This window comes from Eleginops maclovinus, chromosome 3 (assembly GCF_036324505.1).
Source record: "Eleginops maclovinus isolate JMC-PN-2008 ecotype Puerto Natales chromosome 3, JC_Emac_rtc_rv5, whole genome shotgun sequence".
Lineage (NCBI taxonomy): Eukaryota > Metazoa > Chordata > Actinopteri > Perciformes > Eleginopidae > Eleginops > Eleginops maclovinus.
Window position 1 is genome coordinate 19028051 of NC_086351.1, and position 128683 is coordinate 19156733.

At 41.2% G+C, this 128683-nt stretch overlaps 1 long non-coding RNA gene across 2 annotated transcripts; it reads left to right on the forward strand.

Moving 5' to 3' along the window:
* The first annotated feature begins 12287 nt into the window (after nt 1–12287).
* Nucleotides 12288–100177, forward strand: LOC134862338 (uncharacterized). Of its 2 annotated transcripts, none has more exons than XR_010165493.1 (3): nt 12288–12497; nt 34561–34754; nt 100098–100177. It is a non-coding gene; the product is annotated as an uncharacterized LOC134862338 (long non-coding RNA). The 2 variants fall into 2 exon arrangements; XR_010165494.1 differs by lacking the exon at nt 100098–100177 and adding an exon at nt 39835–40711.
* Nucleotides 100178–128683: the final 28506 nt, after the last annotated feature.

A 128683-nucleotide genomic window follows, 5' to 3' on the forward strand; every position in this document is an offset into this window, starting at 1 on the left:
CTTTGAACTGATGACTTAGCCGCTTTATACTGCCAATGATTATTATAATGATGAAGATGACGGGGGTGATAAGCCTGTAAGGGTGCCTATTGTGGCAGGAAACTCATGCTAGGCTTGTGACTGGCCTTCGGAGGGCCCTTTCTGAAAGAATCAGTGTTATATTAAGGAAGGCGATGTACTTTTTGCCTGTCCTCAAACAAAATCAGAAGGGTGTCTGTTCTGCTCGATAAAGACTCCTGACTGGCCACATTGAACCCACTAGTTAACAGTGGTTCTCGTTTTACAAAAGAGCAAGGAGCTATCTTTTTCTCATTGGCTTAAAAACATGGTGGTGATTTTTATGGCCCTTGTGACATCCAATTAATGACCTTACTGTACATTGCTTGCATCTTTCATCAGAGCCCAATTGGAATAAATACATGTGCAGTAAATAACACATTTACATGTACTTTTTTCAGCATGTTAGGGTTAGGGTTATGTCCAAAGGATGAAGTGTCCAGTTTGCATTGGTTTATTGGTTAAACCTTTTGATTCCCATAGCAACTGTGTGATTGTAGCACTAAAAGATGTAGTTTAGTGCATAATGCCATTACCATTTATTGTTCTAAATGTTTGCCTGGTTACTTGCAGACAGAATATGTCAGAGAACGTTTTTTATTGTCTTTTTTGCACACTGGCCACAGCTTATTTTCACCACTTGCTCTGCTCTGTTTTCCGTTGCACTTTCTTATGTTTCATGTCTGACTTTATTTAATACCACATCCTTAGCGTTTAGCTTTAGTGAGATCTGAAAGTGAATCGTTGTGTACGATGACCTCTAGATGACCCCCAGCAGGTTGTGGGGTTTTCTTCCTCAGGCAGCCCTGCAGGTAAAGAGACTGCTTCATGATTTTGATCTCTCATCTCGCCCTCATGTCTCAACTTTCTGATGGAGTACTTACAGTGCCAGCCTTTGTACGAATGACGCCATGCTGCAGTGTTATGACTTCCATTCCCTGACTCTCACAACATGCCTTGTGTCGGCTGAGTCAGTCACACACACACTCACTCTCCCCGGCTACATTAGCGCGAGTGTCTTTGTGCAATTACACACCTCCTCGATCTGACTGCACCTCGCTGTGTTGATACATGGATTCAGTGACAAAGGAAACACAGGCAGAGGGCAGATTAGCCGTGGCTGAAGATGCAGCTTCCTCGGAAAAAGCGGCTGCTAGAGTTGGGTTATAAAACAAACAAGGCAGATAAACAAGCAACATTTGGAGGAGATAGTGTTCCCTGCACACCAGAAATAAAAAAACACCTTGTAGGTTTAATACCCCACAGCTAAACCTGTAATTTTGCTGTGCAGTCAGATAGCTGCTGAGCCGATAGAGACTCTTCCCTGCTTTGTTAGAGATCAGTGCACTGTTTCCTGTGCGTATTCTATGTAAATTACATGCGATAATCGCCACGCACGGCACAATGCTGGTTCCCGTGGTGCAAACGGAAACCGAGGGTAGATAAACGCAGACTGGGCAGATTTGCATAGTCTTTGTGTTTTGGGCGCCACTGAACGTGAGCCCTGAGGATTGGTAGGGATTTCCTCAAGGTTTTGTATAAGTAAATGCCTGCTTCCTCTCAGGGCTGGGACCATTATGTACAGCAGACAGGGGTGGGTGTAGACAGAGGGCACAAACGGAATAACAAAATTACCTGGGCTGGTGGGAACATGGGGAGGGAGTATTAACCTGCATAACTCGCGTCTGCTTCTGACGAGATAGAACAGGGATACATTGGTGTTTGCATTGCAGACGTTACATCAAGTGTACTGTGTCATGCGTTAGAGACAATGATAGAGAGGTGTCAGTCTATGGTTAGGAGATCACAGAGAAGTTAAATAAGAGAGGCAACGCGGTTCTTTTGATATTTCCTCAGAAGTTCAGCTAAAGCTCCAAGGTGTGTCATTACCTCCGATATATGTAGGCTCAGTGGGAACACACCTGTGGTTTCCTGACAAGTCTTTTGTTTGGCTTCATATGTTCATGGTTCTTTTTCCTGGTTTGTATAGCGGCATGAAGATCATTGTCAGCCAGAAACAAAGACAAAGCGCCTGCTGAGGATCACGGCGCGTTTGTCTGCCGTCTATAAAACCTCCAACTTTGCACACAACTCCGACGTATGGTTAATACCCTTCCAAAATACCTCAAAACCAAACAAACAATGTCTTGACAGAGAATCGACAAACAAAGCGATGACGACTGAGAGCCTTTGCACTGAATCAGGGACTAAAGTCGCAGGAATCTGTTTGGATCCTGATAAAGCGCCCCATTGTGGCAAATGCATTCGGGAAGAAGTTATCAGTATTCACGTTTCGCAGAAGATACCTACCCCGGTCTATTTTTATGTTGATTTGAGTCAGTTTGTGGACTTGATTCAATTATGTTGAATACTATAGAATGTGCGGGATCTGTGACAGTTCTACTTTCCATAGATGCAAACCAAGTTGTTGTGTTTAGTACAGTAATAAAAGGTGCTGTTTGTGTCACAATCTTTATTTATTTTTTACACTAAAAATAATGCAACTTCTAAGATTCCTTTTTATTTTTTATAACACCAGAACTATGTTTTGTAACTAAAGGCCTTTGCACACCAATTTGTCAAAAATGTATCTCAAAATACTGTATATATTAACATATACAAAATTACCTCACGTGTGAAAGCTTTTGTTCGTGATTGAAGTCTTACATTTCCTGTGATTCTTTCACATCCGTTTAACTATGTAAGTGTGTGTTTATCCTTACCTTAGACATAGTGACAGCTGGAAACCAATGGGAACGGCTTTATCCGCAGATAAAACTTAACATGTTGTAGACGCCACTTAGCATTGCAGAATTCGAAGAAAAACTAAACGAATCAGCCTCATTCCCCAGTGTGCAAGATGTTTGTGCAAAACAATGTTTAATCAGATAAAGGATTTAAAAATCCATACCAAAAACATGGAGTTGTTTTGAAAAGGCCTAAACACTTTAGGAAGTTTAGGGTACGACATGCAAAATATGTGTTTATCAAAGGTTTCGTAGAAATTATATAATCTCCTTGTAGGTTCTGCATAGAGTCCTAACAATGTCTGCTAAGGTTTTAAAACAATAAGTAATAAAATATAGCATTACATTTGAAAGTTTTTACAGAACCCTTTTATGGAACCCTTTTATGGTCACTTATTAAACATTTAGGAATGAATGTTAATAAAAAAATGTAAATGTTCAAAGATTTTAAAGGACTTTAAATATCTTTAACTTTAACAGGCTTTCATAATATTAAGCATGACATGAGCTTTACCAGTTACCTGATCAGGTATACTAAAGGCAGCATATATGTAATTAATCAAAAATATATCTGATTTAATAACATGATCAATGTTTGAATTCAGATGCTTTGGAGAAGCTTTCTTTGGTTTAACAATAATTCAGTCTTAAAATGAGGGTCTTAATCCTTCATTCCATGCACTTGCACAGTGCGATACTCAGTGTAACAGAGAGTGCAGCTCTCCAGCTGCTGTCAGCTGCAGAGTATTTGTATTTTTTTGATGGACACGTGGCAGTCTTTCATCAAGGTGGGTTCATTTTGTGGTGGGAGGGTGGATGTGACAGAGTTGTCTTTGGAGAATGATGGTGTTTGACAGCGGCAGGCTAACGGATGTATGAGATCATCTCAGTCTGCCAAGCCTTTAGTTATGATGTGGTGGTGGATGAGAACTGCAGGTGTGTGTGTCGCCAGGCCCCTTCATCCATCATAAGCCCGGACAAAACACAAAGAATACTGGGGATGAAATGTTTCCTCCATCTTGGTCGGATGAGGGATGTGGTTTAACAAAACAAGATGCGATACCTATCCATTCTCGCCTTACAATGCATTATAATATTTTTTCTGAGCTGAGCTGTTTGTTCTTCTTTTCTTTGACTTGCATCTAGACACATAATAAATCATATATTGCTGAGATAAATACTTAATCTCTTAGATTCCGACATGATGACCACTTTAAATATATATGCTACACATTTTCTGTGCACACCTCTCCCTCTGTATAATCCATCCCTATTTGCCTCATCACCTGGGGACACGTCTATAGCTACAATAATAATCCACGTATGAAAGATTAATGACATATTTCCTATTATCCTGCGTGTATATGTATGATTCAGTCATTGACCTCCCAGTGGTTTTCTGAATATGAGAATGTCCCTGTCATTTCCTATTTGGAATCAAAGAGGTCAACATAGAAAATGTCTCAAAACCAATTTGTGTTTCAAAAAGACCCTTGAGAAATAGTGGCTTGTATTGCGTTTGATATACACAAAGACACTTATCCCTTATCTATGTTTTCAGAGAGAAAGAGAAGGAGATAGAGGGTGAAGTGCTCCAGGAATCAGTGCTGCCTCCATGAGATATGATGCTGCTTGATTTTGATCATTGACATTTGCTTTTTCATGCATCCCGAAAAACAAGGCCTCCCTTCCATTAAGGAATTATTCAAATGACCTTCAACAGTGCATGTTTTCCTACAGTTTTGTTGTGGGAATATGAGAACACATACTGACATCTCAATTACTTATGCAAGGCTCAGAGTAGGCCCAGTGGATGCAATCACCGTGTGTGCAATCCTCAGTCACTCCGAATCACAGAGGCTCCCGGACAGACACACATAATTCAGACAAGTCAGACAGGATTTGCATACAAAGACTAAAAACCCCCCAAAAACAGGGCATAAATAAAAAATGCACCATCTTGTGCAGGGAGAGAAGGTAGAGTTTGGGAGGAACAGGGAAGGAGGGACTGGTAAATTGTTTTAAAAAGGTCTTACATGTCATGTTGTGTATTAAAAAGGGTTAGAGCGATATACACAACTGATACTGGCCTTTGGCATTTGGTTTAATGTTGCTGAATGAAAAAAATGTAGTTGTATTGATTGCATTGCATTATTATTAGCATTATGTCGTTGATGATAAAAAATGTGATGTCAAAATGCCATTTTCAAATTTGTCCGTTGTGACAAATTGACATTTGGGAGGGGGAAAAAAAATCTTGCGATGGTTTTAAGCACCAAAATCCACATGTTTAATATATAAGAGATATAACCGTTAATTAATAGTGATAAACCTATAAAAAAAATCTTATTAAACAAACCATTCTATCTAAAGGGCCTCAACAACCACACTCTTACACTGGACCAGACATTGTTGTCCATCTTTATCTCCGTTAAAAACTGATCCCCCCCGCCCTTCCGCCCTTTTGGAGGTGACACACTGTCTCATCGTCGTGTGATGGGGGTGGTGGTGGTGGTAGAGGAGTGGGTGAAGGGTTAGAGAGGATTGGGGTGGTTGAGGGCAGGCGTTGAGGTGGGGTGGGGTGTGTCGGCGGCTAACCCGGCATCACGTCATTAGCGTTGCGCGGGGGAGATGCAGGGGCACCCTGACACATGTCACGGACAGCCAGCCGAGAGCCCACGTATGAAGCTGACACGCTGCGCATAATTTATCCTGTGACACGATCTGCATGCCGAGTTGTTGATCTGTTGTGTTTGGTTTGGACATGGGCGCTCTGGCAGGGAAGACAGAGGGGGGGGGGGGGGGGGGGGGGTGCTGGTGGGTTATTATGCAGGTGGGGTGGGGGGCTGGTGAGGGCGCAGAGGTGGCAGTGTGTTTTTGAGGGGCTGTGAAACATCTTGGTGTAGTGCACACTGAGGGGCGACACATTTGTCATGTCCACTGAGAAGCAACATATACATAAACATTCAAATTCACTAATACACACACAACCAGACACACACATTCACGCTTTGGTTGATGTGCATGTTCAGTCACAGTGAAATCGTAGCCATAATCTCGTCCCTCAAGACATCTGTTCATGAGTGAAAATGACTAACGTTGTTGACATGACCCTCTGTCATTCCATCGGATGCGACTGTTCTCCGAGCTTCAGATGCAGCGTGGTGTTGAAGCGCCGCTGACACCGCTTCTTTTTTTGCTTCAGTGAGTAACGCGTTAATTAGATATGTGGCTGATCTGTTTGTGTGTGAGTTTGTACATCAGTAAAAAGGTGTGGCTATAAAGACCATGGCAAATAGTGGTGGTTTAAACTGGAATTGCTAAATGCACGTGTGTTGATATCTTGGAAATTAGCAAATATCCACATCAATATTGTAATGTCAATTAGCTTTCACTGTTATTTGTGATTTGCTGTGTGTCTTTGGGAAGTACTCATCAAGCATCAACTCCTCCTGCCCCCCCTTCCCTGGCTCGTTTACATGAATTATGCATATGACCAGTCTTGTTAAAGGAGCCCCTCCCTCATCACACTCCTAATCCCTGCAGTTGCCGCAGTAACCAAAATTAGACATGACTGTGAGGTACAGTATGGACCCTCGGGGCCTTTTTCTGGACAGGCCTCATCCGGATGAGGATTCGGAGGCCCAATAGGTCTGTAGGTCACCTGTCCACTGGTATTACTGTACTGATGCTGGTGCTTGATGGGAAATATTCATGTTAGCTCCAGTCTGTTGCGATGAAGCCTAAAGTCGGTCAGACATTGCACATATCTGGCTGAATCAGTTTCCCTTTCATGTGCAGTTTGATGAGGGTCACAACGCCTGAATAATCCCCTGAACCATCAGCAATTGGCTCTGGAACAAACAGATGGATCTCTGGTATGACTGAAATTTTAGCCAATATGTACCAATGACAATTGCAAAGCGGGGACCTTCACTTCCATTGAAATCTGAATTGATTTTAAAAATAAGCTGTGTGCTTTTCAAACAATGTACTGGATAATTGTTATGTGTGTGTGATTGGTGCTGGTACTATAAAGGTGTGCTTGTGCTGAATACAAAAATGTAGCAAGACAACACAATGTCCATTTATTGTCCAACTCGTATTACAACAAACAAGCCATAACCTCTCACAGGACGGGATACAGATGATTTTACCTCTTGGTGATGATGGTGGTTCCTCCCCGACCACAATTGTATTCAATATCTATCTCTTAATATTACTTTAAGATCAGATGTGCAGCCACGGAAATAATTCAAATGATGTGTGAGGTTAAACCTGCAGTGAAAGCTCTTTTATGGAGAGTTTTAGTGTTCAGTAAAGCTCTAAACGCGGCTTCTAAGACTTATATAAACTGATTATTTCCAGAGGATTTGTCCCTCAGGGGCATGTATTGTCCATCCATTGAACTTCATAGTGTTTGTTTGGAAGCGGTATCCCTGCATTCCTCCAACAAGCTCAATCACTGCTCCTTTGTGACCCTCCATTACCATTATTGGTTTTTGTAGTTGGAGGTTGCTGACAGGGGTTCTTGGACTTTTTGTTACTGGGATAAATAACTGACATGGGCTTTGTGTCGTATGAATGCTGTGATCTTTAATTCTGATTCCAATAAAGTTGTGGGCAAAATGTCTAAATTCACAATGGAAATGAATCAGTTGAAATAGCGGAGGGTGAGTTTCAACACAATAGGTGCTGAGGTAACACCTGATGAAATGTCATGGATTTGTGGACAGTCTTAACTTCGAGAACCTCTGATCACTGTATTAAGAAACAAAAGTAAAATTAAAGAAAAACGAAGCAGACTGGCATAGTAGGCAGCTTGCATGTAATTGTCCCGTTGTTATTTCGAGCCTGTTAATTTCACAGCACCATTTGGAGTTGTCCATCTGTTTATCAAAGGTTAACTGCCTCCACACTTATGAAGCATGCGTTTCTCACAGTCCTCAGAGTTTAGAACATGCAGCGGATTGTTTCTGACGCAACTGAAAAAGTTTGTGTTCGCCTTGGATAAAAAACTAAATGACAGATTTTGTCACAGTATGTCTGGAATAAATAACTGAGAAAGAAAATGTAAACTCAACCTGAACTTGAAAACAAATGAAAGCAGAGGAATGAAATTGAGAAAATATATATAAAAAAAACATGAATAAAAGTTAATATTAAAAGGATTGACGGATCAGAATCAATTGCTAGCAAGGGTCTGCAGATGAGTGAAAAGCTATGGTGAATGTGGAGAGTACAGAAAGTCCTGCTAATGGCCATGCATCACCGTAGTGGTAAGGAAGGCAGGAAGCTGCAGTTCCTGGGTGTTGATTTAATGGACAGCCTGTCACTTCCTTGTCACTTCACCAAAATAATTTTACTTCCCCCATTGTATGTGTGTGTGTGCTGTATGTGTATTTTCAACAGCCGTTTCTGGTTATTTCAATGAAGCATGCCAAGACCACCCTCTCGGGGCATTTTCACTTCTACAGTAGTTGTTGTGGAGAAACTATTACCAGCATCATGCTGTTTTGGTTGGTTTATCCACATGTGAAAACAGTAGTAACAACACAAAGAAAGATGCTTTTTGCAGTGTTTCCCAACCAGCACTGCAGAGCCCTGTTTGGACAGCGATTCATCTAATCCGTCTGCTCGAAGCACACTGTGAATAATGGCTTAAGGCAAGTTTTTAAGTTCCTACCCATACCAGATTTCTGACCAGAGGAAGAAATAACTGTTCCCACAGGGCACTTGTTGATAATGGCATGTTTGCTTGTTTTCTTCTGGTGTCTTATATGCAACCAAAACCCATTCATAAATGCAGTTGAGGGTCTTGGTGCAACTGTTTTGGTTTCTGAATTTTCATATGCCAACGACAAACCTTCAGCAACTAGTGTGACCACCTTAAAGGCTCAATTCCCACCAAAATCTGGACTGTTGCTATTACTTAAAAGTGCTTTGTATCAATCTAGATTGATTATGTGTGACTTGCAGCGTTTTGCAGCTATTGGGTTGTGACCAGATGGTAGCCCTAGATTGGTGAAAACTCTTGCAAACATTCTGCACAGCGACCTACCGTACCCTTAACCATGCTAGGACAATACTCAACCTCTTCCATTTTGCAAGAGTTTGGAAAATCAAGGGTTATCATCTAATCATTACTAAGATACTGGCAGTAGAGATGTCTGCTTTCTCTTCACTATAATGGAATGGAACCAACCATATTACCATGCCTAAGGACCAGGCATGCATGCATGTTTTTTTGATGTTATGTTGAATTGTCCCTTTAAATGTTAGTGATGGTTAAACTGTTAGCCCTGTTCTTGCAGCAAACACACAAGAAAAAGACCAAGCTGGTTGCCATGGTGACTTTTTTGCCCCACAGAGTTTGTGAATTCTGTTTCCTGTTCCTGAACCGTGGATGGAAGTGACACCATGTGACTGCGCTGGCAACACATTTTCTCCACGGATAGCCCCACCCAGCCTCCGACATCCGGCACCCAGCTACCCCCCAACATCCCCCCCACCTCACCACCCTGCTTCTCCTTTGTTAAGCCAAGCTCGAAGTGCCATAGACACAGATGAAGGCGTGGAGAAAACACATGCCAAAAAGGCCCCCCTGCCACTCTCACTCTTGCACAGCGACAATGATAGGCTGTCATCACACAGCGATCAGCACTGTCACCCACAACATTGCCGTGCACAAACACACACACACGTATACAGGCATGCACACAAACACTCATATATACAGGCGTATACACACACACACACACACACACACACACACACACACACACACACACATACACAGGACCCACGGCTGTGAAAATCCGCACCAGCCTCGACAACACTGACAACCAAGTCACTGCTGTCACTTCAGTTATTTTTACACTGGGGCCTGACAACACATCAAAAATCCCTTTCGCTATGGGAACAACATGAGACCACTGCATCAAGCCCATTAGATGCCACGTGTCACATCAAATATCTAATTATCTGCTATTCAATATTCCCAATTAAGTTAGTGATGTTCACCATGCACATTCACACAATAATCCGCCACAGCGTTATGCATGCAAACTGAGATGATAAGGCTGGCCTAGCTGTTCAGAAGGAAGAGGTAAAAAATGCACAGCTGCATTTCTGCCCTGGTGACAGCAAGAAGGCTTAAGGTGGATCCTGGAGAGAGTGATCGCTTGTTGTGGTTCAGTCCTGTTGTCTGCAAGTACAATCTGACCACAAACAAAGAGAATGCGAGTCTCAGACAGGGCTAGTATTTTTTTTGTCCATACTGGTGGAGGAAGAGTTAACTTTCTTGGCCCTGGCCGCTGTCAGCAAGCAGAAGGCAGCTATGTGATGAGTCTGATTGGCGGCCGATGGCGGTGAGATCAGTGGCAGGGCTGTGCGATGGATGCCATCTTGGCCGGCTTGTGATGTGCAGTTTGTCGCCCAGGCTACACTAGGAAGGAAAGCCTTGAAAATACTGCTGGCTGTCACTCAAAGAGAAATGTGGTGAAGGTCCAAAAAAAAAAAAACCTTCACGAAATACCTTTTCGTCTGCTTTCATTCCTTTTCACAGCCACTAGGATTTGGTGCAAAGTGTTTTAGTAGTAAATATGAAAGTTAGTAAGTCTGCTGTTGGTGGTAAACAGAAGGATTACTGAACAATAAGTGCAATCTTTGATTTACTTAAGATACAGCTTACTAGAATAAGGCCTTAAAGTTATTCACATAAGCCTAAAAAGGGTGGCAAACTGTCAAAATATGTCACTTTTAGCAATACAATGTTCTTTTTTGTTCAGTTCTGCTAATGTACTTGACATTTAGCAAAAAAAAAGAAACAAAAAGAAGAAACAAAGACAATACTGTTCAAACAATACAAGTTCAGGTTAATAGTCATGGTTATGAAAAGATTGCCTGAAGAAACCAATGTTAGAGAGGAGGAATGGTGTTGTCAGGCCAACCATTAAGCCTGAGGTTCTCCTTAAGAGATTTATTTTGGAAGTGTAGTGTCAAATGTCTTAACCCTTTACTGCTAAAAGAAGACAATAAATATTACATTAAAACTACTTCTGTCATAATTATTGAGAAAAGTCATAGAAAATAACAATAATACACATTGAAATCCTCAACATCCTTCATAAAATCTGCAGGTTACTGCTTTGACTGCAGGGTCCATTGTTTTAAACACACATTACATATACTTCATGGCATGAATAGGGTGCAATTTTGCTGTGTCTTGGATGTAAATATTCATGCAAACCACCAGTCGACTGTCTCCCCACACTTCAGGGAAAACCTCTCAACCACCCCACCCCTGACTCCCTCACCCCATTTTCCCCCATTAGCCCCTTGTTTGCCATGACAGAGTGGGATTAAACACTGTGTAACATGTTACACTTCTGAGCAGCTCCCTTTTTTCAAATTTAGTGACAAAACAGACAAATTAAGCCTTTGCCCCATGCAGTTTTGCACTCCCCCTCACCTCCCTCCCTGCATCCCCTTGTATGTTTGTAGCCTGAAGCGAGGATCGCCGCCTCAACGCAGACAGTCGGAGGAGGATGGCAGGGTCAGCTTTGCCTGCAGGCACAGGGCCCCTCGTAGCTGCAGCAGCAGCTCATTTCATCCCTACACCAACATCTACAGAACAGAGGCCCGGGCTGAGTCTGCTGACCAGGAAGTAACGCAATAACATCAGCAAGGCAAAGCAGGCACATTATCACAGGATCAACAGCTAACAAAATGATAGAGGTTACTTTGCTATTAACCTCAAATGGTGTGTGAGGTACAAATTAAGGACAAAAAAATGTGGTAACACTGGAAGAGGCGCTCGTTTAAGCATTATAAGAAAGAGAGTCACACTGCATGTAGCCATGATGCAATGCAAACTGCTGCCAATGACCCCAACACAGTACAACACATCTTCCAGTGTCTCTACCTCGGGAGGAGTATTCAGATCCTGTACTTGAATAAAACATTAACACCACAGTGTTAATACACTGTTAAAGGTGAAAGGCTTGCATTTAAAAATGCAATTTAAGTAAAACAAAGTTAGTATGATCAGTAAAATGTAGTTGAAGTATGCACTGATTTCAGAACCAGATGGTTTTAAATAGGTGCCAAGTCATTTTCGGTCAATAGGCTAGTTAGTTAAGCAACTAAGCTGTTCTTGTATTACATTTGGCTAAATTGATTTGATAACAAAAGATCATATTTTATAAACTTCACACGCAATTATAAACTGAAGCTTTCATTTAATAGGCTAAACTTAGTAAAGCAAAAGAGCAATATTTTACCTTTACATTTTAGTGGTGTTGAAGTATATTACTCTACCACAATTTGACGTCAACTTTGCTAGTTGTGTAGCAACATTTTGCAGACTGTCTGATTTGTTAATGATTTAATGTGTATTTTCTTAATGGAGAGCCATCTTTCTGATTACTCTGACACCACATGAAAGCAGCATACTAGATAGCGTTTGATTCGTCAACAGGTTCGAACCAAAGTCATCATCGGATACACCCATACACCTTTCCCCTGTTAGGCTAAGGCTAACGGCTAACGACAACAGCTACTAGTCTCAACTCTTTCTGATATCTTTTATGAAGAATCTAAAAGACAATGGATTAGAATATTTTGAAGAGGATACGGACTGAATTACTTCGTTGGAAAGCTACAACGGTGACGAAATGGACATCATTTAAAGTAAGTGTCAACATCGCATCTTAAGCGATATTCTAATAGCAACTACGGTATTTTGTCGTGGATAACCGTGCTTATAATATTGGAAAGCTTAATTTATATAAAGATAATTCCTTCCTTTATATATACAGGATATGGTTAATTCAAGAGGGGCCACTACTAGAGTTGACCATAAGTAAAACAACATTGTAACTAGCTATGCATCTTGTTCCCCGAGAATGAGTCCTAAAAGCGCCGCCATGTCTGAATTTATTTTCAGCATTGGTAAAGATCTTTCTAAGGCAAAACTTTTGTCAACTGCGTGACAGAATGAGTTGTGAAGCATTTAAAGCCATTGTATTAGTAATGGAATGTGTAACAAAAAATTAAAGCTAAACATGTCAACATTTTTGTCACTGGAAATGGTTGTTTAAAAACGTCGATGTTGTACAACAAACGCTGCACAATTAATAGTAATTTTATGAAAATTGCAATATGAAATAGTGGAATATATTCAAACCACAGTAAGCACATTATTTGGTAATGGCAAAATATGTGAAAATATCCTACCGAGTGAAATATTGTGGAGCTGTAGCTAGATGTAGTATGATCATTTCAATCGTTCTACCATAATGTGAATTGGGTTTCAAAAAGTATTACTCTCTTTAATATTGCAAATCATTTAGCAATTGTATTATCAGTCAGGATAGTCACAATTACATGTTTTTCTAAATTCTGCACCCATTGGTTTTTATCACATGTTTCTAGAACCTGATATAATGTCAAAGGGTTATAAAGTGGTACTAAGCCTATGGAAGGTACTATGTTTGTTCTATTTTGTTGCTAATTATTATTTTAAAAAGTCAGTCTGAGTTGTTTTCATGGCATTTTATAGTTAATCAAATCAGCTAGTGATCATCATTTGAAAGTGGCATGAATAAAGTTCTAATTTATATTTTCCCGTCACAAAAGTTACATCTGTTGGCAACACAATTGGCAGTCCAAATGTTCTCATTGTTTTTTTTTGGGTGATGGCTATAGAAACTAGACGAAGGGCACATGACTTTGGTCCTTAATGAGGCCCGTTCTAGCTTTTAAAAAACTGAGACAAGGTCCTTATCAGATGCTCTCTCCCCGGGGATTGTCACCCTTTGCGGAGTACGTTTCCACGTAAGAGAGATTTTCCTGACACAAAGGCATCTCTCGTCTATCTGCAAAGCTTCTTGAAGTGTTTATCCACCAGAACTGACAGAGAGCTGACTTTAATTAGCACCGTCTCCCTTTTTTTTACCCTCCTTCCCTCCCTCCCTGCCTCCTCCTCCTTACACCCCCACTTCTCGTCAGATTGCATAACTTCCAACTGAACAGTATATTAGGTTTTTTTTTATTCACTGATGTTTTTGAAGGACCAGTTCATAGAGAGACGGGGGAGCGAGCCGGCTGCTCTCCTCATTTATGGCACATAATTAAAACTAAATGACAATTCCACTCTCCTATTTAATTAACCACTTTAGATAAAGCAAACACACAGTATGGTACAGAAACGCACACACCCATCACATCCAGACACTCACAGAAGCAGGTCACACCCCCCAAGTCTTATTAAAGCCCATAATATTTCAATCTGGGGGCTTTACTGACTTTGGTAATATTCGGAAAGGGGAAAGCCGCCCCTCCTTTGATGGGTTTTTTTTTTTGGGGTGGGAAGGGGGATGTCATTCAACTTGACACCCTGTAAATACGCTCTCAAGCTCCTGCTCCAGCTATTCCCCCCTCTGTCCAATCATTTGTGAGTTTTTCTCAGTGTTAATGATGAAGGGTTTAATTCATCATAACAGTATTCGCACAACCTCTAATTAGCGGCAACACTCGTACAACAATGCCAGCGTTATCTCCTCATGCAAATGAGCTCTCAGTCTGTTGCGTTTGCTAATTTTATGAAACGGCAGGGTGATAACTACGCAGCCCGTGCTAATCTTCCCCAAGTTTAACCCTGGTTTTCTTTTTAATCCGCCACCCATCACAAACAAACAACAAACAATAATCCTATTATCGCCACGATGATTCTTCTTTTGACTTTTCTTTTTTTAAAATCTCAGTTATGGGCAGGGGAACACATGCACTTCCTCTTTACATTGAGATTTTTACTCCAGATGAGCTCATTAATACAAGTCCCCCGATAGAGGCCTGCTGATAACATACATAATAATATGATGCCATTGGAAATGAATGGTTAATTTAAATGCCATGTTGTGCCTCATACCACCGTGGAGTCTGGAGTTTAATGGATACAATTCAATTAGCACCAGACTGAGGTGTATTAAGGCTTATTCACATTCATTGCTATTTTGTCTACCACTCTGAAATTACATCCATGTTAAAGTGTGTGATTGTGAGCCCAGGCAGTGTGTTCATTGTGTGTATCCTGGGTGTGTGTGTGCGTATGGTGGCGGGTGGCAGGTCTTGTTATGGCCCCGGGTTCACTAACCTTGTCCATATTGACAGCTCCTGCTATTAGGGGCCAAAACTGTGAGGGATCCCTGTGGTTAGATTAGTGAGAGATGAATGCTTGTGTGTGTGTGTGTGTGTGCTGTGTGTGTGTGTGTGTGTGTGTGTGTGTGTGTGTGTGTGTGTGTGTGTGTGTGTGTGTGTGTGTGTGTGTGTGTGTGTGTGTGTGTGTGTGTGTGTGTGTGTGTGTGTTTTTCTGATTACCCTCTCTACCTGTTGTCACGGTGGGGGAAAATTTCATATATTTGCCAGCAATGACACAATGAACAGCCATGGTGGTTTATACTCTAGTATGGCCATTTAAATACACTTAGATTCACAGTGTGGTTTATTTAGTTATATTTGATAAATACTGATCTACTATGAATAACGTATAGTGTGTGGGGATCCTTGTGTTGAGGTGACACTGCTGTGGACTCAGAGAGAGTCCACCACCAACCCCTCTTTTTATACAAAGCCATTAAATGGCCTGTAATAATGAACACCTCCGTTTTGGGTTATTTTTTAAAAGAAACTACGACATTTAAGATAATCATTTAGTTAATTTTCTTTAATCTATCTTACTAGTGCTTTCAGACTGAGTACGAAATGTGTGAGCTTATGTGTGATTATGGACATTTGTGTTCCTTTTTAAATAAGATGCAATTTTAACATTACAGGACGCACTTTGAATTGCCTTGTGTTAAAAAGTGCTATAAAAATAAACTTGACTTGCCTTACAGATAGTGGCCTTATTTCTTTTTCATATTATTAATTACATATTTGTACTTTTACATTTTTAGTGCAGTTTTTGTTTTAAGGGGCAGTATTTTGCTCATTTTCAGGTTTTATATTTGTATTTTTTGCCCCTTTTGTCACATGTTTCCTTGCTTTAATGTTCAAAAAGGTCTTTATTTTTCTCATACTGCCTGTGATGCAGCACCTCTTTTCACCCTCTGTCCAAAACCAGAGAGCCCAGTCTGCTCTGATTGGTCAACTGCTTAGAGATTTCTTGCCCCTTAGCCAATCACGTACAATGCTAGCCAATAGAAGCACTAGAACTACATAGTGATGTCATTATCTTACGGAAGAAAACAAAGGAGTCTAATGGAGGCGTTTCGGGCATGGGAGAGAGGGTGTTGGAACGAAACTTGTATCTATTTGAATTGTAGATTTCCTGTTTAACTTTAAAACGCTCAATGTAAAGGGTCACATTTAGAGCAAGGTGCATACTCCTTTTTCGATCTAGAATAATTAAGTTCTGCTTCATATTCAGGGACCATAACACATTTTTTAGAATATGTTTTTGTGTGCACAGCTTTGAAGAAACCTAGATTTGTACTTGATGATGATGGTGTCAATTTCACGCTTGCTTTTATTAGTAACAGTCTTCATCTCTTCATTACCTGTTGAGGTGAGCCCTTGAGATGACATGTCAAAGCACGGGAGAGTCTGCATTACTGGGTCTACGAGACAATTACAGGCCTGTAGGGTGCTGGTGTCAAGGGTGAGATGTTAAAGAGGGAAGGAGGGGGGTGTTGGTTTTTTTTTTTGGGGATATAGAGTGTGGGGCGTCTAATGGATTGAGCTTGTGTTGATATGGCTTCTGCTGGCGTCCTCTGTCCCTCTCTCTGAGCCCACCAGCCATTCCCTTAAAGATGTAATGACATCTCATAATTAGCATAATGTCCCAACTTGTCTGCTGCTTTTAGCTGTCAAACTGTATTTGTCTGAGCCCAGCCAATTACAGAGGCAATGCACCACAGGGGGGAGGGGGCTACATTGGGGGCAACTAGAGGCTCGCATGACCAGCTACATCCAACTGGCTGTTGCTCGCAATAAAAGCATAGTGTATGTGTATGTTTAGGCTTGGATGTTGCTGGCTAAATAAGTGGGTATTTAAGAATAAGGATGTGTTGTGAACCAATTCCAGTAAAATTCTAAAACTATTATTGTATTCTTTTTTTACATTACTGTAGAAAAATCACTCATCCACATCCCAAAATACAAAAATGCTAGCTATGAATTCCTCCATGGGACAACGTGTCTTCTTTCTTTGAATATGCTACATTATAAACAACATCCATTTATATAAAACTTTGCAGGTGAAGGGTTCCTTAATTTTAGCGCTTAGCACTTAGCTGTAAACTGTTAGCAACCGGTATCTATTTGCATTATGTTGTGTTCAAGCTCTATCAGTATAATTTAGAATTGGCCAAATGTGTTTTAAAAGCAATCTTGTAAAACTTTGTTCTCGGCGAGGAACTATAACTGCAATAAATAAATAATAATAATAATAATAAATACTAATACTTTTTTAGAAATAAATGTTTTCACAGCAATATATATAGCTATTAGAGAGGAATATATGAACCTTAAAATGTCCTAACAAATAACAAAATGCAAATGTATAAAATAAGCGTATGTTAATATAGGCTACATGGGATTTATTGTTTCGTTTTTTGTATTTTTGCAACTGTTCACCACCGTGCCACTGTCAGTTAACTAGGACAAAACTGGGAAATAAGTTGACATAGTTTATTGAAGATTACTCAGAATTGGCAAAAATCACTGAATTGGATATAGGGGGAAATACCTTTTTATTATTTCATACAAGCCATTAGCCCAAAAGTTTTTTAGCAAATTCATTTAGTTACTATACAAGCCTACATTGAGTGTAGGGCTGGCCAATATATGGATATATTATCGTTATGGTAACATGAGAATAGATATCGTAAAGGTTTAGTTGTTTTAATGGCTTAAACATTAAAAGTCACGTAACTTTCTGAAATTACCTGATTTATTATTTATTACTTTAACTTCTTCGTCATTTAATCCATCTAAAACGTTTGTTGTGTCAATATTTTTTCAAACCATCAACCCTACTGTATATCTTCAATGTTCTACATCAAGGTTTTGGGTCAAAATGTTGTGATGGTTTTTTCCTCCGCACTGTTATTGAGCAGTTCCTACTAAAACATTGGTGGATTGGTTGGAAAGGTCAGACTCTTTCTTTGGAAACACAAATAAATCAAAGTTTGCTTATGTCTCCACACTCCTCCAACGCTCTGTAACTGACACTTGTCTCGGCTTTAAATAACCACAATTTAACAACACCTCAAACATTTGATTACTGTGATGTATTCGGCGCTGTCATGTTTATACAGAGAGACAAGCAGCTTGTCACGAAGCTAAATAAACCTCGCATGGCACGCTGAAGCCACTCTATTCATCAGACGTGTTTTAATCCATCTCCATATGATTCCTTACCCTATCAACCATACATCCAAGTCTCAGCAGCCTTATATATAATGTATTAGAACAGAAAAGAAATGGAGGTGACAGAGTCAGTAGTTACTATGATCAAATATCATAGCTGGAGGCTAACTGGGCATCAGGGCCCACTGACAGACACAATCCACAGGGAATGAAGGGATACAGAGAGGGAGGGTGTCTGTACTATAAGGTAAAGGATGGCGGTGTGTCGGTATAAATCACCATTGCGGAGGCTAATCTCTCAGGGTCTCTGGCAGGATAAATACTTTGCTTATAGATCCAACACGCCTCAGTCTCCGCCACTCATTGGGCACGCTCAGTAGGCACAAGGCCTCCCTGGGCACGGTGCTGGCTCTCCCCTCCTTAAATCATCCCTCATTCTCATCTTTTTTCACTCCATCCTTTCAACACGTAGAGGCTGAGAGGCTGGCTGTGTGACTGGAAGAGGGATGAGAGAGATATCATTCTCATTACTCTTTATTTCCTCATGCTTCCAATCACTGCAAGAAAAAAACTCCCTCACTCTCATTGAGTCTTCTAATCTTACATTTAATCATAAAGTCTTATTTTTCTTGAAATAAGACTGTGTTTTGCTGATTTCTCCACTAGAATCTAACATTGGAAAGTTCAGATGTCTGTCTATGCTGAATTGTCTCGACCTAAAAAAAGACTTCACTGGAAAGAGAAACCTTTACAGTCATTCGGATTAAACTTGATTTCTCGTTTCAAATACGAGTGAAATAATATTTGGCTTCACTCTATTGTTTCTGCAGGAACAAGTCACATGTTCTCATCTCCAATATAGACTCCTCAAAACTCTTACATATTCAACCTTGCTTTCAATTTTGTACATTTTTGTATTTGCATGTCCCCTGCTTCATCCCCTTTCATCTCTGTGATGCCAAGGTAAAGGCATCCTCCCCCCAACCTCCTCCCTTCCCTCTCCCTCACCTCCCCTCCCTCCCTTGTTCCCTCTCTGGGTAATCTGGCCCTGTCTGTAAAAGTGGAGGTGCTGCCTGATTGAAACAAACGGCCGCTGATTGCTGATCAGCCAGCTGTAAAGCCTGGCAAGGATATGAGCTAATGAAAAAATGGACCTGATTTGAGAGGCACCGAGCGTCGCTCACCCTTCTAGCCCTGCTGTCCCCTGCTGTTACCCTCTATCCCTCCATCCTTTCCTCGTCTTCCTCCCATCACCCCGTTCGCCCCTCCCCTGTATGCCTATCATCGTCAGCTATCCTTACCAGTAGATAAAGAGAAACAAGGAGAGATGTTACAGATTGGTCAGGGCTGGTTGTTTAATAGGGATGGTTGTTTAATGGTTTTATTGTGAAGAATTTGCAGACATGCAAAGGTGTTGGGTTTTAGCAAGGGTCTGTTTAATTAAGCATATGTCTGTGCGACTGTGTGTTCCAAAAAATTACGGAGCAATGCTACTGTGCTCTGAAATACATTTTGGGGAAGACAAAAAATATACAAGAAAGTCAACAAAAATACTTCCTTACGCTCAGAAAAAAGGTCATGGTTTCGCCACAATATTACATTACTTAACTGCGTTCTCAAATTTGTTTTGATAGACATTTTCTGCCCCAGCGTTCAACCCGTGGTAACCATGTAAATCAAAATATGTTTAGGCAACAAAACAACCTTGTTAGCTTCAGAAAAAAGTTCTGGATTTGTCTCCAAATAAGTATGTTTGGTACGTAATTTAGGTCACAAACAATAATTCAAACTTTACTTTTGGTTTCACAAGTCTGATGGTAACCAAGCAAAAAAACCTTTTCCTCAAAACCTAATTTTGCAGCTCTGTCTCCAACAACTACAACGCCATGCAACTAAACTCTGTTCTCAAATACTTATCCAGAAAAAATGTATTTTCTCATGGATAACAGTCGCAGTGTTGGGACACGTGCTTACAATGTAAATCGCGTCATAAAAAAACCCCCAAAAAACAATCCTACTCTCTTGTTTAGACAACAAAACTACCTTTTTGTGTTAAAAACTCAGAGCTTTAACTTTTGGTTTCACAAGTCTGGTGTTTACTGGATAAATATGTTTCCCTCATAAAAAAATGAACAGAGAAGTTAAGTTGTATAACACATTGTTTATGAAACTAACTGTCCTGTGTCCTTTTCTTTTCATTTTTGAAATATAGTATCCTCCGATGGTACCAAGATGCTTAAATCTTCAGATCTTAAATCAGTGTCTGCATATTTACATGCAAGCTAGTAAGTGCAAATGGGTAATTCAACAATAGCTGTACAAACAATATAAAGAAAAATGGAAAAAAGGGCTAACTCCTCTTCTGCACCTCATATAATTTATATTCTTACTTAAATATCCAACAAGTCATTTTTTGTAATAAAAGTACAAAGGGTTCTGTAATAGCATACAAAAGGAAATGTTTACACATAATGGACCACTTAGGCCACAATGGACATCTTGTGTTTATTTTTGCACATTTTGATAATTTTCCCTCACCATTTTGATGCACACAAAGGCACAAAGTAGCACACTCTGACCCCCCCATCTTGTAGGGTCAGCGCTAAAGTGGGCAATAATTGCCAGTGGCAACTCATTAGAATTGGTGATTTGGTGAAAGTAAAGTGGAAAAATAAGAGAAAACACACAAATAAATGCATGCACACAAATAATGTGCAAGCGGATGCATATTCACACACACATAAGTGAACCCACGCACACATCTACAATGCCAAGACGATAAATTAAAATCTTCATGACCCTGTGTACACAAAATTAGCTAAAGGTCCAACAGACCTGCATTAGAGAAGTGCATAGTAACAGAGAAGAACTCTAATTGGGGGTCATTATTTAAGCTGAGAGAAGGAAAAGGCTCAGGACTCTCATTTCCACTCCTCTTTCGCCTTCTTTTTTATTTGACAGGCGCAGTAAATTAAGAAAGTGGTGATATTTAATACCTTTTAACCTCCTCCAGACAGTTTTCTGATCAATTACTAGAGCAGGCTGTAATTGTTAGCCTGGATAATGATTCCACATGTGAGAAAGCAGTGCTAAGATGAAGCCCCGAGTGCAATTACCTTAAACCCCTCAAGTGTACTGGTGTCTGGAGAGGACATTATGGAAAGAGAGAGTTAGTAAGACAGGCAGAGAGAACCTGCGGAGAGAGACAAAGTAGGAGATGATGTGAGATCATCTGACAGTGAGGACAAAAAACCCTTTCCCTGCTCGTATAGCTGCTGAAATCATCAGGCGAATTACAGTACCACAGAGAAGCTATGGATCGGAGCTGCAAGTAGTCTGCGTAATAGCACATCGTAAAGGAAAAATTGACTTGTTTGTAGATCGGGTGGTTGTCTGTTATTCCTAAAGATCATTTTTGTAAGTTGCTTGTTATTCCTAAAACTGAATTTATGTCAGTTGGTGTGTTGGATCTTAGTGTACTCTGCTTAAGCAAATGCTTTTATGCCAAAAGCTGCAGTTCAGTGAATGGCCACTGGTGGCTCGCTTCACAAGTGAATACAGTTGTAACTCACATGCCTAATTTAACAGGTTGCTAACTTTTATATTTTTTTATAATTTATAAAGTCTAATGTCAAGCCCGCAGGAAGTGAGCCGGATGTTGAAGCACATTTCTGCAGGCAATCAGTGCATGGAGACATATTCATATAGTCTCAGGTTTAATGCTAAAAAGCAAATGGCAATAGTCTAACATGCTAATCTATATTGATGAATTGTTTTAAACACAACTGCTAGACATAATGTTTTTAGCATTTTCATTGTGCATGTATGCTAGCTTTAGCATTTTCCTCAAAGCACCGCTGTGAATAAGTACTGCCTCACAAAGGCGTTCGCATCTTGTTAGCATATCTTAACTCAGGCGATTGCATTCCCATTAGATGCTGATGCTGAGTACATTTTGTAACTTTTATTTCTATTTCATACAATCATTGCATTTATTGCAGTTTCTGTAACACACAGCACTATAATGGCATATCATTGCAAATTAAATAAAGTGTTGACTGAATTAATGTTTGCATGTAAAAACCGAATCAGTGTTATCTGAATCAATACAGTACTTTATATATATTGATAGTGGGTCCAGCTCCTATGGAATGGCGTTGACTTTTTGGCAGAACATGAATGAAACACATGAAAAAGGTGACAACACTATGCAAATGATGGAAATGTGTACAAGATGAGCCATCACTTTCCTGTATGTGTTGCCACATGCTGGCATGTTGGCACTTATCGCAATGTGTTAACATGTATATTTGTATAGGTTGAGTTTGCATATGTTCAACTTCTGGGTTATGTTGGAATGAAATGTCTGTCATCCTTTTATTGAAAAAACCTATGTGGGTGTCCCTTTCTTGGCTGTTAAAAGTGCATGTAGCCAAGCAATTTAAGATCAAATTACACCCTGTGAAATCTCCTGCTTGGCCTGACAGCCCCCCCAAACACTAAATAAATCACCTTTTTACTGCGGAGGAAACTGCGTGGCTCAGCTGCACATAGGAGCACTCCCGTTTTAAACAGCACGATTTCTACTCGTGCACACAACTGTGGCTTTCTATTTTACCACTGGTTGCTTTCACTGGCTATAGCTGTAACCAGAAAGGAAAAGTACATTTACATTAGCCAGTTGAAACTGTCAGTGGTGGAGTGTATTTCCTCACTGATCTGCATGTTTGGTTTCTCAGTCTTGGAATGCAACTCCGTTTTGAATATTCATGATAAACAGCAACACAGAAGTGCCAAATATCCCACTTGAGTGAAAGCACTGTAAACTGAAATTCTCACACTACTGGCACATTTTAAACTCAAAAATAAAAGTTAGGTTTGATTAAAAAAATATTTTTTGCGAACATTTGCATATGGATATCTAAAAGTTTAAAGCTTTGTGGAGGATTAACTCAAAACTATGGCCGGCCTGTTTCTAATACAAAACATGTGAAATATGTATCCCACAATGAATTAAAAAGGTACAGAATCTCAAAGCGTTCATTTATCTTACTTCATACAATCCAACAAAAGAGCTACTGCCTTACAGCTTTCACAGAGCCTTAATTTGTTACTTTCCATCCTTGAACTGTTCCACTGTTTTGCATAAAGTGCAAGATTTATCAGGGGAGGTGGAAAGAATGTGAACAAATAGTGAAATTTCCAAACAAACAGAATGCTTGATTTCTTCAAATATTGAACAGTTGGTGGTGTTATCTGGCTTGGTGACCCGGCGCTCATAGCAGGCAGCGCAGAGTGGCATGGCCTGACCTCCTGTCTGCAAGCAAGGCCGGCTGGAAGCTGAGGAGAGCCGAGAGAGAGAGGGAGAAGGGGAGAAGAGACAGGCAGAAAAGGACGAGGGCAAATAAAATACCAGACGCCCGCACAAGAAACACACACAAAACTAAACTAGCATGAACCCGCTGCCACCCTCCCTTCCCCCTGACATCAAATATGTTAAGGCCATCTGCTTTTTTACACAAGTAAACAACAATGCACTGTCAAATGCAACAGGGCTGGGTGATGTTTAATATTTAACCGAAAGAAATTACTGTACTTGTAGAAGTTAAAGGTCTAACATATAGTGTTGTGGGATGGAGTGAATGATAAAGCCTCTCTGTCTTACCAGCGCTATTGTTATTGCCATGTTTTATTCCCTTTAATTCCCTCCAAGCCCGCATCCGTTGCCTCCACATCAACGCTTCCGGTGTATTCCGCTGATGGGCGGACCGTTCCTTACTTGCAGTGAGCTGTGACCCATGCGCTTGTAACATTTCATTTATATTTATTTATAATTTATATATATATATATATAAAAAATGTCAGCCTTTGAAATTGAAACCATTTTGGGAGAAAAAATAATATTAATAATCATAATATATTATATACGTGCGACGATTAGCCGGCTAATCGCCTGAATTGACGACTAGTGGTCAACTAGAAAATGTTTTAGTCGAGCGCAGCCCTATCAGAACGTTTTTGGTCTTTATGAGCTGGCCAAACAGCACCATCTTTCTGTTTGTGCAGCCTCTCCTGTGCTTTTTAGTAATAGATCTAGTAGGATCTACTTATGTTGTACAAGATGTACCTCAGTGCCCAGCTCGCTTGGTTTTCCGGTGTTATTTGGCGGGAAAAAGACCCAATTACTACTACTAAGTTGCAGACTACCGTAAGCAACTGTCCTGAATAGTGCATGCAACTAATCTGAATTGTTCTGCAACCCACCTCGAGAACAAAGCTGAACAGGGAGCTCCTGCGATGCGAACTTCATGGCTAGCCTACAAAAATACGAAATCTCTGTACTGCTCTTCTGGACAGCGCGTCAATTATCCCAAATGTTATCTAATATTAGAAACTTAAAAGCATTGAACATGCGTTTTTATTTTGTTGCAACGTTGTGCTAAATATATTTTTGTCATTGGTTTTGTAACATGCTTTTAATACCTTATGAGAACCTCCTTAAGTGCTCCAAAACATAAAAATGATCAGCCGACAACAATCTAAAGCTTAAGTCAAGTGACGTGGTGGAACGAGTCAGTGAGGGGATGCTTCACATACAGCAGAGCTGAAGTCCCCTGACTCTCATGCCTCTCTAATAGAAACAGACGAGGATGATTTACTTCCACAGCCACTGAGATGATCCACGCAGCAGATGTTTTACACTTTCTGACCATTTATTTGTGGAGCGAGAGAGGGAGGGGGGGACTTGGGAGGGGTATAATTAGGATTTATGGAGTGAATCTGCAGAGTTGCAAAGGCGACTGATGATCCCTCCTGTAAGAAGTGTCTTTGTCTGCTAGGTGAGGGATAACGGACGGCGCCATGTTGACAAGGGCAAGGACAAGGAGCTGGATGTTTAAGCGTTGCTCACCGGGGCCCTCATCCGCTTAGCACAGATGAACACACAGATATACGCCTATGCACTGCATGTCAAACACACACACTTGCACACACAGAAATCATAAACACGTCCATCTATTTAAAACAGGGGAGTCACTGTTGGGTGAATGCACAAATTCTACACACATGCATGCAGGCCGACACATAGAGCATACACATTTTAAATATGCAGATATGTTGGTTTCAGGTTACACTAGGTGTGTCACAAAACCAGATATGTATTATCAATACATGCCAGATTACAATACCCAGTTAGACAGATTACTACAATACATAAACCTATATTAAAACAGTTTGATACTGGTTTATATTAGTAAGGTAAACGGGTCGTAATTCCCTCTCTAATGTATATTTTATATTGCTGTGAAAACATCATTTAACAACTGTCGGCTATATATCAAATTTCCCACCCAAACCTACATTTATCAAAACATTATAATAGCTTTACCAATAGAGTACTGTACTGAATAGAACTCATAATGCAAGTCAATGGAATCTGGCTATGGTAATGTTAGCCATTAGCAACTTTACTTAGCCAAGCAGGAGTGTTCTGCCCACCAGCTGCTAACAGCTAAATTGCTCTCCTGCAGATTTGAACCTTGATTTGTTGAACTATTTATCTTTCTTTTTTATTGCTGTGAAAAATATGTCTTTTACAACAATTGTATGCTATTTATTATTTTTATTTTTTGCCAAAAACTACATTTTAAAATGAATACATTTCAACAAAGCATGGTAACATTACTATTTAGCTTTGCCAAACACTAAATAGAGCTCAATTGCATCATAATGTGAGTCAATGGAACCTCACTGGTAACTGTTAGCTGTTAATGCTTAAAGTTAATGCTATCTTACTGTCTTACACATTTCAACATATATTTGTCAAACTATTTAGCATCGTTATGGGAAAATTATCCCGGGGAAGATCTGTGTTGGTCCTAAACACATTTCTACCCTTCAGCCCTGATCTGGTATTGCCCATCCAAGAACACATCCAAGTACCCCTTCACAAATCCAAGCTACAGTATATTGTCTGAAGTCCTCTGGACAAGGTTTCCTCTCTCGAGGTTTTGGCAGCACTTGATCACCAACAATGCATCTCAGTCACTCAACATTTGACTGAAAAGTAGCTCCCTCTTATCTAAATGTGGTACTTTTATTTAGTTTTTTATTTCACGGCATCACACGAGCACGGCTCCAAAGTACCTCTGCTAAATCTTCCTTATGGGGAGTCAACCAGATGACTCACATTTGTATTTCCATTTCTCTCTCTGAGCCTCTGGACTGTTTTGAAGCTTGCCAGCGGTCATTAAATTGGTTATTTACAGTAAACAGCACTATAATCCTGTCACAACCTCTCCCTCGTCCTTCCACAAAGCTCCAGCCAATGTTTGGTGGCGAGAGGAGCGAGTGTTAAACGGGTATTGAAGCGACGTTATCTGGATTTCTTTCTCTTTTTTTCCCTCTGATGGATGTGGAGAAGGGTTTGTTTGTCTAAATGTTAGCACTTTGGAAGAGCTCCACAGCTGTGGGCGCCTAGATCACATTGGAGGTTTCACTGCACACACACACACACACACACACACACACACACACACACACACACACACACACACACACACACACACACACACACACACACACACACACACATGCACTGCTCACTCACACTCTGACAGGCAGCCATGTTGGGCTGGCAGCTCAACAACACAAAGCTTTTATCTGTCAGTGGTCAAGCCTGACTGAACCCCCGCTACATTATGGGCAGTTACACACACACAAACACACACATTGACACTATCCAAAACACACACACTTTGAAAAAGTGCCATTTCCATTTTTTTCCCTCTTAAAACCTGGCTCAAATCTGCTCTTTTCCGGAAATTAGCCATCTGTGCTGCCCGTGAGTGACAGAATGTTCATATCAATCCTTCCAGGAGATGATGAGCACCCCGTCTGCACAGACAACACCCACACACACCCACGATGACATACACACACACAGCCACATTTCCAGGAGCAAGTCATTTGTGGATTTGTTTCCACTATAGATAATGGCACGATGTGAACCTTTGCTTTGAAACAGATTAATGTGCGACTGATTCCCATGGCCACTCATACAAACACAGAACACTCGCACACAATATGACCACATGCCACACAAAACAGAGTATGGAAGAGAAACAGACAAACACTCTTCCAAGATTCCTGCAGGACAAAGATGGCTGGTGGTTAATGAATCTTAGTTAACACCATTAGATTGAAAGATGAGCGCTGTCCGAATACGCCTTCCTGTGTATGTGTTTTTTCTCTTTCTCCCCTCCTGTCTCCCTTTCTCTATTTTTTTTTTTACGCTTGAATTTCGACGAATGGCTTTCATCAGCAAAGCGCATCTCATTAGCGGCGATGATGCGCCGTATGTTGATCATCATCATCTGTGAGTGGACTGATGAGCGATGAATGTCAGCCTTAATGGAGGCGACGACGTCCCGTAAACCCACCGCGACACACTCGGGCTAATTACTCCATATAGCGCCGTTACCGGCAGCAAAACGGCTGCAGCGGCACCCGTAGGAGCAGAAGTGGAAATGACAATCATAATGAACCATATCAGGTGCATCAGCTCACTAAATGCAAGCTGTGTCTGGTTTAAAAAAAAATCACCAGGAATGAATTTCTGTTTACAAAGTGAAGAAGTAGTTTCACGGATGACTGGAAAATATATTATTATTTGATTAATGTTATTTATTATAGGTCTAGAGGAAACACTGATCCTATATACTACGTGGCATATTCAACTCAAATATAAACCATATGTTGCTTAATACTTCAATTAGTTTTTTAGGATTTATTGTCATTTAATAAATATAAGATAAGAAGTACTTATTGGGAAATGTTGGCGTTGCAGCATCATTAAAAGACAAGGCATTGTACACAGTCAAATTAAAAGACATAAACAATTCAAAATGTAAACATCTCAATAGAAATAAAATAGCATTTAAAAAAGTAGAAAATATACATGTGACAGGTAGGAATATTGCTTACTTGCTGAATAGTACCTAAAAGTTTAATTTTACTCACAGTGAAGCATCCAGAATTCTTTGGAAGGGGAGGCCACTGGAGATCTTGTGGTGACACACCAACATCAAAAGGCATTATTTAATTTCAAGAATTCTAGTATTCTGTTACAGTCAGGGCTAGCTGAAAAAGATGTTAAGATTAAAGGTAACGTGTACTGATATAATTTGGTTTCTCATTTTTTTTAATTCTATGTCACATATTTAAATACTTCTGTCACAGCTGCTTTTATGTGCCACTGTGAGGCTTAAAATATGTTTAACCGACAACTTATTTTATGTCGGTGACAAGTCAAAAGATTAAATCTACGTCTAGAGCAACAGCACACCTTATCTAGAAAAAAGTAAGGCTTTCATGGACAATGCAAAACATCTAAGAAGACACATTTTGTAAATATATTTAAACCGTGAGGAAACTCTTGACGTTATTGGTCTTGCCCAGGTTGATTGAAGCCCACTGACTATAGTATGTATTGGAAAAGCCTCAGAATGTCCATGGCCTGATCTCGCCGCCACCATGCTCCGGCTCTTAGCGCATCACAGGTGCTTCTTTTCACAGGTGACAGAAGGATGCCGCGATGGCAATATTTTTTTTTCCTTTTTCATTTGAGGGCGTTTGTTTGTGATATCGCACCTCATGCTAACTTGCAAATTATTGAGAGCCAGGGTAACAATAGCAGACGACTCTTTTGTCCTCTCACCACTCCGGTTGTGTGGCTGCTGATGCTGTGATTCTCCTGAAATCATCTTTTGGCTGCGACACAAATGTGCCACAGAGAGAAAACACCGTCTGGAAAACACCCTCAAGGCTCCAGTCCTTGAACCAGTGGTCAGTCTGGAAGCTGTGGGAGGTTTTTTGGCCAAAAAGACTGTTATTGTTCAAATGGAACTAGAATGTCTACTTTTATGTGAGCAAGTTATCAAAGAACTACTGCTTTTGGTTACTTCTAGGTTCAGGTAATTTCTCAATTTAAAGGACAGGAAATATTAATGTCTTTTGGATTCAATTATAAAAGGATGGAAAGCATTTTTTCAGCACTACATTCTTTACAACCTGTTAAGCGCTTTGTCAAATACATTAATAGTTTGTATGAATTCCCACTGTATGAATGTGTATGAATGGATGAAACGCTTACCCTTGCTTGGACACACAAATGGAAGCAGTTTGGGTTGAATATCTGGACAAACAACTTTGACAAATTAGCATTAGTTAGCATTCACCCATTCAAATACTTAAATAGTCTGTAATTACTTCACACTCTTTATGAATGTGTGTGAATCCCTATCCCTAACCCTAAACCCTTGCTTGGATACATTGCCTTGCTGACTGAGTTTGGAACCACCAACCTTACTAGTGGAGGATGACTATCTACTTCCGCAGCCGCCCCAGTTTATCTAAAAACTAAAAGTTTCTTCTGGTAAATACCACATCCAAATGTTTCTTGATGCATCCATTGCAAAAGTTCCTTATAATTCAAAGCAAACTATCTAAATTTGCTCTTCTGAAAGTCTAAACATTATTTTGGTTTGCTTTAACGTGTACTAACAAAAGTCAGCTGGCCTCTCCACTGTTGTTTTGACTAATCTTAAGTCTCCAACTTCTGTGAGAGCGAGAGTTGGAAAGAAAGAAAGAAAGAAAGAAAGAACGAAAGAAAGAGTGTATACGTCCGCTCCAGTTTGGAGAGATTTATGAGTGGACCAAACCAAAGAGTGTAAGAGTGTATACTCAGAGAGAGTTTGGGAGGAGAGATTTACGATCCGCAGTGCGGGTCATAATTCAAAGTTCACGCTCACATATATCACATTTTGAATCACATAGATTATGAGGGAGAACAGATTTATCATACACACAGGTAGCACATGTGCAGGCTTTAAAAAGGCAGAGAAAAGCAAAAACAACACGCGCACACAAACTCGTACACCAGATGTTTTTTCTCTTTAAGGAAATGCGATCCCCGCGTACAGTAAACCTGGTAATATGATGACTTTGAATTAGTGTTGGTGATTGCCTTAATCTATAATGTGGAGTCTTTTTCCTGCAAGTAAAAGCGTGGATTATTTATCATCAAAGAATGGTTTTATAAGCTGTTAATTTCAGATAATATGCTATAAACAACCCATTTGTGACATACAGTTTTGGATTGCAGTCCATTTGTTTAGCACCTTTTTAATCATGAGCTGGGGAAAAAAGAAATATAGAAAGCCAAATCCATGCGTCATCCAGTCCAGTGGAAGCTCTTTTACAAGTCTATCTTGATGTAAACTTTACTTTTCTATTTCCGATGATTTACTGTGTGCAGTGTGTTAAATGTTTCATGTGCCACAGAGGCCACTCTGCTGAAACCCATTCAGCTCCGAACACACAAGCCCATCTATTTCTGTTCCTGTTTGTTAAATATTAACCACACATTCCCGCTGTCTCATCCACTGTGTTTAGGTGTATACGTGTGTGTTTGGGAGATAGAGAGAGCTTACTTGTGTGACCTTTCTGAGTGTGTACTGTATGTGTGTTTGTGTGCATCAAGTGTTTATGAGTGTGTGTGTTGGTCACTGGAATGGCATTACATTTTTCATGTGGATAACATCCTGGGACTTCTTAGTCATCATGACGTTCTATTAATGAAAAGGACACTTTGAAAATGTCTTTCAAATACTGCAGTTGGCCAATTAATTTTAATGCAATTTACCGTGCTGGAATCCAAAGAAATCTTAAAGTCTAATAAATACAGAAAAAATAATGAAATGTAATCAATTCCCAAATAAATACAGTTGTAAATTGACGGTTTTCTGCCTTAGGTCTGTTCCTTTAAACAATGTTTGTGGGTACATTTCAGATTTGTTTTGTTAATGTAAATACCCTTTTAATTTGTCCACGTTTTTATAAAACAATTGAATGATAAGAACGGTAGGAGCGAAGATCAGAAGTCCATTTACAGAAAAGTACGTACATTTTTTTGACAAATGCAAGTGCAGTTGGATTTTCGTAAGACCAATGTTGTCTTTTCCCAAAGCCTAATTATTCTCCATCACATTTTTGTTCACCCCATGATGTTTTCCACGAAGGATGAAAAAAGGCAAAGTAACAAAGAAAATGAGTGTGTTGATTTTTTTTGACAATTCGACCCCTTTTTATTTCAACATACTTTGAGTTAAAACCAAATCCTGCACACATTATAATTCCAATTTGCAAACTATTTTTATATCATACAGTGCAACCTGTATGATGGGAATATTCTTTAAAAGGGGTAATCCAACGATTTTGTATTTCACCTCCATAAAGTTGGATTTCTTTTCATAGACTGATGCGAAATAAATTGACAAAATCAAAACAGCGGGGGCCGAGATTTGTTGACTTTATGAATTGAGGATATGTCAAGCTCCACAAAACGGTGGAAAATACGTTCCGCATGATGCATCTTATTAGTGTCTTTCATCAAACCTTCCTTTACACATAAATTCCCTCATCTTTCATAAACCTCCCCATACAGTGTTTCACACACACTTTATGGTATGGATCTTAAATCATAAGTCCAAGTTAAGGAACAAAAAGTAGATTTATGTTTTGGAGTACAGCATGCACTGATGTAAGACCATGTGCATGCATGTGTTCCTATGGTTACACCTGGTGTTAAATAAAAACACTCACAAATAATACATTAACAGTGTCATCCCTCTACACCCTTCTTTTGCGTTGACTTTGACTATATTGCTGTTTGTATTGAAAAGTGTATTGTAAAAATGTTGAACGCAAAATCCAATCTGTGAGATCATTGATGATGTATTTTGAAACTTTAGAAAGCTCTTGTAGATCGACACAAGACATTAAAAATATGTGAATTGTCCCTTTTTAGTTTCAACCCAAATAAGTGAATGAAAAACAATAACCAAGTTTATATCGGGACAGCTGCTGAAAGGCTGATAACACACATATGTTTTAGCCGTCAGTGAAAACAAAGCAAAGCACGGTAGAATACTCCACCCCTGCAAATCCCAAGTCTTATTTATGTGATTATATGTTGCAGTGCATATTTCAATCTGAATTACATTCCCTCCTCTGATTATAAGAACCTTACGCCCAACACTTCACCTCTCAAGTGTTTTTATTTCCAAACTTAAGTTGTGTTCAGTGTGCCCGACTCAGGTGGAAGGAACCGGCGAGAATCCCTGTTTTGATGATGCAACGTAACTTTTTCCGCGAACCCCCTTCACCGGCGCAAGACAATTAACGAGAGTGTTTTGTTTTCTGGAGGCTCAGTTCTTGTAAAAGTCAGCGTGATGAAGCTCTTGTTTTTTTTTCTTTTTCTATCTTGACCTTGTAGAAGCCTCCATCACCCTTCCAAATTAATATTCAAAAGCCCTTAATTAAAAACCCGCCACCCCGTCATCCTTTGGAGCAGGATAAACAAATCTGGGGCTGTGTTTGTTCCCTTCTGGCCCATCCTATACTCCTATTTTAATGATTTCGCTTCAACCTCGGAGAAAAAAAAAAAATTCCAAGATGGCAATGCAGCAGAATGTGACATAAAAAGATGAAGACAAGACATAGCTGGGGGTGAGTGAGGAGAGAAGTGGTGGTGGGAAACGGAGGAAGGGGGGGGGGCGTACTGTATTTCGGATCGTGGTTAATTACAAAAAGCATTAATGTTTTATTAACCCCTTATCAGTAATTAATCACGGGTCTTTGATGTAAAGTTCAGCTTACAAAAGCACCATGAAAAAAAAGAAGAAATTCTCTCATCCATATTAGCCCATTAAGCCGGCTACTATGGACCAGTCTTGCTAACTGCAGAGTGCAGGACAGCCTCCGCAGGCATTAAAGCATTTGTTTTGACAGCGCTGTTTGTTTTCTACTCCCAGAAGCCATTGCAGTGCACCTCCAACTCCCACTAGTCTCTCACCAAAGGAGCTGGTTTGCATTTCAAATATGATGGAGCTATTGCATATTGTGCACAAAATTCTACCTTTCTGCCCAATGTTTATCCAGATTCCTGCACTGTATGGAACATCTGATACTGTACTGGTAGACATAATTAGATTTCCTCGAATATAGAAGGTTTTTTTTTAACACAATGACTCTCCCTTTGTCTATGGTGTCTATAGTACAATGCTGCTAATGGAATCCCATAGGAACGTCGTCTGAACCAGGGTTGGGCGGTGGAATAACACGTCAGGAAAAGCTTATTTTGAAGAAGAACTGTGAAATAGTAGCGCTAATATTGCACAACAGATTTTAAAGTTGCAGTATAAGCTAATGTAAAACAAAATCTAAAAATTTAGAGGTTAGAGATTTCTTCTTGGAATTTCGGGTCAATCTGAAAATTAATAAAATGTTGTCTTTTTTAAGAAAATAATTTCAATTGCTGCAGCTTCAATGAACAGTCATTTTCTAAAGGGCTCTGATGTCTTCAACATGAAATGATGTTCCTAATTCAAGCTTAAAAATGAAGTAACAGATTTCATCTTTGCTCATATTTGTTGGCTTTTTTTTTTTACATCTAATTTAAACAAATAATAAATTAGTTTCGGAAAAGTTATAGATGAGCTGATTCCAGTGTATGTGGTATAATTCTGTACCTGCTGTACCAAAAAGGTTATTTATACGGCAATATTAAACATATTAAGAGCGATGTGGAGAAAAACGTTGATTTTAAACATTTCAGGGGGGAAAACTTTAAAGTCAAACTGTATATTTTTCTTCTTCTTTTCTTGTTTCTAAGAAAGGTTTATCAATCTCAAAAGTGTGTTCTGCATCATAGTGCCCTTTTTAATGCAATTACATATCATTTACATAGGTACATAGGTGCATTATGCTGTTATACTGGGGGTTTCTTTGGAAGTTTTTCCTTTATCGATGTGAGGGTCCAAGGACAGAGGGTGTCATACTCGTATTCTGTACAAACTGTAAAGTCCACTGGCAAAAAATTAAAATAAACTTTGATTGATTGATTGTTATATAACATATTATACACAACCATAACTTAACACAATATCACAATACTAAATACAATGGCAAAAATGTATTACTTTAAATATTTCTTTAGTAAAATGAAGCTTTTGTTATTTGCAATCATTTACATTTGAAATGAGCTGATCCAGAAACATTGCCAACATCTTTTATAATCAATAAATGAGTTATAAATAGATAATAACAGAAAAAAACATGCAAAACTGCCCTAAAAATCCAGTTTTCAGCATCTCGAATATGGATATGTCCTGACTTTATTTCATATATAAGTGAACATCTTTTTGTTTTGGACTGACAAAACAACATTGAACGACTTTGAGAAACTGTTATGAACATTTGTCACTATTTTTTCCGACGTTTAAAGATTAATGGAGTTGTTTTTTTTCCTTCTTTGTTTCAGATCCCCTCCACCAGGGTTATGAACTGTCCCGAGTTGGGGAAATGGATTGTAGTCACCCGCAGAGAGGAAGATGACTGTAGCCTTTCACCTAAAACCCCAGGCAGCCCTTCTGTCTCTCAGGGTGCTGTCTGGGGTGATCCGGAGGTCGTGGGGTGAACCAGAGGCCAGCTGGACTATGAGAGGGTGATCATGAGGTCAGTGGAGCCTATAATGTGTGTGTGTGTGTGTGTGTGTGTGTGTGTGTGTGTGTGTGTGTGTGTGTGTGTGTGTGTGTGTGTGTGTGTGTGTGTGTGTGTGTGTGTGTGTGTGTGTGTGTGTGTGTGTGTGTGTGTGTGTGTGTGTGTGTGTGTGTGTGTGTGTGTGTGTGTGTGTGTGTCGGGGAGTGTTTGGGTGTCGGAGTGATATTTGGGGTGAACGTCAGGTCAGGGTGCCTATGTACACTAAGACTGTGGGGTCAAGGAATGGTCACTTTGAGGAACAGGCTTTGCTCAATGTGTGTTTAAACATGAGCTCAGACAACACAAACTGGGGTTGTTTTGTCAAAACAATCAACACTTATTTAATCTCCTTTTTACTTTTTTAACCTTCGTGGAAGACATCATGGCGTAAAGGAACATGTGAAGGAGAATAATTAGGATTTAGGAAAAGACAGTTTTAGGAGAATCTAACTGCCCTTGCATTTAGCAACATACAGTATTTGACGTACTTTTCCGTAAATGGACTACTGAACTTCGCTCGATGCTTTCTTATCATTCATTCGGGTTTTAAAAACGTGGACTACATGAATTATCGACCAATATTTGATTTTTTTAAAAAATAGATGTGAAAAGTGAAAGAAAATGGCTGGTCGCGCTCACGCTCCTATCCACTATATCTAAACTAATCTGAATGACTATGACTATATCAAGCTATTTAAATAAATAACCCTTAACGCAACATATGTTGTGTACTATTGTACATAACTTGTTAGGCCTACAAATCTACCAATGTGTTCAGCATTTTCAATTAAATAAAAATAGCTTACAAAACACCTAAAAACTCAGTAAACACCTTGAAATGTGGACTTTTTTATTCATTTTACAGTCAAAAGTGTAACGTTCATGCAGTAGTTCACCTTTTGGTTTAAAATGACAGTAAATTACTTCAACAAGATATGGCAAGGTAGAAATGCTAAATCAGCCTCGAAACTTAGCGTTTGCGGTCATTGCTATTTGTTATTTCTGTGACACACCGAATGGAGTGACACTTCAAATTTTCTGGCCACAAAGAATTATGGGACGACATTTTTCTCCTTTCCTTCCGTTAAGGATGAACTGTTGTATCCAATGCTAAAGAAGACAGCAAGGTAAGACTTGAAGCTTCTTTCCTATCAACTAGAGAAGACAAAAAAGTCTTATCATGGCTGCCACTAAGGTACTTCTGGGTAATTTAACTTGGGAAACCTCCCGGAGTCAAAAGGCTATTGGAGTTAGCAGCTGATGGATTGACAGTTGCATTGTTATGTCATCTACATTAAAGTAAACGTCATTTCCCCTGTAGTTTTCCTCCCCCCTATCCACTCACAAACACACGCACATGACTTCCCCCCCCATCTACCAGTACTGTTCTCTGCAAAAAGTACAGACAAGACACTGGAGGCCATGTTACCATTGTTGATGCTTTTGTTGTTATTGTTCCTGCCCGTGTTGATTAAATTAGGAAATCCTTTAAGTCTGCAGAAAACAGGGGCGCATTGTTTTATTATTAAAGAGGGAAGAGACACCCCGGCGAACATTGCGTCGGTTAATGAGAAGTACAGCAGAGTGCTTCAGGACGCTGAGATTTCAATAACATGGCAGAGCAACCCCCCCCTGCCTCCCTGTGAGGAGGATAATACAACAGGTCCCCCCTCCGTCTAGTTGCTCCTTCCTTGTTTTCCTCGCTGGCAGAGCAGACTGTAGGTGCTGTCTGAGAGACAAATGTAGTTCAAGCCTTTAGGATCTCCTGGTTTTTCCTCCTTTAAACAAAAAAAGGTTTCAAAAGGCTTGAACAATTTGAGTTTTGGGAGAGAGATACTCTCAAATATTTTTATTCTTTTTAAGAGCATTTTATTTGACAAATTCCATTGTTAATAAAAACAAGTATTTGTTGCTACCCACAGAATTGAGTTTTTAGCCAACTTCAGATCATTTATTTAAGTAAGAATGTTCCCCTGAAAACCAAAGATAATGGTAACACATATACACAGATGTTTGAGTTAAGACAGACTAATATAATATACTAATATATAATCAATTCTGCAATAAGATTAAAGAGAAACTACATTGTTTAACTTCTGTGCCTGTGTATTATCATCAGTATTTGCTGCGAGTAAGGGCACATTTTTAGTTAAGTAGCAGTACAAAAATGTAGAAATACTCTGATAAAAGTAAACGTTACCTGTATCAAATAACGCTGCGGAGCAAATCAATGTGACGCTGTGGCCATCAAGGCTCCACACTAGTAAAGACTACTGAGAGAGGTACAGATGGAAAGGCCTGACTGTAACTGTGTACTTTGTTACTTTTCCCCACTGGTTTTCAGAGTGGAGACACGAGTACTAGTAACCTATCTAGTAACTAGTAAACCATATTCACATGGATTTGAGTGAAGACGAACTAATGCAGTTTTAGTTCCGCATTAAGATTTAACTACACTTTATTTTTTAACTTGACCTCTGACGACTCCAGAAAGCTTTTCTGAAATAATGCATTCTGAGTATAATTTATTCTTCCCATTTAACCATTTAATCGAGCTAACAGCAGTCTGGGAAATTCAACAAACAAACAAACAAACAAACATTTTACTTACATACAAAAAAGTACTTATTTTTCACCTGGATTTAAAACTTTTAGGAACAGACCTATCAAATGTTTTTATACCACCCTTCTAAATTCTTACTCCAGCTGTACAGCGGCTGCATTGTTTGCTTAAAAACATGTCAGTTGTATCTGCATTACCTTTCCACTAGGCCACAATACCAGTGCCAGGCAGTAATCCACGATGAAATGCCATCTCAACAATAACAGTCATCTCGTCTTCTTTTTTTGCTTTCCACCATCTCACAGATTGCAGCGTAGGTGGGTGCCATTGTAAGGGCGAGGTCACGTTTACTGCATGTATTTAGTGCATGTGCGGATGTATGTTTTTTGCTTTTGTTAGTCAGAGTGTGCATATTTGCCAGAGTGTGTGTGACTGCATCTGTTGTTTAGAGGGTCGTGTCAGACTGTTGATTCACCAGACATACTGCCACTGCATTCCCTCCTACACGACTGCTGTTTTCCCAAACAGGGGTGTGTGTGTGTGTGTGTGTGTGTGTGTGTGTGTGTGTGTGTGTGTGTGTGTGTGTGTGTGTGTGTGTGTGTGTGTGTGTGTGTGTGTGTGTGTGTGTGTGTGTGTGTGTGTGTGTGTGTAAGACATCACATAATGTTTACATGCACACACTCAGAGTCTTTGACCAGGCAGGGCAGTAAACAGACAGCAATCATAAAACATGCTGTTGATCCCTCATTGTGTTTAATCAGGGGAAGCCAGCAAAGGGAGACTGAACATAAATCATTATAGCTGTCTGTCAAAGGTGGAATCACATTACCTACATTCATACTGCCTTTTAATATTGCAATTTGTACTTTCACTGAATGTACACTGATTGCAAAAAGGGTATTTGTGTACAGTGGCTTCAGAAGATATAGGTAGGGTATATTGAGGATTTCATATACAACTCAGAACTCTTATTTCTTCACATTTCCTTTTCTCTTATTGGCTGAAATTAGGGCTTGAATACCAATGTCATGTTTGGTGACTATTAGGAACAGGCAGTATGGCCAAAATAATAGCAATTCACAATGTTATTCCAATGAAGAGGGAGGTTGCTTAAAACTCTCAATATGGCAATAAAAAATACTGCAATTACATATTTGTCATTTTTTAAAATAAGATTATCATAAGTCAAAGGGTCCACTTGCATTGATATAAAGGACACATAACACTTGGCACTATATTGTTCTTTTTTTCACGTAACAAACTCTATGTTTCCCTTTTCTAGCATTGTCACCCATCCTCAACCCATCGAATTTTTGTGAGTGTTTTTTATTGTGATCTTGTGATAAAATCCTAAACCATTCCATCCCAGTGAACGACGCAACTAGCCCTTTATGAGACCACACCTTTAGACACATACGTGTTTGTATGGAGTAAACAATCAAGATAATCCATCCTAGCCTGCTAGGTGGACTTTGTATAGCATTGACAGAGCCGGGCTACTTGTTTCTTCCTGTTCCCAGTCTTTATGCTAAGCTAAGCTAAGCTAACCACCTGGTAGCTCCTACTACATATTAAACAAGCAGATTTGAAAGTGGTTGAAATCCATTCATCTTACTCTTAGCAATAAAGGGAATACACATTTTCCATTAATGTCAAATTATCCCAGTAATCTGGACATTAGGAAGCTCTAGTTGAAGGAGCTAAGGAGAAAGATCTAACAGTAAAACAAGTAGGGCTCGAAACAGTATGACTAAAAATACTCAAGACCAAAGGAGGCTTATGTGTCCCTTTTTTACTTTCTCTTAACGCCCAGCTTCCTCATTCCACAGCAAGGTTATCAGTGAGACACAGAGGCAAAGGTCAGACAAGTGTCCTCTCTATGACCCCTGACCATCCCATGACCTGGTGTCCTCAGATTCATCACGGTGGTGTTAGTCTTGAGTTCACAAGGGTCAACTACTGTTCAAAGACACAGACACTCCATCAGGCTTTTAAACATTCAGCTTATTAAAGGACTATACTGCTATGATGGTATAAACTATAGTGTAAAAAGTCAGTAAAACACGTCTCCGAGTCATCTCCATCTGATAATTTATACCACATTATATGTTATAACGTATACAACATATTTTAAATATAGTTTTAGATTAAACTTAAAAGCCCAACTTTTGTTGGTATTTATCCCTAATTCAAAAGACTTTATTTGACTGTCGATGGAGCAGTTAGCATGTTAGCATAGCCCAGATTGATCCAAAAGCCATTCAGAAAACAAGCATTTTAAAAGTTGGTTCACTTGTCATATTGCGGAAACACTCTGAAAAGGAATGAAATGTGAAGTGTTGACTTCTCATGATACATTTTTCCTTAGTGCATCACTACTCTTTGAGTTGCTACGTTTTGCTTTTGGTATTATATAAGCCATTTACATAAAATAGATAAATGTCATTCGCTGACAGTGATACAAATATTTCTGGCCCTTCCCTGGTGTTTCAGGTTGACAAATCTACAGAGGCCACCCTTGACCTTTTGACCGTGATCGGGCCTTATGGGTAATGATGATACTGATGGCCTGACAGCCAACTTACCCAGTGGCCATCTGGAGCAGCTGTCATGGTGGCTGATTGAGAAGGAGACCAACCACCGGCCATGCATTGATTTTTGTTTTGGACAGGGATCTAACCTCTCTTTTCTCAGGCTCCCTCTCTCTGATCCTTTAGCATTGTCCTCCTCACCCTGAACTTTGACCTGAGAGAGAGTGGAGCTGGAGGTCACTGTCAATGCCCCTCGCGCACACCACCATGTACTGAGTATTTAATGGTCATCTTTATCCATTGACCTTATCTAGCTAGCTACTATTGTACAACAACATGCAGCTTTCTATTAGCTTAAACATGCAGCTCTTTTCTGTTATTGTGTGTTATCATAGTAGTTATATAAAGGAGCCCCAATATAAATGGAAATGATTTGCTCTGTTTCCTTATAAACCTTGTTATTTTCACTCAATTACTCTACATTTCAGAGGAAAATGTTGTACATTTCAATGTTATATTGTATTTCAAAATGTACTGTACATACAGTACAGTAGATCTGAGTTTGTATCAGCGTAACATTAAAGTGGGTGAACCATTAGACTAAACTACTAAAGAGTAAATTCAAAGTGAACTCGAATTTCAAGGGTATTTATGCCTAAACAAGTTTACATTTTTTTAAATGTTGATGGAGCGGTTTGAAGTAAGCATAGCCCTGTTCGATCTAAACTCCAGTCAGAAAAAAAGCCTTTAAAAGTTTTTTTCTGTCACCTTGTGGAAAACACATGTATGTTGGGTGATGCTTGGGTGAAAAGCCAATAGAAGGCACTTTTGAATGTATAAACAGCAACATTTACAGTAAAAGAAATAAATAGAATGTAGTAATTTTGGCGTCCTTTTGATTTGTTTGTTGCAATTAAATTGTGAAAAAAAATCAGTGGTTAGAATGTTTGCATACAAACACGGTTGAGAAAAGCAAGAGTTTTGTTTTTAGGAGTTTAGTTGGTTGTTCTCTTGAAGAAACGCCTGACAAAACATTCAACATTCACTATGTTTTAATAAAAATTACAAGTTTTGTTGAATATATTAAAGGGTACTCAAAGAACTTATGAAACATTTCTTACTGTAAAAGCAAGAACAGAATGTAGTTGTGTTTTTTTTTACATATTTGTAATCATTTTCTGGAAATAAATTGTAGAAAATCTCTTTATTTTGAATTTGTTTGGTAAACCTGAATAATTAAGCTGCACAGAAAACGCAAAATCCAACTTGCACAAGAAATGTGAGGCCAATATTAGCTTTGCATTTACAGGTTAAATTTTTCTCTGGTCCTGCTGCTTCTGTTTGTTATGTAAGCAAAATGTTGGTGATCTTTGAGTGTTGGATGCGCTGAGAAGCAGAGCAGGTGGCAACCATGTCCGGCTTTCCCTACCAAACCCACAGCAAAAAAAAAAAAACCCACAATACTTCAACAGACACCTACACATACCGCTGCTGCAGTATAGTGATCCGCATAATCCAACAGGCTCCGGGAGTGACTGATAGCTATTGTTGTGTTGGAAAGCTTTTGTCACCTGACAAAGAGCTCTGGCTTTGGCCCTCATCCCTCGGCATCATCCTCTTCCTCATCCTCTCTCTCACGGGGATATGGAGGGGCCCTCAGCGCCCCATCATGATGAGTGATGGAGACTCAGGGATCGGTGAGGAGAAGGGGTGGGGAGGGGATTGCAAAAAGACTATCTTAATCACAGGGAAACACACAAGGCTGTTTGCGCCATTGTGAAAATACTTTAAATACAGTTTGTTCCCTGTCAAAAAATGGCACACAAAGACCTCAAATGTGCATTGAGAATTACCAGCTGTCTTGATTAACACATAGAATAAGGTATCGACATCATAGAGGAGGCCCCGGCGCCTTTCCGCTGCTCTGACACTTTTATTTTTGCTCATTTCGCTTGTTTATTGTCATGATAATGAAGTCACAGTGTTAGTGTCATCAGGAGAAATCTAGCATTTTGGCCTGGTTCCACTGCTAATGTATGCAAGAGCTACTTTCCCTCCCTTGTCATTGTCAGCTCGCCACTCGCCACCAAAATGGCTCCTAATGGAGGAAATATTAAGCAAAGACTTGAGTTGTTAATATACAAGATTCAGTTTTCTATTCGAGGAGCTTTTAGCCGTCAAATATGCTCACCAATATGTTTCTGTGAAACATTGCACTTGATTTCGACAGTAAGGGTTTCATCGCGCTGTAATGAGTGGGAGTGACGGAGCACTGCTGACAAGCTTAAAGCATTATAAATGTCGGGACAATACGAACCGGCTGACTGAATGCTTGAGATTTCTCTTTGTTTTATTCGAGGCCAGGACACGTTTTTTTGCCTCCTATCCCTTTCTTCTCTTTCTTGTATGCATGCCATTTATCTCAATGGCCTCTCGCTGCACTGTGGGGATAGTGGCAGCACTTGCGCCATGTGCGAGACAAAGAGAAAGGTCTGTTTCAACACCATCAATCCCACAATCCCACACAGTGACGAGCGAGAGATAGTCACCATCTGTGGACGTGTCTCTTTGCCTAAAAGTACCCAGCAAAAGTTAAGTGTGAACGCCTCAGTGTGGCTAGGTGTTTCTGGAGATACCTCCCACTGTATTCTATATCGCCTTGTTTTTAAAATAGCGTGGCATTTGCAGCCCACATTGTGTTTGGTAATTTTGCATGTTTAAAAATAAAAGAATAAAAAAACTGTTCTTCCTCCGTGCGTCTGTGCCCTCTTTCACTCTATTTCTCTCTCCCCTCATTCCCTGTCCCTGGCTACAGCGCAGCAGCCATTAGCTTTACAAATCCAGCCTTTGATCTCTGATTTGGGCGGGTGCCTAGCAGAGGAGGGGTGCATGTGTGCTTGCGTGTGCATGTGTGTGTTTGTGTGTGTGTGCGTCTAGCTGTGTATGTAGGCCATTGGAGGGCTAGCTGGCACTGCAGAGGAGGAGGGTTCACGACCGGTCCACTTCTGCCGAGGTATTATGGAGGGAGTCGATTTCCAGGGAAGAGGCAGTGATGATAATGCTGCTTCATTTGCATTTGTACTGAGCGAATAAGCTGCCTAATGGTTTAAATATAACTCACTTACCGCTCACTCCAAACTCCACTACTGCTCTCTCCTGTACCACTGTTTCTCCAACCCCCCATCTTACCTTTCCCACCCCCCTTCACTTATCTCACCCTTCAGAGCCTCTTGTCCCGTCTTATCCTCGCTTCATCTCTTCGGAGAATATCTCCTTTCCCGGCCAGTTGCCAAGATATTACATTATTGAACAGAAATCACTTTTAGCACTTTGGCAACGGTCAGGGACTCCAGATAGGTACAGGACCACTGTTATCGCACACACTAAGTGTTTCAGTCACGGCTCATTATTCAGATTTTGGACCAGTCCTTGCAGTGTCAAAATGTAACTGATGAGTTGTCAAAGTTTACCGATATTTAAAAAATTGCAAACCCTTATGTGTTTCCAACAGAAAGACATTTTAGGTTTACAGCACATACTGAACAAATTGTCATTATTTAGATGAATCTGATATAATATTTCCTTCTGTTATATATTAAGGTTTTAACATCCGATTCATGATGTCACACACACACACACACACACACACACACACACACACACACACACACACACACACACACACACTAATCAACATTAGAAATTAACATAATTAAATGTATACATTTAAAATGTGACTTTTTTAATCCACAATATAGTGAAATTAAATCAACAATGATCAGTTTTATTTAAAGAAATTTCGAGGAACTCCAAATTGTTGATTTTGTGTTTTAATTTAGGTTTAAATACATGTAGTTATTTTGAACATTTGGGTTCAGAATGTAGACAACCAATAACTATTAATTGTTGTAACATACAGTTAATCCATCTCAACCAATCAAACAAACCGTATCATATAATTGAAATTAGAGTTGCTGTACAAGATCACCTATCAAATATCAGGAAAAAAAACCCCACATTCTCTAAGGTAGGACTTAAAAATAAAGGTTTACAGTACTGGGCCTTTTTCCTCCCCTCTGCTGAGAGGTAATGAATGGCGTCCCTCACTGCGGTGAAATCACCTGTTTCTGCCTCAGCCTTTCCTGCGCCGCATTAAGTGGGAATTTATGGTGGTGGCTTCCCATTGAACAAAACCATTTCTCTTCCAGTTGGGTTTAACAGCACTCTTTATTCCCTGCAGATTTAAGGATAGGAAACTTGGGGTAGGATGGGTAGATTGGTGGGTTGGTGGTTGTGGCGGGGGGGGGGGGGGGGGGGGGGGGGGGGGCAACACCATTAAGGGCTACGACCCTCCCAATTTCTCTCACACTCACATTGGGAAGGCAAGCAGCCCTGAGCGGTCTGCTCCTAAAGAGACCTCTGTGAATAGATAGATGCCTGATGGATCAAGTGGAGTGCTAACACATGCGCCAGGACTGTCCCATTTCTGGCTCTTTTACATGGCTGGATCTCAAATGGGACTTTAAATCGGGGCCTTTTTATTCCTCACCTAAGAATAGAAATGTATAAAAAGAAATTGGAGGCAGGTCTGATACACAGGGGGCAAAGATGATGTTACTTGATAGAGAATCTATTACTGAACCCTTTATTGAACTTCTTGTTTGACACAAAAACAATAGCTGTGGTACTGAAAAGATTTAGGTAATTGACTCTAATGTATCAGGACTAACAATGGTTTGTCTTATATAAGCACATTTTCTTGCTGAGTTTGTATCTTCATGCTTTATTTCACTTATTGTAAGACACATTGGATTAAACGAAATGTAATGTTGGAGACCCTCTAATACCATAACCTATAAAACTGTGATATTTTTCTAATTATTCAATGGCAGCTTATTTGGGTGAATCTTTTAACTGCCAATGACTGTGTCATATGTAGCTGCATTAGCGTCTCATTACTTGGCGATAGGCGGAAGATTCCTTAATGCCTCTCGACAGGCCATGATGTAATTACACAGTGTTTGTTGCGAGTCAACATGATAATTTGTGTTTCCAAGGGATCTGTCACACGCCCGGGACGCTGGGCGCATAAATGATTCAACCCCTCATAAATGTCCTGATTGAAAACAAGCTGTTGCCCAAACCAACTTAACTATCTTGTCGTCACCGTACCTCGTGGCCCCCTCAAAATACACCACCCCAAAAAAAACAAAAAAACAATCCCCCAATGGAAATTCATCACAATGTTTGCCGCTGTGAGGCAGAATTATGCATGAGAAAAAAGCTTACCTTTCACTTCTCCCTCCGCCTCTGTGTAAGAGATCGAGATAGAGGGGGCACGATGTGTAGAGAGTGTTTAGTGAGACTACAGTACTCTGCAACTCCCCAGAGGCTGCCATTGTCGAATTTACCAGTTCCCACCCTCTGAGCTCGACCTAACAAGACTACAAAACATCTGCATGGGGGCTGCAGAGTTTATGTACATGGTAGAGGTTTGTGCGAGGCCTATGTGTGGGTTTGGGGGCGTTGATTTTTTGTTTTTTTGCCTATCTGTTTTGAAATCTGCGGGGTGGGCAGGGTGTATTAAAGGCAGAGCGAGGTGTTCCTGCGTTGCCGTCGGCTCCGCTGCACCTCTCCAGCATTCTGACTGTGACCCCAGCCTTCGGGTGTGTGTGTGTTTTCATTCCCTTTGCACACACTCTCTAAGATGTTCTCCTCTCTTCTCCTCTTTTCTCCTCATCTTCCATCTCTCCTCCCCCCCGTCCTTGTGTTCCTTTCAGAACAGAGCCCCAGATACTGAAGATATTGCCCCTGGTTTGTTTGGCCTGTCTCCCTTTTTTTCCACATTCTCTTTTCGCCATATATATATATATATATATATATATATATATTGGATATATATATATATAACTCCTGATCCTCCTCTCTCATCTCCTTTCTTTTTTCCCTTTTATTTATCCTCTGGAAGTCTTCTCACTTTGCGATCAATACGGTTTCTGCTTGAAGCCTCGCGGCCAATATGAGAGGAGCCACGGGATTTTTTGAAGTTGGAATGCTAAACATGTTAAACAGCAAAGATGTTTTGAAAATTTGGGATCATCGGAGAGATGTTAAACGTCTGAGTTTGTTTTTCCCAGTTCCCAGCTGCATACTGTACATGCATCAGACGTTATGGCTTTTTATCAGCTTATCTTTGATCTTGCTGTAGCTTTTTATATAATGTTTCTGATTCTTGCATTTGAATCCATTAGTGGATCACTAAATCAGGGATGTAGCAGTTATCGTTGCAAAATGAACATGTGATGTTCGTATTTATATATTTAAAAATCTTCTTTGAAAATGAGTTTGCTTCATTTTGTGAGCTGTTGCATGATTTCTAGATGGACTGAGTAAAAAGTTCACTGCATAAATAGTTTTTGTGAGGCACTTAAACGGTTTTGAGCATGACATGTTCAATTCGTCATTAGGATCATATTTCATGTTCTCCAAAAATATTATTAGACCCCTCCCCTATAAGGTTTAACGCTAAGAGTGGCTTTATGCCGTATAGTATATCAACAATATACAATAGTATAATTGTATAATATATAAATAGTAAAAAAGTGCAATATTTCAAACATCAATTACATTGTATGGCCAAAATGCAATTACCATAACAAATCATATTGATGTTCAAATTTAAAAAAGTGGTAATTTTCAAGGTTTTATATCACTTTAATATATACTAAACAGTATAAAAAATAGTCTTTACAACTGTTCACATCTAAATTCAATGTAACAAAACCATGATTAAATACAAGTTCTTTATGTAAAACTATATTATAAACACTCTGTTTGCTGCTGAGACCCATCTAACTGAACTTACTTAATGTACATTTGCATTAGCTGTGTATGTTAAGCCATGCAAGCAGGATCACTATATAAATGGCAATTTGTGTCCGACATTTAGTTGGTTAGTTTTAGTCCAACATGTTGGAATAGGATGTTTATAGTTTGGTATTGGGTGGAATGTCTTTAAAACATTTTACCCAGAGCATGCACTCCACTGAGTTTTGTGATAAATAAGGGAGGGGTTAGTATATGGTGGTACCTGAGTGACTATCTCACTAGTTTGAAGTGAATTGTTGATGCTTTGGAATCCTGACCACCTATGGAGTCAGGAATTTGTTTGTATGATCAGTGAGCTCATGCACACCTGGATTTGCTGTGTCTTCCCGACCTGGAGTTTAATCCAACGTAACCTGTGACACACTGATATCAGGTATAAAGGCCTCTTTGTTATCCTCAACCAACATCCCTCTCCCTTTTATCAGTCTTTCTGCACACTCCCTCCTCTTTGTTGTGCACCTGCTCCTCCCACTCCTAGTGTTGGATGGACGGGCGGAAGGCAGCGACGTCCCTGATGACTGTCATCATCGTCTGTCTGACCGCCGCTGACTACCCAGAGAGCCAGATAGACAGCAGGGAGGTGGAGACATATATGAACTGCCCCATTCCCTCTGTTTACAACCTATTGTCAGGCACATTTTCTGCTAACTTTTCAAATGTCAAAAATTGACTTAGAATTGGGGGTGTTTTTTATCTTTTGTATTGGGATTTATTTTTATTTTTTTTTCATGAATATATAGATCTCAATAATCTCAAATTGTGACACATAAGGAACAGCATTAATCTGCAGATGCTCCCCTTCAAAATAAGACAACATTTTTCTGTGTGTGTCAGTTTTGTACTCACAACTGAGGCCAAAATGTGGCCTGCAACAGACTTGGCAATCAGCTGGGCTCGATTTTTAGCCTATCTGATGCCAGAAATGCCGGCAGCAGTCAATGACAAAATAAGTTCTGAGTTTTCCTAAAACTAAGTCACTGTAAACATGATAATTCCCTGAGCATACAGTCATAAATGTGCATGGAAAATATTAGGCTGATAGGTCAAGAAGTGGAAATAAACTCATTAGTAATCCTCAGTGGATAAAAACGACGGAGATCCTTGAGCTTTTCTAAATTTGCCAAACCAAAATGACACTTGGATAAAAAGTCAACTTATGTGAAAAGACTGAACCTGCAGATGTTAGTACAGAATCTATGTGTGTTTTTCTGGGTGTGTGTGTGTACTGTACACTTCCAGACTATTTATATGCACGCTTTTTATTTGATGGACCACATGAGACAGGAGACGGAGGGGTAAACATCAAACCCCTTCTCTGGTGGTCGTCAATATAACACTCCTACAGCGATCGCAGAGATTATTAAACACTGCGTTTTAACATGTGACACTGTGAGTGATGTTTGTAAGGAACAAAGAGGGAAGAGTGAAGGAATGAGGATGAGAAGAAGGAGGGGGGGGGGCGGGGGGGCGGCAAGAAAGGCAGATGAGACTCAATAGTGACGGCATAGATGGAGAGAGAGAAAGAGATATTCAGGCATCACTGCTTTTCCTCCAGGTGTCTTTGGCCTGCATGATTTCATCTGCGAGGCCATAATAAACTTCCTTAATGAAATAAGTAATTAACATATTATAATTGTGCAGCGGATGATTTTGACAGAGATCATTTTCCATATCTAATGCTATGCTAATTTAATCTGTTCCCCTCCTCTGCCCGACACGACCCTTTCTGTGATTAAGTTTCATGGCATCTCACTTTCGCTTTTCCTCACCTCTCCTTCTTCATTCTCCCTCCATCCCTCGCCCCCTTACCCCTCATCCCTTTTCCCTCTCTCCCTTTGCTTCCCTTCTCCATCTCTTCCTCTCTTTCTGGAGTGATGGATTGACTCCTCCACGGAGGTTCAGGGCCTTGTTGTTTTGGAGTTGCAGGCGGAGGGACGTGCACAGATGGCGGGGGAACTGGAGGCTGGGGGTGGAGGGTGGAGGCCTGGATCTGTATGTGTGGTCTGATCTCGCTCATTCCTCTGCCTCCTCTGCATGGAAAAAAAAGAGAGCATGAAGCAGGAAGCGTGGGAGGTGGGAGGAACAGCGTTGATTGAAATATAGCCATGAGCTGGTGGTCATATCCCTTCATGGTTTGGTCATCTGGACTTACAGTTTGGAAAAAGTGATTGATATTAGGGTTACTGTAAGGGTTACATAATCCTTGTCTTTGATTAGATCAGAAGAGGATTACTCTCCTTGACTAAAAGGAAGAAAAACCAAAAAGCTAAATTGTATTGTGTTCTGTACAAATGAAGTGATATACTTTTAACTTATCGTTATTAAGTAAATGTTGGTTGCATTGTATTGGCTGTACCATCAGTGAGAAGATTAGTTCCCATAAGCCTCGTTTTCACTATACAATTGTCTCCCACCGGCAACCATCTGTAGGATTGAGTAAATTAAGGGTTGGGGTTAAGGTTGATTTACAAGCACAATAAAAGCATGTCAACAATGGCGAAACCAAAACAGGAAGAGGGTAAACCTTTTGTTTTCCCTGGTAGCTTTCCCCAAATATTGGAACATAGTGGACCGTAGAACAATTGGAGCTACTCTGGAATATGCTAGCCAGCAAAAGAAAAAGAGCCCCATTGACAGAAGGCAAAGAAGGCAAATAGGAAGAGTGGTTGAAACAATAACTCTAAACCTCAGACAGATTAACTCGATAGAAAGTGCCCCAGGTCTTTAAAGGGTTCCAAAGTGACCTTCAGTTGTTATTATTCTCAGTAAATCAGTTATTAACAACGACAAATACAAAAAACTGAAAGTGATTCAGTTGTCTTGGCGTCAACTTCACCATTGATAATACCATTCGGGAATGCTGGGGGGAGAAGAAGTTGAAAGATTATCTGTTTTCACCTAAAGTATGAAGTAATTATATTGATTATTTGACTGTTTGTCTGTTCTCATAGTAGTTAGTACTCTTTACTTAGCTTACTTTTACACCAAGAAGGATTGCTTTTGTAAGAGTGAATACCATTTGTGCATGAATTTGTAGAAACAGAAGTCAAATCCATTAAAGCTTTCAGTGGGCAAACAGTAGATGATCAACAGGCTGAAGACTCCAAACATTATGATCTCCTCTGTTCCATAGCCTCCGAGAGAGGGCAGATGAATAGAACGAGGCAGTTCAAGGGGACAGAGGGGTGGATGGGAAGAGTGGGAGGCAAGGGACGAATGAAATCAGCCAGCTGCGGTTTGATCCGTCCCATGTGATGGCAGAATTTCGTACCCCCTCTCACTCCTACTCCATTCTCCCCAACTCCATCTCTCTTTACACTCTCTCAGTCCCTAAAGTCCCTCTCCCCTGGCTTCTCTGAGCAGAAGGAGGCACCCACTGGGGGCTCTCCATTTTCTGTCACCCATGAAATGATGTGTATAACACAGCCACCCCTCACTACTCTCCCCTCCTTTCCCCCTTAATCCACAGCTCCACTGCAGCCAGAAAGAAAAACTGTCTCCCATTTACATCCAATGCTGTAAACCAACGCTTCATGAAGGCAGAGAAACTCTCAGTATTTAATATGTTTTTGGCAAACATCTGGAACACCTGGCCGGTTTTGTCAAATGGTGTATGAATAACATAGGAAGGTATTTCACATTAAGCAATATATGACTAGAGCAAGTGCACAGGTAGGCTGGTGATTTAGTATAAAGAGCGAGAAAGTCTGCATTGGAAGGAGAACGCAAATGGATGGATGGAAGGAAGGAAGGAATAAACAAAGAACTTTCCCACAACACTGACTCCTTTTTTCCCCAAAACCAAAACTTACCGGATTACTTGCTTACATTGACTACCTGATTTACGTCCATTTTATTGCCACAACTTGCTTACTTAAAATGCAATGAGAGCAGGACATGGACCTCTATAGAGAATGTCATGATATTCGTTGCTAGAAACCATTTTATTTGAAGATTTGTTTTAATGCAATGGCATAAACCAAATGATTATGACTATAAGTAGTTTCCTAAGAAACGTCCTAAAAGATTTTTCCATGCTCGTGTTCAGAAAGTGGTGCAACAAAGGATGGTGAGTAGAACAAACAAAGGGAAAGAAGAGTAAATAATGAATAAGCAGTATTTTGTAAAACAATTCCTCCCTTTCCTAAGTTGAGCACACAAGAACAACTGAGATGTATAAATATTATAGTGTGCAGAGGCTTTGTCTGCCTGAATACTCAGCATTGTGTGTGTGTGTGTGTGTGTGTGTGTGTGTGTGTGTGTGTGTGTGTGTGTGTGTGTGTGTGTGTGTGTGTGTGTGTGTGTGTGTGTGTGTGTGTGTGTGTGTGTGTGTGTGTGTGTGTGTGTGTGTGTGTGTGTGTGTGTGTGTGTGTGTGTGTGTGTGGGGGGGGGGGGTAGAGACAGATAGAGAGAGAGAGAGAGGTCAGGTGGGGCAAACAGAGGATGAGTAATGTGAAAGAGCTCAGATGTGAATGTAACCAGTAACAATGAATGAGTGACAGGACACATGCCACTGGGTAATGAGAGGTTCCTACCTGCATGTTACCCTTTCCTGCTTGAGACAGAAAAAGCCCTCATACACCCACATGTAGACAGAACCCCTTCCCGCTCTCCGACCTACCACCGCCTCCCCCCAGGAGCGCCCCATGAAGGTTAAAACCTTCCTCAAGGACAACTTACCCACTGTGCCCGGGAAACGGCAATAATAACAAGGCAACAGTAAACTTGACTCAAGATCCAATGGCGCCTCCACCCTTAAGGCCTATTAGTTACTTATTATTAAAAAAAAAAGGTCAAAGTGAGGAAAGCAGTTTGGTATTGTTCTGATAATAATAACTTCCTATCCTAACTTGGAAAGTTGTTGGAAATGGAAATATGGATTTGTGTGGTCTCGGAATAATCAGAATAAATTGTTCCAGAAAGGTACAATTCCTTTGATGCACCCTCAAGTAGTTACAACAACCCAGAATTTTTTGGCCACAATTTGAATTTAGCACAGTATCTTTTTAACGTCCATTGTTTTTCTACAACTTACAGCGCATGAACACAGAGTCAGAAGAAGTACTTACCAACTCAGGAAATGGCACTATTCAAGGAGCATGTGAATGCATCATTGCATCAGTGTTTTGAATAGCTCTCATTTGACACGAAGGGACATTTCAACAAGAACAAACAAATTCCCTCTTTTACTCTAAATAGATGGTGTTACTTTGCTGCGGAATAGATCATTGAGATAATATTAACAGCACTTCTACAATGGTTAGATGTTTACACAGTACAAGTACAAAATTAACTATCTTCCCAGATTCACTTGATAAACTGAAATAGTTGTTCTTCAACTCATGAGATGATTTCAGGTAACCAAGAGCAGTGTGGAGTATTTCACAATAAAATCAAAACTTGTAAATAATCCTCACAAGACCTGGGACTATTTCCTATTATAGATATCTCAATACTGTAGCTTCCTTTCTTTAAAATATCTTTCTGCCACGCAAACAACCTTTACAAATACCCGGTTCTTAAGTAAAGAACTGAACTTGTTGACCCTTTCTACATCGTCCTCCCTTTAATTTTCTTTGTGGCATCATTGGGACTTGATGGCAATCAAAGTGTTATCCAGTGTGTCACTCTATTCAGCTCAAGGACAACAAAGTGAAAGTGTGTCAGAGAGAACAAAGAACCATGAATGTTTCTTAGGGAAATTCAATTACTTGGGTTAAGTGTCCGTTATTAGCAGTGGACAGTACCAATAATGTGCAAATACACGTCAGAACTTGTGAACCATATAATCATTTCACAGGCTTCTTACAATACAACATGTCATAAGTGTTTGATGGATGTAATAGGTTTGATGTGCTAAAACAAGGTGTTACTGTGGAAACTGGTTAGCAAATAATAAATGGACAAATTGCACTTGAAATTCAATTAGAAATATAGATCAAATTTTCTTACAGTGTATTGATCAAAGAAACAAAATGACATTAAAGGTAATGCTAAGTCATGTACTTTTCCCAAAATTGTAGCCGCTTCCCTAAATACTTTGCACATTACATTTAACAGCATGCAAATTCAAACGTTGGCAAACAAATAATTGCGAAAAAAACATAATTCCTGGCTGCAAATGAGACCTAAATATCTTTTTTATGCTTTTCTTTTCCTTTCTTAGCACCCCCTCCCTCCCCCTCACCACACACCCAAAACAATATCTCAGTGTGTCTTTCCTCTTTATCTCCGTCTTACTGTTTCTCTTTGGCGAGGTTCACGGGGAGATCTCAACATCCCTAAATCATCATCAGAATGAGAAAGGAGTCCCAGGGCTAATGCAATGCAGATATGTTGTCTTTTGTGTCGGAATATGAGAAAAGGAATTTATGTGAGGCGCTCGGTGAGTCAGAATTCATTTCTTGCTCGAGCTTTTGCCCCGCAGTCAAACGTAAACTGACTGCAGACTCAGCTGGCTGACTGAGTGAGGACACACACAGACACAGCGCACACACACGGAGGCGTGCAAACTCAGCCCACTCAATATACACGTATAGACTCCCTCAACACTCAGCACATCCATAGACTCATGTTCACCCTCAATAGAGCACGTCTGTGTGCTCAGAGTGGCCTCTCCATCCTTGAGTGACAGGTGTACATGGGTGGCACAATGGCCGCCAATATTGTCCGGCGACCATGGTAACAATGGCCTGTCTCCAGGGAAATGTGGAGCCTCAGACATGAAAAGAAAACATTTCAGGTGGCTATACGGTGGAAAAAAGAAAAACATTTTGAGGGTCTGTGCTAATCAACATTGCCGGCGGCAAATGCTTTGATAGGGAAAATGGATTCTGATCCTTGATTATAATATAGGGCACATCTGAAATAGCTCAAACACACATGGAACCTGGATAAGCACTGTAAAAAAACATGGACTCTCCTGACCATTAGGTTACATGATTGTGATCCACATCTGAAGAATGAACAGCCACTGGAAGCGATACATCCTGAATGCACACCTATTAGACATTTGATTTTTGTAGAATACACATGAGATGCATAGGAAAGTTAACATCTTGGGGGGAATATTAACAATGAACAGGTCTCGCTTCAAACAATATGCTGCCGTTTGTGATCGCACTGAAACGTAGCCCCGATGATCTCCGCTGATGATGAAGACCGCCGAAAGGGACAGCTAACAATCTGTGGGTGTTTGTTCGTAATGTGTGTGTGTGTGTGTGTGAGGGAGACAGACAGGGGAGGGAGAGAAGGAAAGGGAGACAGAGAGTGATGTACTCTTATCAGTCTTCCCAGTCCTCAGCAGCAGCAGATAAACAGAAGTGTGAAGGGCAGTTGCGCTGCAGGGGGCTGATTGACATGGCTGGCGCCCAAAGAATTACACACGCACAAACGGATACTCACACACACACATTTGCCTTTTGCTTTCTTCACTTCAGCGAAATATCCACCAATGCGTCATCTAGCGACTGTAAGTAGCACATTCAGTTGAGTCCTATGGAAAAATGATAGGACTCAATGTATGATTAATTGGAATTTATTTATTTTCCACAAATCCAACAACATTATATCATTGGCCAATTAAGGGTATCTTTGTGTAATTCTCGGTGGAAATGAGGCCCAATATAATAAAACACTGTAACCAATAAACACCGGTTATGAAATTAGTAAGGACATGATTGGTGATCTTTTCAGGAAATCATGCTGCAAAAGTTATCAGAGTAAGAGAAATAACAAGTACTTCCTTTCTTATACTTTGAATCATCTCACTCACTGTTATCAGCATGTTAAATTGCTGTTATCAGCTGCTACCAGGAGCTTAGATTGGAGGTAGCATGGCCCTTTAATAGCTCTTAGATGGCTTAGTAGGCTGTTATCATCTATTGTTGAACTGGATTTTCGCAGCTAGGTTCAAATAGTTTGTGCGGCGACCTCTTGTGGCTGTTATAATTACAGCGGGGGCAAAGAAGTAAGTCAAGTCCGCAAGGAAAGGATGTCTTTGAAATATATGAGGGAATGGACTGCAGTTCGAGACCTGTGTTGAACCACAGTTGATTTATGTTCGTATCGTGGGTATCATACTTAACTCACGTACACAACTAGAAATACTTTACCAGCGTACCATGATCTTTTCCAAACCAAAAGTATTTTGTTTTAATTTTAATTGGGACTTACTGGGGAGACCCAATCACATGTTGGCTACAATCGGTTTCGACAGTTGGTAGAAAAACAGTAGCACAGTTTTACCCAACTACTTGACTTCTAAGTTCTACTATAGCTGCAATCGCCAGGACCTCTTTTTAATTCCTTTTGCTTTCAAATAGCAGCACCCTATAACTGTTTTGTGCCATAAAGCAATCGCTTTTTCTGTCACATGCTGTGGCAGAAGGTTTCCTACAACATGTGAAGCTGTAGATGTAAAGAACAAAACAGTATGTGGGCCTTTAGAAGAAGAACATGTCTTTATTGTTTCTATAAAAAAAATCTCAACCATCAATCCAACCAATCATGCTTTATTTATTTTCAAGTGTGACACATCAATTACTTGTATACTCGTGTATTTGTGATTTATTGCAAATGAAATCAATCACATACTGTATACATGGGCTAATTTAGGCTTCGCTATGTGTGTATGAGTGAAGATAAACACTACCTCAGTACTAACAGCTGAAAGCAAAGAAGGGATTAAAGCAGAGGGGAAGAAAAAGAACTAGCCCATGTCGCAGGGAGGACAGCGGGTAATGGAAATGACTGGGAGAGTCTTGATGGACAGCCAGAATGCCCCTTGTGTAAATGTCTTTTAATGTGTGTAGATTTGTTGGTGTATTTTTCTAAATGCATGTGCACGTACAACCTAACATGTGCCACCTGCATGTGTCCGGCATGCTTATGCATATTGGTTTGCATTTATGAACCTGTGTGTGCGCCTGCAAGAATACATTTGTGTGTGTTTATTTTTCAGTGTGTTAGCAGATTATTGAGCAGGCATGCCCCGTGGCATCATGCTGTTCCACACCAAACAGTGAAACCAATACCTTTTTGTCGCTGATAAAACTGGATGGCCAGAGATAGGCATGCATATTATAACACACACACTGCTCAGTCAAAGCCAGTATGTGTTTGTGTGTGCATGCACTGGGCTAACAATGATTGGCTTAACGTGTGTTATCTGTGTATGTATGTGTGTGAGTAATACACTCCCACAAAGACACCATACACTCTCCCTCCTACTCTTTCCACTCCCCCAGAGACAAAGTCCCAATTTCTCCATTGCCTGCAGTCAGACAGAAAGACGAGATGGGGTGCATGAAAAATAGGGGGAGGGAAAGAGCGGGAGAGTAAGGAGAGGTAACGAAAAGAAAAATCCAGATGCTATCAGCCCTCCGAGAGTCACCAGGGTCATTGTCATGTGTCAGTCAGTGTAACACAACTCTCCCTGATAAGCCAGCCCGATTGCGACGATTGGCCACGATGGGTGACAGCGCGATACCGCTCTGTGCCGGCGCTCCTGACGAGACACGAAATTAACCCCCAGCGCTTTGCAGATAAACATCTAAAATGGTTTCGGGACCCCAGGGGCTAATGGGAAGAGACGGGAAGCTATCAAAATATCAAATGTGCGTGACAAGCGGCACAAGGACCAGGTCTGTCAAACACTCGCCTCTCTCCAAGTGTGATTTAACTCCGATGTCTTCCCACAAAACCTGGCAGCACAGCGCTGAGAAATGAGCCTCTCGCCACCCCCTGTCTGTACACTGTGAAGTCATATTTTAATGGACATATTTACTTAGGCAAACCAATGCAGGGTTCCGGGTTTTAATTAGGTAAACAGCTCGTTGGGAGGAATCAATGGCGATCCGGTAATGAAGGTCGGCCTGGGCTAATAGCTGAGGCCTTTTCTGTATCACAGCGTGAATATTCTAACGAAAGAAGTGAATGCAGTCATCTTTTTCTGGCTAATGCTAGTTAGGTAACGGATAGCTCTATTTGAGTAGAATGAGTACAGTATGTACCGGAGTGTTTTTTGGGGTTTATGTCCTTGACTTGATGTTTAAAGGACAGGAGAGTGTTTGTGGACAGAGGACCTGTATGTGTGTGTGTGTTTCATGTGTCTCAGCTGGGTGACATGTGAAGGTGATGGGGTGTCACCGGTGTCCCCGCCGTCTGAGGGCATGTCTCTGCCTCTGGCTCTGACACCAGCCTGACTGACTTATGATCAGGATTTATCATTTTGATTTATGATGAGCCTGGTTTGTCCCTCTCACAGCCAGGGAGACCTGTGTGTGTGTTTGTGTTTGAGTGTGTAAGAGATAGGTTTTGAGATAACTTAGGTCATAGAATGTACATGAGAACAGGATGTAGTCACAACTAGTTTGTGAAATAAGGTTCTGAAGATTTCTTATACAATACATTTTCATGAATTATAAACACACTGTGGCTTAAAGTTCTAAGCCAAAAACATGGATATCAATCGATTAGTAGCAAACTCTCCATCAGAAAGTAGATGGGTCCTAAAGCAAACCCTGCTTTATTGTGTATTTCACTCAAAACAGGACCATCATTTACTCAGTGAACATCATGCTGTACCGAAAAAGGCTTGAAACTAGCGTTTTAAGCAAAGATTTGTCAATAAAATGTTTGATTAGGTTATTAAATCAAGTGAAAAGCAGGGCAATTTCCTCCTAGACTTTTATACAATACCCTGCATTGTTGTCTATTTTACTTGAAATAGAACCACAATTTACTAAATGAACGCATCCATTATTGAAAACACTTGAGGGAAAGAACTTGTCAAATAATGAAATTAATCAAATCAAAGGTAGTGCAATTTTCTTATAGACTTCAATACAATCTGACTTCTTTCTGCAACTAGTGAAGTCTTGCCCTTTTTGCCTTTCTTATATAGAAAGCCAGTTTAATGTACCACCTGCATGAGCTTTACTTTTCAGACTTTGAGGTGGCAACTTGGCCTGGGCGCATGAATGAGTGCAAAATAATAAATGTTCACTCATTAAAATCACATTGGTATCACATGAAAAATAAAAACTGTGACCTCCCGTGAGCCAGTGTATAACACTCCGCTCCCTTAGCAACTAGGCGGCACTGTCTTTTGTGTGTGTGTGTGTGTGTGAATATCTGTGACGGTGAACTGGAAGCAGGGTTTTGCAGGAAGTGAAAATGATGCGCCGGTGTTTCCCCAGATAAATAAAGGTTAGAAAACGGATCTCAAGACTGTAAGCCAATTGAAATTACTTAATAAAATGTTTCAAAACCTGAACAAGAGGACACCGATTTTTTGCAAGCAATGCATGAGTCATTTTTGCTCCATATTGTGTGGTACCGGGCAAGCAGAGTCCTGACTACTAAATGCCGGGCGCGAGGACATGGGGGCTATTTAGTAAACATCTTTCAATTCCATGCCAAGCGGCCAGTAGCAAGCCAGGCAGCCTCTTAGCTTCCCCCCACCCCCCTCTATGTTGGGATGCAGAGAAACAGGCCGTCTACACGTCTACAGACCCAGGGGATGGAGGGATGAGAGGGGAGAGAAAAGGAGAAGGAAGAGGAGGGGGGGGGGCAGAGAAAGAGAGAAGGAGGGCACTGGAACACATCCACAGATTAACCCTCACGGAGGAGATGGAAAATAGAGCGGAACTGAACATACGTGTGTGTGTGTGTGTGTGTGTGTGTGTGTGTGTGTGTGTGTGTGTGTGTGTGTGTGTGTGTGTGTGTGTGTGTGTGTGTGTGTGTGTGTGTGTGTGTGTGTGTGTGTGTGTGTGTGTGTGTGTGTGTGTGTGTGTGTGTGTGTGTGTGTGTGTGTGTGTGTGGATTGAGGGAAAGGGCGACATTCACAACAAGACAGAGGTGCACATTTTATCCTTCTGTCTTGCAGTGGACATCCAGAATAAAAAGTGACACACACACACACACACACACCTTTACCTGTCCAATGCAACCTTCTATTCTCCTCCCTTTAAAACCTCCTAACCTACAGCCACTGCTAATCCTCTCCTTCACACTCCCAAATAAAAGCACCAGAGAGGGGGAGGAGAGAGCAGGAAAGGGGATAAGGCAAAGAGGGGTTGCTTGTAGCATTGTGCCAAGCCTTCATCTGTAGACATGGTATATAATTCAGTCTAATGGAGAATATTGTTTGAATGACAAGAGTGTGTGTGTGTGTGTGTGTGTGTGTGTGTGTGTGTGTGTGTGTGTGTGTGTGTGTGTGTGTGTGTGTGTGTGTGTGTGTGTGTGTGTGTGTGTGTGTGTGTGTGTGTGTGTGTGTGTGTGTGTGTGTGTGTGTGTGTGTGTGTGTGTGTGTGTGTGTGTGTGTGTGTGTGTACTCGCCACTTTGCAGGGCCAATAATCTGTTCACACCATCTTGTGTGGGGGCTCTCTTCTTATCTAGGGACACAAAAAAACCTACACCCATGGGGGTTTTATTACATTTTATTTTCGGGGTGAGACTTAACACAGGTTTTAGGTTTGAACTATAGATCAAGGTTGAGGTCAAGTTCTGGGTTAAGTATGTGGTGGTGTCCTAACATGTATGCAATGGAAGTGTGTAGGAGCCTTCATAAGAAAAAAATAGTTTCATATTCATAAAAAGCTGCAGCGTACGTACCATCAACTTTGAGATCAAATGAATTCCCACCTCTTCATTTCTTCATAGTCGGCAGAGATGGAAAAAACATACTCAGATCTTGTACATAACTAAAAGTAGAAGTAACAGAGTGTAGGAATACTCTGCTACAAGTAGAAGTCCTGCATTCAAAATGTAGTTTACTAGGCAAATTTCAGTATATTGTATGTTTGGATTATAATTATTGATGCATCAAAGTGTTATCAAAGCTGGTAAAGGTGCAGCTGGTTTGAATGTCTTACTATACTGACTATACTGCAGGGTAGCTTGGTAATTTACTCCAGGTGTAACTAAAGTCTGATTTCAGTGTTGATTGTATTCCACATTATTATAATATTTCTGAAAAGTAACTAAATGGAGTAAATAAATGTAGTGGAGTAAAAGTACACAATTTTCCTCTGAATCTGGGTAGAAGTACAAAGTGGCAAAACATTGAAATACTCAAGCAAAGTACAAGTACCTCAAAGTTGTACTTCAGTACAGTACTTGAGTAAATCTGCTTAGTTACTTTACACGACTGATTGTGGTAAGGATATAATTCTGTGAAATTCAATGATTTCATATGTTTTGCTTTGATTTGCATCATGGCCAGCAGAATGGTCCCTTTGTTGGTTTATATTTTATGTGTTCTAGCAGCTTCAACAAGTAATCAACAACACAATTTTACTTTCATGACATACACAGCATTCACTAAATAGTATCATAGGCCTATTTAACTTATTGCAGTTTGCAGTAAAGTGTTTGCAATGACACACTTACTTATCATCGTTTAAATTTAGCATGTAGCTGAAGTTATCTTTAGAAAAACATTTCTCACATTTCTACAGTACTAAGGAGAAAATACAATATTATATATTATAATCAGAAACCTCTCAATACAATTCACTGATCATAAAAGAGATTGCCAAAACAAGACATGAACATACAGCTGAAACGTTATGCTAATTTTCTGGTTTGATGTTTATATTGTGTTCCTTTATTGTGACATGTTTACATGCTTTCATGTTCAAACCGTGCTTTACTTTTCTCATGATGCCGGTGCTGCAGGACCTTTTCGACCTCTGTCCGAAACGAGAACCCATTCTGCTCTGATTGGTTATTTGCCCGGATCTGTTGTGATTTGTAAACCAGTTAGGTATGTGTTGGCGATGTCCTCAACCCTTAGCACATCACGGACAATGTGTTGGAGCAGTACCCAATAGAAGTGTGAGTACATAGTGATGTCAGTATGTTACGGAAGTAAACAATGGAGTCCAATGGAGGCATGTCATGCAGGGGAGTGTGTGGGGGAGAGAAATTCCGTCTGGAAGGAACTTTGGGATTTCAGCCTTTGCGGACCATTTACATGCACAGAAACCTATATAATAATACTGATAATAATAATAACAATAATAATAATAATAATAATAATAATAAAATAATAATAATAATAATAATAATAATGATAATAATAATAATAATAATGATAATAATAATAACAATAATAACAATAATAATAATAATAATAATAATAATAATAATAATAACAATAATAATAACTTTATACAGCATTTTTCTAAACAAAGTCACAAAGTGCTTAACATGGATTAAGAACAGGCCGTTTAGGCGGCAACAAAGCACGCGGTCAGTATTCCTTAAACCCAAGCAATAAAATATACAGCCTTTCAAAAATAGCAGCAGTAATACAAAACAAAGAAAGTTAAATTATTGATCGAGTAAAACAGAATGGTTTCAACATTAGTTAAACAATTTAAAAGATGTCACTGATTCTGCCAGCCTCAGATATATAACTACAGAAACGGGAAAACCCCAGCCAATAGACACATTACTTTTGTAACTGTATTAAACTACATCCATGCCATATAGGACAAGCAAATCTGTGTGTATTTTTAACATCAGTATCATTTTAACTTTGGTTTGTAGTTGATTTGTTTAATTGAACTACAAGTGGAAAACTTGTAAACACCTCAAAATCATCAAATCTTTTCAGTCAAAGATTTATTAAAACCAGAATTTTGCTATTAGCAATTCACCCCGTCTTAATGTCCTCCAACAAAAAGACTGACTACACCTTTTACATTTTATCTGGCATTTATCTTATTATATATTTATGTTGATATTTGTTAAGCCTTATTCATCTTCATAGAACAGGTCTCCAAACATAGAGCATGTTTACTTGCCTTTGATATGATGCTAAAGCTAGTATTGTACATCAAATGCTCCCCCGCTGTGAAAAGCTGCAGTGTTTGTGAGTGTGGGTGTGTGTGTGTGTACGCTCCCTGTATCTGTAGTTTTGGAAACGGAGAGGCTGTACAGATCCAGATACACAGTCAGATACACGGGGGAATAGCTGTGAGTGAGTACTGTTGGTTTGTTTGACAGGGACCTCTTACCCCTGTCTCTCACACCTCAGATAGAGAGAGACAAATTCACGGGGATGGCAGATAGAGGCAGATAGCAGACGAGTGAAAGGAAGAGCAGAGAGGGAGAGAAAAAAACATAAAGATAGACCGCGAGGTGTAGAAGACGGGCCTGGGGAACAGGAGGCGTAACATAAAGGAGCAAGAGCAAAGCGCCAAAGGAGGGGCGACAATAAAAGGGTTGGGGAGAGAAGGAGAGAATTAAGGGAGGAGAGGGGTTAGGGAGAAAAGGGAGGGGAAAGGGAGAGATAAGGAGGGAGAGAAAGCTTGGCACTGCACTGGGTAGTGGAGGGTTTATTATTCTCTGTTGCACTCAATCAAACGCCGGCCCTCTGAACAGAGAGCAATGCTGGCGAATCATCCTGGGGGCTTTCTCTCCCTCTCTCTTTCTTCCTCTCTTCATCCCTCCCCTCCTCCTCCTCCTCTCTCTCTCTGTCTTTTTTTTTCCTGCGGTGTATGAGTGCTATCCATCTGTCAGCTGTCAGTGCCAGTGAGAGATATACAGAGCTGTCACTTCGCGTCAGCCCGGGTTTGGGAGGCCCCTCTTTTGCAGCTGCCGCTCTACGCATACTTTCCCTATGGCGGCACAGGAGGGCTGCCATTAAAGCACAAACACAAGCACAAGCACACACACACAAACACCAATATGCCGGTCAATTAGAAACCTGATAATAAGCAGTCAGTGTTGGATAAATGATGATTATCACGATTATTACCATCGTTCTTTTAATGTCCTTTGGTTTTATTACAGCTTTATGACTTTTCCGATATGACTGGTATAACATAATTGCATGCCTTTTCTTTTGTACTGAAACAGTCAAATCTTATATCTGCAGTGAAATATTTTTTTAAATAGTATCCCTTTTCAAGCTATGGAGCCCCAAAGGGAAACTGTTCTGTTTCAGGAAAAAAAAGGTAACCTCATTCGTTTGACATTTGAAATGTCACTAAACGCATAAATCTTGGAACAGAGCCTTACAAACAGTGTTTCCTTTGGTTGATGAAATGAAAAATCTAGAATCACCTTGTTAGCCGAGTGGTTCCAGCGCACCGCAACACACTGGGTTCGTTTGCCCTTAAGACCTTTGTTGCATGTCATACCCCGCTATCCCTTTCCAATTTTACACTACAATCCGTCAAGTTAAGTGGCCCAAAACATATTTAAAATAAGGAAATCTGATATTGTTTTATTTTGTATGGATTAAGTGGCCTTTAAGAAGCATTGTTTTCCAATTTTCCATGAGCCCTAGACCATTGCGGGTTAAATGCCTTTGCTCAACAGAAAAGGCGATATCATTGGCAAGTCGAGGGGCCACGGTAACTTTAGCCTGTGAGTTTAGCCGGACATGAGGAAACCTTTACCAATTTTTAGACATATATTACAGCTCAAACTTTGGGAAAATGAGCTTAGTGTACGCGTATACAGTATGGTGGATGTGGATTAACCAAGCTGTAAAACTGAAAGGTTTGAGTTTATTTTAGTACGGTGGAAGCCAATAATCTTCGAACATTGATTGTAAACCCCAGAAAACACACTTGTTTTGATGTGTGAATGCTTTCAAAAAGACAAATGAAAGATGTGTTAAATGAGAGATTGATTCAGAGCTAGTTGAACATGACGTTGGCTCTGTATTTGTGTCTTGAAGTTAAATATTGAGATATGCATAATCTGTTCTGACAAATTACAACCTTGTTGATATTAATTAATTAAGATCAAGTAAAAAGAAGTCAGTTCTTGCATTATTTAAGCCCTTAAACCCTTTCAAAACCCCATTGGATAACGTTCAAAACACATTGGCCATGGCTACAATAAAACCAATTTGGGGTTTAATTATGTTTCTGTAGAGTATTGGCGCCCAATCAAAGTCCTTAAATAAAGCTGTTGGGGTTTGTTTCTGTGAGTTGTGTTATTGGGGTTAAAACATGGCGACTGCATTGGCAAACTCAGTAGGGGTTGAAAGGGTGCGATGGAGGGGTAGGTGGTGTTGGGATGGATATGTGTGGTGGGGGGGGCAATTACACAAATTAATTGCAGGCCTCTGCTGACATCACTCAGGAAGAAGAAATGAAGGGTACACATGTGTGTTCTATGACAACAAGAGAAAAGGGGGATGTGTGTGGCTTCCTTCCATGCCATCCATTTGTATATGTTGACAAGATTGCCGGGTTTTTGTGCCTATTGTGCCACTCCTGCCATTCCGGCGCCAATTGTGTTGGGTTTTGGGGCCTCGTTATTAGAGGGTGACAGTTTCTGGGCGGAAACAAACACGACTCTGACGATTAACACCGTGTCACCATGTCAGCTCATACAGTAATCCTGATATTCCGTCTATCGCACATGTGTGCAGTGAAAGGATGGGGGGAGGTGAGGGGGAAAGGACAGTGAGAATATCATAGAAATAGAGAGGGAGAGAAAGTAAGAGGCATCGGCAAGATCCCAGGAGAGACAGATAAAGCCGTGTCGTTCATTGAGGACATTGTGTACGTGCCGGCGTACTGTAATGCAATGTTAACATCCCTCCCAATCCCAGGCTCTCCATGGGGAAGAGCGAGGCCTGCTGGGGGATCTGTTTAGTTGATCAGACGTGCCAGTGCTCTCGCCAGGCAGGGGAATAGACTTGTGTGGGATACAATAGGAGAGCAGGGCGTGACATACTAGGATGAGATAAAGGAGTAGAATAGCATTGTAGGGCTAAGCATGAATACCATGGCAAAGTCAAAGGATGACATGGGGTACTCTAGTATCTATTAGGTGTGGGGGAGAGTGGGGACACATTAAAGAAGGGTATTGCATACAATGGATTAGGATAACATTTCCAGTAATAGGTAGTATCGTGGGGTCGGAAGCACTAGCTTTTCCAAAGATCTGATAAGCATTTAAATGTTTCATTTTGTGAGGATATTTTACATTTTGTATATACTAATGGTAGTTTAAGCCAGCTATTTAGATGCTTTACCCCAATATCAGTAACGTTTGAATATCAACCTTTTGCCAATCTTAGCTAGCTTACGATCCCTCTGATGCAGTCAAACTAAATGGATTGTTTTATCACTTTTGCATGTGTTTATGTTGTTTTCTTTCTCATTTATTATTATTTCAGAAATGTATTAAAAATTATAAGTAGGCCTTAAGTCACTGAAAAGTAGTTTATGCTTTGGAAAAAACAAGTATTTTGGCATATCAAGTACAATATGGAAGTACTCTTAAGTCATATACGAATATCAGAAACATATTCTTAAGGAAAGTGTCTTTGAAAAAATCATAAAAAAACAAAATGATTGTTTTGCATCATCTGACACTGAGTATTACAATGATTTTAGGCTACACAGAAAACTAGTGACAAATTATAGGGTAGTATTGTGCTGCAGAGCACTAGCATTGGATATGATATTTGACCGTATGGGTGACTCAGGCAAAGACTAGTGTGACAAAGACACAAAAAGAGTAGCGTATGATAGGATGATGTTGAATCGGAGGTAAAAGCTTAGTATTGCTTTGCACAGGAAGGTGAAGCTAGGCCAGTTTATCCACGTGTCTTTTTTGCGATCAGATTGTAACTCAGCGCCACTCCAACTCCAACGCCTCTGTGGGCAGATTGGCTTCACCTTCACACTCTCAATCAGCTTTTCTATCATAGAGGTGTCACATTAACATACATGCATGCACACGTGCCTTGCAAAATAAATGGCAACTTGCAGATGGGCATGTTTGTGTGCGAGTAAAAACACACACACATATACACATGCTCACCCCCCCTCCCCTCCCTCCAGCACCTCTCAAACCCATTATTGGCAGCAGTTCAGTGACGGCTGTGTGACTGCCAGTACTGCGGATCTGCTCCTGGAGCGAGCTCTCCCCATCAGCGCTGGCTTGATTACCCTGATGTATGCACACCCAGACACTTGACAATCTCTCAGCATTTACATATGCAGCCTCAGCACTCCACACTACTTCTGATCTGAGGTGTGTGTTTGTGAGATTTACCGTGTGTGTGTTCGTGAGAATCTGAGTGTTTCTCAGGCGCGCGGGAGAAGATGAGGAGAAAGGAGGAGAGGAATGGCAGCTCTCGCTCGCTAAACGTAAAACAAACAAACTTTAATCCGACGCCGAGCCCCTGCTCTTCAAAGACGAGACGGAAGCAAGAACCAGGGAAAGAGTGCGAGAGAGAAAGACACGCCTCACCTAAGGGTGCGCAACGCCGTAAACACACAAACAGAGCGTTTACCAGCCGGCCCGTTATTCACTCTCATGTCAAACACGTAGCACTCAGAACTAACTACCACACGCACTACCGGGGATAGAGCTGTGTTAAAACCCTCACAAAAGCCTGCACTTGACTGATGTTTTTCTTTCTTTTCACATGAAAAATCATCATACAAACAACCCAAACCCCCCCCTTCACTCTCGCCCCCCAAACCTGATTCAAAAGGGCCTGCCTCTTGTTCTTTCTTTCTTTCTTTCCATCTCTGTCAAAGTGTCGGTGAGAGGCAGAAGCAGAGAGACGGGGAAAGAGAGGAGGTCTGGGGAGTTGCACCGTGTCGATCCTTTTTGGCTGGCGCTTCACAGGGAAAGCGGGCTCGGCTGATCATCATTAAAACGCACACAACTTGACATGTTTATTTAATGGCTGCTCCCGGCGAAGACGGCAAGCTGCTGCTATCTCTCACCGTCACATGTTGATCTACCACCGTGCCATGTGTGTCTGCGAGCGTGCACGCTAGAGAGAGACAGAGTGTGTGCGTTAATCTTCTCATATGTGCCTTTAATTTTTCCTATATGAAGATTTTCTGTAATGTACAAAGGGGAAACTCTGTTCTGTGGATTCAGGTCAGGCTACTTTTGTGTTTGGATTAAGTGGATTGAAGTGGTTGTTTCTCATACCCCTGCAATATTTACTCTAGGTTTAGCTGTGACTGAACATACAATACAGATTTCCAACCTCCCCGAAATCTGTAATCTAAACAGTCCATGTCTTTAGTGAACATGCCAACCGGCGCCACCCCGCTGCTCTCTTTATTTCTCTTGTTACTGACAGTTTCCATAAATACCTTTGATGGCTTCAGATCACATCGGCCATCAATCCAATGAGTGAAGCCCCTCGGTGATCAGAGAGGAGGAACTTCTTTATGTTTGCTGTTAATGCAGTGGTAAGGTCAAAGGGCTGATTGAATTAGCATCTGATTTTGTGTAGAGGATTTCATTTAAATACATTAAAATACTTCACTGCAAATGTTTTTCTTTGGATGTCGTTGGAATTTGGTTTTAATAGTACAACAAAACAAATCCTCTGGCTTGTGAGAAACAGCATTTCGATCTCCCTGTCTGTATCAATAAAGCTAGCTTTGACTTTTGACTTGAAACCACATATATGAAGTACATGAGATCTGTATATGAAAGTTATACAGTCATTGTCTCCCTTTTCAGTTGCATAAACCTGCATAAATTGATGTTTTTGATAAACATATTATACAATTAAATAAAAACACTGTATGTTGTTTGCTGTGATTGTAGCTACACATCAAGGAGCAACATTAGCATACATTTGAAGTCATATGTCAATATTCTCTTCCCTTTTAGCTTTGTTTTGGTCTCCGCCAACCACTGTTGCTTCTCTACTATGTTCATTAGTTATTCGCTAGTTGGTTCACCTTATATTGGTGGGAAAATAGCTTTCTGATTCATCTGGAATTAATGTGCCGTGGGAGAGCCCAAAAGAAGTTAAGTTGTGGTTGTAAAACATTTAGCTGAAAGAAGCTAAACTGTTTGATAGAACTAAAGTAATCTGCTGACTATGTGATACTTATTTGACAGTGTATCGCTATGAGTAGTAGTCTAACAATTTTACCTACTCATTTAAAGAATAATATTAGAACAAAAAGAAAGCCCTTGCCAAAATGATTTGCTAATTCTCAAACTAAAGCTAAGTATAACATTTAAAATAAAAAAAAAAACTGCATCAAATAAAAAGGCACTACTAAAAATAAAAGGCATATATTCACCACTTGATTCTGATCTGCACCAAAATGTTCTATTTTATTCTTTCTTTTCACGCTAAGGGCTGAACTGAACTGAACTGAAAACAAATCTCCCAAAAAAAAAATCTTTTGCAGTGATAACAACTTAGAATAACCAAGCATTAGGAGTATCAACTCTAAATGTGATTTCTATTTGTTACCTCAGTGACTTAAAGACAAAGTGAGAGAACAAAGTGCACTGCTAGGTGAGAGTTTGTGGGTGAAGCAGTAAAGAGAAAAGAAAAATTGAGTGAAGAGGGATCAGAAGTATAGAACAGAGCAGATGTGTGTGCGTGAGTGAGAGACTGCGGGGCGGATTAAGGCGACACACTTCCTTTTTTGTTTGTTTGCGTGTGTAAACGCGGTTTTGATGAAATATTAATGGTGCTTTCAAAAATGCCTTGTAAAGGATCCTCTGTCTTTGACTTCTCCATCTGTAGCACCTCAGGTAGGTATTTAGTATGCCGGTTCTCTCTGTCAGGAGGGAACCGGCAACCCTCCATGTGTGGAGCTGTCAGCGCAAATCTGCCGCCACCCCGCCCCTTCCCCCGCCCTGTGACACACCTTTTAGTCCCGCAGTCTGGGGCCCCTCCACCCCACCTACCTTATCGCCATCCAAAACTTCTCCTTGCACTGTTCTATTGTACTTTAATGATGACAAGCAAAAGATAAAACACAAGAGGTGTGTGAATGATTGATACTTTTTGACATATTTCCTGATGGACGTCTTTGTTTCCTCTCACCAAATAAACAAAGACGTGCTTTCTTTTGAGACTGGGTTGACGAATAGCTTGATGATATTGATTGCACTTCAGAGAGCTGTGTGATTGGCAGCTGCCAAGGATCTGAGGATCTTATCCCAGCCGTGCACCCACCCGACCATCCTACAGAGGAATCAGATACACCGACACTCCCTCATCTCCCTCTGCCACGGCTAATACTGCCTGACAGAGGAATGGCAGAGGATAGTGTCGGTATACAAACATGGGTCCTGCTTGTGGTTAACAGAGGCCTCCTGCTGGGGCCATGGGTGGATTGAGACATTGGGCCCAAAAACCTCTTCCACATATGAGCAGGACATGAGGACTTCAAAGTGTTAAACAGCTTTTTGTCCTTTTGCTCTGGTGTTTTTTGTTGTTGTTTTGAGTTATTTTGTGGGTGCTTTTTGTACCTTGCAGTACTCTTTGGCCTCCAAGTGGTTGTTTTCAGCCTTTAAAAAAAAAAAAAATGAGTCTCTTAATGATCTCTTTTGTACTCTTTGCTGATAATTTTCATCTATGTAACTACTCTGGTCTTTTTACATCTTTTTTTAAAATCATTTTATGTTTTTTGTGGTCGTCTTGATTGTTTTTCTAGTTATTTTTCTTTTGTTTTTGTAGTTATATTTAGTCTTTGTCGGACCTTCTTGCTAGTCATGATGTTCTCTTTGTATTTTTTGACTCGCTTTGTAGTTGCTTTGTTGTCTCTAAGTAGTCATTTTGTGTCACTGGTTATTCTGTATCTCTTTTTAGTCATTTTATGTCTCTTTATGGTTAGTTTGTACTAGTTCTTGTATCTCTGGTCTTTTTGAATCCGTTTTGGGTTTCACTTTCCTTTTGGACATTGCCAGTCTGTTCTTGGTTGGTACATGTCTCATTGAGTGACGTTTGTATAGGTAAAGGCCAGATGGTCCCCTGACACTTTAAGCCCCTGGGCTACTTCAGTAATCCACCCGTGGTTGTGGGAAGCAGAGACTCTGACACTCGTTGGATTCCAGAGTCTTAAAGAGTCAGCTGTCAATCAGTCCGTCTGGTGTAATTACAAAGGTGAAACATCCGACAGTGTCATCGTAACTGGTCAGCCAGACACCCACCAGCCTTCCTGTCACAAGGAGAGGCTAATTATAGTTGGACTGCATAAAAGCCTTCATTTATAACCTAGCAAACCACATTTCAATCTTGTGATTTGAGGCTGAAGGGCAGGAGACAAAGAGAGACATGGCGTGTTACAAACACTGCTTTCAGTGAGATATGTGTGCATGAGCTCTTGTGTCTTGTGCTTTGAAGAAACATGGAAGAAGTATTTCCCTGCCCCCGAGCCTAATACAAAGATGGCATAAAAAAAATGTATATATATATAAATATAAAGAGAAAAAAAAAATATGGCGATTGTTGCCTGAGGAGGTATGGTTGTCATAAAAAAGAAGCCGGTTTGGGATTTGTTGGTGTCACTCAATAAATCAGTGGGAGTTTAATTACCAGCCTGGTGTGGTGGAGCCGTGACAAGCAAAATGTGTGTGTGTGGTTAGGTTTGTGCCTATACCTGTGTGTATGCGTGGTTGAGGAGCGAAGCAGTCGTGACAGGCACTAGCTCTGTGAGTTAGCATTCCTCCTGGGCCAGACCCTACCAAAAAGACAGGGCAGAGCTTCAAACACACATTCAGGGTCATACCATCTTCGCAGAAAAGGGGTGGGATAGGTGTCTACGGGCTCTGCTTACAGAGTTGCAGCTCATTCTAATCCCCCCCCTTTCAAAACCCTATATCTCTGACCCACACAACACCTCCACCTCCTCCTTTTATGAACTGTGCCGGGCAGGAACTTCGGAGGCTAATCTCTGCCTCATAGTCCAGCACACACTGACTCTGAACCCTCAGCACTATAATCCTGTAACCAGAGAAAAGAGTGAGGGTTGAAGAGAGAGAGGGAGGCAACAGGGGGGGTGAAGTATGAGAGAGGATCAAACCGAGATCTATTGTGACGTAAACGCAGAGACAAACTCCAAATTCTTGCTGTGCAGAATTGTTTTTACAGATACTATAAATGTGTGACTTTGAATTAAATTATTAATCATTTCAGTGTGATTGCAGTGTATAAACATGCCTGTCAGTGTGGGGGGGGGAACTGACATTTTGCTTTGGCAATATTTTACACAAATTCCAATAAAGTCTGGAAAGATTTAACAAGAGAGAAAAGAAAATAAAGCAGCAGGTAGAATACAATAGCGGCAGATAGCAAACATGGAGGTAGGAGAGGTGATGATAGGCAATAGGTAATGTTTTTCTTCTTTTCCAATTCCCTCTGAGGTAACATCCAACAATTTGAAGGTTCAATGGGCAAGATTATAGTTCTGGTTGAGATGAGTTAAAAATACAGGGTGAGTTGTAACGCCGTGAGTGACGCACACACACACACACACACACACACACACACACACACACACACACACACACACACACACACACACACACACACACACACACACACACACACACACACACACAGTGCTGTGTTCTCCATTATTGGCTGTTTTTAACTGTAGCACATGGATGAAAAGAGTCAGCATTACAGCTGTCAATTCAGATGGAGATCAGGTGGTGGGAATGAATGAGGAACAGCAGATAGTGGCTCCGGGTTTGTCTCCACACACACACAAGACATTAACGTGTGCATGAATGCATGCATGCAAAGGCATTTGCAGATGCTAACCCTTTTTAAAAGATACATTCTAATTCAGTTTTCTGCTGTCACTCACTGATATTCACTGATGGCCGCTGACAAAAAAACAATGGCAGCTGCAAGAGCCTCTCATCATTCAAAGTAGATTTCAGAGAGCTAAAGATCTGCCCATATTTCAAACACGCTCTTTTCAATCGATACAAAAAGTATTTAAAAAAGAGAAATATCCCAAAGAGAGTAATTAATTTCCTGGCACATTGGACTTCATTCATTTGTGAAACAATGAGCAGATAAAACAACACTCCACTACAGTGTAGATTTCAATGCTAATAGACAGATGCCAATCTAGCTCTCTTTTTTTCTTCTTCTCCCCCCTCTGCTAGACATGTGTGCTAGTTGGCTGAGAGACATTAGCATTTGTTTTACCCCCATCCCATGTGCTAGAGCCTCAGGCACAACAGTCAAAGAGACACCACCACCTCCCAAATATCTCATCTCATCTCTCAGTATGTGCGAGTGTGAACGCGAGACACAGTGTGCTCTCGCTCGCAGACACAGAAACACACACTGTGGCTATTGATATGATTTTATTAGATATTTTGCATAAGACAATTCTCTTTTTTTTGCCTTGGCAATACTGTTCTAATAGATTACCATGCCAATAGGGATCTGGATTGTGATTGTGTTGGAGTGCATGTCCACATTGTGGTGTGCATGTGCTAGTGCGCCCCCTAGCTCTCAGCTGAGGCCCTTCCCCTCTTTTTTCTTTTTTTTTTTTCCTTCCTGCTGTTCCTCTCTTGCCCTACATATCAGTCCCGGAGAGAATAGACCCGTCTAACACCCGGCTTCACAGAGACGCTGTTTTGTCATGTTTTATATCATTCTACTAATGGCAAGAAAAGCAGGTCCTCTGACTAAAGACTGCAGCATCCCTAAAGATCTCGGGTAACAAATGCTCTGCAAAAGGAAAGGAAAAAAAAACGTGACGACTCGCCTCAACCAAGCTCTCTGTTCACACCAGCAAAAAAGCTCTTGTGTTGTAAACAGTCTGAACATGGCTGTGGTTCTTTGATCCATATTTGTAATAAAGGAGGCAGACGAGAGGGAAGAGATAGGAGAAAGAGGGAGAGGGAGAAAAGAGAGGGATCCAACAGATGGTGGATTTGGCGAGGCCTCTGCCATGCAGTTTATGTAAAAGCCTGTCTGGAAAGAGCACAGACCCCCGAAGCAACTCTCACATATTGAGGAGTCGCAGTCCTGGCCCGGCTGCAAAGTGAGACGCCCCTAATGTCGGTCATTACTGAAAAACTACACGTTTTTTCCTTCTTTTCTTTTTGTTTTCAAAATCTCACACTAGTTATTCCTCACAATCAAAAGAGAAGTCCCACAATGATGTATGGAAGTATAGAGTACCCACATTTACACACAGACAATAAAATGCAGTTTAATAATAATAATAATACACACATGTATACATGAACACACACACACGTACACCTATATTGTGTGCATTTAGAGAACATGTATTAAAATTAGGGCCAAAATTGACAGTTATCTACTCTTTTAATGTACTAAAATAGAAAAAGGCAAATTTCAACATACCATAGCACAACTTCTTATCTTGTTTGGACAAGAGTCATAAAACTCAAATATACTTCATTTACATGATATATTCAAAGAAAAGTGTATTAGTTTTGCCTAAAAAATGACTGAAAAGCATGTTTCTGCAGATCATTATTTATTGATGAATAAAGTATTTTTACTTGTTTTTCTTTAATTCAAATACTGTTGATTTCATATGATTGTTATTCAAATTATACTATACATTTTGATGTTAAAAATGTACACACACACACACACACACACACACACACACACACACACACACACACACACACACACACACACACACACACACACAACCTCATGTTGTCAGCATATTATTGTTTGAGTCAATCATTTATTTGAATGTTGGTGTTGGTGTGTATGGCCGTGACAGAATGTTTGGCACAGAGTGGGCGGACACACACACACACACACACACACACACACACACACACACACACACACACACACACACACACACACACACACACACACACACACACACAGCCCCAAAATGACCTATTTGTGAGCATGTGTGACCTGCGACTGTCGATCAGTGCAAATTTGTGAAGCAATGAAGCATGCAGGAGAGTCCCGTCAGAGTAGAGGCTAGACATCACCCCCCCATCCCCTCGATCCACAGGAAGTGTGTGTGTGTGTGTGTTGGGGGGGGGGGCTGGAAAGGCTCCATGAATTTAAAAAGGCAAAGTGGATAGAAGAAGTGAGGAAGAAGAGAACTCATCTAACAACGTGATTTAATGTCATCCATCACCCCTCCCCCCCCCCTTTTCTCTCTATCCCTGAAAAAAAAGGAGTTCTATTCAAGCCGGCATATTTTTATTCCTCCTCTTCTCTCTCATTTCACATGGGCTGCAGATGCCTTAATTGTGCTCGCTCTTCAAGGCAGCCTTTTCGCTTGCTCTTGATAAGTCTTTGATATTCCGTGCTTCACTAATTGTAGTCGCTGCAGTACATCTATCTTTTTTCAATTTCCTGATAATTAGCCTCTAACTCTTTCATCTGTCTTTTCAAGTGCACTAAATCTCCTTCTCTAATGAAAGTTACACTGAACCCAACAAGGTTGACGGCTGGTAGAGGGAGAAAAAAAAAGTCTGATGTCTCTTCCTCTCTCCCTCTCTTTCTCTCTTTCTATCTTGCCGTGGGCAGGCCCTGTCCATGCTTCTCTGTAACGTGAAAATATTCAACCGAGAGAACACAGGAGCCGTTTAATAAGAACACGCTTGGAAATGACTCTGGTTTAATGGATGGGAGATGTGAGGTGAGCAGAAGCACTAACCTGCAGCGATCTCGCTAAAAAGATCAAAAAAACTCACTCAAAGCCAGCGCTGCACTCCCAACAGACCACCAGAGTAATGAGCTTGATTGAAATATTGCTGAGAAATGAGGATTGGGCAGGGGGGGGGCTATGTTATGTATATGACAACATATTAGCACATTATTTGACTGTGACAGCCTAGTTTGTCCTCCGAAGCTCACCCTCAACTTGGATAAAAAACATAGTTTACTGATCCCAAATTGTGAAATTATTTTTGTTACAGCAGCAATGTGTTCAGGCATTAAAATATTTCAAAGGTAGAATCAAGTTCAAACATGATAAATAAAAATAAAGAAATTAAACAGCCCACATATACATCTACAGTAGAAAGACATCACATGTTCCCCCGGAAAAAAATAATTAAAATGAAAGACCACTTTCACAGATCATTTTCTCTTGTTTTATATTTATAGGTATGCTTTTGAGTTAAACGTTTTTCTTTTTTATTGTATTCTATAAACTACTGACAATTTTTCTGTTTTGAAATTCAACACACACTGGAATGGCTGCCATATATGTAGAGACAAAGATTTAAGAAACATCTGGAATTGTCTCTATTTCCGGAGCTGTATATAAATAGAATATTATATGTTGAAAAAATGTATTCTTTGTGTATATTCCCAAAAATATATAACTCAATTGGCGGCCCGTGTTCTGGGACGTTGTCCCCAAGCAAAGGACCCGGGTTCGAATCCAACCTGAGACCATTTGTCTCCCCCCTTCAAATCTTTATCTACAATAAAAGCCCCCAAAACTCTTTTAAAAAACGGAAATAAAAAATGTAAAAGATGTAAAACGGGATAAAAGGTTTTTGAAGCACTTTGGATTTCCATGGTGTGTTATTGGGAGATGCAAACACAGATGGTGTGAATGGTGAGGAAAGCAAAGGAGAGAGAGGAGAGGTAGAGAAAAAAAAAAACAGGCATCAAAATTGATTTTTCAATCATGCTTGCTGTTTCAAGAGGGCGTCACATGTTCTAATGACCTCATCCCTCTTGTAGTGATGTGAGTTATTTCACACCGGGCCATTTTAAACTAAGAGGACTAAGGTGGTGTGGGTGGGTAGTGGGTGTGGAGGGAAAAGAAGGAGGAGGGGGGTTAGTGCTGCCGCTAAGTAGGGCTCAAAGCGGTGAGGGGTAGTAAAGAGGAGAGGTGGGGGGGGCTAAGGGAATGGTTAACAGGGTCATTTAGATTGGATGGGAGATCGATACTGAGAGGTAGAGAGGAGGTGCATCTCTGTCACTGTGATGTGTGGCTGCTGTGTGATTGTTCTGCAGATTACGTACAAGGGAGGGGAAAAAGAAAAGGGGGAAGTGCCTGCATGTGCGTGTGTGTGTGCAAACAATCATGTCATCATCCTACAGTGATTTAAAACACATTTCATGTTTCTCTTCTTTGTTTGATATTCTATCCCCGCCGAGGAGGAAATGAAATGCAATGTGCGGTGAATGTGGAAGCTTATCTTTAAAGATTGTCTTTTTTGTCTGGTGGTAAAGGGGAGTCAGTGACACTGAGATGATTACGTGACCAATCTATTCATTTATCTAAAGATATGAGGATAAATGAAATCATGCTTTTTGAATATATATAAATCATTAGACGTGGCTGGTGTTTTGGGAGGTCCCGGGTTAAACACCGGATTAGACAAATAAGGGCTGTTCTTCTACACTGCTAGAAAAAGTCACCCTGGAGAAATTGTTAGGACCCTCTGAGGTTTGAATGGAATTGACAAACTCATCTGAATTAAACAAAAAAAGCACATAAGAAAGAAAAGGAACTTTTAAAAGTGTAAATATGTAAAATCGTGTTAGCTAGGCCTGCATTCAAATTCTAATTTAAGAATACAGCAAATATTAAAAAGTACTGAATTTTAAAAATGTATTTTTTAACATTTATTTATCTTTATAGATAACTATCTGATCATTTGAATGTTGCCACTGATAAATAGAGAACTTAGTAAACTGCTGTCAAGCTTATCTATAACAATAAGTCATATTTTATTTGCTGATGGTTTTCAGTTTGAATAATACACATCTTCACAGTAATTTAAGTGGACCTATTATGCTCCCCCCCGACACTCCTTTGTTAACTTCTGTAACATAATGCGATCACTATGGAACACCCACGCTTATGTTGGGTCGCACTTCGCATTTCGGACAATTGTTGACCACTCACAACAGAGCCGGCCAGCTAACCAATCAGAGCGGATTGGGCTCTGGTTCCAGACAGAGGGTGAGAAGAGGTGCTGCACAGGCAGAATGAGAAAAATAAAGAATGTAACCACATCACAGTAGAGGCTCAAAATACAAATATGAACCTGGAAATGAGCACAAAATGTCTCCTTTAAGTTTTTTAATACATTTTGTGGGATCACATGCAGAATATTACCCATTTAACTGTAATGGAAAAGAAAAGGTAACTTCAGGTGCCCTCCTTTTTACTAAAATACGGTAATTGCGTAGAGGTAGGGAGAGTGTGATGCTTGGGAATGAAGGATTTTTTAAATTTAATGCTGTGCTTTAGTGTCGATCTTGCTGCTCACACATTTGTTATTATTTATTCTCTCTTGCTATAGTGTTGGTTGTGTATTTGTGCGTTTGTGTGTCTCTTGTTGCATGCAGCAGTGTGTGCTCCAGTGCTGCCTGCAGCGGCCTTCAGGCTAACATGCAATGCCTGGAGGTAAAACTGTTCACACAACATCAGTAGATAGGGAGGGGGGGGGGGGGGGGATCATAGCGGAAAGAACATTTATTCATAACGTACATTTTCATAATTTAGCATATTACCATAAACAAAAACCAGCTGCTGCAAATTCACCCTTGCTACAGCACACTATTAGAGTCCAAGTTTGGCACTTTTTTCTTTTTCTTTTATTCTAAATTATTTCTTTGTTTCATTTGATTGATTTGATCAAGTTTTGTATAGTGAACCCTGTGGAATAAAAATCTAATATTTATGTTGAAGTGTATTTATAAATATATATACATTTGTAAAACAGTGTAGGACATTATTTTACAACCTACACCTACACCTAGGTCCTACACTACTCCATTTGAGACATACAATATTTAATTAAGTTGTGTCTGTGGGTTTGTTGTTTATTATTGCTTGGTTTTTGTATTTTTATATGTTCAAAATACAGTCTAATTAAAAAAATAAATCTAATACCTTCAGTTGTACTGGTTAACAACCTTACAAATATATAAATATTAAGTCGGGTCACTTTAATTCCCATTTATATAGTACACATGTATTCTCCATTCATAAATCCACTTGAGTCTTTTATTGTTGACTACAGCCAGCAACAATTATGGATTACCATATAGAAAGAAGGTCAGAACAAAGAAGTAGTGTGCAATATTTCTACAACTTCAAAAGGCTAGTTTTATTCTTAATCAGAAACTTTAAGGCAAAAGTCAAATTATGCAATATCTCACTTGTCCCTTGAGACACACTGTGTGTTCCTCTAGCTTCACAAAGGTTAAAGGTCATGGTCAGCAGCAGAGCAGCTTGTAGGGACTCAGTGTTGATCAAAGACTCCTCTGCAGGCTGGATGCATGCTGACACAGCTGCTTGAATCCAGTTAAGCTGCGATTTCTGTAAACACATGGACATAAGAAAAACACATCCCACGCACTGACACTCATATTTCTGTATGTTTTCTGACTTGTTTTGGTGTAGCCTCACGTATTCTACCATCAACAAAAATGTTAACATTCTGTTCACATATTCTAGGTTCAAGTTTGGGTTGCTTCATTTGTAACAGTTTGTAATTTGATTCCACGATAAAAAGACAAAGTATCCATCTTAACAAACATTTCTCAAAGAACACAGACTATTGAGAAACAATAAAATGTTCTTCAGGCTCCAATTAAATCTAGGTACTATTGTGTGCAACACATTTACTACATATTAAACTCCTCCAAAGGTAAGCATGTGTGTCTGTCGGCCCCGTAGAAAAACATAATAATACTTCTCAGTGTTTTTTTTTGCCTAAATGTATCTTTCACAACGGCTCCATCTCTGGTTGACTACTCCAGTTTGCCTATAATTTTCTCTATGTCGCTTCTGTAGCTCCCACTTTATTATGATTCCACTTATGTTGCTACATCCAGTACTAGACAACGAAATGCTCCATTGTCCATTGGTAGAGGGTCCCATTTTACGCGCCGGAGCTGAGAACCACTTGCTGTTAAGTGATTATTCGTGCATTTAAAAAGTCAGCGGTGAATATAATTTGAAGTTTGAGCGCAGCAATTGGTGTCAATTTGGAGCCTCGCTCTCTCCATAGGAAGACAACGGTAACAGCAATCCATTTCTCCGGTTTTACTGTGATTACAGTACCTAGTCTGTTGCAGCCCAAATTTGGGACTTTGTCATGGCTAAGAAACTGACATCCGAAAAGTTTTGTCTCAATCCTACCAGACCTATCTGCCAACGTATTTATGTTATGAGCAACTGAAGATATGTACGCTAACAGAGAGTGAACTCATGAAAGTAAAATCCCAATTGAATGAGATTCAATTCTTATTTGTTTGGAAAGGTAGAGGAAGATAAAGCTGGCGGATCTGCACTTTATCCAGGGCTCTTTCCTGTTTTGTGTGTAAAATTCCAATAACCAGCGACATCTTTTCGGTTGCTCCGAGCTAACCAAAATCTATATTCCTGTTTACAGCAACAGGATCAAGTAAACTTTCGAAATGTCTTTTACTCGATGTGAACACAGAGTATGTTTTCCAACAAAAGTCATATGACTGAAGTCTCTTGGTAGGCCTTGTTAGTTTCTCTCAGCACTCATCCCTCTATCTATCTATGAGGTTAGAGGAAACTCATTTCTTCCACTTGTTTTGAGGGCTAGGAAATGACATATTTTATGTTTTCTTTCCCTTCATTGCCCTCCTGCCTGTGCTTGGATGTGGGAGGCGGATCAGATATCTCTGCCTTGGGTGTCTGCCAGTGCCTTCCTTCCTCCAGGGGCTTCTGGGAAATGATGGACGAAGGGATGCATGTCCAGGGACGACAGGTGTTCATCTTACAAAAAAGCACACCAATCCTGTGCTTACATCTCCAGCACCGTCACGTTCTATCCGCCTGTAATTCGATACTGGTTCCTGCAGCTCATTAGTAAATCTGGATCCGAATGCTCTGCTATCAATCCCTCTGTTGTTTTAGAATGAAAGTGTGTTACCACAGCAGGGATAAGTTCTGGCATTAGTTGATCAGTTGCTTTAATCGTGTGGCACAGTGTTTGTGGCTTTGAAGGCCGGCACACAAACCTAACCCTGTCTTCTGTTATAATGAGGCTTTCCGTGGATTTAACTTTGACAGACTCGGCGGGAAATCTGGCAAATCTCTTTTCATCTGATATGCTCTCAGCTGAAGCTTTGTGACCTCCCCATATCGATAATATTTCTGGTGACTGGCAGGACTGACGTTATTTATTTTGTGGTCAGTATGATGGTGTCATATCATCAATTCAAGGATAGTCAGGGAACAACTCATCCTACCTCAAGGTTGATTCAAGAAGAGGAAAAGTTTATTGAGGTGAAACTCAAGCTTTAGAGTTGTTCTGTATTGTTAGGGTCTAACAAGAAAGTTGTTATGTATACACAATTGTCCCTAATACATATAAAGGGTAGTCATTAATCTAACATGTCATAAAGTGTCATTGTAGAACAAATAAATACAAATAGAGGGGTTATAGTTGTCAGTTTAAGTTTGCTTTAAGTCATACATTTACAATAAATGTAGTAATTCCTTGAGATTGAATCCCAAATTAACTAAACTAACTAAAACTGACATTTTGTTTTTTTGAGTTTGCACGGTTGTTTTTTTGGAATGTGTGCCCAATTTATCCAAGTGTTTTTTGGCATACTGTATAAAGTCAAGCATATGGTATGCCAAAAAAAAAACCCTGAATGATGTACTACATAATTTCAACTTCTTGTGATATCATGTCAGCTGTCTTTCACTCTAGCGAGACGAATGAATGGTAAAAGGAAAAACGTCAGTTTCTCATGACAGCTGTGATTGACAGGAACACCAGAAGTCTGTGTTTGATGATCACACCCGATGAGGTAACACAGTGAAATGTCTGCAGACTTCTTAGGAAACATGATAGAAGATGATGAACTCATCTCAATCTTGACACAAGGTCAAACTGTGTCAAACGCAGAATTGACAACACCTGCTGCTTCACAAAGTGCCTGAAAAGATGCCTGTCTCTAAACTGTCATATTGCGTGAACTGCATAAATGATTGCATGACGTGCTGACATTGAATGACACACGCATTGTGTTTTACTAGACTTCGACCGCTGGGTTTTTACTAAAAGTGTGCGTTCTAAAAAATGCAGATGTTAAAGTGCAGCCTAACACCCCACGTCTCAGTGTCACTCAGCTTATTTTTAAACACGGAGATCACATCAGCTAGCAACGCGTATCATTTCTCTGTAATTAATCTAAAGTCCTAGTGGTTACTTAAGAAAAGTGCATTGGGAAAGGTACAATGTGAAGTGTTGTGATGGCTGTCATCGCGCAGCAGGCGTATGCGACAGCTCAAAGCCAGAAAAAAGTAAAACAGAGCTGATGGATAATTTCATACTTATTTCCGTGCTAACTTTTTGAAAACACAACATTGTAGACTACCTAAAAACAACGTAGGTGTCAAACTGGACTTTTAAGAACAAATAGCAGCATTCACTGTTTTCCTTTTCTTTCTTTTTTTTTCCTCCACAGTTTTATTTGAGCTAATTTAATTTCTTTCTCAAGGGTGGGAAAACTAGCTGCCTCTTCAAACTTTCAGAGTATGTAATTTGGTGTAAAACAGTAGCACTTTAGGCGTTCTCCACCAGTGAAATTAAATGGGACCCTGCGGGGTTGTGTTGTAGGGTATTAAGTAATGTTTATTGATGTTTATTCTCTAAGGGAGCTGCGTGAAAAAAAAAAAAAAATCACTCTTCAGCTTTGATTAATTTCCCCCCTTGCTCCACGTAAACGATGGAGCTGAAGCAAAATCGCTCTTTAGCCATGACTAAGAGAGACTACAAGTGGAGCATCTCTCTTTAAAAACCCCTCATGCTGTTTTATGTAAAAAATGGACTGTGACTGTGAGGATTTTTAAAATTTTTTTTTGAAAAATGATGGCTGGAAGCCTGCAGCACAATTCATCACCTATGAATATGAACAGCTGGTATGTCTTCTTTTGCTCATGGTGGATGGAGATGGCATAAAACAAGACAAAGGTTGCAATTCTGTCTTTTCTTTGTTGTTAGAATGGAAGGCATGGACCCAACGTAATAATGTCAATTTGATAACTTCTGGTAACATGTTACTCTAGACCCAGTTCGGGCGGACGGCCCGGTAGCAAGGCGGAGGCCGCGATGCCCCAGAAACAGGGGCGTAGGTCACGGCGAGGGAACACTGGGGGCCGGAGACAGGGGCGAAGGCCGAGTTTAGGGAACTCTGGGGGGCGGAGGCAGGGCCAAAGACGGGGCCGAAGTAGAGGCAAAAGACAGGGCCAAAGACCGAGCCGGAAGCCACGGCGGGGACACTCAGGAGGACGGGCAGGAAGGCGACGGAGGTCGCAGCGGGGGCACTCTGGGGGCCGGGCAGGAGGGCGACGGAGGCCGCGGCGGGGACACTCTGGGGGCCGGGCAGGAGGGCGGCGAGACGCCTCTGCTGGACAGGCTGGAGGGCGGTGAGATGCCTCTGGAGGACAGGCTGGAGAGCGGCGAGACGCCTCTGGAGGACAGGCTGGAAGACGGCGAGACGCCTCTGGTGGACGGGCTAGAGGGCTGCGAGAAGCCTCTGGAGGATGGGCTGGAAGACGGCGAGACACCCCTGGCGGACGGGCTGGAGGACGGCGAGACACCCCCGGCGGATGGGTTTGAGGACGGCGAGACGCCTCCGGAGGACTGGCTGGAGGGCGGCGAGACGCCTCCGAAGGACTGGCTGGAGGGCGGCGAGACGCCTCCGGAAGCCGGACTGGAGGACAGTGAGACACCTCTGAAGGACGGGCTGGAGGACGGTGAAACACCCCTGGAGGCTGGAGTCGGCCGGGCAGCCGACAGAACAGGCAGGGCTGGAGTCGGCCGGGCCGGAGTCAGCCGGGCCGCCGACAGGACAGGTGGGGCTGGAGTTGGCCAGGCCACTGACAGGGCAGCAGGGGCTGGAGTCGGCCGGGCCGCTGACAGGACAGCAGGGGCTGGAGTCGGCCGGGCCGCCGACAGGACAGGAGTAGCTGGAGTAGGCCGGACTGCAGCTGGGAGCATGGCGGCCAGGGCTTGGCCTGGAAACATGACTGCTAGGGCCGGAACTGCAGCCGGGAACGCGTCTGCTAGGGCCAAAACTTGAGCCGGAAGCATGACTGCAGGAGGCTTGGCTACAGGAGACCGGGCTGGTCGCCTGGCTTTGCGTCCCTTAGTGGACTGTTGCAGGCTCCGCGGGCCTCTGTATCGACAGTCATTCTTTAGGCAAGTTAGATTATAAGTTACCTCATAGAGGCTGTCTGCTGGGTCCATCTTTTGGTCGTGTCGTACAGTCAGGATTGGGGCAAGGACCAAGGTGCAGAAGCAATAGAGGAGGCAGGGGTTCAAAGGTATAACCAAGGGCGAGCTTTTATTTATAAATACAGCTGTTAACAAAAATGCAGACAAAAGGTAAAACAAAGGAAAAGTATCAAACTAAACTGACAAACCAGTGGAAGAGGGAGGGCTGAAACGGGGAGATCCAAATCTCTACAGGGAACAGGCAAACGACAAATAACGATGACGACACGACAAAGAACACAAAGGAAAGCACATACTAAATACAGAGGAGGGTAACCACAAGACAAGAAACAGCTGGGAAGGGGGAGGAGACACACAGGGGCAACAGGTGAGCACGATCAGACAGGAGGGAAACTAAAGACAGGAAGTAAACTAGACAAGACAGGAAGTGAACTAGCCAAGACAGGAAGAGACAAAGCAAGAAACATTTCAAAATAAAACCGTAAACTATAAATACAGAAACTGAGCTCCTGACACTGGACTGACTGCCATACATGTAGAGATTAGATTTAAGAACAATTTGGAGTGGTTGGACCTGTATATTAGATCAAATGTGTTTTATAGATCCAAAATTGGGATACTATTTTGTTATTGCAGGAGCATCACATTGCATGTGAATGACAAAACATAATAATAACAATAACATCAAAGGGGCCCAATTATACTCCTTTTCAGGTTTTGTAATTGTATTTTGTGCCACTGCTGAAATGTTTACATGTTTATTTTCTCATACTGCCTGTGCTGCAGCACCTCTTTTCACACTCTGTCTGAAACCAGAGCCCAGTCTGCTCTGATTGGTTAGCTGGCTGGCTCTCTTGTGATTGGTAGACCGCTTAGAGGTGTCCACGTACAATGTGTTGGAGCCCTAGCTAAAGTGCAAGTGTTGGAATGGAATGGAGGACCATTAGCATGCACAAAAACAATATAACACTACAGTGAAGGGAAACCCCCAAAAAGCATGATAGGGTTCCTTTAAGTAAATATACATATCTACTCTTGAAATATATATATCTATAGATTATCCACGGAATACGCACTACAACACATAAAGACAACGTTTAAATTCACATTTCAACATTTTCATTGTTCTCATACATTGCACAATGTGCACATTCTTATTTTAACTTTGTACTGTAACGTCATATTTTTATATACTTACAGTATTTTTATTCTATTGTATTTAATTGTATGCTTTTATTGCACAGTTTTGTAAGCTCTTGAAGCAACTGTCACAATTTTCCCCCTGGGATAAATCCAAGTATTGTTATTCGTATTGTTGATCTGATAATAGCCCTACCTGCTATATGTTATACAACTGTGCTAAGAAGCGGCAGTTTTAACTTTAGTTGCATACTATTTTGATTTCAGAGTCAAAAAGCATCGTCTCTCCACTCCATTCAGGTCTCTAAAATATATCTGAAGTGGAGCCTCTGTTTGTTTCCTCTTTGAATCACCTTTTTCCTAACTGTTCCTGTGTGTTTCTGCTTGACTGGCTGCAGGACTGACACCTCTCCCCAGATCCGAGCATGTTCAGTCGCCGTCCTGTTGCCCCCTGTGCCAGCCTGTCATCCAGCCCAGCCCATCACTCTCACCGCACACAACAAGTCCCCACCTGTCACACACACACACACACACACACACACACACACACACACACACACACACACACACACACACACACACACACACACACACACACACACACACACACACACACACACACAGAAAGTAACTTTTCCTCTTAACTCAAGATAAAACTAAATGAATTGAGAAAATAGGGAAGGCAATACCTCAGTCTAGAAGTACGACAGTTCAATTCCTGGAATGAACCAAATACAAAGTGTGGCCTGTACTTTTAGAGACGTCTCTTTGCCTCTTGGTTACTGCCCTTAAGCAAGGCACTGGAACAACACACTAGCCCCGGCTGTATACCAGCTGCTCCTGATGATAGGATTGGTTAAATGCAAATACAACATTTCGCTATGTAAATGTGTGTAAATCCATTTGAATTTTCCATTTCCGTAAAAAAAAACAATGACTGTTGCTATGGCAACTTTGCTCTGAGCCCATACATCCTTTTTTTATTCTCTTTAAGAAAAATATGCGTTCTGATAAACCTTTGAACCCTACAATGCACAGTTGAGGGCCACTTGTGACACATATATCGTGTCATCTCGCCGCCTTTTACATACTTTCCACTTTGTGTTGCTCCTCATTTTCTATTTGTGGTAAAAGGTCCTGTTTGATGTTAGCTATAAGCGATGAGAGGCGGCGCTTTACAGCGAGTTTAGAGCAGCTGAGAGGCGACGTTAGGCACAGCTAAAGCCCCGAGCTGTTCTAAAATCACTGTCAAGCACCATGTTGAGTGGCTTATTGCTTTTATAAAGCATTATTATAATGTTATTCTTCAGTGGTGCATGAGAAGGTGAGCCTGATCATTAGTATGAACTTTATTGGACTTTTTTTAATGCCCAATACAAATCAACGTCTGTAACAATACTTAAATAAAAAAACTTTGAATGTGGATGTTTTTAAAGGGGCCCTATTATGATCATTTTCAGGATAATATTTGTATTTTGTTCCTCTACTGTGACATGCTTACATGCTTTATTTTTCTCATACTGCCTGTGCTGCATCACATGTTTTCACCCTGTCTGAAACCAGAGTCCAGTCTGCTCTGATTGGTTAGCTGGCTGATTCTGTTGTGATTGGAGATTTTGTTTTAATTTCTGCGTGATATTGTTCTATATCTGTAATTCTTAACCCCATCATTTGAATTAAGGAAAAGTACATTCCCTCTGTAACGCTTTACTTACTCACATAAAAACTAAGAGTCTGAGGTATTTGTACTTTCTTGTATTTCTTCAGCTGCTTTCTTATTCTATTTCCACTTTTTACTAAACCCTTTCATTTGATAGCTTTAGTTACCTTGATTGTTCAAGTTCACATGAACAAAAGAAGTTCATAAAGTTGTATTATAGGTTCAGATTTAACTTCAATTCAGGAACCACACTCCAGCTGTGATGAACACATTAATGCATCATTCATTTAATAATATATAATTATATTCTTCATTAAGGGGCCATTTTGCAAAATGTCTACTTTGCTATAGTACTTTAAATATATTTTGAAGTAAATTCTTCTGTCCCTCTACTCAAGTGAAAACTGAGTGCCGGACTTTGTGGCACTAGAGCTTTTACTTTATGTCATTGTAATCAAGCTGAATGACAAGACACCTTTGCAGGAATTTTAAAATAATTTGCGTTTATTGTCAAAAAAAGGAAAAAAAAGAGAAAATGACTGGTATGCTCTGGCTGCTTAGGGTTGTACCCCTGCAGCAGATGCTCAGAGACACTCACACACACAAACACACACACACACACACACACACACACACACACACACACACACACACACCGGAAGGCCTAACAATAAGAGGCAGCTGTGGCTGTGAGAGGCCAAATCTGCTAATGCCCCCCTATAATATTCATTACGGAGCCTCATCAGTGTCTGCATGGCGGCAGTTATTGTCGGAAAAGTTTACTATCTGGCAGTTACATGTGATTAAAGGCTGGGGTAGATTATTGTCCACAAACCATTGAAAAATCTAAACAACACCAACATTTTTTATTTATTTTTTGTTTTGTCATCCACGTTGAAATGTTCCCTTTACCAAACTTTATCAAAATACAAATGTAATGAAAATAAGCAGCAATACAATTGTTGCAAACTAAGACTAAACTTAAGCAATACAAACTGGTTAAAACAACTTTTACATTTGTTTTAATTCATTTGAATAAACGTTTTTAAGCAATAATAATTCCATATGTTTCAATTAAGGTATATCAATATTACCACCATATCCTAGAGTTGTATTTATGAAATGCATATTGTAAAACCCAAACTAAATATATCAAAACTATTTTTAACCCTTCTGTTCTCACTGAATCTTAATACAAAAAAAACTAATACAAATAATTACAAATTAAATTGAACTAGTCTAAACTAAATAAATGGAATAATTCAAACTTCTTTCTTAAAAGCCCCCCCCACCCATTTATTTTCAGAAAAAACATCAAAGTGCATAAAGTTTACTTCCCCTAAAGACCCTGTCCTTGCAGAACCTAAATCAACTTGATAAGACATGTCTGCTGTATCACACAGTGAAGCAAACAACACAATGAGTAGTAACTTCAGCAGCAGTCAGACAAAAAACAACACAACAAGTCAAACTGCACCCCATCACATTTAAAAGAGAATTCCAGTCCCAAACTTTATTCATTTAGTACAGGAAGAGAAAAGTGCTAGTTGATGCATTATTTGTAGCAGGAGAGAGTTGCATCAGTCCTTTCAGTTGTGACTGAAGTCAATAAGAACCATGTTGCCTCATGCTCTCCCTTCCCCCCCTTCCCCCTCAGCGCACTGCATTGTGGGATATCCTGTTGGTTCATCTCCCTCTGCTGCTTGTCTGTTGGATGTCTGAGCGTCAGCCCTGTCCATGTTATGTTCTGCTCTTTCTCTCTCTGGCCCCTAAAAAGAATGACGGGGCTTTGAAAGGCTTGGCTGTCACGATCCTTCAATAGCAGCCGGCTAATTGCTGACCCTAACAGGCCCAATTAGCTCTTACAAGCTCGGCGCGGGGGCCCATGGGAGCCGTCTGTGCAGACATGGGGACGAGACGTGGCCACCGCCACAGCGTCTGAAGCACAAAGAGCAGCCACACAGCAGCAGTAGCAGCAGCTTCTCTCGGCTTTATTACCCGCCTTTCTCTCCATCTTTCTCCATCTCGTTCCATCTTTCACCCATCCTTTAGTCTCCGTCCGCCAAGCCCGGGCCCTTTGCCGCGGCCCCTCAGAGCTCTCCTCAGAGAGATCTCTTGAAGTGCAGGGAATCAGAAGCAGAAGAGCGCTCTGGGAAAGCTGGCCGAGCGAGAAAAAAACTGAAGACGGTATCAGGACAGCAACAAGCGTGTAATCAGCCCCCTCGTTTTGTAAAAGTGGCTTCTCAAAGAGTACGAGGGCTAATGTGCACAACTTAGACTGATCTTTTCGATAAAGCCCCACATTTAGCAACTGGCAAGGCTTTTCCCTTCTGAGTGTGAAATGTGATAAAGACATACATCTCTCCACTGATAAGGAAAATGTGGGGAGGAGCTGGAGTGCTCGGCGCACAAAAGAGCTCTGTCAAGACATTGGGAGTTTGGTGATTTTACAAGCCATAATTCTTCCGCTAAAAAAGAAGAATGGGAAAAAAAAAACTGCAGAGAGGGAGATGATTAACGCGGGCCGGACTGCTCGTCCCTCATCTATTCTGTTATCTTCATTATTTGGAAAGCATTAAAAGAGGCCAGGGATGGCAGCTTGGGGAGAGGGGCTCAGGAGGTGGGGGAAGTTCTATGTGCCGGGATACTAATTACAGTGTCCACTAATAGCGCCTCAAGTAAACCAGGCCAATGCATCTTGCTTGATGAGAACATGCATCAACCAGCTTAATTGAGAGTAAAATGAGGCAGGCGTGCCACAGGACCTATTAATCAACATTGATGAATGAAAGTGTAATTAGATGTGGAAATACAAAAAAAAAAAAGAGGAAAAGCAATCGGTTAACTTAAAGTTAAGGCTAACTAACACGTTGCAATATTGTGCACATTATCTTTCTAACTTTTTTTTTTCTTTTGTGGGAAATTTATTGGTAAGAGTGTTTGCTGAGCCATCATTTTATTACATAGATATCATATTGCTGCACCTGCAATACAGTATGCACCTGCTGCACAATGCTATCCTAATTAGAGTGTATTCACCTCCATCAGATACATTGTGTCTGCATTCATCCCCTCTATGATCATTGCTAATAAGGTCCACTTCCTCTTTACACTACCAATGGTACTTCCCGCACTGCATTAAGCAGGTGTGACACCTGAATTTGCCGAACTATCCATACAAATAACGCATTTGTCTGTGTCAGGCCACTCGAGGCAAACAACCATCACGGTTTCTAACGTGATCATGTCAACACTTTCAAGGGTTACTTAATGTCATGAGACTCGGGATCGGCGCGTGATGTGCCGTGACATATTCAGCCTTAATCTGTGTTTATTGTTCGTCATATTTATCTTGCGTTGCAGCGTTTTCGTTCCCTGACATTGACATTCATTGCCGGTCCTGCGCAGCCCCATGAGCTATGTGAATAAACACAGCAAACACAACACCCTTGAAACGCCATAATCCCTTTTGTTTTGGTGGAGGCTCTTTTTTCGCTGTGTATGCAAGTGGGAAAGCCTCTCTGGCTCTCCGCGCACACACACACACACACACACACACACACACACACACACACACAGATATACACAAACAAACTCGTGGGTACAAATCAACACACGCTCACACACACACATTCCTCTCCGCTCACTTTCCCTTTCAAAAGCTCTTATCTATTTATAGACTTTGATATGTAAACCTATGAAATCTTACCTCAGGCGAGACAATCAGGCCTGTTCTTCTTCAATCCTCCGGAATCAAAAGACAGAAAGGGGAACAAAAAAAGAGATGAGAAAAGCGAAACACAAAAGAGACACAATGTAAAAGAGAGACTGCAGAGGCCTGGTTATACTATAGGCTTGATAATTACAGCCAAAGACAAGGCAGATTAGGACGATGCTTTTCTGCCAAAATGCTTCCTGAACCGGGAGACTGACAGAGGAAGCAATGTGTTTTATTTTTCAACCAAACGCTCACATTGCCTCCCATCACTTTGCATTAAAAGAGCAGGACGGCGTTGGTCTGCTGGTGGAGGAGAAAAGGAGGCCGGGATTCTGTCATGGGATGGTGCACCCGATACCAAAGACGTGCTGTAATGAAGTGGACATTTGGGCGAAATAAGCGCGGCAGATTCACCAAATTTGGTGAACAGCATGTCTAACCCAGCATAGCAGCGCTGGGCACGAGAGGTCAGCTCCATTTTCTTCCTGCACCCACTGAAATCATCCAGAATGGCCTGGCTGAAATTAGCCTAACCCCCGGAATGACATATCTCTCCAGATAAGCAGCGCGGCGAGACGAGCGGCTGAACGTGAAATCCAAATCAACACATTGTTTTTGCGATGTCAGAAGCAGCCAGGGAATGACCATCACTCTCTGGCTTGGGGATATTTGTTGTCAAAACGGTAGCCGGGCAAACTGTTTGAAATAATCTAATCCAGCGAATCTTGACTCGTTAGGGTCATTATGCAGGCTTGACCTCGTTCTGTAGGGACGGATCTCGGCACAGCGAAGGGGAAGCGCAGGCGGACAGGGGCTGTCTGCAGAAACACGTGGAACTTCCTCCGTCAATAACCATGACGCATATTGGCTTCAGAGACGGGTGGTTGCCTGGTGGAAGTAGCACGACACCCGTTGACTTTAGAGCCCTTTAAGCCCTCCAGCACCAAACAAGACAACACCAATACAGTCAGTTTGTAATAAAAAAACACACATTGGAGGGCTTAAGAGCACTGCTCTGTGGATGCAGGGGCAGTGCATTATAAGACATGCTATTGAACAATTATAGATAACATATAGACACTCTATGTAGCGTATTTATTGATCTGCACCTATGCATGATCCCCCATGAATACTGTTTTTCACTGCATAATTAAATAAAAAATCAGTAGGTACAATGGCAGAAACATATTCTTCAGTTTTAATTTGCACTCTTTTACTCAGCTACGTTTCCTCTGCGTTATTTTGTTTAACAAATGTATCTTTTACATGGAAAACACTTGATCAGTGTAGGAACACATAACCTTTTTGGTGTAAAGGACAGTAAATAAACGTAGACCATGCATATACATTAATAGAAACAGAAAAACTGGGAGACAAACAAAATGAGACTCATGTATTTTGTAAATTAAACAAGCAATTATCCTATACTTGTCCAAATGTAACATCAAAGCACTATTCACATCTTAATTTAAAAAGAACTCTCCAGAAATAACATAATATAACATTAACAGGGGCTGCTCTGCAAATTGACTAAACTCAAATGCTATAAAGGATTTTGCCAATGCTTGTATACTTTTTCTTAAGTAAAACAAAGTTGAAATACGGGACTTCTGCTTAAACTCTGGTATTGCTGTTTTACGTTGTGTCAGTATAATACTTCCTCTACAACTACATCATTGTAAAGAAACTATGTGTTGCCTGTAATATACCTATATAACTAATAATAATAATAAACCGATATATGGCGGGTATTGCTTTTGTCTTAGATTTAAAATCAAGGATCGTAAATTCCTTTCATAAATTCCAATAATTTGAAATGATCTGGTACCTCATAACTCAAAACATCTTACATACTTTTTTTCCGTCTTGTTCATAGAATTGAATCATTATGACAAATAGCAATGTATTATATACCTGCCAGACAAAATGTGAATAACATTTAATCGTAGAATGAGATATGAATAAGTCAGATTTGGGCGTGCCTCACTGCTGCTTCCTCTCCGCCACGGAACTGCTGATAAACTGTTGATTTTAGCATCATCTCCATCACTGTACCCTTATGCGGCCGATGGAAGAGGCAATCCTCTTTGCTGTCTCCTTGTGTCTCAGAAATAATAAATACACTTTTTTTTAATGGCTGACTTTATGTTGCTTTTGCAGCAGAGCTGTCGCTTGGGTAGTAACACTAAAGATGCAATCACAGCGGTCGGCGGGTGGAAGATGGACGAGTGAGCGGGACAGGTGGACAGGTGAGATAAGGAGGTTTTGTGAGAGGCAGTCAGGCCTGGATTTGTGTGGCTGTCCGCTGCCGGACGCTTAATAGCTGATGGCAAGCTGTGATTGTGATGAACATTTTAAATCTCCGGTCCAGTTTACCTTGACCTTTTTTCCTTCTTCTCCTGGGCTGTAACACATTGCTGGTACCTCATCTGTTGTGGAATATTAGTGTCTTTGTTTCACTATGAACGTCACTTGGTCACTTGAGTCACTTGGCCAGCAAGTCTGTCTTGCTGGCCAAGTCCTATTACGTGAATTCTTGCCAAAAGTTTAAGCTGCGGGTTGGGTCCATCCGTAATACAAAAGGAACATTTTCTCACAGCCTATCGACCCATGCAGAGTAGTTTTGGTTTGATTTGTGAGGGTTTTGAGATGTCTGTCTCTTACATCTTTTTCATAGAAGGCATACAATACTATTTTGAAAGCATTAAGATCAACATTTAAACATGTTGGCAGGTAAATATCTTCCTGGATGCCTGTAACTTTTTTGTCATTAGTCACAATCTGTGGTTTTCAATTCTGTTGGCTTTTAAATTAAATTCCGTCTCCTACCACCCTTCAGCACAGATTATATTTGTGTGTGGTGGCCATTTCAATCAAAGATTTAAATGGTTTTTGAATGCGCCTACCATCCAGAAGAAGTAAAAATGTCCGAATACTTCTCTAAACCTAAATGACAGAATGAGGAATATGCTAAAGAAAACCCACACAAAGCCTTATTACCCTAGGGGAATACCAGTAATATTGGGAAATTGGTAGCAGTGCTTGAACCTGTGCTTTACTTTATAAAGTTACGTTACATTGAGACAATGAATCTACTGTTAGATTTTGTCATGGTTTGTATGTCTTTTATGCAACATCTTTCCTATGCAGATTTTTCTTATACAATTTCACATGACTGTCTTTTCTTCCTGTCTTTGTTACTATGGTCACACGGGGTTGCAGCCTTACAAAAAATGTCTTAGTAAATTGCTTTTCTGGTCCTTTTTTCGGAGGCCACTTGGACTTATCCTGTTGAAACAAAGAGAAATCTGAAATAAATAATTGTTTATGTTTATGCTTTCATTTTTTAGCTTTGGGCAACTTCATCGTTTATGCAAATCTGATCTGGATAATCAACAGAAAATGCTGTTCGCATTTTTTGACGAAGCAGTGCTTATGGTTAGTTAGTTTTACTGGCATTCAATTAATTCATCATATCCGTGTCCAGCAAATGAAAGCTTTTACATTTCTGATGATAAATTCCTTCCTTGGAAAAATTCCCTTGTGCACAGGAAATCTTCTGTTTTACATTTATGGCAGTATCAACATTTTTTTTAGGAGAGGACGCTAGAACAAAAACAGAAGAGCCGGGCTGAAGGCAGCTGTGGCTGATCAGATAATGAGAGCTCCACCTACAAAAACACAAACTTTATCCACAGACAAATCAAGACATCACAGTGTTGGACATGAGCCATGTTGTTTGACTCTTTGAAGTGCAGCGTAATACATCCTATGAAAGAAGATTGAAACAAACAACCAAAAGCATTACTGCCTGATGTGAAACAACTGCTACAAGTGCCGTAAAAAGGCTTTAAAGGCAATCTAAAATGCATAACAGGTCCGTAATTCTACCAAGTCTCTCCCTGTTTAGCCTCTGAGTTTGATCGATGCTCTCTGGCCAGCTCTGTGATGAGAGAGTCATCCTTTTGTTTTCTATCTCTGGTGGATTTGAGCGAAGTTTGATGGATGTGGGTGGACTTGTCGCACGTGGGTGTTATCTCCTTTGTTGTGTGAAATGGAGACAAAAGAAGAGGAGTGCACGAGAAGACTGTGATTTTTATCTCTGAAGTGCAAAAATGTTTCTCGCCGCAAACACGGGAGGGAGTGGGAGAGAGATTAGAGCTGTTGAGGAACAAAAATAGATTGATCAGATAGCACGATAAGAATAACGGAGGGCTTTGTTTGTTAATTCTCATTTGGCTTTTTTCTCTCTCTCTCTCTCTGTTGTGTTTAACATTTCCCTGATCCTCCCCTTTTGTTTCACCATAGGATCCTGTTATTTCGTGAGCGGTAAATATGGAAATGTCTGTATTTACACCTTGTAGTAATTAGTCTCCTTTCCTCCATAGATTAAAAAATAACCTAATTAAGGAATATTATTGTTTTGCTTGGCTCCACACCTGGGCTTACAGGCATTGTGTGTGGTTACTGTGTGTGTTTGTGTGCTGGCCTCCAGGGTGGTGGTCCGCCTGGCTGGTGTGTACTCCGGGCTCCAGAGCCTCCGTGACTCGCTAAGGGGAGTCAGACATGGCCGCCCAGGCTGTTGGGACCGGGCAGGGAACACACCCTGGAATTACCTGCACTTAATCCCCACAGAGAGGTCAGGTCTCTGTTCATGCAAAATCTCCCTCGTGTGGAAGAAAACACCTGCGATACATTTACTTCTCGGAACCAATGTTCTTAAAGAAGCCCCGCGGGAGCCGAAAAACATGTGCGCGGGGAAAACTGTTTGTTTGTGTTTGCGTTTATTTATATTAAAAAGGCTGAGCCATATGTGCATGCGCATGCAGACATGAAAGCAAGACTTGACGTATCGCAGCAGAGAGTTCAAATTACTTTTATGACTTTCCTCCATCATGCTGAATTTGCCGGCGTGGTTGTCTTTTTTTCCCTGCGCTTTAACCATGTAACCTTTTACTCAAATCTGACAGATGTGGAAGTAATGATGCCTTCTACAAGCCAGGCCTCGCAGTATACAGGCCCCGCTTCTCTCCGTAGGCGCCAACACTATACCTGAAGGGGCTCTGATAGAGATGATTTCAATTCTTCTCAGCCGTTTAATGATGGATGAACTTGCAGCTGCAGCAACGTTTGACAAGCCGCTGTCAGCTGTGACAGCCGGGACTGAGTGAATGAAGGGAGGGAAGGTAAGGAAGGAGCAGAAACACACGGGACGGGGACGTGCAGACAGACCACAGATGATGGCAGATGGAGTTAAGGCGGGAATTGTTAAGAAAAAAAAAATCGCCGTTCAATCTGCGGCATTGACAATATGGTGTCAGCTTCTCGCCGCAGAGACGTGACAGGCTGGCAGGTGGGCTGCTGCTGTCTGTGTCACCGACTGGGAGATCAGGGCCGACATGCAGAGACCCCCCCCCCCCTCGCAACCCAGACTCCAGGTTGCGAAGCTTATGATTGCAGCCGAGGCCGCGGTGACACATGAACTCACAGTGGCACTGGCGTACGCACACACTCGGCGGGTGTAAAGTTACATCGCCTATCGCTAATTACTGCCACGGAGCCAGCATTCAGAGCCGGGGCTCCAAATTACACGGCTCAACCACAACAAGGGCGATGTGCCCAGCAGTCATTTGTCAGACTAATTATTTGTCTTGGGCTCTTGTAATTGCAGTGAGAACAGGTACTCAGGTAATTGTGTGGTAAGCTGCAATGTTAAGTGATGCTTTCCCTCCATTTTCAGGCGAGATGAAAGGACTGGAGTGCTGAAATACATGGCTCAATCCAGCCTCCCAGTCATAGTCTAAAAATACATACCCACGTTTGAGTTTTTTTGAGATGTTAAGATCATCAGCATGGGTAATGGTATTTTCCATCATACTGGCTACCTCCTGAATATGTGTGAATAAGTCCCTTGTGTATGCCGATTAAAAAGTTGATTAATCACAATCCATGAAGGTAAAATACTCAAGTAGATGTGCAAGTAGTTAGAAAGAAAAGTCTTATATCTCTGAGCATTAGTTGTGGTAATTCAAAGGAGCACATTTCCACTTTGTGCAGTATGACGTGCATGCCTACCAATATAAGAACACAGGCCACTGCATGTCATTTGCGATGATGTTTGGCTCAGTAGCACTGTCACCTATCATCACAATTATGACCGCGCGCTATGTTATTCTTATCTTTTAAATGTGTATCCCATGATTCCTCACGGGGGTAATGTGGGGCCGACTGGACACGATGTCAGGTTGAATATTATAATGAGCAAAAAAAAAAATAACTCATCGAGAAAGATAACCAGAGGGACTTCTTTTTTATTTTTTTTATTTGCCCTGAATCCAATAGCAGCCCTCCCGCTGTCTGTGAGATTTGTCTGATCTTCAAAATGGTCACCAGATTCTTCCGTGTCCCTTCCTGACGAGCAAATCAGTCTCAGTTCTGGCCGTCTTTTAATGCCGCTCCATGCTCAACATTGCCCAGGGGCCTCCTCGTTCTTTTGTGTCAGGGAACACGCAAGCTACTTGAAAAAGGATCCATAACTATCAGCGACAGCCGGGCCCAAGCGCGGCTGGCCTCTTGCCGAAAAGGCCACATCTACATGAAAAGGTAGAGACATGACAGAGTCCTCCACCTTCCCTTACCTTGGTTTAATGCGGTGTGTGGCCCGGGCACGTCTTTTTCATGTGTGCCGGGGCAAAGAAATGTCGACTCTATCATTAATATCAACAGGCAGTCCTCTCTGATAAACAAAATGTTCCCTCTCATGAACAGAATGTGTTTGGGTGTCCGTCAGTTTTTCAGACACCACCTTTATAGCTTCCACTCCAGGATTAAGTGTTTTGCAGCTCAACACAGTCACCGTCTGTGTAATGTGCATGATCAGTGTGTCTGTGGAGGATGAGAATAAGGAGTAGGCGTGTGTTTTTTTTTTTCTTTCTTTCTCCTTTTCACTCTCTCCTTCTCTTTCTTTTCTCTCCTCACGGAGGAGACACCACGGTGCCATCTGCTTTGCATTTGTTTAACAAAGATTTATTGTGCAGCAAGACACTAATCCAAAACACACACACACACACACACATCTCGCCTTCTTCTCGTCACAGGCCGCGAAGAGAGAAAAAAAAAAGTGAGGGATGTGGGATTGGAAACGCTTGGCGCTCTCTTTGTCAACTCTCACTCTGACGAGAGGAGAGAGAGCCGGCTGGCACACAGAGGTAGGAATGCCAATTACGGCCTCCTCTGCCTCCATGTGGCACACACCAACACGCCGATTTGGAGCTACAATTATAAACTTGTCATACACGTGTTTATGGTGAGGTGGAGGCATAAGAGTGCACGACTTTGAGTAAAAAAATAAAAGATGGATATCAAAGCAGGGAGAAATTGCTCGTCTGTAGCTCCGCAATGACACGATTCATTGGTAGCGCGGCGAGGAAGGTGTTATGCACTTCAGCATCAAACGAGTAGGCAAGGATTATCTTCTCCTGGTGAAGGGAAATCAGGTCAAAGTGGCTCTCAGGAACAGCTCGTATCATGTCAGCTTGGGAGGCAGGGCGATGTAACTGGGCCTGTTACTCCACTCCGTCCTGTCCAGGTGAACCCTCGTATCCATTGACTCCTCCTGCCCTTTTTGTCACCTGCATGCCAGATAGAAAAGCAGGGTCCTGGGGGCAGAGGCTGTGCAGCCCCTTCGACTGGAAAAGGCCACCTCCAAGGGTTGGTAGGGCCCCTCATAGACGACAGAGAGGTTAAAGTTTCCCTGGGATGCGGCGGTGTAAAGCCTGTCGAGGCGCTTTTGAAACACTCGTCTGCTTGTTACCCTACTCCAAGAAAGGGCCTGGGGGTCCCCATCTGCCATCTAGTTCAACCAGGGTGTTCATCATTTAGGGGCTAAACACGGGGAGGCACACACACACACACACACACACACACACACACACACACACACACACACACACACACACACACACACACACACACACATGTTCTTATGTATATGTACTAGCAAACAAACGCTTACAAAAGGACACACTCAGTCAGGATGTATCCCAGAGATCCTCTCCAGTGCCAGTGTTCAGCGAGGAGCCCTCCAACCTTGGGGTGAAGCCCCTGCCAGTTCACCTGCCAGGGCTGGACAAGCAGAGCACTTAGCGCCCCGGAAAGGCCACCATCGCCCCCGCCCATCCACACCCACCGTATAACTCAGGGTCAAGGAGGCTTCACCCGCGCTCCCGGTCCCTCTCTGCCAAGCATTGCCCGATGTCACCCAACGCGCCCGGCTCGACAACCCACGTTCTTTAAGCCACTCACGCCTCTGCTGCATTTGTTGGATGTTACTAACCAACAGTGGCAAGTTAAAAGGTATTTCTATCACAGTGGATTTTTATGTTTTAAATAAAACCAGATTGCAATCCTGTCACTCATTTGAACACAAAAACTCAGTTTGAATCAACTAAATTCCCCAAAGTCTAGAGGATCAAAACTCTGTACAATCACAACATGAAAAAACTAATCAAGGGCTTTATTTTGGGAATGCTGCTACAACTATGTGTGTTTGATAGAACAAGAACAGGGGGAAATACTGTACTCAAATTATTTGAGTGTGTGCTTTTCCAAGCCAGAATTCATTATTTTAACAGTGGTATTTATTGCCTTGAGAAAGAATGCCCCCACTTCTCCCCCCTCCGCTAAATTAGCCTGTTGTTGCTGTGTGCTGCATGCTGTGCAACATCGCATCGCTGAGAATAAGGCCTGCGACTGAAAAGAAGAGACATGAATGAGAAAGAGGTCCAAGATGAAAAAGAAAGATATCCACCCTGGGAATGCAAGCAAACAAGAGGATGTGGCCAGTTTTTCTCATGACCCCTTTCTCAAGAAAACACAAAAGTAAAGGAACATGCTCTTTTTCATTTTTTTTCATGAGTCTTTGTAATCGCCAGAGCTTTGTACATTTCATTCCCCATCAAAATTGCAATCAATCACTTTGAGAGAGCAGGATGGTTTCATAGGGAATGTGACCTGGTTAATTGGTGCTGTGTAGTACAAGACAGTTACACCAAACTAAGACTGACAAGTGTTGTTGTTATCCAAATGTAGTACTGTTGTTGTGCTAAATGATGAACAGTAAATGGAACCTTTTAAAACAAAAATCCTACATTGATTTTGCAGAGACTTTGAGCTAGAGAGCACCACACGTTAACATTTATTTAAATGTTGCTAATACAGTAATACAACAATTAATTTTTATGGTGGTAAATCTTTCATATAGAATTATATTAAATGAAGAATGTGTACCCTTTTTGCAACATTTGTTTTATATTACAAATTGTAAGTTAGTATTGTGCTATGACTGGCTGATTCTCCTCTTTTTTGTATTGATACTTTTGCAATGTGCAATGTTAGGTTGCCTTGTGTTTTAGGTCTTACACATGCACAAAGAGCATCCATTCTCCAAATTGCCCTTGTGGAAGCTTTGAACTCCATGATAGCATGGAAGTTTTGCAGATTGCCTTGCAATGATAAAACCAACAAAGACTTAGATCCCCTTCACATTAAACTAACATCATATTAAGAAGTTCACGATTGGTCACAGCCTTGTCCTCAGATTGGGCTTGATCTATAAAAAGGGGAAAAGTGAGTGAAATGATACCAAACACAACTTGGGAAAAATGTGAATCGTAAAGCTTTTACTTGTGCAAGTCAGTATGGTGATTGCTGTTGGAAAGAAACTTTTGTGGTGGCAGATGGTGCTGCTCTAATGCACCAGAACTGTCTTTTAGAGGGTTAGATGTCAAATAGGTGCTTGTCTGACTGAAAAGGGCCAGCAGCCATCTTTCCTTTGCCTGTTTCTGTGCCCTGCCATTCTGCAGGTTTTTAATGGAGGGCGGGCGGCAGCACACTAACCTCTCAAACTCCTGAAATGACATCCTGCAGCATTGAGAAAAGGCAGAGGCATTTACGGTTGATGTAGTTAGTCCGCGCTTGGCAGTGACATGTTGATAGGTTAGCTCAACTAGACAAAGGACGGACATCCTGTGTTGGGTCTTGCTAATTACATTGGAGATGTTTGCATCCTAGTTAATGGTGTTGCAGATGGTGGTCCCCGAGGAACTTGAATGACTCCACTGTGTTCACAGTAGAGTCATTTGGGCCTGTGGGTTCTTGTGGACGTCCATCCTCACCTCCACCATCTGGATGATATTAAGCTAAAGATCTCTGATTGCACAACAAGGTGGCATTCTGCCTCCCTCCCTGTGTTTAGCCCTACTAATACAGAATCATTATCAAATGGCAGGATCTTGGAGGAGAAAGTAACAGCATTTTTGTGCCTTTCCATTGATTTGTTGTTCAAATCTGTGTTGCTGGGAATGTCAAGTCCCTCTTTTCTGTGGAAGGCCCGGTAATTGATCCTAGAACACCTTGCTAACCTAGCTTTACTTGAAAAGATGATCATATCTTTAAAAAAACATTTTGAGAATCTGACACAAAAGTCTAACTTCTGGACACACCTTTAAATGTTTTTGTTCCCTTGGTTGCCAATGCAAAAGAGATTGAAGCCCTCTCATTGGAGCACTCTGTATAACAGGATATAACTGACGTTTTCAACGTTTTTTCCTATTTCCATTGGTTCTTCCGTATTTCTTCTAGATTGCACATCATTCTGGGATACAGAAAAAAAAAGTGTAATCCATCAAAACTAAATGAAGAACCAATTAAAAATCCACAGCAGTGACATTCAGTAGAAGACAAATGCACATAGAAGATGCTATTCTTTCTGGTCCACTGTCACAAAATACTTTCCACTAAACTACTTTAAATTTGCTTGTGAAAATATTATCCCTCTGTCTTTCTTTTCTCTTTTTCTAGCACAATCCAAGCCCCAGGGACAACTGAAATTACACCAACCTCATTTACATTACATGTATCGGTAAATCCTCAAAAATAAAGGCTGTTTTATTCTTTCAGAAAGCCATTCCTCTCCCTTCTGTGTCGTTTCTCTGTTTTTACTGCTTAGAGGACATATCACATTTTTGGGGGTGAATCAACATAGTGTGAAGTCTCCATTTCTTTACCCATCAGGAAAGCTGAAAAACAGGCCTGTGCTTGGCGTTGGAGACACACAGGGGAACTCTCATTACATCTCTCCCCTCGACTATCTCACCTGTAACACATGTTTTATAAATACATAGTCATATACAGTACATGCCCATACAAACACTCCTCACACACCTAAATAAAACAACACCAATATAGTATAGACAGCAAGAACGGGTCCAAAGGGAGATGGCCTGCAAAACACGCATTTGTATCCATGTTGTTGTTTATCATATTTACATCCCTTTTTTCCCCAATGCTCCTTCCTTTTGTTGTGTTGAACCCTCTAGCTCAACATTAACTTTTCAATCCTTTCCATCTCTCCCTTTGGCACTCCCCTCTGCTAATTTACCCTCCAACCCGCTGCTTTCGCCATGTACAATTACAAAGGGGAGTGCTACTTAATGCGCACTAATAATGTTCAAGCTGAGAAGGTTTGTCGGTAATAATTACTTCCTGCAGAATGAGTTATAGCAGTCGCAAGAAGTGTATAAATACCTACTGTTGTTCCGCCTAATTTTCAATTTCCAGTGCAATGGGATTGTCTCCTGGTGCCGAGTAAATCATTTTGTTTTGCATGGGAAATTTGTCACAGGTGACACTGGACTATGTTTCATATAAGATTTATGCTAGTATTGAAATTTGTTTTTAATAGTTTTCATTTCTTCCAGCATTTACTTGTGACAATTACTGAGTAGTTGAGTTTCATCTTAGGTAGACAACAAAAAATACCCTTAAAAAATGGGGAAGATGGGGGTTGGTGACGGCACGTCCTTCCAAAGTGGATCAAATTCCAATCTTAGATTGCCTCCTTGGATAATGTGGAAATATTAGAGAAGCCTTGATCTAAAATGGAGCATGGAAATGAAGTGGCAGAGGGAGCCCTGAGGACAGGCAGCAGACACAGCGCTGGGCCAGCCGTACATACCTCTGGGAGGCTGCAAGCAAAGCCTGCCTTTCCTATGTAAATGTCCCATTCCACACATTAGTCATACTGCCTTCACCGTGCACTAAAGTGTGCCTCGCCCATCAAATCCTGCCTGCCTCCGTGAAGATCCCTCGAATGTTCCACAGATAAACCCCAGAGGCCCTTCCTACCCCTCCACCACCCCCACCTTCAGGACCACTGATTGGTTAGATACCCCAGGTAAATGGTGAAAATTCTAATGGGACACTTGAATGCTGATGTCAGGAGTTTTCTGATATGGGCCAATTGATGATACATGTGAACAAAATACCTCTAGATAAAGATGTCTTTCTTTTAGCTTTCAAGTAAAATGACTTCAATTGTTTTTATGATAAATGTCATAGTAAAAAAAAACACTGATTGGTTGAAACAATATCATACAAATTGGCAAATATATGACAGAATGGCAGATTGGGAAATCAACATTTACCCTTGAGTCATTTGGTATTGATTACCATAACTATTGACTTTCACATGACTTCTGATTTATTTATGTTTTCCTGGTTGTAACGGTCAGTTACAGTACCTTTTTTATATTACATGTTTTGAACCAACAGGCAAGTCCCATTACCCCTGAAGCTTTATGAGCTCCACCTTATGGCTCAGTCCTGCCCTATCCCACACCATCAGTCCCCCTTTCTCCGTGCTCTGTGTCTATTGTTGAACGGTGAGGTCTGGGCCAAATGGGCTAATTTATTCCAGGATTAATTGGTCTCGGGCTGTATGGCTGATTAAAACCTGTAATCGCTTACAGGGGAGAGAAAGAAGACGGGGGGTTGGGGTACCGCTGCTAACCAAATGACTCTATTAGATGTCTCACTGTCCGGCCAGATTCACAATCTCTGAGAAGACTCTTTCATTTTTTATTGTTTTATCTGTTGATAAATTGAACATTTGCCGGAGTATTTGGCTGTTTAGTCCAAACACGGTTTAACCAACTGTGTCATTGGACATTATTTTTGTATTTATTGGGGTCTGATCGTGTACTTTTTAGCTTTACCTTAGAAACAATTCATTATCAATTGAAGATCCTCCTAAAATATAATACAAAAATGTTTCCACATATTTCAGATTATACGAGCCTATTAACTGTAGTTATTTAAAAAAAATAAAAAAAACAAACCCTGTATGATAAAACACAAAAAGAAACATTGCTGTGTTGAGTTATGGAAAGATTTTGGTTTGGGTTCAAATAAGTAAATGTGTAACGTTATTTTTGTTTAAGTACAAACGCTGATGTCAGTTAGGCATGTCTTCTATGTTACGTATATTAAACCATTAACTTGAATACATTATTTAAAATAAGTTAAAGGGTTGACTTTTTAGGCAAAAGTCCTGTGTGTTGGCCTCTATTGGGACTTTGTCACTCTTTATACTACATCACCGGACTTCTTCTTACTAATGACTGCGATCCCTAAAAGTTTCCAACTATAGTAAGTTTGAGATCCATTTTACAGCTAACCAATAGATAATTAATGCATGACAGCCCAAAACAGCCATTAACAGTGATCTCATAACATTCAAAGCAAATTCTGTTTTAAGCAACAACAGATGCAAGCAAATGCTAATGTCGCTCTGGATGTGTACAGATGCAACAGTTTGCTAACATGCTCAGCATCTTGATAAAGTCATAATATATCAATGTTGTGCCTACAAATTATTTCTGTGTGGCCCAAACAGTTCTGTTGATGGAACTTTTTTTATATCTATGGACTGAAGCTCAAAGTAATCCAATAATGAACATGGGTAATACAATTACAATTGGTATGAGGTAATAACTATAATAATTGACTCTTGCACCATCAGTAAGCTACTTTGTCTCTGAGCCTGTTTGCCCTTTGACCCTAGCTTGATCTGCCTCTCTACATGCACAGGGAGAAGAATAGTCAGATATCACAGAGATTAATATGTCAGCAGCATGAGGACTTGGCCACTTTAATCATGCCTTGCTGATGCAAGTACTCAAACTCAAACTCCACTGACACTTTGCTTTTCCAACAATCTTATAGCATTACCTTAATGGCCGGCGGTTGCGCGTTGTGTTGGCCAGACAGAGCTAAGGTGATTGAGCCTGATTGCTATTCTAATCAGGCTCTATATATGCTGGACTCTTGGCTCCAAACCTCCCGACCAAGTTAATGTCATTAAATAAATAATGAAAGATATGTATTATCTATCACTCCATCCAACATGGGATCATCAATGTATTATGCATTACCTTCTCTAATTTATTCATTAAGACAAAACGAAAGTCTTGTTAGCCTCATTTCTTAGACATGAGGCCAAGCCATGGTACACTCCACACTGATACAGCCCCCTATTTACACACAGACAGCCACACAGGACTGGAAGGCTGTTGCAGCGACAACTCCTCGGGTGATTAATTTAAATATAGGAATACAAAAAAAAAAGAGAAATAATTTGTTTGTTTGGTGTGGCTGTTCTTTTTTAAAGCATGGTTGTGTTTTGCATTCAGAAAGACAACAATGAGTAATAACAGCTAAAATTAACTTTGAGTATCAAGGTGGTTTTGTTTCAATAAACTTTCCACACTTACAATGTCATATACTTATGGCTTTTCGTATATTTTTAGGTGATTAGTCAGCAAGTTGTATTGCCTTTTTGTGATACTATATACAACTACTGTAGTATCATAGACTCATGAATATTATTGTTATTGGTTTTAAATGGTGTCTTTACTTCTCTTGTAAACTCATTGCGTTTGCAGATGTTTACATTGCACAAGGTATAGTGACTTCTATAGTACAATATTGAAGTTCTGGTACTTGAGTAGTATTTCCAGTTTTTGCAGATCTAGTACACTACATTTCAGATATTTTTACACTACTTTTAATCAACACCTACAAGGATGTGCACAAGGCTAGGCCACAGGAAACAAAATAATTGTTTTCATTTTGCTGGTTCTATAAATATGGGTACCTCATAATTCAAAAGCTAGACCAAATATGAAAAATAAGTTCAATCTTCTTTTATTTTTTAATGATCTGAGTAATTGTTCCAAGTACTGTATGATTGTGTGATTTTAATGGTACTGCTAGCAAAAAAAAGGTGCTGGTGATGTTGAGTGATCGTGTACATGTGTTTCTACTCTTTAAGTGGGTGCTACCATTTGTTTATTTTTGATTTAACTCCTGCTGTATTTGTGTGAAACCCCCACACCGCTCCACGCACTCCTGTTCCCACATTGCTGCTCCACAGTGTGCAAAATGTCAATAAAATCCATAGCAGGTTAATCTCCCACCAATGGAAACATGAACACTTTATCCAAAGCTGCATATGTTTCACACCCGGGGTCGATTTACTGTATGTCAGGGGCGATATTAGCATTCATATTAGCTGCTCTGCCCATGTATTATATTCGTCATTGCCAGCCCTTTAGCGCACCAACACAGTTCAGGGATGCTTATCTCATGAGCCATAAATTAGGGGATGAATTCCCTCCGAAACATCAAAGGCGAAGGATGGAGGATGGAGTCATTGTACTTGTGTGGTGTTTTGACACTGTAATGACACATGTTTTACAATCACCCCCTTCGCCTTTTCATTCGGAGGAGTGGACCTGTCCGCTCCTGCTGGAGAGAAATGGGCCTCTCGGACATTACCACCTCCTCCCAGGGGACGCATAAATGTGCAAGTGGCAATAGGGGGAGACTATAGGAGGAAGGTAGAACTGGAGTGTGTCCAAACACCGGAGGAGGGAGGAGATATGTTAGTATGTTTGGGGTAGTGGACAGTATGATGCAGAAGGGGGGAAAAAAGGGTGTTTTTAATTGCAACCGGGGGCTGCTGCACAAGCACAAAGGTGCGTCATTACTTACCTGGCAGAAGTGCCACAATCACAGGCCCTCACTAATAAATACTAAAAACCAGAGTATAAATAAAGTGAAGGTCACATCTGAGGGAGGCGTGATCCAGTCCAAAAGTAGGTGTCTTGCCCATCAAGCCAACTCTCCCTCTCTCTTCCTCTTCTTCTCACTCTGTCTTGCTCTTCCTCTCTCGCGCTCATTACAGGGGAAGCCATGCAGTGCTGGTTAGGAGAACGTGTGATGAGCCTTGGGAGATATATCCACTGGGAGGGAGAGAGGTAGACTGAAGGGGAAGGGGAATAGATAAAAAAATGCTGACTTGTCTTCAAAGGAGGCAAAAATAATTGAAATTGTGTGTGTGTGTGTGTGTGTGTGTGTGTGTGTGTGTGTGTGTGTGTGTGTGTGTGTGTGTGTGTGTGTGTGTGTGTGTGTGTGTGTGTGTGTGTGTGTGTGTGTGTGTGTGTGTGTGTGTGTGTGTGTGTGTGTGTGTGTGTGTGTGTGTGTGTCAGGTGGAGATTGAGTGGCCCCGCGTTCGAGATGGTCATTAATTGAGGAGGAATGTGAAACACTGTGTGGTCCTCCGCCAACACCCTTGCTGACACACAAGGGGAGATTGATAGAGGAAAGGGCGTGATAAAGATATGAAAGTAAGGAAGAGGGAGAGGAGGAAGTGATCGGCAAAAACATAATAAAGTGTGGGTGGGTGGGGGGGTTCGTCGATGGGCCGGCTACAGGAGGGAGAAAAAGAGAGGGAGTTCAAAGTGTGCCTAGACTGAGTCCTGTCCTCGCCGTGTCCTTCCTCGAGCCCCGAGTCACGCATCGCTCATCTTGTCACATTGAACTCCAGATGCTCCTACCCTGGAGAACGCTCCGGCCGCGGCCATTTTTCTTCATTCTCGCTAACAATTTGGTAATGAAATATTGATTTTTAGTTAGATTCATATTGATGCCATTAGCTTTGCATTGATAAATCACGTTTGGCTGCTTGTCTAGCGTGGCAGAGCGAGAGCCAGGGCGGAGAGATTACAATCAAAGCCACTGATGTGTTAATTTGATGGATATTTCCCCTCAGCCCGCCCCACACACACACACCCTCCTTTTTTTTTCTTCCTTTATGTTTCACTGCGTTTCATAACATTGTGTTTTTATTTTTTTTTATTTTTATTACAAAGCACCCTGTGAGGATATTTATGTCCATGTCCATTTCTCCTGAAATAGCCTTTCAGTCGGCCTGCCTGTGGCAACTCTGCACAGTCTTAAAGTAATTTCATCTCTTATAGACAAGACATGATATGAAGGACTGTTTCACACCCAGTGAGTCAAATGAGGCAAACAGGAAAGGGCATGGTTGTTTCTATGCTGTGACACCAACAAAAAAGCATCATCTCACAGTTTATGAGAGGCCTTTCTTTGAATGTGATAACGATAATCTCTAAGAGATATGGGTTTTATTCAGTTTTTCAATATTTATTGTCAGAAATATTGGAAATATATGCGAAAACAGAGGAAGCAGCTCTCAGGATGCATTTTTTTAAAGCAGACTCAAAATATTACAGCTCTCTTAAGCATTCCACATGCTAGGTTGGGAGGATATAACATTTGAGAAACATTAGAATCATTTTCCAGATTAAGGCGGTTTTTAAATGAGTCTCCTGCCGCAGCTTCGCCTTCCAACTGCAATATGTGTCTGCACACAGTCATCTTAATGAAAGGAAATGATGGCGTTCACTTTAATGACGTGGAGTTCAAGGACTGCTTATTGTTCCAGAGAAAAGCCATCTTTTTTCACGGTAATATGAGTCTTTCTTTTCCTTTTCCTTTTTTCTCCATGGTGCAATTTCATTTTGAGAAACAGACACCGAAGGTTAAATGTGCTATATAGGTTGTCAAAATATGAGAGAGAATCCAGGATGTGAAACAGATATATTGATAACGTCCCCGCGTGCAGTTCTTGATAATGCCTCATCTCAACATTTTTATCTTTCTGGGTGATTATGCAAAACAGAATAGAGCCCTAATTATCACAGACACATGAGCCACTCTGTTTCACTCTGGTTATGAAGCAATCGTACTGCAGATGATCAACACAACTTCTCCCCTTAACATCCTGCAGACATTTCTCTGTAGCTTTTTAACGAAAGCAACCAATGACAATCCAATTTACAGTGTGTTTACTGTGCGTGTCATAAAACAGCTCCCCGTTTACATTTATTCTCTAATTTAGTGCTCTGTGTGGAGTGAATCTTCAGCATGCTACTTCTCCAAATATTTTGGTCCAAATGTGATTTTGTTTGATAGGATGACAATAACTGGTATTAAAGGCAGGCAGATGATTCCCAGACGTCTGGGGTGCTCTGACATTTACTTGAAACACAATTAAACCACAGAGTTATAGCTTCTTTAGGGTTGTGCATTTTCCCTTTGATCCCATAGTTCCTCCCTCTTCCTGTCATGGATTATGAGGGCCAAACGGGCTATTTGGGCAAAGGCCAGTCAGGTCCAAATTGGGATGCTGGAAGAACTCAGGCTCCACTGGCCTAGGGGGGAGAGCTGCGATATGACTGCAACAAATCTAACAACAGTTTGGCTCCAACAGGATTCACAATTGATCTAATGTTGACCTATAAGGAGACATTTCTGTTTGGAAGTCCTAAAGTTGGAACTCTGTTTTGGGGTCTTCTCTCCATAATGATAGTTGCTATAATCCGGCCTTGGCCTGATTCCCATCATTCCAAACTTCCATCAAGTCCAAGATGACCGTCGTCATTGATTTGGCTTATAGAGTCCCCACCTCTCTGGAGAAATACCCACCAGCTCAGGAGGATTTACTATTGATCCCCACTTCCTGGGAAGTGATATACTTTCATCCAGCAACACATTTAGTTTCAAGCTCAGCGACAAGGTGTGCGGCGCAGATATATGAACATTGTGACAGGACAGATAGACTGTCAAAGAAAAGTTTTTCGCTGATAGGCTACTCAGCGAGAGCTGACCCCTCATTCAACCATGAGTGAAACACCTCAATTTAGATTCCATACGCACTGATCGATCCGTCTTTATGTTGCGCTGCCCTTTACAGTATTGTACTACCAAGCTCTTTATTACTTTAATGCCTTTCTAGTGATGTCATCTTGAGGTCATGCCCAGAAACGGGGACTGTCGGTGGCTTTTTGATTGGCAGAGGCCTTGTCGAGGCTTGGCCAATGGTGGCCCGGTGTGGCAGCTGGTTGTCATGAGAGTGGGTAGGCAGGGGAGGGGCTTCGTTAGCGTCTCAGCCATGCAATGGAATCGATATTTACCCCCCGAGGCATTGCTGCGCTCCCCTGGCCAGCCGGCAGAGAGAGGAAGGCAGCAATGCTCGCGCTCACTCCACAGCTCCAACACTACAGCTCACAGCCACTAAATGAGTGGGAGAGAGGGGGGAGTGAGGAAGGGTGGGGGAGGCCAAGGAAGGTGGAGGGGGGTCTGAGGAGAGAAGACAGAGCAGTCAAACATTTCAGGTCCCGCCATTCCAGAGTAATGAAGCATAGCAAGAGAATATACCTCTGCAACATTTGATAAAGATGGGCTGACACACCAGTCCAAATAGGTTCCTCTGTACGCCGGCACATGTCTATCCATCACCGCTCCACATTACAGACAGGAAGAAAGGAAGGGATTGGGGGAGGGCAGTAGAGGGGAGCAAATAGACAGCGAAAAAGAGAGTAAAAATTGACTGACAGTGAGAGAACAGGTGGGGAGCCAAGGGTGGATGGATAGAGAGGAATGGCGAGAGAGAGGGAGTCTGTGTATCCTTGGCAGCTGGTGGATCCTATCAAGGCCGATTGGTTGGTGAATGAGACTCGGGAGGCCCGTGTCCTTGTACCCACTGGTTTGTTTTTCCGCTCACTCCCTCACTCCGCTCCTGCAGTGAAAGACAATAAAGAAGCAAATGAGTAAACGTTGCACATTTTACGTCCTCATCATCCCTGCACTCTGTCTCTCCATCTGTTACTGCCTCACCAGCGCCGTAAAAAAAAGAAGAGAGGACTAGGAAGAAGAAAAAGAGAGACAAAGGCAGCGGTTATGTTCCGGGCCTGGAGTTATGTCTTGGTAAAAGTTTCAGTTAAGCTGTTAGAGTGAACCTTTGAAACCCTGCAATTAGGTCTCACTGCTTATGCGGGAAAAGGAGTATTGTATCTCAAAATAATTTGTAGTTTAGTTAGGCTTTTAGGAGCACGTGTTCATATGGAAGTCAGAGTTTTGCAACATTAATACCTTTTAAAGATCACAAGAAGTAATTGTAGTATTCTTATAGGATCATGATGGTTTCATAAAGACAAGTTAAGTATTATACATTAAAATCAATAATACTTAAGATTCCACATGCTAGCAGCTCTGTTAGGCTGTACTTTTGCAAAGAGGTGTTTAAGTTAAATGCTGATGCCAGGGTAGCTAACCTGCTGATGTTTATTAGGTATAATATAATTTAATCCGTATAAGCTTGTTTGTTAGTATGCTAACATGTTTCTAAGACACACCATGCGGCTAAGGCTAACCTAAATGTCTTTGTTTCTACATGCTTAGTTATATTAGACATGTGAAACATCATGCTTCCTCTACTACAATGAAGTGGTTGAGATATTTCTGTCTAATCCATTGTGGGGGGAACAGACAAACCATTAGCATGACAAAAAAAAAAAAAAATACAATCTAGCAAAAACATTCCCTGACATGTCTACATGTGGACAGTAAAGGGGATGAAATGTTGAGAAAACATGTGCCCAGTTGTCAGTGACATTTACAAGCAATTAAACCTTTAGCTATCATTGTTGATAGAACTTTTGTCCCTCCACATAAGTCAGTGTTAGAACCTGGCATGAAAATTATTTGTCTTAAAAAAAACATTATTACCCTGTAAGTTTTATTTCTGGCTCTTCATTTTAATCTGCTGCAGCTTCAGTCACGGGCTTGCAGTGCTCTTCCATCATTGCACACTTTTAAATATATAGTTTTGAAAGCCAGCAATCTCAACATCTGGCCGAATAATTTGCTGACTCAGTAGATATTGATCAACAACCATAACAAGCCCGTGTGGACATGTCACGGTTATTTAATGCTATCGGACAAAACTTTGCTCATTTCAGCGAATTCCTTCTTTCTTTACGGAAACAGTGGAAGCACAAACAGTCGGACAGAAAGAGAAAAGAGAGACACATACAACAAATAAGCCTTGTTGTAACATAACACAACATGGCTGCATGTCATCCCCAGGAGGCTGTGTATACACCGAGGCCCGCTGCCTGCTGGCCGGTACAGGTATGCTGCTCCGCTCTCAAGTCTTGGGGTGATTAATGAAATCTTAACGGCAGGCCAGACACAAATATTCATCACCTGGCTGCCCCTATTGTAATGCATGTGGAGAAGCCGGAGCGTGACAGAGGAGAGGGGAGACGAGAGCCGGCCCAGAGACAAAACACAACATGGGGCACAGGGATTATTACCAGGCCCACGGAAACAACGCTTTTTTTTCCCTCAACAAAATGGAGGCATGTGATTTATGGACAGCCAGCATCTGTTTGGAGCAAAGGGAGACACAGATTCATGTCTGCTATTATGGGCTGTCCATGTTACAGGGGTGAGAATTGGCAAAGAGGGGGGTTGGTTGCAGTTAAGAGCAAGACCTTCTGGGGAAAGTACACTGTGTCGATCCCTTGTCCTACTGTGAATCTGTGACAGTGCAGCTTGTGGGTGAGGTGTTGTATTACATTGTATATCACAAACAGATGTAGGCCTACGAGTCACCCGCCGGAGGGGGGGTCAAGTGTTTGGTGGGTGGTACTGAGAGCGAGACGCACGGAGAAAATATAAAAGTTTGATACACCAAGTGATAATGTGTTACCACGCTGAGCAAGAGGGAGGAAGAAATCTATTGTATCATCGCAATAAATACAGCTTTGTGCGCGATACTGATATGATCATTTTGATTTATGTCATGCATGCGGGACTTCCAGGAACCCCTGTGCCTGTGTGTGCACAAGTTTTTCCGTGTGTTTGGATTTTTTAGTGTCATCGAGAGCAGCAGAGGGACAAAGACACATACATAAATACAGATGGAGGGAATGAAATAGCCAAGCAGCGGAAGTGAGACAGAGTGCAGCAGACAGTGAGGGAGATTGTGTGTCGGTGTGTGCAGTGTAGCATTGACTCCTGCATGCTCCCAGTGATAGATAGTGTCAGGTTAGCCTGCTCAGTGGCAGGTCTCACACTGTCAATGCTATGGCTGTGGGGAGAGCAGGGGCCTGAAATGTTTTAACACCCATCGCTGATCCCTGTCAACATACACACTAACACACATGACACGAGGCGGCAGCGGCGGCTGATACCCGCCCTGTTTACACCTGTGTTTTCATGTGTGCACACTTCATACTCTTTTGTGCAGAGCATCATCTTGTCTCCGCCCTATAAAAAAAACGTAACATCTCCGAATCACAGCCTTAGAAAACAATTATACCAGCCCAGTTTTTTGTTTTGTTTTGTAAGGATCTTTTTTTCTCCTCCAGGCAGCAACGGAAAGAGAGAAAAAAAAACCCCCTCATTGTTCCATTGTTCACATTGTGTCATTCTTTGCTTTGGAACAGCGATTGTTTGCTGCACAGTTAGGAACACAATGGTGTTCACATAAAAATGAGCCACTTAGCTCTCACACTAAATTGCAAATTGCGTAGCGCTGCAGAGGAGAGTCAGGCTTTCCAAATTCGCTTATTCACATTTTCCGCTCCTTATACCAGCCCTATAAAAACCAGCCTGCTTCTGCTGAGGTGGACAGAAACGGTGACAGCGGTGTATGGCGTGCGCTGTATCTGTAGCTGTGTTTTGATAGAGTAAGAAAAGAGATATTCAATTATATGGAGGATTGTATTAGCATTCACCATAATCGTTTGGAATAAAATTCGGTTGCAAATAATACCTAACGAGAAAACACCATAAATGCAAGTGCAGTTCGTGGAGTTTTAGCGGGGAGTCATGTTCAGACTGACATATATGCCTCCAGTGGGAAATCCTTTTCTGTTTCCATGAGAGTCCTACTGTAAATCTTACTGAGCACGTGTATATTTCCCCCCTGCTTGCATAGCAAAAGGTGGCACCACTGCAGCTTTAAATCTGAAAAGTGACCGTGAGGTGCTCCCGTTGACGAGTGACTGGAAAGTATTGTGTCATCTGTAAAGAAGAAAAAAATGGCGCTCAGGAGTGGGTGATTTTTCCAGGCGCTGTTAAAAAATAGTTTTGCATGGGTGCCTTTGCTCTCCTGTTAGTAAAACACGTCTCGGAGCCCTCCTGCTGCCGTGACCAAGAATGAAGTACTCTCTTGGGCCAGACAAAATCAATTCCTCACTCTGGCAAATTTCCTCCTTCCCTGCTTTTTTATTTTCACTCCGGCTATTTGTTTTTAATGCTGGCATAGACTTATGGCTTGGGGAAGGCAGTTATGCCAAACAGTATAAACTACACCTCCTGACAAACATTCCAAACGCCATTGAACTTTCATTCATTTTTGGTGTTGTCAGCCAACACTTTCCAAGGCTTTGTTATGAAGAAGTAGCGTTGTGTATTTGACAGTGCCTCAAATGTGGCACACCTATTTCTTTTTTTTTTTAAGAACATACATCGGTCTACGTCTTTCCAAAGCCAGCATTTATCATTGAGATCTCATTTGAATGATCCCCTGAATGAATTACCTGAGCTGGTACATGCACGGCATTTACAAGAGATGGAGGTTTCTTCTCCTGTGGGAAATCAGAGTCACAGAGTCAGTATCCAACATTGCCATTTAATCAAGTATAATCCTACGTTTACCGCCTTACACTTATCTTAAAGCACAGCACTTGAGTCATTAATTGATGTTGCTCACTCAATCATGCTGTAGGAAGGTGTTTTCCCTCATAACAGATTCATACAGGTGACTTTTAAATATAAAAAAGTAATTGACGTCTACATTTCCCACTGATTCTACAGACTGGCACATGGTAAGGAAATGATTTAAATGGCTTTTCATCAAGTTGTATCTTATTCTTAATGACTTCAAATGCCAATTTATAATCTATTGAGTTAAAATATGGACTAACAAGTAGGCACAAGAGGTTAGAAATTGTACTAAGCACAATTCCCTTCTTGATAACGTAAAAATCCCCCTTGAGAGCAATGATCTTTGTGTATTTGGCCGGAGTTGGTTTCACACGGTTTTCAGCTCCTCCCCCTCTCTTTCTGCGAGTAATTTCCATGAGAATCAAAGTGGTGATTAATCACAGTGTTCTTCCACTCCCAGATGTCATTCAGGGCCTTTTAAAGACATCAGCGCTCTGTGATGTTTATGGGAGGAGAGAGAGAGATATGTGCTTGGCAGCCCAGCCCAAAGACCCTTTCTATGATCTCCCTCTGGGACACTCATACAGTCAGTCAGCTCCTACTGTCCTGGATCGTCCCAAACACAGTCTAACTTCTTCCTGCGGAGACAGAGGATCTAATCCAGGCCTGACCGACAACTGTATTCAATTTCCAATTGATGCTGTTTAAAATGTTTTTCAGACATTCCCACACACATTATATCTGTTATGCATTTGTAACTTTTTTCATTTTTTTTAACGGAAAAAGTGGATACTTAAAAAATTGCAAAACTTTTTTAAGCTGTTGTAGGCAAACTTCTGGCGTTGTTATAAAGTTTAAAGCATAAACTCGTCATGTTTTCTATGCAACATTTCCTAAAGCTGTTAGATAAATGTTGAGTAAAAAGTAATATTCCCTCTCCAATATATATTGGAGTAGAAGTAAAATGTAGCATGAAAAAAGACTTTAAAGTCCCTCAAATTTGTAATGACGTTCCGAACAACTACACAAACAGTGGCGAATGCCCTCTATCTTACCTTTAACTTGATTAACAAAACGTTATTTACATCTATTTTAACCCTGTACTGCCTATCACCCTGATGCAAAATACAAGTTGCCCTGCTTTTTGACTCTCACACTGCAGTTTATAAATATTTCATTAAAAAATATATATATATTTTTAACATGTTGCACATCATACATCATCATTTTATGCATCTGATATTGTTTCCTAGAATTTTGGGTTGGTAACATCCTCTTACAGAGCAGAAAAGGAAAACAATCATGATAACTTGTTGGGGGAGGGTTATGTGCATAAATTGAAGAGGCATAATTGTTGGTTTAAAGACACATTATACTTTAATATACTCTTAAGCTGCTATTTAGCATTTCACACATATGCATATGGCAAAGTGGTGCTCCCGTGTCAGGCAAATTACATAAACAATAACATTATTGATTGATATATACATATATAAAAATGACCTAAGTCCTTGAAAGGGTACGATAGTAGGGCACTTGGAGAGGGCAGACCTTTGATAAGGTTGTTCCCATAAGTGTAAAATAGTGTTTACGTTTCTCCATCCCTGTGATTCAGATCTGGTCGAACTTATAAAGGGTTCTTCCATTGATGGGCCCTTCCACCAAGTTTCCTGAATTCCATCCAGTAGCTTTTCCATAATCCTGCTGACAATCAGACTAACTCAACTGATAACAGAGCAGAGATAAAAAATCAATACAAAATGTAATTTACTAACACAAATGATTATACTCATAGGGCACAGAACAACTTCTCTCTGCTTTAGAACCTGCTGCTGGACCAAAAAACTAAGAAATTATGAATATTTCTATTTATGTTTTTTTTTATTAAGTAGAAAACATGGATCCCTCTATGGGAAGTATTGGCAGAAACAAGGAAAAGAAAGGAAGTGGAGGGAAATTCCCCCACATGAAGTGAGCTAAGAGGTTCTTACAGGTCCCTGATAATGAAAGGGAGAGCACAGGCTCCGAGTGACGTCTGAGTGAAGGTGGTGGGTGGAGGGGTGAGCTCAGTTTAAAGAGTCTAGTGTAGTCAAAGACGTGTTAATAAACAGTTATGGAGAACCCGGGGGGTGGAGGGCGCTTGGGGGTCGTGAGGATTGGATGGTAGTAAGAAGGGTGAAGGGGTTGGGTGGAGGGTCAGGATCATGGTAGTCAAACTGCTGTTTCCTCCTGGGGAGAAGAAAGGAGTTAATGACACCCTAGAGCTTCCCACCCCCACCCGCCGCTCCTCCCTCTCTTTTATGGAGGCTGAGCGACACACACAGCCCTCTCGGAGGTGAGGAGGCCGCGGAGACAGCCAAGCCGTCCCACCGCCCCGCTAACGGGAGACTCTAACAAAAAGGAAGGAGGAGGAGGAGGAGGCGCGATAACTGTGATTATTATTACTAAATATAATATAAAACACTCAGTGCGGGGGCATGGGGAAAGGGATCCACCCATACGCCCACATGCCCTCCATTGAAAACTCTGTTGAAGATGCGGGGACAGGTTTAAAGACAGCGCCTTTTCAATGCCAGGGGAAAAGGGAGGGGTTAATGAGGGGCTTGGTGAAGGAGCTTATAGCAGGGTGAGGGAGAGGAGAGAGGGGATGCCTGGCTGCCGGGGTGACAGCGGAACCCGACCCGGAGACAAAGCTGAGACAAGTCGACAGTGAGCATGTCTTCTCCCCACACAAATGAGAGACAATCAGTAACAAATATGTCACCCGTGTTTTGAGCTGTAATTGCGGCTTCTTTTTTTGGGAAGGGGCCGGGTAGTGTAATTTTTTATGAAAAGGTGAGGTGCTTGAAATCTCCAGGTTTTGTCAGAACGGGAGTCACGGATGTCTGAGGAATCGCATGTGATGGAGAGAGTAACAAAGTCCCCGCCCCCCCGTTGTGCCATTTTGAAAATACCAGATTGCGGGATGATATTTTTTACTGTTTCCTTGTCTGCTATTTATCATGAACCGATACATCATTTTCCCCAAGTTTCATGAAAAGTAGAACAGTGGTGACAAACCAGTGAACAAACAAATAAACTGACGCAGAGCCTTTCTTTGATACTCGGATAAAAGAATGAGTTAACCTGATTTTTTATCATCTCTCCATGATAAAATGACACACAACGGCAGCATCCTGACAGCCGCGGGAGAAGTGTTGACCAGTAGAAGTTGAGACGACAAATAGTTCAAGTCAAGGTCATGGGATATCAGGGGAAAGACAGTGGTTAAGTGCTGTTGCAGCCCAGAGTGAAGGGGGCACTAAGTATGGGATGGTCCAGGCAGGAGTCCCAAGGCTATAAATCCCTCCTCTTGCTGTCCAAAATTCATTAATGGCCACACAAAGTGGCCATGTATAACCCGATGGAAAGAGAAATGACGGGGGAAAAAGTGTGTGTGTTGGTGTTGGGAAGGTGGGTGTTAGCGTCTATTCTTGGGGCGCTGTGTGTTCTGGGATAACTGGTTCTACTCCAGTCTAGTGTGAAATTATAAAGCGTTACCTGCTTTAATTTTCCAAATACAAATTAAATCCTCAGTAAGCTGACTTTAAATCAATAGTTTCATTTAAGCGGCCGCGTGATTTAACAAAAATGAAAACTAGCTGGTCTGCTCAATGGAGCCGGGTCATAAATCACAGGGCTTTGGGAGGCAAAAAGCCGATTTGACTTGTATATGGAGCGGTCGGTGGCCAGGGGGGAGCACAGCGGGGAAATGAACTCACGCTTTATTAGGACTCATATTGACCTGCCTCTCCTCTACCAGCACCCCCGTCATGCTGTATACACCCCCGATTGAAAACCAGGAGGTGTTCGCCTGGAAAACATTGTATTCCTTAAGTCACATGCGAGTGAATTTTCTGTTTTTATGCTCTTCAATTCTGGCGTCTTGAAAATAAGACATAAAACAACCCAAACTTTTAAAAAAGGGGAAAAAGGTAAACTTGAATCAGATCTGGAAACAACAATAGTATTGTCAAAATGCAAGAAGCAGAAGAGAGAAAAAAAAAAAACACGTCTCACCGGTGAGGTTTTTTATTTGTACATCAGTTGTGCATGCCAACATCAAACATTTAATGTCAGCATTCTTCAGAGACACACGAAAGGAAGCGAGATGCAAGGCTCACATTGTCATCAAACAATCAAACAGTCATCCGCTTCTCCAAACAGCTTGCAGCTCAGCTCAGCTGGCACCAGACACTCACATTACAATAAACATCTCTCCTAATGTTGTGCTTACACCACGCCACGCTTACACAGACACAAAAAAATAATACTCTGTTTAATAGGTCGGCCTGACAGCTGGGGAATGGAATTCGGAAAACGTGAAACACTATTGCGCGAATATCGGCGCAATTCAAAGTTGAATACTTTGCCAGTGGATTATGAAGGAACATTATGCTTGATTGTGAATGAATGGTTCAAAGTGCCACAATAAATCCATTATCAAGTTGTTATGTCATACTTAAATTCTCCCCCAAAGTGTTCCCATATATCTTGTCAGTGGTTCATTAGCCGTTTGGACAGGTAAAGCTTTCCGAGTTCGGCCCACAGCTGACCCCATATTCTGCCTCTGTGTTCCACTTAAAAATAATGGACATCCCCTGTCCCGCGTCCATCAATCACGCGGCGAGAATCCCAGGGAAAATAGTTTGGAGGGGTTAGGAATTACAGTTACAGCGGCTTTCTGACTGGGGATAGATTAGCCAGGCATTAGCAGTGTTTCATTAACCTTGCGTTAAGTGACATCCTCCCATGATTAATGGACATTATTAACAAAAGGGAGATTGTATTTCCGAAAATGAACCTTTTGTGAAATGTCTGCCACATTGTTAATAGCTTTGTTTATTAATCATTCATAGAAGAGGGCCTTCATTTCTGAGGTAATGATACATAGAATGGCTATGAAGGAGACTGTCAGCCGCACTGAGTGAGGTCCACACACAAGCATGTGTTTTCCAACGCACATTGTTTGCATTTACTCTAGTACCATTTTTGGGTACTTGCTTTCATATTTACATTTTTATGCTACTTTATTTCTTCCTATTTCTACATATGGGCGGAAGATAGCCTGATACGAGTTGCTTTTCAGATTAGGCTGATAAATTGCAATGGTCAATTTTGGAGATTTTATAGCTATTTTGCTTCCATAACACAACAGACTAGTGTGTAGAAACATCCAATACACATAAGGTGTTTATATAACTGAATTTTTTGTATTGGATCGAGATTTTTCTAAATCCAGGAATAATGCTTTATTTGCAAAAACACAACATTTCAGCAAGATAGTATAATAGTATAAATATAATACAAATCCACTTACGATATTTGTTTCAGAGTTTTGCCCAATTCTACTGTTTCCCCTTAAGACTTCTCATTTAAAACCAGTTCTTGTCAACATGTTTGGCTTCAGATTCCTTACAAAATAAACCGTTTGTAGTTCTGTATCATTTTTAACTCTTTACATGTCTAAGAGTTAGTAGCGGTTTAATGTTTGCTTTCATTTAAGTTACTTTCAAGACACAAAAAGTAAAACATATGATCAAATATCTAACCAAAGAAGGAAAAAACATGCAAAAAGATATATATTTATAGTCTATACTTAACATTAGTCACCTCATGAGTCATAAAATGTATCTTTTGATTATTTGCACTGTGCTTTCCAAAATGTATGTACAGAAGTTAAAAAAGTAGATACAACTCAAAAGTCAAATACTAAAAATGAATTGATGCATCAATCCAAAAAGGCCACATCTTATCATATGTTATACATCACTCTCAGGGACCCATAAACTCATAAATACATAACATTTCATTTTGAAGAAATTTCTTTGACTTTCTGTACTTTTACTCAAGTGAAACATATGAGTTTTTCTCCCACCACTAAACATAATGCATATTTTACAACTGCCAATCACTAATATAACACAGCAGTGAATCAGCTATTATGAAGGCTGTGACATTTGCTGATCTAAAAAAAACAAACGTGGGGGCACAGAGGAGATGAGCATTTGACATTTTAGATTAAGTACGAGCGACGGTAACCACTGTGGCTCAGCACACAAAGAAAAGAGCACCACCTATAGAAACCTAAAGGGAAAAAAAAGACCCCGCAGACATCATTTGAGCAACACCGAAAACCACAAAGCCAAGACATCACAGAGACACAAGCATGTTTGAGGATAACCACTTAAACTCTGTTTCCTCCTCTGTTGCTCTATGTCACAGGGAGCTGTCTGTCCGTGACGTCGGCAGGAGAAGCAGCGAGTGTTCACACCGGAGGCGGCCTGTCCATCACCTCTCATCCTGCCCGGGCTCTTCTGAGGGTTGCTGTCCTGCACGGTGAGAGGCTGGAGGTGAGGCAGCAGGTGAGGCCAGGGAGGGGAGGTAAGGGGGGAGGGGAGGGCATGAGGTGCTGCTGTCCAGGCCTCCTGTCCTGCTGTCTGGAAGCTCTCCAGGCCACATGGGAGCTCACGGTGCTGTCGGCGGCTGTCGGACGACCTGACAAACCCGGGCTGCCGTCACATCTTCTCCGTGTGTATACGGGGGGAAGTATGAAGTGCAGGTTTTGTTTGAGTTTTTTTCGCATGTGTGTGTGTGTCCTTGACTGCCATGTAGCTGGCTTTTTATCTGCGCTCCTTCTGGGGACGACATATTGCACCCCCCCCCAGCTTTGGCCTAAAAAATATATAAAGCGGCCTGAAAAATTAAATAAAAATGCAAGTCGAGCCGGTAGGTCTGACAGGATAAGCAGCTCAATCATCAACTTGGCCAGGCTATCAAATCCCCAAGCCAGACACACACACATGCACACACACACGTCATGTAAGAGGTTAGGGAGCCACGAGAGTGTCGCTTCAAATCCTAGAACCAGCGTGAAGAAAGAGGCAGTGGTTGACAAAGCACTCGATTTAAGTAAAAATATTTTTTGAAATACTCCCTGACAAAAGTCCTTCTTTACAAGTGTAAAGGAATACGCATCAAATATACTCAAAGTACAAAAGTACTCTTTGTGGACAGCCATCTACTGTGCTGTCAATGGACCTGGCACTTTGCTCTGCATCGGCCAATCAGCTCTCTTCTCTGTTCTCTCTTCTGAACGTGGTGAAATTGGTTATGTGATCTGGTTCTGTTTACAGATGGGAAAAGTACCTGTAGGATTCTTGCTTTTGAGTTTGTCTCTTTTTGGTTGAATGCAGTTATTGTGAGTTGCTTTGGAGAAAAGCTAGGGCTAAATGTAGTGTAATGTTACAGCTGTTATTCTTTTATTTTGTATAACTACTTCACTAAATCATTTCTATTTACATCAACAAGGGATCAATAATGACCTATCATAATATATGATTATATTTTTTTGGGTTATATGTTGTATTATTAATATCGGAAGCGTACAAAGTAAAATATCTGCCTTTTGAGAGTGAAATAAAAGGATAAAGTAGCATATATTGCACATACTCACTGTAAATGTCATTCGTAATTGTACTTGTTTACTGTACACCACAGAAATAATCATCCTCCTGCCCTCTGGCCTTCCTCTATTAATGTGAAATTACCAAATCAAATGCCGTACACAAGATGTGTTTTCGTGTGAAATCTGATATTCCATTTTCCTGTAAATGCTGGACTCTCCTCCCTTCCTCTCCACCTCCCATCAGCCTATGGTGGAGGTCTTTCTCCCCCCTCCTCCTCCTCCTCTTGCTCCTCTACCTCCTCCTCCTCCTTTTCTTCGTCCCGCAGCCTGCTGCTGGGGCTGCAGGAGGATGAGTGACGCTGTCATAACGTCTGGCACTCAAACAGACCCCGTTCCTGACGGGTGGCGGCAAACGCAATGTGACACAACCAGCAGTATCTGGTTTCTCCTGCACCGACTACATTTCATATGGCTCAGAGGGGCTTAGAGCGGCCACGGGGAGGGAGGGAGTCTCTATCTGTGTGTGTGTGCGTGTGTGTATGTGTGTGTGTGGCTGTAGGAGGTAATCGAGCAGATGTCAGGAGAGAGTCTGAGAGGGGATGTGTACACTGAGGGACGACTGAAACCTGTCACATTGATTTTCAGTGGTCTAGTAGCATGTTTTTTGTGTGTGTGTGTGTGTGTGTGTGTGTGTGTGTAGTATGTGAACATGTAACAGAGCAAATGTAGTCACACTTTAGTAGCACACTACTACATTCACTTATAGTGTAAATAGCATGTAGAAAGTGAAGCATTAATACAAAACAAGTAAAATAAATCTAAATGCATTTGATATGTAAAACACCATCCATTATCAGTCAGTATCAACTTCATGAATCCATTTTTAAAAGATTTCACATTTTCGCAACTTGTATATTTCTGATAATGGTAACGTAATGCAATTAACCCACCTTAAAAAAGGGGCATTCCAATCTATCATGTCTGGCAAAAAAGAAAAATTAGTTGTGTAGAGATTTAAAAACTGAATCCGCAGCACCAGGCGTGAGGAAACCGCAGCACCAGGCGTGAGGAAAGAATGATTAAAAGAAATCAGCAACACCCATAAAAAGACAATTTTGGCGGGATAAATGAGCGTGCTTCGTGACAAATGTGTTTAAAAAGTGATGTATTAAAGGATCTTTTTCATTCCCTTTTTTTAGGAAGCAAAAATATGAACCTGCACAATGTGTCTCTCCTGGTTAGTCTGCGCATTTATTCAAGCGAACCGAGTCGTTAAAAACACAAATCATCCAGATTTTCTTTTAAATTCTCAGATTGCACTGTAACTCCACATGTTCTACAGACTGAAAATGAACCACGGGTGCTCTCAGTTGAAATGTCACTGCCATATATCCCCGGGCTCATTTTAGTGTAAAAGCAGCCACAGTTTTCTGAGCAACACGGGCAGGAGCATGACATCCGTTCACCTTCTTCTCCCTCCTCTTCCTCTATGAATCCTAGAAGCAGAAGATTCCCAGCAGAGGAAACACAGACACTCTCCAGGTTCTAGGTTAAATACAGTCGCCACAATCACAGCCCTCCTCCCGCCATACATAGTGTGCCATCTTTTGGCTGCTCGCAGAACTGCCTCTTCCATTTCTTTTTTATTTAGCAGGGAAAAGATCATAAAATCAGTGAAATAAAGTGAAATGGTTGTCTGGGGATGGATATGTCCCTTGCAACGTGAAGTGGAACTTGAGGAAATCGGCGGATCTCCTGCGGAGGACTGTTGCTGCAGGGCTTCTTTTTTTCCCCCGAACCCTTACAATTTATGCAGGCTTTCCAGCCGTAAAAAACACACATTTCTGCCTTCTGATGTCTCTCAAGCTTGCTGCTAAAAGATTTGACTGAATGAATGAGCCAAGAGCTGAAAGTAATTATGGCAGTTAAAAACAATTAGACATAAATATTACAACTTCGTATAAAATCAGGATGTGTGTGTGTGTGTGTGTGTGTGTGTGTGTGTGTGTGTGTGTGTGTGTGTGTGTGTGTGTGTGTGTGTGTGTGTGTGTGTGTGTGTGTGTGTGTGTGTGTGTGTGGCATACGCTTCCACCCAGCAAAATACCGAGAGAGAGATAGAGATATTCACCTTCGAAGGGTCACTCTCCTCTTCCTGGCTCATTAAAAACAGCCCCATTAGCAGTGTTCCTTCAGAGCCGACTGCCGACAGATATGTGTGTGTGTGTGTGTGTGTGTGTATGTGTGTGTGTGTGTACACTGGATTGTAAAGACATACAGCGTTTTGGAGGCCTCTGGGCTGCCGAAGAATACATTAAACAGCAAAGAGCCCCTCTCCTCTTCCTGACTGACTCCTGCTGGGACTACTTAGCATTTCTGGGGTGAAAACTTCTCCAGCAAGGTTGTCAAACACTATATACAAATTACAGCCGAGCTAAATTGCTCCTGTATGTGGTTATTTAACTTTTGTGGTGGCTCATGTGTATTTTTTGAGCGTGTGTTTGTCTTGGCCCTGACGAATAGGCTGTATTCCCTCGATACGCTACGCGGGCAATGTCGCTGGAAGGGAGAGAGCAGATTTGTAAAAATTGCGTTCAAAGCTGAGAATCCCACAAGAGCCCAAAACAACTTCACAATCGTTTGCTCATGGAAATTCGAGAGGTTTTAATGTGTTTTTTGGGTCACAGATGGTAAGAGAAAGTTATAAATATCTAATTTCTTTGCGCTCATTGTATCGGGATCCAGGGAGAATTAAGCTGAAAAATTAAATGAAATGCTAATCACAATCACTTCACATTTAAGTTTGTCCTTGTTGCCTCATAAAGCTAATGAGTGAGATTTGATTGGCAAAGTCCTGATCTCAGATCAACATTGGGTGTGTGCTGCTTCATTAGACATGTCCCAATGGTGTACTAAGAGATGTTAAGGTGTCTGTACTTTTTGTAAGAACTACTGCATGTTTTAGACCTGTAACTTTGGAAATTCACTGGTGGAAGGAGTACTCTGACCCTTTAAGCTGCAAAGCTCATGTTACCAAGATCCCATGGTTAATGATGAGGACTTAAAATATGATGAAAATACACTTAAATCCATTATTCATGATACCATATTGAAAGATATTCTCAGGCGGTCTATGTTTTTGTCATATGTGGCCATGTTTACTGTTTACATTTTGAGTACTTTTGGGGGTTTAACTCCAAAACACTTTTTATTTTGATGTGCCGTGAGATAAATCTCCTGTAAGAAAGGGAAATAGGAGTAGTGAAAGGCTCCACCCAACAGTGCGTGAGGTATTAACATATTTGTCCAGGTAAGTGGATAAAACGATAAAGGGCCTGTTGATTTCTTCTAGGTTGCCAAATGTAAGAAATGTTGGCAAACAAAACAGGTGTGGGGAATCATTTTGGCAGGAAATATAGACGTCTTTGATACACTAGCATGTAACAGTTGTACGGTTATTAATGGCTTTCTGAAAGCTCTGAATGTTCTTTTCTGGCTCTACCAAACATGGTATTCTAGATTGACAAGAGAATTATCCAGGAACACAACTTACTGGTACATTTGCAGATTGTACTTTACATTTGTACAACTCTATTATTAAAACACTTCGTAATAAGACACTTGGTTTACAGATTTGGAAAGCTGAAGACCCTATGTTCTGAAACAAAGTATAACTTTGCGTAGTTTGGTTCTGTGTCGCCCTAACTTTGGGTCAGGCCCCATCAAGAGGGTCACAAGATAATTCTCAGGGGTTTTCCACACAAGTTTATATTCAATTATGGGTTTTATTAAAATCTCTTATTAACTTTTTTGTGAAGTGTTGGATACTTTTACAGAGCTCTTACCTCTTTGAGACTGCAACAGTCACATAAATGAAGAACATTTAAAACTGTTTCTTTACGGTTTACCTCCTGAAGAGTGAGGATATAGACGATATGGACTTAAACTGTCTTATCTATTTATTATCATTTACTGAGAATTAATTAAAGGTAAAGAAAAAAATAATTAAGGTGAAGCATGTAGTAGTGAGACTGAGGCAACAGGAAATGAATAGTGTATGGAGGTCCTTAGAAGGACAGTAACACCGATGTGTGTGTGTGTGTGTGTGTGTGTGTAAATGTGGACGTGTCTTGTCAGAGTGATAACAAATGGCCTCACAGCACACCACCACCAGTCATCCATTAAAACCGAAACCAGGATTCAAATACTCAACCCATCAGAGGTGCCAATAACAAGCAGCCCCGTAGAAAATTACAGGGGAATTTAAGTATGCCGGCTAATGGCATTGGCACCGACACTTTGCCAATACACATTTAGCGGGGTGGTGGTGCGGCTGGCCCGGGGTGCCGGCGGAGACTGACACATCTCTCTTGAGTCTGTCCAGGCGGGAGATTGGCCTGTCCGTCAGTGGCCAGGTCTCCGCCATTAACCCAGGTCTCCGCCATTACCCATGATCACCCCCAGCTCTTCTTACCCTTTTAACCCCCCTGTACTAAAATACCCTCTCTTCTCCCTTTGTCCACAACATCCCTCCCTGTTTTCCTCTTTCGCCGCCACCTCTGTCCTCCATTCTTGTATAACAGCGATGTTGTATTGGTAAACAAAAGAAGGTGTTTAAACTCTGCCCTCCAGTCGATGATCTTAATTAACCAAACAACCAACGTAATATTTTCTATAGTAATTTCTCCAAGACTATTCGGTTTACATGTTGCATTGTTTGTAATGTTACAATACTCGTCAGAAATGATCTTAATATGATGATAATGATAATAGTTAGAAAAGAGGCAGTGCTTCAGTGCATTGTTTTTTTTAGCTTATTTTATTTATTCATTTAATTTAACGTGTTAAATTAAATGAATAAATAAAAACAAGAATATAAGTTAAACTTAAAATCTTACCTTATCTTTTACATTCAACTAAATCTAACTAAGTGTGATGGAGTTGATATGCAGATTTTTTTTTTTTGTTGGGTTAGGGTTAGGGTTCGCTCATATTCTGTACTCAGGGTTACTAGCTAGTATAGTTAGTAACTAGTATAGTTAGTAACCCTGAGTCTGTTATTTTTTTCACTATTTGCATTGGTTTTTTCGGTTTACGTTCTTTATTAATATTCATGTTGCATTGTTTGAGGAGCCTGGGTCTTAAGTTTGTCATTGCCATATCTACACTGTAGCTGTGCATATGACAATAAAGCCTTTGAGTCTTGAAACTTTGAACTATAGGATCGGGTGACCTCCCTGTAAGAAACACATGGGAAAGGCTTGCTGCCCTTCGAACAAGGTCGGAGACCATCAGTAATTACCAGAGGGGAGGGCGAATGGCTGGCGGATGGCTGGCGGAGACTGGCGTTTGATAGAAACACAATGCTAATTCTTCACGCCATAATCTCCTCCATGTACAGATCCAAGCAAAGGAATGATAATAAAATGCCAGCATTTCTTCAGCCGTGTTATCCTCTGTGATTTGGCTTTGCCGGGGAAAACTGTAGCAGAGTGAGGTTCAAGGCGTTGAGTAAGAAGAAGAAGAAGAAGAAGAAGAAGAAGAAGAAGAAGAAGAAGAAGAGATGAAGGGTATCGGACAGCATTTGTTTCGACAAGAAGGGCTGAGGGTTATAGGACAGGCGTTGAGCCAGAAAATAGATGACCCCCCCCCCCCCCCCTTTTCTTAATCTGCTGCGATGCTCATGTCAATTGGTAAAGACCGATTGAATAGATTCCTCACTTAAAGGCTTTATACAACCCCCTCCCTCCCCTTCTTTAATTCTCCTTCCTTGTTGTCTTCTTGCAAAGGAGAAGCAGAGAAAAAGTGTTAAAAAAGGACTTCTGAAAGATCTCTGCCAAAAGTGTAACGTGAAATTTAAGCCACCAGCATTAGCCGGTTAAGTATCAGCGGCAGAGAAGGGGTAATGAATGTAGAAAGGGGAGACATATGAAATGTCATTAATGTTAATTCTAATCACTTTTTGGCTATTAAGCACAAATTAGTGAAGGCGATGTTAAATGTCATGGTCTGTCCTGGGATTCATATGAGAGAGGGTGGGGGCCACGGAATAGGTTCTCATTTACATACTTAAGATCCAACTTAATTCTCACAAGGGGTGATGGAAAATGAAGCCGAGTCGTAAACCGACGACGATGACACGCAGGCTGGGGAAAAACACAAACGTTTTCTGGCGGCTGATTCTTCATTGTTCCTGCTCAAGGTTATTTTCTTGAGCTTGTCATCGAACGTCATTCCCTTGAATAATTCTGCTCAGGCTTTTCCTCCCTCTGGCTTTAAGGTTTCTGCTATTTAAGACCAATCATGTCAATGTGGAGAAGAATTAATCCTGCTTAAAAATATATTACATGACTAGAATGTATGTTAACACCCCCCCCGATTCTGTCACTGGATATAGACTTTAGTTTCGTGGAGCTGGAGATAGTTGAAGTAAATAATCATGTGGGCTAGATATCAAGAGGAGTTCATTGTCAAGTTCACTTATGTACTCACAAGGGCTTGTTTTCATGTAGGTACTCTGTATCTGTCAAGCACTCGAATCCTGCAAAAGAATCAAGGCGGTGAACAATGCAGCGTTTTAGAAGCAAGTCGAGCTCGAGCCACACACAAAACCATGTCATGTAATTCATTGCGATAGATAGATTAACCTCAGTGCACCGCAGAGGCCTCTGCATTCTTTTCCACATTGTTCTAATGGCAGCCCCACGGTCTTTGGGAATATCCTGTTTTTTTTGTGCTGCTCTCTCTTTCTTTCCTCTGTGGCTACAGTTGACTGTGGGAGAGTAAATAACATTTGATATGCATAAACAGCCCCTTCCTATTCATTACTGTCAGAGCGTTGGAGTGCAGGAGGCGGAGGTCAGCATTTGAAGGTCCTCCTCAGGCAGCAGAAACGCCTGTGGTAGCTGTCACTCCTCCCCCCCACTCACCCCTCACCACCACCACAACTCAACCCCCAGCCCTCCCTCCATCACCTCCTCTTCCTCCCCCCCTCCCTCACTCCCCTATTAGCACAGGCTCCGGGTCATAACCTTTCCGTGGCATTTTGCGATTCCACAACCCTTTGATTAGTGCAATATTTACATATTTCACAGCGGAGAGGGCGTTCTTGTGTCGCAGACACTTGAAGTGTTGTAAATGTGTTTGGCCTTTTGCCTGGGAAATGCGGAGGAGTTGGACTCTCTGGTGGTAACTGTAGTCAAGGCTGCCGCACTGATATGAGCCATAGTGTGTTTTAAGTATATTTACCCCCTCCACCGCCCACGCCAGCGCAGACATTGCACCATGTACAAGTGCCATTTGGTCTGCGATGTGGCCCTTATCCTCCTGAGGAAGCCCGTTTAGCAGCCATTAGAGAGGGATAGTGCTCCCTGGTGGCAGATATAGATCATGCCCTCTGACTCAGATGGTACATAGCAGAGCTCCAGAGGGTTACATGCAAAGAAGAAGAGAAGAGGTACTCCAGAGAGATGACTACTCCGGTCCTAGATGAAGAAACACCGCAAGAGATAGCAGAAAGACATGGATGAAATGAATGGTATGATCAGCATAAACAATATAGCATATTGTACCACAGGTTAGAAAATAGCCCCATGTTGATTAGAACAGTCAATGTGTACAACACAAGCCCTGTATTCTGTGTCTCAGGGTCAGGTCCCTGGGGGGTCTGTTGTATCATTGTGTAGCGCTGACTTCTATTCCTAATACTACCACAGGATGCCACCACGGAAAAAAATGTGTTGGGGCATCTGCCAGACTCCCTCTGTCAGGTTATTGTTCTACATTTTTTTGTGAAGTTTGAGGAATACAAAGGAATTCAGTGTCATTTGGAATGATTTGTCTTAGTAGCATTGTACCTTTAGAGATGCCAAGGATGTACTGTGTGTTTAATACTCATTAACTTGTTTCACATATCAGAAGCACGCTAAAAGGCTGATTTGAGCATTACATTTCCATTTGAAGTTAGTGAGTACCTGTTGCTTTTTTCATTCACCACTGATTGGTCAGAGAGAAACACTTGACATTCTTCTTTTCGGTTTTGCCAATGTGGTTATGAATGAATATCCCTTCGAGGATGATGTCACAGCAGTTTCATGCGACGGAACTACACCAATCCGCCGATTCCCCCGCCTACATTGAGGGGTATTAGTTTTGCTCTACAGCTCACAATTTGAGAGTCACTTGCAAAAACGTTGATCATTGGAGCATTTGTATAAGAGCAACCCCATCTCCTTAAGGTTACAGTCTGATGCGGCCCCTTGCTGCAAGCCCATGC